This window comes from Macrotis lagotis, chromosome 2 (assembly GCF_037893015.1).
Source record: "Macrotis lagotis isolate mMagLag1 chromosome 2, bilby.v1.9.chrom.fasta, whole genome shotgun sequence".
In the NCBI taxonomy this organism is placed as follows: Eukaryota; Metazoa; Chordata; class Mammalia; order Peramelemorphia; family Peramelidae; genus Macrotis; species Macrotis lagotis.
The window spans coordinates 337,392,513-337,520,469 of NC_133659.1; the positions used below are offsets into that span (position 1 = coordinate 337,392,513).

The window sequence follows — 127,957 nt, forward strand, 5'->3', positions numbered from 1 at the left end:
CTCCACCACAGATCCCCTAAAATGGTCTCTGATCATTGTCCAGTAAGCTCTTAACTTTTTTTTTGGGAGGGGGTTTGCAAGGCAAATGGGGTTAAGTGGCTTGCCCAAGGCCACACAGCTAGATAATTATGAAGTATCTGATTTGAACCCAGGTACTCCTGACTCCAGGGCCAGTGCTTTATCCACTGCACCACCTAGCCACCCCAAGCTCTTAACTGTTAAGTTATATGACCTTTCCTCAGGCCTTCCCCTGGACCTTTCTGCAGTTTTTAACAATGTTGACAATCCCCTACTCCACTTGGATTCTGTGATGCATTCTCTTGGCTAACAGTTTAATCCCAAGGCTCTTTACTGGGTCCTCATCTTTTCTTTCCCTTGGGAATCTCATTTGCTCCCTTAGGTTCAATTACCTTCTTTAGGCAGATGATTTGCCATCATTATTTCCACTACTAATTTTTCTTCCTGAGTCTCAAATTTATTTTTGCCAGTGCCATTTATTCAGTGTCAACATGCTTTAAGTCAATGGATTCATCAAATTTCTGACTAAATTGTGCCTGCAAAAGGAACTTCTGTCCCCCCATCCTACTTGGTTTGAAGACTTGGGTTCCTCTTCAGTCTTCCCTCACCTCTAATTTACTCAATCTGATCAGTTGCCAATCCTGTTGATCTAATCCCCAACATCTTGCCCATTCATTTCCTTCTCTAGTTTATGTCATAGCCACAAAGTTCAGATGGTCACTCCTCCACGGAGGCTTTAATCACCACTTGCTTTGACTAATGTCAGATCTTTCTCATTAGCCTCCCTTCTCAATTCTCCCCTGCCTTCCCCATCTATTCTTTACCAAATTGCCAAAAACATTGTTCCCTAATTTGAAGGTTTCTCAACTCATAGCTCTAATCACCAAACTATTAGTAGTTCCATATTGATCCTGGAATAATAATAATAATAATAATAATATAATAATAGTAATAATAATGTCTATAGTTTAGAGATAGATGGGATCTTGGAGGCTATTTATTCCAAGCACTTCACTTGCCCCAGGTAGTAAATGTCAAGATGCAGGTTCTGAACTCAGGTCTTGGGATGGATGTCCTGGGTGAAGTACAAATTCCTTAGCCTGGCAATAAGACATCTCCCATCTGACTGTACTCTATTTTCCTGATCTTATTTCATATCACTTCCCTTGATTGTTATAATCAAACTGGACTATTTGTGGGTTTCTGAACTTGACGTGTCCCCTGTGCTTGGAATATTCTTCCTTCTTCGTTCTCACCTCTTAGAACTCACAGTTGCTGTCAAGAGTTGTGATGTTCAAATTGATATATATATATATATATATATATATATATATATATATATTTATATATGGTGCAATGAATTTATAATAATTGAGTTTCTAGAGATCCTTCTCAGAGGTAGGCTCTGAGCCTGGGAAAACAGAGAAAAGTAGCAGAAGTCATCAATTCATCAATAATGAGTGGTCTTGAATTCTTCCCTGACCTGTACTTGCCTGCCTTAAGTGAAGTGTACATTTTGTCCGTACAATAATGTACCCACGGGGCAGCTAGGTGGTGCAGTGGGAGGCAGCTAGGTAGTGCAGTGGATAGAGCACCAGCCTTGGAGTCAGGAGTACCTGGGTTCAAATCTGACCTCAGACACTCAATAATTACCTAGCTGTGTGGCCTTGGGCAAGCCACTTAACCCCATTTGCCTTGTAAAAACCTAAAAAAAATGTACCCCCAAAACTATATGAGCCTCAGGGCTCCTTGGGTGGTCACAAGTGACATAATCTTATATTGCCCTGGCTTGACCTGAGAAGATCCCACAAGACCCCAAAATGCAAGTATATATTCTCTGCCAGAACTTCAGTGAAGTGGGGTAATGCCATGAAATGCAAATTGTGAACCAAGTAATAAACCATTACCTGGTTCTTGGCATTCTGTCTCTGGCTTACTCTGTCTGATCCAACAAAAACTTAGCTAATAATTCCTTACTTCCTTCGAGGAAGCCCCTCCTACTTCCCTCTAATGAATAAGTCACTTAACACCATTGCCTTGCAAAAAAACAAAAACAAAAAACCAACCCCAAAACCAAACAAACTAATTTTGTATGTGTAAGTAATCTTTTCTGAGTTATCTGTGTACCTGTTTTTTTTTAAATTTATTTAAGGTAAGGGGTGGCTAGGTGGCACAGTGGATAGAGCACCGGTCTTGGAGTCATGAGTACCTGGGTTCAAATCCGACCTCAGACACTTACTAATTACCTAGCTGTGTGGCCTTGGGCAAGCTAATTAACCCCATTGCCTCATCCTCCCTGGCCATTTCTCCCTAAGACACCCTCTCCTTTCCTCAGTTTCCCACAAATGCAGAAATGAAAACTAGTCACTTATCACTGCTGTATGCACTGCCCCATCCAGCTAGGTCCTGGAGTCAGGAGGCCCTGAGTTCAGATGGGACCTCAGTCCCTTCCTAGTGGGGGGACCCTGGGCAAGTCCCCTAAACCCACTGCCTCGCCGGAAGGGAAAAAAGGCGGAAGTCCAGTGGCGAAGGGCCCGATGCCCGAATCCAAGGCCCCGCAGGCTGCCCCCGTCCCCGCCTGCCCAGCTGGGATGCCGCCCTTTGGGTCACCTTCCTGGGCTCCCCAGCTCCTCCAGCTGCGCCGGGGTGCCGCTCCGGCTCTGCTCCCTGGGCCCCCCGCCTTGCATTGCTCTTGTGGGTGCGGGTGGGGGGCCTCCAGGTGACCCTGCCCCCCTGCTCCTTCTTTGGGCACGCCGGGGTCGGGGGGGCCAGTGGGGGAGACACTTCCCACCCCAATGCTTAATTAGAGGGGGGTCCTCAGTTTACCCATCTGGAAAGCCGGGGGAGGGCAGCCCCCCCCCCCCCCGGGCCTGAGCCAGGCTGGGGGCGGGGGCGGGCTGGGTGGGCGCCCGGAGGGCCGCGGGCGCTGAGGCCGCATTCGGACCCGGGCCCGGGGTCCCGGCACTGACCAGGCACCTACTGTGTGCACGCTCGGCTCCGGGCCGGGAGCTCCGGGCAGGCGCTGCCACGGTCGGAGCCCTCCAGGACCAGGCGGGCGCCAGAGCGGGCCGGTCCGCCCGCGCGCCGGGCTGCCAGCTCCGGGTCCCCGGCCCGCCAAACGCCCGGCCCCGCCCCGCGCCGCCTCTGATTGGAGGCGGGCCGCCCTCCGCCCCGCCCGCGGCCAGGGGCCCACTTCTGATTGGGTGAGGCGTCTCCGCGTGACTCGCCACGCTTCCCGAATCTACACCCGATTGGGCAGGGAGTCTCCTCCCGGCCGCTTACGGCCCCGTCCCCGCCTCCCCGCCTCGGGCGAGCGACGTGGATTGGCTGAGGAAGTTTTCCCGGGTCCCGCCCATCGGCGAAGTTGCGGGCAGCCGATTGGTGGGCGGCCGAGGGGGCGGGAGTCCGACAGAAGAAGCGGGCGAGCAAGATGGCGGCGGCGGTGGCGTTGGACCCGAGCTGAGGTGACGCCCCGAGACCCCCCCCACCCCCCGAGCCCGGGCGCCCGCGAGCCCCGGGGGCCGCGATCCCGGAGGCCCGGGGCCGGCGCGCGTGCCCGCCCGCGGCCCCCCGGCCTTCGGCCGCCCCCCTCCCGGCGCGGGGCTCCATATGTCTCGGGGCTCCGCGCGCCGCCACCTGTCAGGCTCCGCGCGCCGCCCCCGGCGTGCAAGCACAGCGCCTCGGCCCGGCCCCGCGGCCCCCCGGAAGGCGCAGCCGCGCCCCTGCGCGCGGGGAGCCCCGGGGCCGGGGGCGAGGGCGGCGCTGACCGAGGGCGCCCCGCGTGGGCTGCCCCCCGCGATCAGGGACGCCCCCCACGCGCTCGCGTTGTCCCCCCGCCTGTGCGCGCCGCCCCCCGTCCGGCCCCGGCGGCCCTCCGGCGCCTCCGACGGTGCCGCCTTTGCGAGGTGGGGGGGGGCTGCGGCCACGCGCGACCCGGGGGAGCCGAGCTGGGCTCGGCCGCGGGGGGCGAGGGGGCGCAGGGGGCGGGGCCGAGGGTGGCCTCTGCGGTGCCCCTTGGGGGCACGGGCCCCCGGGCAGTGCCCGAAGTCAGAAGCAGCCTCCAGCAAGTGTGGCCCTGGAGCCGGGCTGTGAGGTGCCAAGGGCGCCCAGCAGTCAGAACCGCTATTTTGTGAAGACTCCCCAAAAGTCTGAGGGTGGGCCGCATGCCAAGTGCAGGAAGGCCATTTGTGTGTGGGGCACGGTGAGGGCGGGCATGGGTGCAGCACCAGGAGGAGGAGGAGGAGCAAAGACATCTCTCTGACGCTTGTGGCTTTACAAGATGGTTTCATCCTAACAGGAGCAGCGTAGAAAGAACACCAGTGGAGCTGGTGTCAGGACACCTCTACCTGGTGACCGGCGTCCACTCTACCTGGTGACGGGCGTCCACTCTACCTGGTGACGGCCGTCCACTCTACCTGGTGACGGCCGTCCGCTCTACCTGGTGACCGGCGTCCGCTCTACCTGGTGACGGGCGTCCGCTCTACCTGGTGACGGGCGTCCGCTCTACCTGGTGACGGGCGTCCGCTCTGCCTGGTGACGGGCGTCCGCTCTGCCTGGTGACGGGCGTCCGCTCTGCCTGGTGACGGGCGTCCGCTCTGCCTGGTGACGGGCCGTCCGCTCTACCTGGTGACGGCCGTCCGCTCTACCTGGTGACGGCCGTCCGCTCTACCTGGTGACGGGCGTCCGCTCTACCTGGTGACGGGCCGTCCGCTCTACCTGGTGACCGGCCGTCCGCTCTACCTGGTGACGGGCGTCCGCTCTACCTGGTGACGGGCGTCCGCTCTACCTGGTGACGGGCGTCCGCTCTACCTGGTGACCGTCCACGGCGTCTTGAGAGAGGGAGCCTTGGAGTTTGGACGCTTGATTGGAGCCTTCTGCCCCAGCGGAGATGATGTCATCGCCCTGACTGAGCCAGCGCTACACCTGTGAGCTCACCTTGCCCTCCGCTCTTCCCACCAGCCGCTGTGCCCCCCTCTGGGCCAATGCCTCCTACAACTTCACCTTTCCACTGAATTCTGGCTGCCTACCGGACGTTCTTTCTGGGAGCTGCCACCCTGGACATTTCAGTGGGTCTTTTATCTCCTCATTATGGGCACTCTGATTGCCAATTTGCCCCCCCCATGTGGACTTTTGTTAGTAGAAATGTGTTTCTGTTGGTCCTCTTGTTTTTGGGTCCTGGGTTTCTCTGATAATCTTTTATGCTTCTCTTGTGTAGTAATTTACCATTGATAACATAGATTGTAAGAGAAGGGAACACTGTGGGAGCCCATGGGCATTACATTATGGTATATGCCTAATAAAGTGCCCAGGTGCCCTTCAATTAATTCCCTTAGCCCAGATGTACTAAAGATCTGTTAGTGAAAGATTGTGGAGATTGATGGAAAGGCCAATGGGCATATTTTTTTTAAAGAGAAGTGAACAGAGTCATCCAACTATAGTCTGTCCTGTGGGCTGACTGGCAAAATTCTAGAATCTATGATTAAAACGTTGTTAGTCAGCATTGAGAAAAGAGTAGTGGTCTCCAAGAGGACATCAGCATAACTTGATGGAATTGTGATCAGGCCAGGAAACCTCCTTTCCTTTGACAGAGCTGCAGATATTGGAGGTACTGTGGCTGCACATTCAAGAAAGATAATAGATTTTGCTAAATGCTCTTATGTGGTCAAGCTGGAAGTTGCAGTAGGCTCAATTAAATAAATTGAGAATCAACTAAATATCAGCTTGGAGGCAGATCTCTAAAGATTTCCTGGGAATCCATCTGTTCTTGACTTCATGCTGTTTAACCCTTATAGAGTTTTAATTTCATCTTTAACTTATGAGGAGGATTTAGAACATCACAGGTCAGTCCAAGTCAGGAGGGAAGCCAAACCACCTTTTCAGAAGGTCACATGCAAGATCTAAAAAGATCTTGATATTCTGGAACAGTAACTGCTCAAATAGGGTGAACTATATATTGGGGGTGAGTGGAAAGTCTTACACATGTGGTTTCCAAAAGGCAGCTTCACCAATAAAAGACTGGGTCCTAGAACCAGGTAATGTGAAAAAGGTCCCTATTAATAGGATGCAAACTTAATGAGTCATCTGAGACAAGACAACGAGAATCAACAGCCATCTAGGATCTAGCACAGGGGAGACAGGTGATGTTCTAGCTGTTCTGACTCTTGGTCAGACCACATTTGGAGTCTTGAGTCACTTCTAGAACCCACAGCTTAGAAAAGATGTAGATAAATAAGAGAGTATCTAGAGGAGGAACAAATAGGAGAACCAAGTGCTTAGCCTAGGACCTGTCACATAGTGAAGTGCTTCATCAATGCGCCTATCAGCCTGGTTAGACAAAGGGACCCTGGACACAGTGACTTAAGGACTGGGAAGACTGTCATGTGGAGGAGGGATTGAACTCATTTAGTGGAGCCCCAGGGGACAGCAGTGGCAGAGGCAAATTTCAGATTGAGAGAAGTCTCATGGAGTACGGGATGGGATGGACTTCCTTGTGAAATGATAGGTTTTCCCTCACTGGAGTGACCCTTGGTCAGGCATATTGTAGAGCACATTCATTATGGGTGAGATTTTCTCCAACCTCGAGATACCATTAAGACTGAATTCAGGGGCGGCTAGGTGGCATAGTGGATAAAGTACTGGCCCTGGAGTCAGGAGTACTTGGTTTCAAATCCGGTCTCAGACACTTAATAGCTAGCTGTGTGGCCTTGGGCAAGCCACTTAACTCCATTTGCCTTGCAAAAACCTAAAAAAAAAAAAAGACTGAATTCAGCACCAGGATTAGAGCTAGAAAGGACCTTAGAAGTTATCTTCTCTCCTCAGAGGTTCTCCCTCACCCATTCCCCTCATTTGACCCTAGAGTTAGGCATCTTTCCTGGGCTCTTCCTCCTGCAGTCATTTCCCTGATCCCTCTTGTAGAAGGTCATCACAGAGTGCTTTGTGACATCTGTTACCTAGGAACATCTGCCCTACAGGGTTTGTGAGGTCATTGCTTTGCCAACCTTAAAGCACCATGACAGTGAAGGCATGATCATTGTTTCTCTTTAGAACTGTGGTTGATGTCTTCATTTTTCCTGCATTGTCTCATCTACCAGACTTGAGGGCAAGCTCCCTTGTGGGCCCTGACTGGGTTTCATACTTCAAGAGTCAGCTTAGATGCTTGAGAAGTATTTCTTGATTGGTGTATATTGCTACCTGAGATCAGGGGTTGGTGTGTTTTCAGGATCAGGATTGAGGATAAGGAAAGGGCTCCCTCTTGTGCAGAATGTGATCGAGAGAGGATTGGTGAGGGAACTGCCAATGATGTGAAACCCATTCAGCCTGAGAAGCTGGAAGAGACCTCAGACATCCAGTCTTAATGGTAAAAACCCGTTTCTCAAGGTAGAGAAACCAATATCTTGTCTGTCTCTGATATTCACCGGCAGAGAAGAAATGGTCATTGGGATGGAAATGAGGGGAATTGTGAGAGGAGGTGATTATTCCATCCTGAAATTTGTGTTTCAGAAGAAGAAATCAATTTTGAGAAAGAATATTTCAAAACATTTAGAGAAAAGTTGGATAGGATTGATTCGTCCCAGGAACTGAGATCTAGGGAAAGTGAGCCCGGGAGGGGTTGGAAGCGCTTAAATGAAACATAAAGATACAAAAAGACTTCTTGGGAGGAAAAGTAAATTACTTGAAACCAAGCAAAAATTAAGAGATGCTTAGAAAAGATGGAGGTGAGGTTAGGTAATGTAGGCTAAATCAAGAAGTGTGGTGTGGTCCTTGAGGAGTTAGGAAGGTTAATAGAAAAGGAATTTGAATTGGTGATAACAGAACAAAGAGTGAGAAGACCGTTGCCTCATATTGATGGAGTAGCAGGCAACAGAGAAAAGACAGAGCTCATTTTTATCTTTGTTTTCTGTGCCAAGGAGAATGAGTTTGGGGTTGGGCAATACAGAAGAGAGTAGAGCTGTAAAGAGTTAGTGAAAACTCCTGATGAGTTGAAGTCATTTGGCCTATACAGAGGAAATGTGTACACTAGAGAATGAGAAGAACTGGAAGATGTGATCCCAGTTGGTGACTGTTAAAAGATTATGCAGAATAGAGTTGGAGGAGAGCTTTTGTCAGGATTTTCCAAAAAGAGAAGTCTTCAAACCTTCTTCCTTGGAAAATTTTAGAATTTATTATTAAAGGGATGGTTAGTGAACATTTTGAAAAGGAAACAGTGCTCACAAAGATCCAGTCTGACATCTGTAAGACTAGACATGCCAGACTAATCTTATGTTTTTTTTAGGTTTACCTCAGATGGTTATTCCTATTCGTTCATTCATTCTTTTACTTGCTAGCTCATTTATTACTTATTTTCCATATTAGCTAACCATATTGAAAAAGAAAAAAACAATAAAACCAATACAAATAGAGTAAAAAATTTGTGCTTTGTTCTGAACTCTACATTAGTTCTCTCTCTGGAAATGGATAGCATTTTTCATCATGGGTCCTTTGAAATTGTTTTGAGTCATTGTCTTGATTAGAGTAGCTAAGTTTTTCACAATTGATCATCCTTGCAATATTCCTGTTATTGCATATAATGTTCTTCTGGTTCTGTTCCCTTCACTTTGTATGAGTTCATATAAGTCTTCCCAAGTTTTTCTGAAACCATTCTGCTCATCATTTTTTATATAGCATGATGGTATTCCGTTAAAATCAGATGACATAACTTGTTTAGTCACTCTTTAATTTATAGACATCCTCACAATTTCAAATTCTTTGCCATCACAAAAAGAACTGCTATAAATGTTTTTGTTTAAATAAGTTTTTCCCTTTTTTTTGTGATCTCTTTGGGATATAGACCTAGTAGTAGTATTGCAGGTTTAAATTCCTTTGGCCTGAGTTCCAAATTATTCTCCAGAATTATTATTATTTTTTTTTTTTGCAAGGCAAACGGGGTTAAGTGGCTTGCCCAAGGCCACACAGCTAGGTCATTATTAAGTTTCTGAGACCGGATTTGAACCCAGGTACTCCTGACTCAAAGGCCAGTGCTTTATCTACTACGCCACCTAGCTGTCCCTTATTCTCCAGAAGTATTGAATCATGCCACAAACTCCAACAGTAATTAGGAGGTCCACATCTCCTCCAAAAAATCTGATAGGTGTGAGGTGATATCTTAGAGTTGTTTTAATTTATATTTCTCTCAGTAGTGATTTTAGAACATTTTTTTTTGTGACTATATAGTTTTGATTTTTTATGAAAGCTATCTTCATATCTTTTGACTTTTGTCATCTGGGGAATGGCAACTTAATTTTTATAAATTTGACTCAGTTCTTTATAAATTTGAGTAAGATTAGGGCCTTGATTAGAGAACCTTGCTATAAGACAATAACCCTCAGTTTTGTTTTATTTTTAATTTTGGCAGCATTAATTTTATTTATAAAAGTTTAATTTTATGTAATCAAAATTTTCCATTTTACATCCTGAGATGTTCATTACCTCTTGTTTGATCATAAACTTTATTCAGAAATTTGACAGGTGAACTCATATTCTCCTAATTTACTTACAGTATTACTCCTTAGGTCTAAATCATGTATCCATTTTGTCCATATCTTTGCATTTCATGGGAGGTATTGCTCTGCCAAACTACTCTGCAATTTCTTTGATTTTGTGATTTTTTTGGTCCCAAGAGTTTGGATCCTGGAATTTATCAGACACTAGTTGACTGTGGTCATTTACTATTGTGTCTTGTTTACCTGATCTGTTCCACTGACCCACTACTCTGTTTCTTAGCTGGTACCACATTGTTTTGATGAGCACTGCTTTGCAATCCAATTTGAGTTAGACTTCCCTTTTTTTCTCCTTAATTCTCTTGATATTCTTGACCTTTTATTCTTTCAAATGAATTTTGTTATATTTTTTCCCTTAGCTCTATAAAGTAATTTTTTGGCAGTTTGATTGGCATGGCATTGAATAAGTAAATTAACTTAGGTAGAATTATCATTTTGATGATATTGGTAGAGGTTAAGTGCCTTGCTCAGGGCCACACAATTAAGCAGTGTCTGAAGCAGGAGTTGAACTCGGATCATTCTAACTGCAAAACAAGTGTTTTCTCCACTGTGCCATGTCATTGCTTTCTCTTCCCGGAGCTTGAAGCCAGGTCTGCTGAAGCAGAGCCAGTGCTCTCTCCAGTCTACCTGGAACCCTGGCAAGAGGGAGTGGGATGGGGGCAGGCTGAGGGTCAGACTCCTTGGGGGAGCGCCAACAGACATGAAGGATTGATGAGCAATCTCATGTGAGGCGAGAGACTTCCGAGGAGGATTCTAGTTGTGACTCCTACCTGCTCTAGAATCCCCTCTGGGGCATCCATGATTAAAAAAAACCCCATGCTATGTGAGCTAGGAAGGGCCAGTTCTTGGGAGCCATCTGGCATAGTCCTGTTCCTTAATGCCCCATTCAGTAAGGGTGCTTGGTGGTAGGTCAAGAATGTTAGCTTTGAGCTCTCAGCTGGACTTCTCTTTGCTTGTTTTCAGTTGCCAGGAGGATGAGGCATTCTTTGGAGAATTCCATCCTCTCCGAGGACCCTGTCAGGATGACGGCCCCCATGATGCCACAGCAGCCCCTCTCGGAGTGGCTGGCTGCCTTCTCTGCTCCAGGGCCAGAGGCTGGGCAGCAGTCTGGTCATCACCCAGCTTCCTTTTATCCAGAAGGACACCTCGAGTATATCGATTCCACTGCTGTTGCAGACTCTCTCCTGGAGCTGGCTCGATCGGTAACTTTGCCTCTTCCTCATCTAGGAGCAGCCCAGGGCATTTCCTTGGAGGCTCATCAGCCCTCATTAGCCAGGCAGCTCCAGCCATGTCAGGAGGTCACCTTGGGGCAGCTGCATGTGGCTGTCTGGCCTTCTCCAGAGAAGCATAGCCAGCCGGAAAGTGAGCCTGGTTCCCTTGAGCTTTCTCAACCTCTGAAGAGAAGAAAGCTGGACTTGCCTGGTGACAACCCTTCTCCACTGAGGTTGCCTTTGCCCCAGAGTCCACTCCCTCTTGGGCAGACTTCACTGCAGCTCCCTGGTACACCCCTACTCCCAGAGCTATTGACAGTGGACAGCAGTCAGCTCTATGACCCTGGACTCGAACCTGCCTCAGCCATGGGCCAGCTGCTCAGTGTGGATTCTTGGTCTACTTTGCCCACGCTTGGTATCAGCCCAGAGGCCTGCACCATTCCTTTCACTCCCACTTCTCCAGCTCTTTGTGAGGGGCTTCACATGAGAGCATTGCCTGGGGATGGGTTTTTGCTGAGCCTTGAGGGAGGCAGTGAGAACCTGCAGGACACGTCTGGGTCCAGGAAGAGCATTCAGGATCCATCTTCCCTGGTTTCCTCTAGCTTCCCAGAGGACTTTGTAGATGCCAGTGTTTCCATGCCCATCCTGGATCAAGTGGGAGAAAGGACCTGCCCCTCAGCTCAGTACTGGACTCCAGAGCAAATGCTAGTAAGTGTTTTAAGGTATTGTATTCAGGGCTCTTGGGCAGGACTTCATGGGTCAGAGCTGGGATCTTGCCCATAGGACCACTGTGCTCTGGGCCACCTGGGGTCAGGTTTAGAGGGAGTGGAGTCAACTTGGTGTTTCAGGCAGCTTTCTTCTTGGGGTTTCCCTTGGTGGGGACAGTGACCTTTTGGAGAGTTCTTACAGCAGGCATAATAGAAAGTTTGCATTCAGCTTTCATTAGCAGAAGATGGATTTCCCCCTTCCTCAGAGCCCCTTAGTCAGTGAAGACTGGGACACTGAGTCATTGGGATATTGTGAAGAAGATCTCTCAGCAGGTGCTTAGAACTGAGGGAGAGTTGAGGCACAGATGGGCATCATCCTTCCCTGCTCTTGAGGCTTTTCTTCTGGAAGCTTTTGGTGGAAGGTGAAGGAGGTCTGGGAGGAAGAAAAGAGACAAGAGTGGAGGAGTGAGCAAGAGAAGAGTGGAAAAGGAAAGGAAGAGAAGGGAGGTGGAAGAGAGGAAGAGAATGATGAGAAGGGAGGAAGGGGGGAGAAGTAAGAAAAGAAGGGGAAGGGAGAGAAAGGGAAGATGAGAGAGAAGGTGGGAGGAAGGGGCAAGAAGTGGGCAGGTTTGTGCTGCTTTCTCTATGATGGATGATGTGTCCCTGGGACATGTCTGCTCTGCTCTGCTCTGTGTTCTCTGTCTAATCCAAGCTGCTACCTGCTACCTCCTGATTCTGCCAAAAGGATGGGCAGGCAGCAGGCCCGACAGGAAGCGGGGGGGAGGGGCTGACCTCTTGGTCACTGCCTTTCCCTGCCCAGGTCTGTTGTCAGATTTTCTCCACCTGCTGTTCAGTCCTGTTACAGTAGTGAGACCCAGTGCCCTCAGTTGGGGCTCACTCCTGCAAGGGCAAGGCAGGGCTCTCTGATGGCATATGTGGTGAGGGATGCCTTGCCCTGCCTGAGCTGGGTGGCCCCCGCCTCCATCTTTGCTGTTCTCACAGGGCCAGTTAGTTTGAGGGATCCCATTGAACTAGGCCAGGACTTGACCTTCCTTCCTTAGCCCCAGGGCTAAAAATGTTAAAAATGGGGTAGAGGAGCCTGGGCAGAGATAGAAGTGAGGCCTGAAAGCCTGTTTTCATTTTCCCCCTGAAGCCTCTGGGATCTCTTGCCCCACCCCCCCCTTCCAGTGAGAAGCAGATGGTTGTACCTAGCCAGGCCTTTTCCTTAGCCTTTTCTTATTGGGGAATGCACCCCCAAAGGGATTGTATTCAGGCTCCTCTGTGATGAAGAGGTCCTGCAGAAAAAGGAGGCTATCCTGGGGCTTGGAGGATGGCACAGATGAGGGGAGCTAGTGCTCCTGAGGGGTTCCCAGGTCCAGGGAAGGCATTGATAATGAACAGAAAGGAATTCTGAGTCACAGTAGTGCTGGGATGGCTTTCCAGAGTTGAGGGTGAACTTGCCTACATCTGAAATCAATCTTTTTAGTTAGTAGTATTATTAAGTGTCTGAGTCCGGGTTTGAACTCACGTCCTTCTGACTCCAGGGCCAGTGCTCTATCTACAACCTTCATCTTTATAAGATTCTGATTTCTAAAATTTTTTCCCTCCCTCACCTTTTCTCTACCCAAGACAAGCAATCTGATACAGGTTATGCATGAATAATCATGTTAAACCTATTTCTAAGGGACAGCTAGGTGGCGCAGTGGATAGAGCACTGGCCCTGGAATCAGGAGTACCTGAGTTCAAATCCGGCCTCAGACGTTTAATAATTACCTAGTTGTACCCCATTGCCTTGCAAAAAAAAACAAAACAAAAACCCTATTTCTATATTATTGGTTGTGTTATGAAAGAAGAATCAAAATGAGAGGGGGAAAAACAAACAAAAAACAAATTAAAAAGAAAAAATTTTATGCTTGGATCTGCATTAAGACTCCATAGCTCTTTCTCTGGAGGTGAAATGGCACTCAGTTTCCATTACAAGTTTTTTTTTTTTATTTTTTTTTTTTAGGTTTTTGCAAGGCAAATGGGGTTAAGTGGCTTGCCCAAGGCCACATGGCTAGTTAATTATTAAATGTCTGAGACTGGATTTGAACCCAGGTACTCCTGACTCCAAGGCCCGTGCTTTATCCACTATGCCACCTAGCCACCCCCATTACAAGTCTTTTAGCTATGTCTTTGATCACAGTCTTGCTGAGAAGAGCTAGATTGATCATCGTACAATGTTGATATTAATAATGTTCTTGGTTCTGCTCACTTCCCCCAGCATCGATTCATGTAAGACTTGCCAGATGTTTCTGAAATCTTGATTGCTCGTCATTTCTTATGGAATCTAGTATTCCATTACATTCATATACCATACTGTTTTCAGCCATTCCCCAATTAATGGACATTCCCTCTGTTTCCAATTCTTTACCACCACAAAAAGAGAGCTGCTGTGAATATTCTTGTACATGTGAGTCCTTTTGCCTTTTTTATGGTCTCTTTGATTTACAGACTTAGTAGTGGTATTGCTGGCTCAAAGAACAACCCTTTTCTTTTTAAAAAAATATATCATAAATGGGAATGTTAAAACCTACTCCAGATAACCAGACAAGAAACTGTTGAACAGAGGAGCAAAATTTGGGTCAGAAATCCCCTGCAAATCACAAATCACAGCACTGAATGAGGAGATAGACTCATTCTTGTTCTTGGTCCCCTAGTTCCACACAGGGATTTCATATTCCAAGACACAAATGCCCTGCTCCATTGTTGGATTTCTAGATTATTTTCATTATCCTGTTGTGATATTTTGGAATGATGTCTGGGATGGTGGCAGAATAGGATCTATTGCCTAATTTCCCTGACCCACACTTGTAGGAAGCTACAGCACCACCAACAGTGTATAAGTGCCAACACTGGGTCTTGATAACTTGGTGCAACTTTTGCTATTCTAATGGGTGTGTAAGATGGGATGTTGTTTATCTCATTTGCCATTCCTAGGTTATTATGGTTTGTGAGCATCTTTTCTTATGGTTCTTAAGAATTGATTGTTTCTGCAAATATGCCTGTGTAAATGATGTGCTAAAACATGTCCTTTGATTGCTGCTTAGAGATTATATGATATTGAGAATGTGCATTTGTCTTTTATAGATTCTAAATGACAGACCTTTGGTAAAGTGATATATATTTTCCTCAGTCTTTCTCTTAATTTTGGGGAGATTGTTTCTTGTCATGTGAGCATCTGAAATCTTTCGTCTTTGTATAATTCAATCTGTGAATATTGCTTTCAGTAATTTTGTCTGTTTGATAAAAAGGTTCTTCTCTTTTGCAGAGAATTCTATTTAAAAAAAAAAAAAAACCAAAACAAAAAACACTGCCCCAGGTAACTGATTTTGGTGGGCTGCCAAGGCCCAAGACTTGAGTTTTGGTTTGACTAGTCAATTTTCTGTATTTTTTACATTCTGTTTCCCAGTGTTTTTTAAGTTTGTGTTTTCCCAATGCTAACCGTGTGTGTGTGTGTGTGTGTGTGTGTGTGTGTATGTACACACATACATCCATATTATATGTGATTACATGTGCCTTTCTAAGTTGGGCTCCTCTTCTGGGTTCTCTGTTCTCATTGCTTCAGTTCAACCAACTTTATGTCTCATGCCGTCTCTGTCCATCTCTATCTCCTCTCTTTGCCTGTCTTTTTCCCTCTCTCGGTCTCTCCTGCTTGTGTCTCTTGTCCACTTTCTGTCCCCTTTTCCCCCAGGACCACCTATTTATTTATTTATTTTTTTGATTTTTCGAGGCAATGGGGTTAAGTTGCTTGCCCAAGGCCACACGGCTAGGCAATTATTAAGTGTCTGAGGTCGGATTTGAACCCAGGTGCTCCTGACTCCAAGGCCGGTGCTCTATTCACTGCGCCACCTAGCTGCCCCTGGCCCATGTTTTTCTTCTGGTCTATTTTGAATTTGAGATATGCACCAAGCCCCTCTTGCCTGGCGTTCTTTTTTTCTTCTTGCTGCTCTTCTCTAATTTGCAGAACCAGTACATACATGAAACAGTAAAATATCCCCAAATCCTTCACTTTTGACACCATTTTTTTTTTTGCAAGGCAATGGAGTTAAGTGGCTTGCCCAAGGCCACACAGCTAGGTAATTATTAAAAGTCTGAGGATGGATTTGAACCCAGGTCCTCCTGACTCCAGGGCCAGTGCTCTATCCACTGCACCACCTAGCCGCCCCCTTCACTTTTAATAAGATGAATGAATGAACATGCAAAAGATAAGCAAAGCAAATATGTTTGTCCTGGGTGGCCCCTCACAGGGCTGATGGAGTTTGCAATACTGACTTTCCCCCACTTTCTTAAATGAAAAACAAAATTATAGAAGTGTCTCAAGTGCTCTATCAAGGGACCAGATATGAGGCCTTTGCTGGCTGCTGCCGCCTCCACCCTCATTAAAATGGAAGAGCTTGGAGGGCATATCTGTACCCTCAGCATTGTGTTGGGAGGCAGCGCATATCTATGTGAGTACCCTACAGTTATGTCCATGGTAGCTCTATGGAAGGGAGGGTTTGAGCGCAGTGGGGACCTCTTCTTTTGGGTCTCTTGCTACAATGAGCTGGTGATAGAATACATGGAAGGTGACCCATGAGGTTGACAATTTTTTTCTTGGTAGCCCAGGCTAAGTTGTACAGTGGAAGGAACAATGGACCTAGGACTTGAGAAAGTGTTTGTGTCCCAGGCTGACCATGCTATCTCCATGAATCCCTGTTTCATGGGATTATTCTGAGAGGAAAGTGCTTTGTAAATCTTTAGGGGCCCCCTTTAAGAAGTGGAAGCTGGTGGTAGTAGTAATAGTAGTAGTAGTAGTAGTAGTAGTAGTAGTAGTAGTTGTGGTAGTTGTGGTAGTAGTAGTTGTAGTGTCTCATTTTTTAAATGATGGAAGGAATTAAGTTGTTAATGATATATTGTTGTGCCTTGGCCTGATCTGAGGACCATCCTTGTGATAACTGGGAAAGGACTCCTTCCTCAGTCTATCCCCAACAGCCTGGGGTCTCTGGGACCCCTTTAGGGTTGTGGGTATACTTATAATGGCCTGCTGCTGTGGGCAGCTTGGGAGGATCAGTGTAAGGTGTAAGATGGTTCTGGAAATGGGAAAGCTTGCAGCAGTTTGTGGCTAGATGATGAATGGCATCAACTCTGCAGATGAACTGGAATTCATGGTGGTCCTTTTTTTGCTGGGGGGGGCAGTTGGTTTCTCTGCTTGTCACTCTTTAAAAATTGCCATCTTGGTTGGAATGTTTTCCTTTAACCTGTGAACTGACTCCCCCCTCTCCACCAAACTGAAGCCCAGGCACTCATCCCAAAAAGGCTGGTAAGGTGGGCCATCACTGGGGGTTTTCCTATGTGAACGCTTTCTGTGTGTATGTGTTTCCAACACAGCCCCCAGCAGAGCTGACTTGTCTCCCTGAGGCAAGCTCCCTGCTTGAGACCGATTGCACCACTCCATCGACTCTCCAGCCCCTAGAAGGAGCTTCTTTCTGGAAGACCTGGGCCCAGTGGAAGAATGAAAGGATCCTGAAGAAGGCGGAGAACGAACCTCAGGGAGTGGCAAGTAGGGACACTTCTTTGGCTCTTGGGTTCCACCAATAGGTGATTGTGTCTTCTCCTTTGGAGTAAGAGAAGATGAGTTCCCCTGTTGAATCAGTTAACTGATTTATTAGGTGCCTACTGTGGACCATGCACTGTTGGAAGCCCTTGTGGTTTCTTGGTCAGTCTGACCCAAGGTCTCCTGAGGGGATAGGACCTGGGGGCCTGGTGTTGGCATTGAGTTTTATCCATTTTCAGTAGGAAGAGGCAAAAGCTGCCAAGTGGAGTGAGGCTCAGGTAGCAAAGTTGGTGTTGACTTAAGTCAGCGAGAAAGACTTCAGACTAATGGAATGGTGTTCTTTGATATTCTAGGAAGAAAACCCACCCTTTTTCAGGAAGATGTTCTCTCGGTGCCGATCGCAGAGTTGAACCAAGGCCTCTGCCTGATGACCCAGGAGGCCAGGAGGCCAGATGGCTCCAGCTATGAGGCAGATGTACTCTATTATTTCTTTCTCTGTATTCAGAAGGTAAGGCGGTATGCCCTGGAGGGAGAGGGCCCCTTGAGGGATGGCCAGTGGAGGGTCTTCTATAGGGAACTTGAAAGGGAGAGCTCAGAATGGGCAGGTCTAGGGAGCAGAGGCTGTCAAGCCAGGCCCCAATCCATAAACACCAAGGGGCCAGAGAAGGGGCTCCATTTCTATGAGGACATTGTTATTGTCTACATTAGTGAGGATGAAATGTGGCCAAGGATATGGGGGGCAGACTCTACAGTTCCAGAGGTGGGGTAAGGGAATTCATAGGTTGTTGAGGCTGGGCATTGTTTGGTGGATGAGGTCATGTCTCCACGCTGAAGGTCACAAGGGTCATGAGCCCATTTGGATTCTGGGGAAAGAGGGTGGTTCTTCCCCAAATCATCCATCATCATGTAATTCCTGGTGTGATTGTTTGTCCTCAACGTTACAGGTAGGATCTGTGATTTTGGTGCCCTCCCCAATACAGAGCTCCATTCTGCTCATCCTGATGGAGCAGGGTGGGTCAGAAATGTATTGGGACCCCTGCAGGCATTCCTGTCCCATGCCCAGAGTGCTCTGCCTCTATTTAACCAATTGTGTTGGAGTGACTGGACTAGGCTAGACTCTTCTTTTTGTTGTCATATAAAGAACATTGAATGGTCAGGAGTGGGAACGTGGGCCTTCCATTAGGCTCCTCCAGCCCTTGGCCAAGAGAACTGTTTCCAGCAGTGAATGAGACACGAGTATGGGTGGGTAGGAGAATCATGATGAAAACAGGGTGGCTGGATGTGGAATTAGCCAAGAGATTCATGGGTCATCCTAGAGAAGGGTGGAGAATGGTGTGGCAGAAATGCTTGTCCCTGTGATTGGGGAGAGGTCATCGAGCCAGGGATATCCAGGGCAAGGACACTAGGTAACTCATTCAAAGGGAAAGTGCCTGTCTTCTTGGTCTTTGGAACAAATTGACTCACTGAAGGTTGTTATTAAAGGCCCAGCGATTTCTGCTAATTAAAGGACTTGCTGTGATTGTGCGCTTTTTAAAAAAATCTTTATCTTTTTGTTGTTAAACTTAAGCTAACAAAAACATTCAGCAAAAGTACAAAATAAGAGGCAAAGTCTAAGCCCACGTCCTGTCCAAGAAAGCAGAACCAGCCATAGCAAAGAGAGTGATGCTTTGATTGCAGTTCCCCATCCAAGCCTGGGTCCTGGTCAGGGTCCATCCAGAATTCTGTGTCTTGAGTAGGCATCAAGTGCAAGGGGCTGGAGAGTAACTAGAGCAGGGTGACTGCCTTTGGAACTTTGACATTTGAGGACACACATGAGGCTGGGAGTGACCTGCCAGACCAGGAAGGGATTGGTCTCCAAGGTGGCAGAGCCTGAGATGCAAAAGAAGCCAATGTCCCAATTGGGTACCCTGGAGTGGAATCAAAGAGGCTGGGCTGCCCTGACTGCCGGACTCTCTAGGAGTGAGATATTCGCTTCAGGTGGAGACTGGAAGACTGCTTGTTGGGTGTTGAACAGAGCACCCTGCCTTTTCACTGGCTGCACTCCATGCTGGGGTCTTTCTTTTTCCAACTACATGTAACAGTAGTTTTACAATCTTTTTATTTTTTCTCCCTTCCTCCCTCCCTGACAGAAAGCAGTGTAATCTAGGCTCTATCTATAACCATGCTAAGCATAAATCCATATTAATCAAAAACAAATTTTTTAAATTAAAAAATGATATTCCCATGTATTCTAATATACCTGGTTCCCCTTGCAGTAATCCCTTATAGCAAAGGAGAGCAAGGAAAAAAAAGCAGTTCATTTTCTCACTTGTTCCATCTGCACCATCTCCCAATCATCCTTCAAACTCGGTCCCCCACCCACCAGAGGTCTCTGGTGACCTCTGCTCTCCTTCATAGCACGTTTAACAACAATCGGATTGACAACATCTTCATGGACCTTTACTACCTGAAGCCAGTAGCTTGACCACATCCCCGTTTTCTGGACATCTTGCATCCACTGCCCACAAAGGTGGTTTGGGAGCTGTCCCTTCTCTCATTCTGATTTTACAACATCCAGTTGAGATGGGTTGGTCACCATGACCTTCTTGGGATCTAAGGTTGCGATTGTAGCCATTGTATTTGCCCAATTCTGCTGACTTCTCTTTGCACTGGGGTATGTGTATACACATCTTTTCTGTGGCCATAATGTCTCATGGCCCAGTGGTCTTCAACCATAAATGGATTTGCTGTTCTTCCCTGGTCACCCTCCCCAGGGTGAGGTTCCTCTCATTCAGAATCATTTTGCTTTCCAGAATGGCCAATTCACATCCTCACCTATATGCATCACCCACAGTTCTTCCATAGCCCCCTAATGTTGGATAACTCTCCTCTTTGCCAATTTTATGTGTGAAGGGAAACCTTGAGAGTGATTTGGGTGTGAATATCTCCTCTTACTGGACATTTGGAGCACTTTTGGAGTATTCCAGTGAACAGAGCATTGGGCCTGTATCAGGAAGCCCTGAGTTTAAGTGTGGTCACGTACACTTAGAGATGAGTGACCCTGGACAATGTCACCTCATCTCCGCCTCTGTTTTGTCCTCTGGGAGTACAGAATTATAAAATACCTAGGACAGGACCTGGTATATAGGAGGGCCACGTCACTGTTGGGGAGTGTGTTAGCCATTCTTTCATATAGTTAGTTGTTGATCCATCTGTTTACGTCCTTGGATCTTTGGGGAGCCTTCTAGATTAGTCTTGGTTCCTTCTATATCGAACCTTGTTAGGTAGTTGATGAAAAAACTGAAAGACTTTGACTGTTGTCTTTTGTGAAAGCCTCCTTGCTCATGGCTGTTGTTCTTCTCCATGGTTCGTTCTGTTGGGACTGGGTGACTCATAGGTGGGGTGGGCCTAAGTTCTAGAAGGCTTGGGCTGCCATACCCCACCATTTTGGGGAGTCTGCCTGTGCCTTGAGGATGGTCTGTAGGCCCCAACTCCTCAGATGGAGCAGCCTGGCATTGATGAAGCCTCTCCTGTCTCCTGTAATGGGCTGGATGCTCTCTTAGTTGTGCCTAAGCATTGGGTGTGTTTGGGTCACAAGGAGTATCTGGCCTGGCCCAGCTAATCTGTATGATTTTTTTTCCTCCTAGAGAATTTGGGATGATTCATAGGCTCATAGGACTGACCAGCATGGGCTTCTTAGGGAATGAATGTCTCTGGTTCTGAGTTGGTAGTTGTAAGACATGGGAATGCCTACTTGGACTCTCTCCTGGACAGCCTATTTAGCATCCTCCATGGTCCTCCAGCATGCAGGATTCTCCTGTCCACAAAGAGCTCAGCCTTGTTAGGATGATATCACATGCAGACACACACATGTGTACAGCCATTGCAGAATCACACCCATAATACACATACTCAAGCCCCTCCCCCTCCCCCACTCTCCCTGGTTAAATGGCATGACAGACAACAGGGAGTGTGATGTGACCCACATTGTTGTGTTTGGGGGGGGGGGGTGACCCTGCAGGGTCCTTGGTGGGTGGGTGACTGAGTTTGAAGGATGATTGGGAGATGGTACAGATGGAACGAGGGAGAAAATCACCTTGGCTTGCCAGAGGGACCTTTTCCTGGGAGTCGTGGTGGCAGCACTCTGGTGATGAGGTGGTTAGTTTCTTCCTGAAGCAAGTCCCTGGTGACCTCTGCTTTCCTTCATAGCACATGTTTGACAACAATCGGATTGACAACATCTTCACGGACCTTTACTACCTGAAGTTTTTGGAAAGGCTTCACCAAGTGATGAAAGGATGGTGTCCTCGAGTCAGCCCCTTGGGTAGGTGTCTGTGGTGGGTTCCAGGGGAGGGATGGGCCGCACTACCACCACCCTCTCATTGGCTGGTCTCTCTTGCAGGGCATGTGCTTTCCAGCTGCATCATGGAGCAGATGCTGTGGGACTGCCGCCAGCTGGGGGCTCATTCACCAAGCACACTCCTCTTTACCCTCATGTACTTCAACACCAAGTAAGAGCCTGGCCTGGCCTCCCCTGGTCATTGGGGGGAGTGGGGCAGGTAGTCTTTTTCAAGGTGTCCTTTGGGGCTTTTATCATCTGGGGTAAAACCTTGTTAACTTGGCCATCTGCTCAGGCTGTGGGATGTTAGAGCTGGAAGGGACCCAAGATCACCAGCCCCTGGTTCTCAAACTTGAGTTTCCGTTTATGGGCGTGCTCGCTCGAACAAGGGTGCAGTCCTACTTTCAGGTTTTGAACTGCAGTAGAAATTGTTTCTTCATCACTGTTAAATCTCAATCCACACTATCCTCCTTCTAGTAAAATATGAAAAGTATTGTCATCCCTTCTGTGGCTATGGTGCCCTTGGTCCCTGTGGACCATCCTTGCAGAGTCAGTGGCCCTTGCAGGCCTCCTGTCAGGCCTGGCAGCCTGCATGGAAGAGGTCGGGGCTAGCTCTACTTTTCAGCTTTGTTTTCTCTGTGGCCCCTGAGGACATAGCCTGGTAGCCCCTGGCTAAGGGGGCATAAGACTTAGTCTTATGCCTCTGGCATTTGTCACCATGTGCTGAGCAGCTGTGCTGGGCAAGGGCTTGAGAGGGAGGTGGGGATGTGTGTGTGTATGAGTGTGTGCGCTCACGTGCACATCTGGCCTTGTGGCTCTCTGGGCCCCTTTGAGGAGAGAATGAACATCGGCAGCTGGAGCTGTGACCAGTAGAAGTAGATGCCAGAGCTCTGGGGTGGGGCAGGGAAATGTTCCCTGATGGCCTTGACTGGCTGCTTAGAGCCTAATGGTTCTTGTTTTGTGGAATTTTGTTTTATTCTAAACAACAAATAGCACAAAAGCAACACATTTCTATATACAAAGCAGCCCCCAGACAGGGAAAACTATGAATCTTTATTCTGTGTGGCTTACCTCAAATGTTTTTTTCTTTTGGGTTTTTTCTTTTTTTTTTTTTTTTTAAGATTTTCTGAGGCAATGGGGTTAAGTGGCTTGCCCAAGGCCACACAGCTAGGTAATTACTTAAGTGTCTGAGGCCGGATTTGAACTCAGGTCCTCCTGACTCCAAGGCTAGTACTCTATCTACTGCACCACCTAGCTGCCCTTCTCAAATGTTTTTTTTAATCAAATTTTGTTTTTTTAATGAACAAAAATTCAGTTCTCCCAAGTCAGTCTCCCCTCCCCACAAAGCCTTGTGTCAAACATGCACCTTCAAGTGAAACGAATCCCTGCTGTGACTTAAGTTCAGACGGCATATATCCTCTCCCATGGCCTGGGACTGGTGCCCCTCTGCCAGGGTTGTCTTTATTTTCAGAGATGCCACATCTCCAGAGTTCCTATCAAAGGCATTGTGCTTTTGGTGTTAACTTTTTTTGTTTTTTTTTAGTTTTTTTTTTTTTTGCAAGGCAAATGGGGTTAAGTGGCTTGCCCAAGGCCACACAACTAGGTAATTATTAAGTGTCTGAGACCACATTTGAACCCAGGTACTCCTGACTCCAAGGCTGGTGCTTTATCCACTACGCCACCTAGCCGCCCCTGGTGTTAATTTCTGAACTTCTTTCCCTCTCTTCTTGTGTCACTTAAGACATTTAAGACGTGTTTCAGTGGCTTTTCTATCCTCACCAAGGCAAATAAATCCAGCTGGTGCCCATGTCTGAACTTTGAACCTGCCATTTTTGGGGGGGGCAGGGTCCATGTTTGGCTGAAGGTAGATGTGGTTGGTTAGTGGCTGGGTCAGAGTTCTTAAGTCTTCGATCCCTAGTTTGTCTTTGTCCTGTCATCCTCCTTGTATATACTGTTCTCCTGGTTCTGTTTGCTTTGCTCAGCATCAGTTCCTCCAAGTCTTCTCAGCTTTCTCTAAAATCCTCCATTGGATTATTTTGTACTTTGTAATGAGAATCCATATAAAAACCTTCTCACCTCATCCTTTTTCGACCATCCTTGGCTAATAGGTACTCGCCCCTCTTTTTTCTAGTCCTTTGCTGCAGTAAAAACCCTTTTGTACCCAGTGACTTAGTTCTGGTGATGAACTTCAGCCCTTTGGACCCCGATAGGCAACAGCCTGTGGGCAGGCTCCTGCCTGAAGGATCATGAGCCCTCTATGGTCAGCCGGGGGGTGGTGGGGTGGAGTGTCCTTTTTCTATCAAAGAAAGCCTAGCATGAGCTCTGCCACTTTCATGAAATATGAATGTAGAAGTTAGAAGATGACTATGGGCTCAGTGATAACTGTCAACACCACCACTTCCATCCCACAGAAGGGGGGATATCTGACCCTGGATGCCCTGCTCCCAAGGAGGGGGAGCCTAGAGTGAGGACCCAAGGTCCCTTTCCAGTTCTTTCTGAGGTGCTGCCACTTTTCCCCTGTTTTCTTCCTTTTAAAGAAAGTTGAACATAATGTGTACATTTCTTTTGATGCACAGCTTCAGCACCAATTGCAAGGACTTATTAAGCTCCTTTTGTGTGTTCCAGGCAGGGCCATAGGATCGTTGTAGGTATATTCTCATGCTGCCAGGTGGGACAAGAGGAGGGTAGTATAAGGGAAGAGCAGCCCGTCTGTCCTGGGTGTCGGTGACTTCTCCTCCTCCCCTCCCCTGCAGATACTTCATCTTAAAGACAGTTGAACAACACTCACAGCTGGCCTTCTCCAAAGTGCTCAAGCAAACCCGCAAGAATGCCGGTGTGGGCAAAGACAAGAGCCCGACAGTGAGATTCCTTCGGCTCTATGGACAGATTCTGGGCGGCCTGAAAGGTTGGGTTAATGTGGTTGACTTCATCCTGAGGGGGTGCCCCACTTGTGGCCACACTACAATCAGTGCCAGTGGACTGGGCTGAAAGCCCTTGGGTGGGTGGGGAAACCACTGACAACTTTGCAATTTGAAGTTTAGGCAGTCAAGCTAACTTTGGAAGTTTTACTAACTCTGAATGTGCATGTGGGGAGGTGCCCTGGCTCGAAGCCCACCATTTTCTGTGAATTAGGTCTGGGCCTGCCTCTTGTCTGCAGCCAGATGAGCCGACCGAGCAGGTGCACCCTTATGGAACGTGAGCAGACAGGACATGCGGCCCTAGTGGGTGGCAGGTGGCCTGGCTGGTCACGCGCCCTAAACAGGCTTCTCACTAGCAACCATGCTCAGACATGGAGGAGCCATGCTTGTGTCTCCTATTTAACAGAAGCTTCTTATTGATGATTTCCCACATGAAGCCTATGTACACCATGGGATTTGAAGTCATTTGACCAGGAGTTGCCAGACTTTTGCCCGAAAGCCAGTTCTGACCAAGCTCGATCCAGGCTAACATGTGACATCACTCAGAGAATGGTTGTAGCAGGGGCAGGATTTGACCTCCCTTGGCCTCTTCATGGCTCCCCAGTGTGTACAGGCAGACTCTGGTTCTTGAGGCCCCTTCACCACCAGTGCCCTCTGAGGATGTCATCTCCTTCGAGACTTGGACTGACACTTTGGGGGTTCCCCTCTCCCTTTTTCCTAACAGAAGAGATGTATGGAGAGCAGTTGGAGAACCCTGAGAACCCTTTGCAGTGTCCCATCAAGCTCTATGACTTCTATCGCTTCAAATGGTGAGCTTCTGGAGGCTGGGCTCTGCTCTGGCAGAGGTGCCTCAGATGGGCAGGGGCAATAGGGGGAAGCGCGGGGAGGGGATGGGCCCTGTGTTCCCTGTGCTGCTGACATTCTCTCGTTTGTCTTGTAGCCCACAGAGTGCCAAAGGGCCTAGTGATGCCTTCTACTTGGTTCCGGAACTTGTGGTGGCCCCCAATAGCCCCATCTGGTACTCGGGCCAGCCAGTGGGCACGGAGCTGATGGAACAGATGCTCACCCGAATCCTCATGGTCCGGGAGGTTCAGGAAGCCCACGCAGCACCTCATGTGCTTTCCTCACAGTGAGAGGCGCCTGGGACGCACACATGCCCGCCCGCATTCCCGCCCTCCACTGGCTCAATCTGGAAAGGTCACTTGGAGATGCTTGGAGCGGCCTCTCCGCACCGACTGGGCAGGCCCTGAATGCCGCTCTCTTCCAGTGGTTCCATGGTGTGATTGATTTCATTTGCTTAACTGGATAAGAACCGTATTTTGGGATTTTGTTCTGGTTTCTTGTGGCACTGGTTGCACAGATGCTTGGGAATGAATGGGGTGAGCGTATGTGTTTGAGTCTGAATTGTGATGAGGGAGGTGGTCACAAAGGAAGCTTTGCTTTGGCCTTCCCTTGGAGGCTGGCTGGGCTCTGGGAATCCATGGTATCCTCCCTTGCAGCCTTCCACGTTGGCTCCCTGTCCCAGGTCTGGCTGGCAGTTGAGGGCAGTGGGCAGCAATGGCAATGCAGGGGCAGGGAATGAGCCATGGATGGGATTGGTGCCTACCTGAGTTTCTACAGGCCTTGACCCTGGTTGGGTGTGGCCAGGCTTTGGTTTACTAAGAGCTGAGAATGCTGTACAACCTTACCTCAGACAGGCTGCAGAAGGCTGGGCCTGGGGCTACCTGGGGCTGGGTGGCCTTCTCCCACTGGTCCAATCTGGCAGGGAGATTGACCTATTTTTTATAAATGCCTTTTTTGGGACAGAAATCCCTCTTTAGGGGTCTGGTAATGCCAGGCTCTGCTACTGCAATGGAACTCTGATTTGGAAATAAAGTTTTTCTTTTGATCAGTCAGCATTCATTAAGCACCTGCTGTATGCCAGGCATGTTCACTGGGGTCTTCAAGTACAAAGAATGACTGTCCCTTCTCTCAAGGACCTGAGGATCTGCTGGGGAGGTGGAATAAAGCCAAATGTTAGTTGTTTGGGAGGGGAGCACTGCCTAGCAGGGGGCATCAGGAAAGGCTGTGTCTGAGAGAAAAGGAAGGCTTGCATTCCAGGCGGTGTGGTGGGTGGCTGGGACAAAGGCCAGGCGAAAGGAGGCAAGACCTGAGGGTCCAGGGCAGAGCGGGAGCAATGTTCTCTGGAGCCAGGGCCAGACCATGAACTTGCAAAGATCTTTGGCCCTTGCGAGAGATGCCAAGAGGAAAAGTCTCTGGAGCCAAAGCCAAGGCCAGTACTTACTAAGACTAAGACACTTGGTGGATGCACAAGATGCTTTTTTATTTTTTAGATTTTTTGCAAGGCAAACGGGGTTAAGTGGCTTGCCCAAGGCCACACAGCTAGGGAATTAAGTGTCTAGAGACCGGATTTGAACCCAGGTCCTCCTGACTCCAAGGCCGGTGCTTTATCCACTACACCACCTAGCTGCCTCACAAGATGCTTTTTAAGGAGATGGCTTTTGGCTCCATTTGCTGGGATGTCATGGCCCATTTAGAGCAGAAGCTGGTCCAAGCCCCAGCCCTTCCCTCTCCCCTCTGGCCTCAGCAAGTCTACCTCCAGGATCTTGTTCTAATTGTTCTTCTGGCTCTGCCCTCTCACCCCAAATCTCCTGAATCCTAGAACCCCTTCACTGGACCCTGCCATCTATCTCCATCCCTTTATGGGAGTTTTAAGCACCTCCAGGTATTTTAGTGAAAGATTCCCCAAAGCACATGAAAGGCCCAATGGCCCCTCCAAGGTAAGGAAGCCTCTCCTGGCCCTTTCTTGAAATGGGCCTCTGGCTTCCATGACCCTAGTCGCATTCTTGGCTCTTTGACCAGTCTTTTTCTCCCTCATCCCCTCAGGGCGCTCCACTTCATTCTCTGGGATGCCAGTCTCCTCAGACTTTTCTACCATCCCTCTGCCCTAGGACATCCCCTTCTACCACTGCGGAGTTATTCTAGAACCTGTTTTGAGAAAGGACCTTGACTAGTCCCAGAGGAGTCAGACTTAACCCCCACTCTCCCCCTCCTTTTTATATGTTGCTTGCCCAGCAGAATGCAAGCTGCTTGAGGGCAGAGCCTCTCAGATTTTCAGTCCTTAAATACTTGGAAATACTAAGATCGTGGAGAATTGTGGGAACCCTGGCTGTTTGCATTTGAGCATTTGGGGGGGGGCAGTGCTTTCAACCATCTACCTCATTCTTCCAGTGAAGTGGGCAGCTGGGGTGGGGATGGTGCCTTCCTCCTTGCAGCCACCGCCTCTCCATGGACCAGTGGTCTGGGGATCTTGAGTAAGAAGCCAGGGAACCTCCTGGCAGAATCTGCCTTCATTTTACTCACCTCTGGGATGGCAGGGACCTCTGGGCCAAAGGGCACAGGCATTTTTTTTAAGATTTTGAGTTTTACAATTTTTCCTGATCTTACTTCCCACCCCCCCACCCCCACAGAAGGCAGTTGGCACAAGCATTTTTTATTTTTTTTGTTTTTGCAAGGCAGTGGGGTTAAGCGGCTTGCCCCAGGCAACACAGCTACGTAATTATTGTCTGAAGCCAAATTTGAACCCAGGTCCTCCTGATCCCAGGGCTGGTGCTTTATCCACTACGCCACCTAGCTGCCCCTAGGCACAAGCATTTCTGACCTAGAGTTCTAAATGCTTTCCCCAAATGGTTGGGCATCGGTGCAGCTATCTCTCTGCAGCATGCTCCGCATGGCTGTTCCTGCCATGTTGCAGAGTGTGGGGGGGTTGTATTTCTTAGTACTAACCACGAGCTGTTCACAACCTTTCACCACCCAGGAGGGATTCTAGACCTAAGTCTCTCCATGTGAGGCAACCCCCCCCCCCCCCCATCATCTGCTCCCTTTAACTCATTACTTCTGTTCAGCAAGTTTCACATCAAGATGCCCTAGTGGGGCACTTCAGTTCGTTACCCCAGGGAGGTGCCTTTACTGTCCTCATTTTACAGATGGGTTTCTGAGGTCCAGAAAGATCAAGAGACTTCCCTAGGGTTAGTTACAGAGCAACTCAGGTCTGAGCAGGGCATCTCACTCCAAGTGGTCAGTGCTCTTGTCTGTCATCTTTGGGATCTACTGCCCTTGTGGTGCCTCCCAAGGTGCCCTTCTTTCTCTTGGCACTAAGCTTTTCTGGATTTAGGGTGGCAGGTGATGCAAGCTGAGCCTCTAACCCACAGGCAGCTCAGAAATACAGGGGACAGAACCTTGGGCTTGGATCAGGAAGGCCAGAGTTCCAATCTGGCCTCAGATATTTCCTAGTTGTGTGACCCTAGGCAAGTCACTTTACCTCTTCCTAGTGTCTCATCTGTAAAATGGGGATCATAACAGCACCTACCCCTTTGGGTGGTTGTAAGGGTCCAATGAAGGATATGGGCTTTGCCCACACGGAATACACGTTAAACTGCTACTCAATTTGTGAAACTCCCCTCCAGTGTTCCTGGCAAGCCTTATCAGACAAGGCGTCCTGCCCCAGGCATGTCGCTTTTTTTCTGATTCGGTAAGCATGGTGCTTTCTCCCATTGCCCACATGTAAGATGAGGTTACTCTACCAGTTCCAGTACTTCTAGGCTTGCAGGACCCTTTTTAACTAGCTCATTGACTCCTCACCAAAACCCTTTCAGCCAGCAGCTCCTGCCATTCTCATTTTACCAATGGGGAAACTGAGGCAGAGTACCTCCCTGAGCTAGCCAGGGTCACTCAGCTCATGAGTGATGATGCCTGCTGACATTGGGCCCAGGGCTCCATCTAGTGACTGCTACAATTCACTCCACCAACCCCCTCCAGGGTCACTTCTCACACCCAAGCACCTGCTCCTGTGCTAAACACTTTACAAATCTCTTCTTTCAAGCTTACATCACCCTGGGAGGTAGGTCCTGTCATCATCACCATCCTCATTTTAGAGCAGAGAAGAAACTCGCCCAGGGACCCTAAGGCCACATTTGAACTTGGGTCTCCCTCTGCTAGGCCCAGTGCTCTGCATTGTCTTGTGAGCCTCAGACCCTCTCCTGACCTGATGGTAAGGGGAGGGGGAGGGTTCTCCCTCTGAAGGCAGCAGAAAATAAGACAGAATGCACGAGCCTCCTATGATTATGTTTATTTGTCAAGGCCCAAAACAACACATTCTGACAGCACGCATTTCAGAGCAGCAGCTCCAAGGCTCATTTCTGACAGGACACGTCCCAATGGCAGTCAGGGCAGGAGACAAGCTCCTTGGGCTGCCCACACCCCAGCTCCTTTAAGCAGTGGCTGAAGTGCCAGCCAAAAGCCTGAGCACTGGTGAGTAGGTGGGCAGCAAAGGGAAGCAGAAACAAACCGGGTTAAGGGCAGCAGCAGGCATGGGCAGGTCTGCTGTTTTTGCCAGCAGAGACACTCATGATTCGTCTTGTACTGGAGCTCCCAGGCCCAGCAACAGTGGAGAAAACGTGCACAGGCTCATCTTGGCTCTAGTCCTGACTGAAGGGGCCACAGGAGAAAAGGGAAAAAGGAAACGCTCAGTATTCTCAGAAAGGAACAGATGTCCCCCCCAAGAACAAGTGAGAAGGCACCTGAATTTCCTGCTGCCTTGCACCGGTCACTTAGGGCCTTCTTTCCTCCTTTCCTTCCCCTGTGCCTCTTAGCACTGCTTGTGAGGAGGCTCAAGGTTTCCCCAAGCTCGCAAGAACTGAATAAGCCTTAGCAGAGAATCAGACCCAACAGCAAGCTTGTGTCTGGTTCTTCGAGGGGTGGGGTGAACGGAGGGACATCCTGTGGAATGTAGGGGCTCAAGAGGATGAGGGGTACATCTACTCAAGAGGAGAAACTGGCTTCAGGAGGAGATTCTGTGTGCTGGTCATTCATGGAAACTTGTTTTCTCAAACTTTTTTTTGAGGAGGGGAGGTGATCAGGGTTAAGTGACTTGCTCAGAGTTACACAGCTACCAAGTTTCAAGTGTCAGGTTGGATTGGAACCTTGGGTCCTCCTGACTCTAGGGCTGCTGTTTTATCCACTGCGCCACCTAAGTTGCCCCCCTCCCCAGTTCCAGAACTCTTAAAACTGGAAAATTAGTGCTCACCCTTGTAGGGACTGTAGTTCAGGAGGCAAATCACAGCCTACGTAGGCTCCATTGCTTAAACTGTATTCAAGCAAAGCACTGAAACAGGGATCCTGTTGTAAATTTAGAAAAACAAAGAACATCTGTTCAAAGAACTCTGTGATTGCAAAGTTGAGCAGAGGCTCCTACAATTCATGTAATTAAAAATCTTGAGTGCAAATTACCCAACATTAATCAACAAAACTGAGACTCCCCGTGGTTTTACATGGGCACAACACAACACAACAGCTCTGTCTGATCCAAGAGCTCAGCAAGTGAATCTGTATCCCCCAAGTACGATGGGATTCGACCAAGGCACACCTGTCACCGTCACGTTCACCTTCCCCTTCCCCTCCTTGACCCAAATCAGCTGCAGAAACTTTGGAAGCTCACCTTGACAAGAACGTGAGGGTTGCCTAGCACAATCAACAAGGCCTTGGGTCTGGTGATGGCCACGTTAAATCTTTTGGAGTTGGCCAAGAAGCCCAAAAAAAATCTGTCATCCTCAAACTTGTCTTCATTTGACCGTACCTAAAATCCAAGCCCGGATTGGGAAGATAAAGAGAGAGATGAAGGTCAGAGACCATCACGATAGTCAGTACAAAGATGAGGGCAACAACCTCCCTACCAGACACTGTTCATACTGCCATGGAGGAAAATGGTTAAACTGAGCTCTAAAGTGCAACCAGAAGAAACCACTGATCACAATGAACCTATGGGGTGACAGAGCTCACACTGCCCTGAGGCAGCCTTTGAATCAAGGACAAAGGCCCCACACACAAGAGGTAGGCACCTGCTTGCCCAATTTCCCTTGGTGACAGCAGAGGAGGTCTCAGCCAGGCCTGTCCCAAGGAGAACTCCCCCAAGATTCATCCTTATTTGACTCAAGATTTGTAAACCATCTGCCTGCAGCTAGGCCTAGGACAAAATGGGACTTGGGATCTGATCCTGTCTCCTGACACCATGCCCAGGGCTCTTTCACTCTCCCTCACACACACTCGATATAATGCTGCCTGGGAGAGCCATTTTGGAGTATGTGATGGTGGTCTGATTCTCAAGGCAAAGCCAACTGTACTCTCTAAAGGGTGAGGAGTAAGTGGGGGTAGTTAGTACCTGCTGAAACCTATTCCTAGCCCCGTGGGCCTGGTCCTTGTGGCCAGAAGCTCCTATTTATCTGATCAACGGAGAGATTAAACCTCACCCCCTTCCTCAACACTTCTCAATATCTAGTCTTTGTGTTTTCCAATTGTGGAAATGGCTAGTCCTGCCTGAGATTTTTCTGGCAAGGAAGATTATGGCAATCAGGATTTAACTCTATTTTGAGCATCTTTCTTTGACTCCATTTCTGATACTTTGAGGTGCTTTCTGCAGCTTCCATTATTTCTGGATCTTCCCAAGGTGGCCCCTGCTCCCCTTTATCAAGGCTGCCCAGAAGCTCAGCAGCTCTTTCCTGCTGCCGTCAGTGCCTTGTCTCTTTCTCTATTCTCTGTCCTTTTTGTACTTTCCCTGCCACCTTTCCTTTTCTTCTGTCATGTTTGAGATTCCCCTCTAGCTGTTGTTTATTCTTCTTGGGTGTACATCGTGGCTTGGCAATGGAGATGCCCACTGCCTCATTCCACAACTCGGGCACAATTTCAGAAGCTCTCATTCCCGCCCCCCCCCCCCCCCCAAGTCGAGATCAGCATGTTTGTTGTTAAAACTTCAATGTATCTCAATGCTTAGCTGTGTGACCTTGGGCAAGTTACTTAACCCCATGGCCTTGCAAAAACCAGGAACAAAACAAACTGAAATGTGCTGAAGAATTAGGTAAAGGAACACTGGAAATGAGCTGGTTTCCAAGTCCAGTTATTTGCCCTTGCACTACAGTAATACCTACGGTTGAGATGATGATGACCAAGTATTCTTGTCCTTGAAACTCCTCCACAGATCCAACCTTTATATCCATCAGATCAACATTGCGCAAAAGAACTCTGATTTTCTCCACCTTAAAAACAGGAACAAAACCAGGAAAGCATGAGAGCATGTCCACCTGGCCTAATGGCTGTCGCCAGAATAGACCACTCCTGGACTTCAACATGTTTCCTTTTTGTAGAAGCAACATCCTCAGCTTGTTCATATACTTAAACCTTAGGTCAATACATCTATTTTGCTTGAATTGTTAAGGGTACTTATTAGCATATAACTGGGCAAAATAACTATTAATTGCTTTAATTTCCTCTTCATTGGTGGTAAATTCACCCTTTTCATTTTTGATACAGGTAATTTGGTTGTTTTTAAACTCAAACTTATCAATAGTTTGTCAGTGTCCCTCAAAAAAAAAGCTTTGAGTTTTATTTATTAGTTCAATGGTTTTGTTTTTTAAATGTCTTTTTTGGTTTTTAAGATTCCCAATTAGGTGTTATGTTATGTCAAAGATTTTTAATTCGCTTCCTTCTAGATTTTTAAAAATTGCAATGCCCAATTCATTGACCAATTTTCTATGTTCATTGACATAGAACTTAGAGATAACTTTCTCCCTAAGTATTGCTTGTGCTACATCCCATAAATTGGTTTGGAGTCTCGTAATTTTTAAAAATTTGTTCTTTGATTTACTCATTTTTTTTAGGGTTTTGCAAAGCAAATAGAGTTAAGTGGCTTGCCCAAGGCCACACAGCTAGGTAATAAGTGTCTGAGATCGGATTTGAACCCAGGTACTCCTGACTCCAGGGCCGGTGCTTTATCCACTACACCACCTAGCTGCCCCTTGATTTACTCATTCTTTAGGATTATTTTATTATCAATTATTTTTAACCTGTTCTCAGAGTCTTTTACTGAATGCAATTCTTATTGCATGATGGTCTGAAAAGGATCCATTTAATAATTCTGCCTTTCTACATTTCTTGTGAGGTTTTTAAAAATACTTTTAATATACATGGTCAATTTTTGTGAAGGTGCCATATACGGCTTTTCCTCTTTGAGTCAATTCCAATGAGAGTTAAGGTTCAAGTATTGCTTTGCACCTCATCGTTTCCCCCTGCACTGTAAAAGCTCTTTCTTTACACTTCTTTTGTGCGATAATTTTCTCCTCTGGAAGATGATTCTCCATCGTGCTGGATAGCTTCTTTGCCTTCCAGACTATTACATTCCAAGACCTCTGATCTTTCCTTTGGAAGCTGGTGAATCTCATGTGACCTTGACTGTAGCACCCAAAATCTGAATTGTCTCTTCCTGACGAGCTGAAAATCGGGGCTTTGCCTATATAATATTTTATTTTTATTTTGGGAGTCTCAGGGGTTAATTGGTTGTGTCTCAATTTTTATTTACCCTCTGGTTCTAGGATACCTGTCTAGGCTCTTCTTTTGATCATGACTTTCAGGTAGTCCAATAATTCTAAAATGATCTCTCCTCAATTTATTTTCCACATCAGTTGTTCTTCCATTGAGATACTTCGCATTTTATTCTATTTTTTCCATTATGTTTTATTGCTTCTTGATTTCTCATGGAGTAATTAGATTAACTTCCACTTGCCCATTCTAATCGTTAAGACATTTCTTCAGTGAGTTTTTGTATCTCACTTCTCAGTTCCTCAATACGCACAATTTCTTTAACTTACACCTAGGCAAAGAGACTTAAACTTGTCAATAATACTCAAAAAGGTGTGATTTCTATACCACACAGTCTGAAATTCTTTTATCTGAAGACAGTCTTTTCATTGCACCTTTCCCCTCTACATTATGACCCCTATGGCCATTCTTTGCCCTCACCATAATTCCATACTCTCTCTCCATCCTGTCTTCCCATCACAGCCCCTTCACCAGCTAGACTCTACACCTTTCTCTATCTTCACTCTGGTAAACCAACACAATTTTACAAATCCAAACCTCCCATCTGTGACAAGGTCAAGGATGAGCTTGAAATGCTAGAGTGAGTGACAGGGTGATTTCTTGAAAGCATTTAGAGATGAATTTGGAGCTCAAAAAACAAGTGGGGACAAGAGGATTTTGGGAAAATGGCAGAATAGTTTAGAAAATTTTCAGCTCTTCAAATTTTCTCTACCAAAAAAAAAATCCCAAAATAGCTTCTTATAGCAGCAAAAATAAACATGGGGAAAAGCAGCAGTCTTCCTGATACAATTTAAGAAGACCCCAGAAAAGACCCGACTTCTAGGGATCAAGAGTTGGCCTAAGTGAAATGCAAAGACCTCTAGGCCAACTCTACAGAATCAATAAACAAATCCTGGGGGCAAGTAGGTTGACATCAGCCTCAGCCTTAAAAACTTGGGGAGCACAATCAGTTAGAAGGCACAATGTGGCTAATTAGTCATCAAAAGAGACAAATAGCTCTCAGGAGAAAGTAGTATCAGGGAAACTGAGAGAGCCAAAAAGGCCCAGGAAGGGAGGGCAGTCAATGGTCAAATGTAGTAGGAAGGCTAAGGAGGATAACTGAAAGGACTGTCAGAATGAACAATTAAGAAATAGTTGGAAGTTTGATGAGAGCAGCTTCAACAGAGAGAGAAGGGGTCCGAAGGCAGATTTGAGAGGAAGAGGAGGCAACTTTTTCTGAAATGATTGGCTAAGAAGGGGAAGAGAGACAGAAGACAGGGATCTGAGGGGACGGCAGGCATCTTAACAAAAGTTTTTTAAGGAGGATGAAGATGTAAAACTTGTCCGAGGGAAATTATGTGAAGCAGGATAAAGCACTAGGTCTGGAATCAGGGAGATCTAAGCCTAAAGTCTGGCCTCGGCCTATGTGACCCTGGGAAAGTCACTTAACCCCTTTGGACTCAGTTTCCTTATTTATAAATGAGCTGAAGGAGAAAATGGCAAGCCACTATCTTTGCCATGAAAACCCAAATAGAGTAATGAAGACTCAGACACAACTGAACAACGTCAATAACTAAAGGCAACAGGGAAGGAACAAGTTGACAGTGAGAACATGAAGATTAAAAAGGGGGGGAAATGACTGAATATATAACCAATCTGTTGGAGAAAATGAGAGGTGGTTGAGCTCAAGTCCCTATGTAGTGAAGCTGGCTTTGGAAAGAAGAAGGGCCCTGTCTTTGTCAGATACTGAGGGAAAGGAGAGAGAGTAAGAGATTGTACAAGTTTGGGAATGAAGAAATGAAGAAGCAGCTTACAGCACATGGTCTGAATTTTGTTTTTTAAAGAGATAAGGTTCTTAGCTGAGAGAGGGAAGGCATGGTGGACTTTAGGAAGGAAAGAAAAGATCTGGAAAGCCTCCTGAGGATGGAGGCAGGGGATAAATTAAGAAATAAGAGGATGAAGCTAGACAACATGAATCTGTGACATATCAATCAGCACAGTTGGAGGAGCTCCCTGGCTTTGTGTTCAGCAGCATATGTATAGGGCCAGAGGAGGTGGGTGGTAGGAATGATCTGAGGCTGAGGTTAGGCAAAATAGACAAGGGGACAAAGGATCCAAGAGCAGAAGTCAATACAGAGCTGAAATGGCTGAAAAGGGAGGAGAGGGCAGACACAACAAGGGTAATACTGAGAAGGTCCTGAGGAGACAGGGACTAAAGGTCTCAATGAGAGGGAAGCTTAGGCAGAATGATAGGAAGGTAGAGTCATGCAGTGTTTTGTTCTCATTAGAGAAATGGAACAACTTGTGAGTCATGGCAAGATCTAATGTGTAACCATCCCTACATATGGCTAATATGGAGCAAAGGACTGAAGAAGTCAGTGGTATAGGACAAACAGATTTGAGAGGAGATGACCATTCATTCAGGTGGGACCCTGGAGAAAGCATGACAGCAATACCAAGGGCAGAAGGCTTATTTCTTATTGGACTGAAGTGAAGGAGACTTAGGGCAAGGGCTTTTAGAGTTGCTCTCATACTTGATCTTCTTAAGATTCAGGTGCCCCAGAAAGGTAGCTCATACCTGCTTCCTGTAGGGAGTGATCACACCAATATCCATCATTGAGACGACGCTGGAGATGTGTTTTGTAAGGAGGCAGCAATAGCGCATCACTTGAACTGCTTCAGCTGGGTTGAACCATGATGGACTTCTTCCTTCACGTGTTTCATTGCCCTAAATTAAAAGAGAAGAGTGGAAAGCTAGAACAGACATGAAGGATGTGATCAATGCTTTGAAATATCTTTCTACAGGATCTTTAGAGAAGTGATGAGTCAAACACTAGTTTAGAAAAATATTCAATGTTTTATTAATCTGAGAAATCATAATGGGTGATTCAAAAAGGGTCTGCATGGTTCCAAAAACTTGAAGTGGGGTCTCCTGGCTGAAGCATGCCCCTTGCATCCTTGAAGAGTCTGTGGAGATGTGAGCATTCACCAAGTCAGGGTCTTCTTGGTGCTAATAATAAGCCCCAGGGCAGTGGGTCCAAAATGTCTCTAGAATATAACTGTCATGGCAGCCAAAGCAATTGTTTTCCATACTGCTTCTGCTTTATCACTCCTCGACTTTTACCATTCTGAGCCTGCCCTAACCTATGATTCTGTCCAGAGTCATATTCCATTTTTTCCACTCTATTTGGTGATGATATTTACTCCAATGGCTTCAGCACTGACAATCTAATCCCAGGTATCCAACCCTCACAGCTATTATCTACTGCAGTGGGTAGACTCAGAGCAAGAAGAGATGCTGAGCCTTGTGGACTGTGACTATGAAAGTTACTAATGAGTCTGAACTTTGGGGAAGGAGGAATCTGAACTGAGGACAGTTTTGAGTGAGTGGAGTTGGTGGGCCCTTTCTAGACCAAAATTTTTCTCTCATTGATGACTCCCAAGGGTTGAGCTAGAAGCAAATATTAGGGGCACTGTTTTCACCAGGGCTCTTAGGCTCAAGATGCTGGGCTAGTCTACCATGTCTGAGGTAAGCTATTATAGTAGAGGGAGGTAGACTATGCAACCTCCTTCAGGAGGCTGATTTACTTGCCCCTTCAGGGGCAGGGAGTGGTGAAGATGGTGGGGATCTTCTGCACAACAGCTGCTTCTGAGAGCTTCTCTGTCCAAGCTTTTCTCAGGCTTGGAACGCTCCCCTTCCTTGCCACTATCCCTCAGGATCCCTGCTTTGGTCCACACTTGGCCTTGCCAGCTATATGATGTTAAACAAGTCAAAACTTCTCAGCCTTGGTCTCCCTATCTACAGTTTAAGAACAAGTGGCATTTCCTGATCCCCTCAGTTACTAATACTTCTTCTCTTCTCAAATTACCATAAAGGCTCTTAACCTGTTGACATGTTTTATTTCTTGAGTATAATAGAAATTCTCTGAGGGTAGGGATTATTTTTTTCAATTTGTCTTTCTATCCACTGTACCTAGTACCCTGTGTCCACAGCAAATGCTTAGTAAATGATAAAAAGTTGAACCTAGTTTTGTCTCATCTTAAGTCAGAAAGAGTCTTGGAGGTCATGAATTCCACATAGCAAATTCCTCTACAACATTCGTGGAGAGAAAGGGGGGTGATCACTGATCCTCTGTTGGACCACAACTGATGGCCACCCCTATCATAGTCACCCCAACTGGTGTTTTGCAGGAGAGCTGGCTTTGGATCCCAAAGTCTGTACCTGCTACAGGGTTGGACAAATCACAGCAGATACATATCTGGCCATGCATATGCAATGGATTTTTTTTTCAACGCAAATGGGGTTAAGTGGCTTGCCCAAGGCCACACAGCTAGGTAATTATTAAGTGTCTGAGACCAGATTTGAACCCAGGTACTCCTGACTCCAAGGCCAGTGCTTTATCCACTACACTACTACGCCACCCCACATACAATGAATTTAACACATTTATTGAAGTAAATTTTGTTTAACTGAAGGTCATCACACATGGTGCCATCTAGACTCATAAAGACATTGCAACAATGCATGGTCCCAGTTATTCTCACTGGAGGTTCAGAATTTTTTTTTAAACCTACCCTTGGGGGGTGGCTAGGTGGTGCAGTAGATAGAGCACAAACAAGCCCTGGAATCAGGAGGACCCAAGTTCCAATCCAACTTCATACATTTAATAATTACCTAGCTGTATGGCCTTGGGCAAGCCACTTAAACCCCACTGCCTTGCAAAAAACCTAAAAAAGACCAAACCAAACCAAACCCAAAAAAACCTACCCTCACACCATGGAAAATCAGAGGGAAGCCTTTCGTGGGTAATTTTTCCCATCCCAACAAGGAGTTGACCACTTCAGTATCAGCACAGAATTCCAGTTCTTTATAGTAAAACAGTTTAGAAGGCAATGAAAGCAATGCAGAATGTGACCTGTAGTTCTTCACAAGCTTTGTAACCTGTTTAAAAAAAAGAGACCACAACATAAAACTTTAGTAAAGTTGCACTCTGTAGATCTATACACTCAGAAGTTTTCTGAAAAGGAGAAAAAAGCAGTTTGAAGTTCAAACTTCCTTTTAATAAAATCTTTGTGTAAAAAGGTTCTACTTTTAAACCATCTTAATGATGTAATCTGTTAAACACAGTGCTATTTTCAATTTTACATATTTCAATATGCAGATTACACAACCAAAGACCCAGCAACGTAACAACAGCCTCACTCTGCTTCATATGAGAATGCAGAAGCAAGTGCAAGGGATGGAAACCAAGAGGGAGACTTGGCTTAATGATCTGAGCCTGGCAAAAGAGCCTGGCAGCTTCAGGAGGCAGGGTGCCCCATCACACAAAGGCTGCAGGGATAGGAAGAGATGGTCTCATGAGATTCCTTTGTGCTTGGAGATTCTTCCCCAGGGAGTAGATATTAACAAATGATGTTCTCAAACTTTCTGAATTAGGAGGCCACATAAGGATAAACAAAACCTACAGACTAGCCTCACTCGGCTGAGTATTTGATCTAAATAAGAATGGAAGCCTTTCTATCTAGGTACAAGCTGTGCCGACAGCACTGTCTCATTTGTCTGAAGAGAGGAGAAAAAGGCTGACTCTAAGCTGTCCTAATACCACTTCCATCCTGCATTGGTAGGAGGCTGTAAACCAGGATTCAGAATGCAGCTAAGATAGAATCGGGGTGGGCCAAAGTCACCACCAGTCCCCTTACTAAACCTCCCCAGTGACCAATGATGCAAACAGCAACTGGTCGTAAGTCAGGCCCAAGAGCCAGGAGCAAGGAGAGAATGCACAGGGAATTTTCCAGTGATCTGCAGAGAACATGCTATGTTTCTTCATCTAGTGTCAAGTCCCAGTTTTGTTCATGACATGGTAGTCTTCCAATTATGGAAGTTCAAAGGGATAGAAAATTATCTTTCTGTGATAAGTGAAAATATTTTTAAAAAAGAAGAAAAATATTTTGATGCATCAGAGAATGCCAACCTGATGAGGGAGGGAAAGGACAGGACTAGAATAATATGACGTCAAGAAGGAAGATCAAAAGGATCAGTGACTCCAATAATATTGAGGCACTTTTCACAGAAGGCAGTCAAAGAAGCAACTTGGTGGGGATTTTTCTTTACAATGATGTTTAAAACTTCTTTTGGGAGGGATTCAATAAAAAAATTTCTTCCCTTTGTTCCTTTTTGAATTCCACCACTCTGAGGAGTGTGAGAGCCACATAATACCATTTCACAGAAGAGGAAAACAGAAGAGGTAAGGTGACCTTCCCCAGGACAAAGCTGATGAGAGTCAGGGATGAGATTCAAGCAACACTCTCGGAAGTCCTCCATTCATCTCTTTCAGACTCCATCCTTGTACCCCAGAAGAATCTTGAAGAGTTCAAGGGCTGCCAGGCAAAAGGCTGCCCCGAACCGGCCCAAAGGAGAGATGGGGCCATAGAACACACAGATGGTGTGCTATCTTTCGAGTCATATTTTTTTTTAATCTAGCAGGCATAGCTAAATTTATTCCTTGTTTATAAAAACAAATCTATGTGGTTGCCACAGCAGCTGCCTGGGTCCTCTGAACAGACACTCGAGTCTGAGTCTTCACAAGATGATCCATGAATTCCTGATAGGGAGACTTTGTGAGCACAGTCTCCTTCCAGAGGTCTGGGGTTAGGTAGCTGTATGTTTTAGAGATGGCATCAAAGGTAGCTTTAGCAAAGTTGCCCAGAGTTGCAGTACAGCCTCTAGCAGAAGTGTAGCAGCCATAAATTCCAGCCATCATTAGATGCTTCTTAGGCACAGGAGCAGAAACAATGCCAGTACCTCTAGGGGCGGGGATTAGGCGTGCCAGAACTGATCCACATCGCCCAGTGACCTTGCAGGGCACTGTGTGAGGCTTGCCAATCTTGTTCCCCCAGTAGCCACATCTCACAGGAACGATGGAAAGTTTGGCCAGAATGATAGAACCATGAATTGCTGTGGCCACTTCCTTGGAACACTTGACACCCAGACCAACATGGCCATTTGTAATCACCAATAGCCACAAAAGCCTTGAACCTGGTACGTTGTCCAGCTCTAGTTTGTTTCTGAACAGGCATGATCTTCAGAACCTCATCTTTCAATGAAGATCCCAGGAAGAAATCTATGATCTCAGACTCCTTGATAGGAAGGGAGAAAAGATAAATCTCTTCCAAAGACTTGATCTTCATGTTCCTGATGAGGTGGCCCAGCTTAGTGACAGGAACCCACTCCTTGTCTTCGGCCTTTCCTCCCCGGGCCCCACGGCTGCGCCCGTGGCCTCGACCATGGTCCTGGCCCCTGCCTCAGCCTCCGCTGCTGAAGCCACCGCGTAAGCCACCACAAGCTCCAACGCCCGGGCCTCTGGGGCCTCCCATCATAATTATGAATAGCTTCTCTATAACGTCTAGAATCTTTTCTTTTTGCAAAGTGAATGTGCCTGAAGTCACACAGCTAAGTTACTAAGTATTAGTGTCTCAGACCAGACTTGAATTCAGGTCCTCTTGACTCCAGGGCCAGTGCTCTATCTACTGTGCCACGTGGCTGCTTCTAAAATGACCTCATTTGTACCTTGGAACAAGCCTGGAGATGGGTGCTGTTATAATTCCATTTTACCAGACAAAGGGTTAATAAATGACTTTCCCAGGGTCACCCAGGGTCTGATTCTAGATCTGAACTTTGGTCTTCCTGGTGCGAGGTTTGGTGCTCCCTCTACTATCTGCCTCAAGACAAAAGAAATGGCCAAAGATTCAAAGATTAGTTTTGACAGCAGTGTTCTTGCAACATGATAGCAACTTCTTAACCAAAAAGCAAAAGATGCATATTTAGAAATATTCCTTACAGATTCCAATCTGATGCTTCAAGTTCACCTGGATTGTGCATCTTAACAAATGGTCAGGTAGACAACAAACATTTATTAAAACCCTACTATGTGTCAGAGAGAGCAAGTGGGACAGGCTGGCCATATTGTTAGAATGCCAAAAAGACTATCTTATGGAGAATTCACAGGGCAAGTGTTCACAAGGGGGTCAAAAGAAGAGATGCAGAGACACCCTATCTCTTAAGAACTTTAGAAGTGAATGTGCATCAGGGGCACAGGACCACCTAGAATGGCATGTCCTAATCAGAGGGTACAGGACTCTATGAGCAAGGGGAGAATTGAAGCAGCTCACAGGGAACATGAGACAAGTAAGCTTAGAGTAAACACCCCTATTTGTGCCTGAACTGTGGTAAAGCATTTTGAGCTCATTTTTGATCTGATCTGCCATACATGGACACACTGTCATCTGTCTCTAGCATAGTGATGCCATTTTGGTCTTTGATGATGATCAAGAACCAACCAACTGGGTACCAGGCATTGTGTTAAAGCACTGATCCAAAAAAAAAAGACAAAAAGCACAACTGGAGAATTCTCAGTCGAATGGAGGAGATAACCTGCAAACACTCATGTGCAGGCAAACTCTAGGTAATCAGCAAAGTTCCTGTGGAAGACAAGATTTGAGCTGAGACTTGGAAGCCTCAGTTCTCCTGAATCTCAGGACTTTGTTTCTAAGATGAGAACAGTTTGAAATCTGTTACTGTGCTGTTGAAGAGCTAAATGCTACTAGCCCATTATTCACTTCTGGTGCTTCATGTAGGAGACAAATGTTATTTCCACAAAGAGAAAGCCTTGCCAGGAATGAAACTTTCCTAGGTAGGAAAGTGAAGCCCTCGATGGAGTCAGTGGGTTTTCCTCATTGTTGCTGGGAAGGGCTCAAGAAAAGCCAGGTGATTTCGAAAGTAAACGTCTAGCTCAGTCAGAAGATGGAGCTAAAAACTATATATGGAGGTAGAGCAGAGGTGTCCCCATGGAATTCTGGACCCTTTTTCCCATGGAAGTTCAGGGAAGAACTTGCCAATGGGAGAAGGATGAATGGAGTGGGACTGATAGTGGAGAGACACTGCCTATCATCTGGCCAAAAGGAGGGAAAAGTTGATGACTTCAGAAAACAGATGACAAAACTGACAAAGAGAAAAATAGATAGTATGATGGTGAATATTCTTCCTTAGCTATATTTTGTTTGCTTATTTATTTTTTTGCAAGGCAAACGGGGTTAAGTGGTTTGCCTAAGGCCACACTAAAGAGAAAAATAGATAGTATGATGGTGAATATTCTTCCTTAGCTATATTTTGTTTATTTATTTTTTTGCAAGGCAAACGGGGTTAAGTGGTTTGCCCAAGGCCACACAGCTAGGTAATTATTAAGTGTCTGAGATCGGATTTGAAACCCAGGTCCTCCTGACTCCAGGGTTGGTGCTTTATCCACTACGCCACCTAGCCCCCCCCCCCCCCCCCCAGCTATATTTTGGACTAAAAGGCTTAAGACCCCTGAGGTCGTCTCTTGTTAATGCAGACATTTTGGGATTCTGGACATGGCTGCTATAAGGTCCTTTGATGCTGTAATAAACTCTCAACCTGACTATCTGATAATTTCATTTTCAAAGAGTAGAGGTTATGACAGGGAAATTTTGACCAGTAAAAAGGTACTGGCTATCAAGGAAGAAACAAGGAGAATCTTGGAAGGCAGTGATCACTCCATCTGAGTTTGGGATTCCTCACAGGAAAGCTAGCCTGTTCTGAGGCTTACCCTGTTCTCTGGGAAAAACAAAACAAAACATTTTAAAGACAGCAGATGAAGAATAGGGAAAAGTAGGGGCAGTTAAGTGGGGCAGTGGATAGAGCACTGGCCCTGGAGTCAGAAGGACGCAAGTTCAAATCTGGCCTCAGACACTTAATACTTACCTAGCTGTGTGACCTTGGGCAAGATTTTACTTGATCAAGAACAATGCTTAGATTGGTCAGAAGAACATGGAAATGATTACAAAAGGAATGGAAGCCTGAGATAAGTGAGAGAATGGTGAGATTGTTATGAAACAGGAATAATACTTGTGTCTACCTCTCAGAGTGGTGGAAAGAAGAGTATTTACTGAAATGACCAAAATCAAGAGTAAAAACCATTCTTTGCATCTGCTCACCCTGTGAAGTATGACCTGAAGGGAACCTAGGGAACTGGCATAACTTTCCCTGAATTAAAAAGAACATATGCATATTTATAAGTTACAGAATTTCCTTCCACCCTCCCTTCCTGGCCCTCCTCCCCTCAATGGTGAATAGTCTGGTGAACATTGTGCTTCTACATTTTTGTTTAACATGTTTAAAGTTGAGTCATTTTCTGTATGGAGAATTAGGACGAAGGGAAAAGAAAGAAAACCATGAGATAGGAAGGAAAAACATATGAGAAAATTTTTTTAAGTGATTGTAAGTGGGGGCAGTTAAGTGGCACAGTGGATAGAGCACCGGCCCTGGAGTCAGGAGTACCTGAGTTCAAATCTGGCCTCAGATACCTAATAATTACCTAGCTGTGTGACCTTGGGCAAGCCACTTAACCCCATTTTGCCTTGCCAACAAAAAAAGTGATTGTAAGATTTTGTATTGTTAAGATTGTAGGTTTTTGTTTTGTTTTTCTTCCTCTGAATGTGAATAATGTTGTCCATAACAGGTTTCCTAGAGTGGTCCTAGGTCTCTGAACTACTCAAAGGAGCTGCATCCATCAAGGCTGATTGACTCAAAATGTTGTTGTTAATTTGTTCAATGTTCTCTTTGTTCTGCTCTCTTCACTCAGTATCAGTTCCTGTAATTTTTTTCCACACTTCTCTGGAGTCCAATGAATGATGATTTCTTATAGCACAACAGTACTCTATAACATTCATATACCATAACTTGTTCAGTCATTCCCCAATTAATGGGCATCCCTAGATGTTTTTTTCAATAAAAATAAATCTTCCTAATAATTTGGTCCTTATGAGGGCCAGAGTTGGCTTCAGGAGATATGTTCTCTTCACCTGCCAAGCTCTGGAGGGAGGACATGTAACCACTCCCAAATATTACAGAGGGAATTCCTGTTCAGGTCAGGGTTGGTCTAACAGTTATCTAAGGCTTTGTCCAGCTCTGAGATTCTGTATAGGGGGGAAAAAAGAGGGTAGAAATAATCCTGTCTCCGAGAAGAAGTGAATCACGAGGAAAGGGAGAGATGCAAGTGTGGGAGTGAACACAGAAGTGTAAACTGATGTCAAGTCAATTTCTTCTTAGAGCTGAATCTCCTTACTTTGTTGAAGGGGTTTCTATCACCAACTGTAGAAGGTCTCCTGCTGGAAAGGAAAGTAGGAGAACACGGAAGTGCTCTAGGCGAACATGCCAGCCAAATGCTTAGGAGATGGGTCTCCAGGAACTTTCCAAACAAGGTTGTTCCAGGGCTTGCCACAAGGCTCGGCAAGTCAGGGCTCGTGTTCTGAGGGGATGGAACAATCTTCTTAATTGTGCACTGAAGGGGAGGAACAGATAACTCCATAAACCTTTAAAAGGAGTTTTAAAAGCCTTTCTCTTTGCTGTTCCTCCTTTCTTTTCTTCTTCAGTACTTAAATAGAATTTTCCAAACCTCTCTGGAAGGATGTGTGAGAGGCTGGGTACTCACTGGCAACCTTGTGTATCAAGCAGTATCTACAGCTGATGGGAATAGGTCATCAGAGGAGCCTGGAACTGAAGCCCTTGTGGCACCTCTTGCTTTGGGGTAGTTTTTGTCTTTTGTTTCTCAATCCCTGCCTTAGTGGGGCAGCACTCCTAGGTCTGTAGAAAATTGTTCTAACAGTGTAAACCTGAGGTTAAATTCAAAATGACTCTTCAATCTACAGTCCTGTAAACTTTCTAGTATCAACCTTCTCAGAGACTATCCCAACTATCCCTGCTATTGCTCCTGTTTTTGTCAAGTTTTTTTTTTTAGGTTTTTTTACAAGGCAAATGGGGTTAAGTGGCTTGCCCAAGGCCACACAGCTAGGTAATTATTAAGTGTCTGAGACCGGATTTGAACCCAGGGACTCCTGACTCCAGGGCTGGTGCTTTACCTACTACACCACTTAGCCACCCCATCAAGTTTTCTCTTAATGTATGTTCGTGGATCTTATGTGGTAGGAATTCCTCTTGTGTAGGAAAAAATCCATAGTTCTCCCTTACCTGGGTCATGCTGTATACTGGCTAGTTTTTGTTCCTCATTCCCCTAGTAGAGCCCTGAGAGGGACAGAAAACGGTACCCTTTTAGGCTGTATGGCTCCTTTGAGAATCCCTGGGCAAGTGGGAGCCAGAGCCAAGCCCTCAGAGGTGCCCTATCTCTGCTGGACCCAACAACTATTCATATTGTTTAAACTAAGGTCAGTAATCTGAATTAAAAAAACAAACAAATATTGCATCTGAATCTAGGGATGCCAATTTTAACAGCAGATGGCACTGGTTCCCTTATTTCCACCACTTATCATTCATCTGCCACATAGAGTTCTGAATGTCTTATCACTCCAACTGGGTTCCAAACTCTTGGAGGGTGGTGTGATTCTTGTCCTTTATTATCAAATAAGACCAAAACCATATCGCTATGATAGTGACAAGTTTCAGTGTGCCATGTTGTGTGTGATCAGATCAATACGAACTTGGAATTCTCTACCACAGGTCAGACATAAATAGTCTATGTGAATATCTTGGGTGTGTGCTCTAAACTTAACACATCTCTCATCTCCTTTAGGTTACTTCATATTTGCCTTGTTCATAAAACACAGTATCCTCTCTGTTGAAGCCAAGCCAAGCTTGGCAGTCCTGCACCAGTGTCTCCTTTGCTGCACAAGCAATTTCAACATTCTTAAGACCTTTAGAATATACCTGTATCACTTTTTCTGACTTCTCTGTGAGTACTTACTAAAGTGAGTTCTCCAGAAAAGAATCTTTTTGGCAAGCATACATTTGGCATTCACACGATGTGCCCAGTCCATCATAGTTGTGCTCTCTGTAACAATATTTGAATGCTTGGCAGTTTAGCTTGAGAAAGAACCTCAGTGTCTGGCATCTTCTCCTGTCAGTTGATTTTCAGAATCTTCCTAAGACACTTTAGGTTTTTTTTTTTTTGCAAGGCAAATGGGGTTAAATGGCTTGCCCAAGGCCACACAGCTAGGTAATTATTAAGTATCTGAGACCGGATTTGAACCCAGGTACTCCTGACTCCAGGGCCAGTGCTTTATCCACTACGCCACCTAGCCTAGCCGCCCCTCTAAGACACTTTAAATGGAAGTGATGCAATTTCTTGGCAGGGCGCTGGTAGACTGTCCAGGCTTCACATATATTTAATAATGAGGTCAGTACAATGGCTCTGTAGACCTGTCTGATAGTCAATCTAATATCTCTTCTTTCTCACATTTTTTTTCAGCGCCTCCCAAATACTCTGGCAATGCAAGTGTCAACCTCACTGTCAATGTGCACCTCCTTGGAAAGGACACTGCCAAGGTAAGTGAACTTGTCCACAGTACTCAAAACTTCTCCATTTGCTGTAATCAATGGTTCCACATATGGATGGTGTAGTGCTTGTTGATGAAGCACCTGTGTTTTCTTGGTGTTCATTGCTAGAACAAAATGAGCACAATCAGTAGAGCATCGATCCATACTTGTTGCATCTCAGCTTCAGATTGCACATTCAGTGCACAATCACCTGCAAACAGGAAATCATACATCCTCCATGCTGATCTTGGCTTATAGCCTTTTCAATTCGAAGAATTTACAACCAGTGCAGTAGCTGACCTTGAGACTATGTTTATCCTCAGTGAAGACATTTTATAACATGGCTAAAAACATCATGCTTAAAAGTATAGGAGAAAGGATATAGCCATTGGTGACCAGAATCCAGGCAAGCATGCCATCATGAAACTGACAGTGATCTTCTCCAGGCAACAAATGTTGACATAATTTTCCATAAGCCCTTCTGACTGATGGTATCAAAGGCTTTGGTCAGATCCATTAATTTTGTATACAGACATCTGTTCTGCTCTTGGCATTTTTCCTGGAGTTGTTGAGCAGCAAACACTGATGTTGACTATTCCTTGACTGTTTCTGAAGCCATACTGGCTTTCAGAGAGGTGACCATCTTCCAGGTGAAGGTTCAGTCTCTTAAGGCCAACTGGCAAGAATTTTACCAGCAATGACTGAGAGAAACCACCTTGTGATTGTCACAAGACAATATATTTCTTTTACCTTCATAGAAATGGACAATAAAGGCATCCTTGAATTCCTGAGGGATAAACTTTTCATATCATATAACCTGGAATATTTCAGTCAGCTTTTAAATAAACAATGGACTCCCACCCCCAACTCTGTAAATCACAGGTGGACTACAGTCAGCACCAGGTGCTTTGCCACATGAAAGGAGTCTAATGACATTCAAAACCTCTTCTTCAGTTGGAACTTCAGCTGGGGACACACTGACTTCAATTTGAGGTAAATGGTCGATGGTTTCTGCATGGATTACTGATGTCCTATTCAGAACACTATGAAGTGTTCAGCCCATCTCTTTAGGATCATGGCCTATCATTAATCAATGTGGCTCCATCAGCACCGAGGAGGTGAAATGCACTTGTTTTTGATTCATAAATAGCTTTCAGGGTGTCACAAAAGCACTTTGGACTGTACTATCTTCCTTAAAACTAAATACCTGTCTTCTTATTGAACCAAGTATCTCTTTATCTTTCTAAGTGCTTCCCTTGTACTTTACTTTTGATTCAATTAAATACTGCCTTCTTAGAAATGAACCATCCTGCTGGTAAACTCCAGTGGAATTCTCATTTTCATTCATCAGCTTCCATATTTTTCTATCATTTTTCATCAAACCAGTCTTGGTGTTTGCAAGTGTTCCGACCCAGATGAGCAAATGCAGTGCTACACACCAAATCTCAGAAAGCTGCCTGCTCCTTTTGTGCTCCACTATTGCCAACGGTGTTGGCTCAATTTTCCCTCCAAGTTAGCCACAAACTGTTCCTGCTCAGAGAGACACTAATCTCTTGACATTAATTCTTCCAGTAGTCATTTTGGCCTTGGGGATGTTGCTTCAGTTGAATATGAGTATTTAGATTGGAGAAGATGAGACTGTGATCAGTCCAGCACTCTGCACCACACATTGCCTTTGTTACTGTCACATCCTGTCTGTCACTTCTCCTTACAATCATAGTCTATTAAATACCAGTATTTCCTGAGAGGGTCTATCTAGGAAGTTTTATTGTATTTAGGAAAATGGAAGAAAGTATTGGTGATAAGGTGGTCATGAAATGCACAAATCTTCAGTAGTGACCATTGCAAAATCTACCCCAGCTTCATGGCACTCCCCTTCACGGCAGCCATTCTACGAAAATGTATATCTAAGCTCCAACTTTAGTAAGCTAGTTTTCATTTGCCAGTTTTGCTTCACTCAGGGCAGTTATGCAATGATGGTGGAATTTTTTTTGTGTTTTGACCACAGAGTGGGATTCCCCACCTACTTCAGTAATCAGGCCAAGCATGGGCAAGTAGACAATTTTTAGAGTACCTTTTCTAGCCCCTTCTTCAGGTAAGCAGTGTAATCCTTAAAAAGGTTGCTCAGACACTTAGGGGCTGCCAAATCCCACTGTTGCTTCCAGTGAGGAGATGACCCTACGACCTGGGATGCCTATGTACAGGGTTAGGACTTACAGTTCCCAGTCTATTGGCACTTGCTACTTTGTCACATGCCTCCTGCCTCAGGACTTTGAGATAGGAATGGTAAAATGGTATAAGTGCTATCTTTAGATGTGTACATAAATTGAATTTAAATGAGGCAGAATTTCACAGAGTCATCACGGTCCAATGGCAAGACAGAATCAAGACAAATAGCAATGGATCTAGGAAGTCAATTGGTGATGGCTCTAGGTATATACAGGAGATGACAATCACATCTTCAATGTCTAAACAAGCTCTAAGTGCTCCACAGCGCCTGCTTCAGAAGTCTCTGTGGCCACTGGAATGAATTGTTCTCATCTGCCCATTCCACCAAGGGAAATCTTCACATGCTTGGGATAGACACCCCACCTCCCCAACTTACCAATAGTTACCTTCAACCTAGTTTATTCTACTACTCAAAGAAAGCCCATATCATGTGACAATAAAACCCATTTTATCTTGTCATTTAAAGTTTTATGTGCATATTAATTATCAGATTAAAATATCTTAAGATTTGTTTAAAATATTTCCTTTCAATAAAATTCATTGCCATTTCCATGTTGACTGTACAATTAAAATTCCATTATAGCAAATTCCACAGAACCTCATAACTCCTTTATATTATATCAGTGTATTTTAACATCAGTTGAACATTCTACTTCCAATCCTAACCTTAGACCAGACCAAAGAGTTGACTGCTACTCTTGGTTTAAGTGAAAATCAGAGCTAATCTGTTGTGAATTAAGTGAAAATCAGATACTTCTAATTTTGCAGCAAGGAAAGCAAAGTGAAGGGTTGGGTTGGCAGTCATTATTCTTGGTCCCTTGTTTGCACTAGGCTGGCATCTGAATGTGGGCTGATTTTCCTGGGGGTTGCACCTGACTGTCTAAAGTGGCAGAGAGTGTGGAGGAGAAAAATGCATATTTTCTGTTTAAGAATAGCAGCACCAAGATTTGAAATGATGTTATAGGGAGAAGTTATTTCTACAGAAAAGTTGTGATTGCTGTTCCACATGGGTGCTTCCACATGGCTAATGAGGTTTCATCAAAAGCAGCAGTGGTACTACTGAAAACCAATGCTGTCAAGGCAACATGACACAGGATAATCCACGAGACTAATATGGAAATAGGTTTTGTGCATCTTCCCTTATATAGCATATTGTTTGCCTTCTCCATGAGTGGAAGGCAGGGCTGGAATGTGGAATTGAAAATTTAAAAAATGAATACTAAAAATGAAAAGTAGACAATGAATAAAATAAGTCATAAAGGATTGTTTGAGAATTCACTGTAACCAGATGAAACCAATATTACTTTGGATGATTCACCAGGGCACTGAATAGTCACAATAATAATGAAGATCATGTCATTTATTAAGTGCCATCTATTGCCAGGAAGTCGAGGGACAAACCTAAACCATAAGAATGCCTACTCATAAGGAGCTCAGATTCCAATGGACCAGTGCCTCATACATACCCAAATGAAATCTATACATAGTGGTTAAAGCCTAGGCAATTTGATGGAAAGGATTAGGAAAGGCCTCCTGTAGTAGAAAAGGAAAGTGAGGCTTACAGGCTTGCTAAGAGCCATCTGGCTAGTAAGTGTCCAAGGCTGGATTCAAACTCAGGTCTCCATGATATGGGCTTTTGTAAAAGGATTTAAATAAAGAAGAGTTTAACTTTCAGAAGGAAGAGAGGTGGCACTGAACTTACCAACAAAGGATTGTAGGATCCACAAGCCCCAAAGGTGTTTTCATCTCTCAGATACAATGGTCGAGACATGAGTCTTTCCAACATGGATACGTTCAAACCATAGGCAAGAGCAAGCCTGGACTTGATGACTGGGCCGAGCTGCATGGGATCTCCAGCCAGCACGATCTGCAGCACACAAACAATGGTGTTCTCCAAGCCCTCCTTCTCTGTGGTTGTGAAAACAGCCCTTGTACTGCACACTCATGCAGACATGGATGTGCCTTAAACAGCAGGGCATGATGTTGCAGACTAACAAGCAGCATGAGAACAACTGGTCAGGGATGAACCTGCCTCAGAGTAGAAACCCTGTGCCACATCAAAGGTCTTTATAAAAAACCTTTGGAGATAAGAATCATAAACAATTTCTACTTAGACTTAGCAGTGCCTTGATGAGGACCTGGAGAACCAAGGCTCACACACAAAACCGTCCTCACAACCTATGAAAAGTAGTGACAGGGGCACCTTGGCCCCACCCCAGAGGCTGCCTCAGGCATGAGTTTCCCAAACATTGAGGGCCATCATAAGGATACAGTATCCAGATGATTGACACTTTAAACAACTCTGAAAGCCCCAAGGAGGATTCTGGAAAGGGAGAGGAAGGGTTTGGAGAAGGCAGAGAACACAGCTGCCATCAACAGGTCAGCACAGTTGGCAGCCTGAAGGGATTCATCAAAACTTTAGACCAACTTCAAGGGGGGTAAGAAGCAAGCTTCTCAACAGTCAGAGACTCTTGAGGACTTTTTAGAGTCGCAAATTAAAGAAGGAAATGTTCATGTTCACTGGCCCTCTTCAATCAGTCTTTTCAAACAGACCTACACTCACTAATCATAAACATTGCTACTAATTATCCTCTTTAAAAAAGTGAATGATGTAGGGATACTCAAATTTCTAATTTCCTGAAGAACTGCACTGGTTGGTTACTGATGAAATTCTGGCACGTTTAGAAAAAGGCAAGTTATATTGGCTATGATATTTAAAAGTTTTGGATGATCAAAGGAAAATCTTTGTCATGGGCCACACTTTTTTCTTTTTTGCAAGGCAAATGGGATTAAGTGGCTTGCTCAAGGCCACACAGCTAGGTAATTATTAAGTGTCTGAGACCAGATTTGAACCCAGGTACATACTTCTTTCTAAACAATGGCTACAAAAGCACCAAACCCACCTTACCTGGCCATTAACTTCTGAGACCAAACCCAGAGGAATGAGGCATTCTGGCTCACTTGCCTGTCCTGCTTCATCCACAAAAACATGTGTGAAATGTCCAATTCTGAAACAAGAAACATGCCCTATATCAATCTCCTTCGATCTCAAGTTGTCACAGAAGCATGAGTTATTACTGTTCAGTGACAGAATGAAAGGACCTACTAGATTCAAATTCCAGCCAGGGGAAATGTGAACTACTGGGATACTCCAGGACCCAAAGTCTTTCTGGAGAGAATTTTTTAAAATTTATTTTTATTAAAGATATTATTTGAGTTTTACAATTCCCCCCCGCCCAATCTTACTTCCCTCCCCCCACCCCACCCAACCCCACGGAAAGCAATCTGTCAGTCTTTACTTTGTTTCCATTGTACCTTGATCCAAATTGGGTGTGATGAGAGAGAAATCATATCCTTAAAGAAGAGACAAGAAGTCTAAGAGGTAACAAGATCAGACAATAAGATATATTTTTTCCTAAATTAAAGGGAATAGTCCTTGAACTTTGTTCAAACTCCACAGCTCCTTATCTGGATACAGATGGCACTGATTGTTGCACTGATAGAATTAGCGAGTCCTTCAAGGTTGAACATCACTCCCATGTTGCTGTTAGGGTATACAGTGTTTTTCTGGTTCTGCTCATCTCACTCAGCATCAGTTCATGCAAATCCCTCCAGGCTTCCCTGAAATCCTGTCCCTCCTGGTTTCTAATAGAACAATATTGTTCCATGACATACATATACCATAGTTTGCTAAGCCATTCCCCAATTGAAGGACATTTACTTGATTTCCAATTCTTTGCCACCACAAACAGGGCTGCTATAAATATTTTTGTACAAGTAATGTTTTTACCCTTTTCTATCATCTCTTCAGGATATAGACCCAGTAGTTCTAGAGAGAATTTAAGCAGAAAAGCTTTACCGTTCCCCTTCAAGGCCTCCACAAAGAGATATTTAGGGAAAGCCAAGACAAGAACAGTGTTGGACTCTCCAGCATCTTCCACAATCAAAGCTCCCAAATGTCTGAGAGGTGGAAGGGAGGCTGAGAACTACACCAGTGATCAAGAAAAAGGAAACACTATATTCCAAAATAGTTTATAGAATATACAGCTGGAAATAATTTTTGAATTCATAAGGTCTTATGAAGCAAATCCCAGATGCAAAATTTCAGGTGATGTCTAATACCCACAATTTGTCATTTCACTCAACAATTTTATTTATTTATTTTTTTAGGTTTTTGCAAGGCAAATGGGGTTAGGTGGCTTGTCCAAGGCCATACAGCTAGGTAATTATTAAGTGTCTGAGACTGGATTTGAACCCAGGGACTCCTGACTCCAGGGCCGGTGCTTTATCCCACTATGCCACCTAGCCGCCCCCACTCAGTTTTAAAGGGAAATTCTTGGAAATGGAAATTTCCACATATCCCATGAGGGAGTGACTAGCATTATCACCTAAAGTTTTCAATTATTAATTAACAATCTTAAAAGGGTTTTTGTTATTATGAACTTAAAACATTTACATATATAAGGAACAGAAAGAGAATTCTATATCAACTTGTGAATTTCTAGAATAGAAATTATATTTTAACTTTTTATTTTTAAAACTAATCAATTCAGCAGGTAAGTTTGCAAACTGTCCTGTCTTCTCTGAATTTCCTTTTATTTTCTCCTGTGCATTTTTTGTTTCAAACACTTTTTGTTTCAAACATTTTTGTTCTAGCATCACTATCAATTGATCACCCTCTTCTTGCTCCAAATTCATTCCGACAAAGTTCCCCCAAACCCCTTCACTGTGATGAATCCTCAAGAGACAATCAAAACAGATTGTTAGCAATGACCAAGGGTTTGTCTCATTCTGCCCCTTGAGTTCATCCTCTCAGTCTGAAGGACAGGTTTCCACTTAGGTCTTCTGGCAGTTAACTTGTTCAAAATCAGTTCTCTATACAATAGTGCCTTTTCAAGTTTCTGAGTCCATTTTTTTCCATAGTTTCTTTTGGCATAATAACTTGGCACCACTTGAACAAATAATTTGTTCAGTTATTCACCCACAGACAAGTTTTCAGTTCTCTGTCACCAAAGTATTGTTATAGCTATTGTCAGACACATGATTCTTTTCCAGCATTCTCTTTGGGGCATGTGCCTTGCAGTGATATCACAGAGTCAAAAGGTGACTTTTTAATTTTTTTTTACTAATACAAATAAAGTTTAAAAATAAGAAGTCACAGAAAAATATTTATCAGCCTCTCTGAAAGAATATAAAACAAATGAATACGTTATTGAAAAAATTAATGAAAAAATTATGGAGAATAAAAGCCAGAAATTCTAGCCACATCCTCAGCCTTCTAAGTTGGCAGCAGGTTTCCTGATGCCAAGTAGTCTCAATGAGCAGAAGGAGCACCAGTAACATCAGGGCACAACAGAGACAATGACCCTCTGGCACAGCCACATTGGCTGGTTCAGGCAACTCTGAGGGTTCCCATCTGGCTGTGCCTAGAAATCAGGTCACCTTCAATTTGTCATAGCCTGTAAGTCACCTAAAGACATAAAAAAGTCCACTGATGTGGAGACAGGGCCTTTCACTCTTGGGGTTTGTTCCAAGACTATGAGAGTTGCCAAACTCTGCCCTGCTGGCCAGATGTGTTTCCATGTGGAGATGGACTATCCAAGTGAAGTTAGTGCTGGGGTATCCTTACAGATTTTTGTTATTTGCTAGATGCCCTACAAGTACCTCATTTGGGGCCAGTACTGAATCTGAAGTAACAGAGAGTACTGACCTCAGGTCTGCTCCAAACATTAGGTGTGAACACTTTTCCCTCCAATTAATTCTCTTTAAATCCTTTCCTCCAGGGTTCTTCTATTTATTATTTCAATAATTTTGTATCATTCTCCTAGAACTCCTGTAGATTTTTTCGTGACCAAGTCCTTTTTTTCCCCTTTGAGACCTTGCCAGTAGCTGTTAAGATATCATTTTCTATAAACTTTCTTTTACTCTGACTGGTGTCTTCTGCTTGCTCTCTTTTCCAGGGTCCATTTCTGCCATTTTCCCAGACCTCTGGAGCTCCACAGGTTAAGCATGCTGCAAATTTCTGGAGCCTCTCCAGTGCGCCCTTCCCAGTCGTAGCCCTGGAGCCTGGGTAGTGAGTTCTCATAGAGTCACTCGAGACCCCCTGAAATGGTGCCTACTCTGGCTTTTCTGACCAGGTTCCTTTCCTTGTGCTTGCAGGACACTGGCTCTTCTTGGCAGTCCTGGGCTGGATGAAGCTATCTTCTGTAGTCACTCTCTGGTTCTTTCATCCTGCTTGGTCTGCTTGCTCTTTAGTGATCTTTGTTGGAGCACATGTGAGAGGTGGCTGATTCCCCTGGCATCCTCATACATGGCCTTTCAGTTGGGAGCAGGAAGGTCAAGAGGAAGCCAAAGATGCACTTTGATAATTGCTCCTAGGGTGGCCTTTGCTGTGGAGAAGCAGTAGTTCTCAATTTCCTGAGGGCACCATTGTTTTGTGTGTGGATCTGTTGATTGACTTCTGTCATGAGCATCCTTCTCTTCTCATCCTCAGGATGGAAGACTCATCCTGAACATTTTACTGCTTTGTTCTCATGTGGATGGAGGGAGAGAGGGTCTTAGTGACTCAGGCAGACTCCCTACAAAATGCAAACACATCCTATAAGCTACATCCATTTCAGATACCTCACTCCAATCTGGTAGAATAGTCCCGAGCTGCTGCATGTAGTGATGATAATTCTGTAGCGAGATGCCTTCCAGACATCCTCCCCATCTTTGCAGTAGAGTCTTACAGTGTCACTAATGGTCTATGAAAACAAAAACGCACATGCACAAGCTTTTAGTAACATATGAACCTTTTTCTGTGAACACCGACTAACTCTAACCCTGTCATTAAAGTAGGTGAAAGGAACATGGGCCTGATGTGAAGTATAAGCCTCTTTCCAGCCTGTTCCCACCTACCACTTCTCCACACATTTTGGTCCTATGACCCCGTCCGCGGACTGTTTCACTAGAAGAGACTCCATCTCTCAATTGCAGACATTTTCTGTGGCTGATCCCCAGATTTGGGAAGTTCTTTTGCTCTGATCACTCACCTCCCAGGCTTCCTTTCAGCCTCATCCTTCTAAGGAAGACCTTCCCCAACCCCTCTTCATTCTAGGGCCTTCCCTCTGTTAATGATTGCTTATTGATTTTGTATAGAGCTTGCTCTGCATAAATTTGTTTGCATGTTCTCTCCCATTAATCTGTAAGCTCCTGGAGGGCAGGCACTATCTGCTTCTTTTTATGTCTCTGATGCTTAACATAGTGCCTGGGACATAATAATAGCTTGATAAATGTTTTGTTTTTGCAAGGCAATGGGGTTAACTGACTTGCCCAAGGTCACACAACTAGGTAATTATTAAATGTCTGAGGCTGGATTTGAACTCAAGTCCTCCTAAGTCTAGGGCCATGTGTAGCTGCTCCTCTTAATGCACGTTTAATGATAAAGTGAATGGATGGGAAGTTCATGAAGAGGAACAATATGACACTAAACCTAGAAAGGAGGATGAGCTAATTGGGGACGAACTGAGCAGGGAACCATGGGCGTTTGTTATTCATTTTGCTGAGGATATGATGGGCTTTGAAATGCCATGACTTTCATTCATTTCCAGGTGGCAGTGCAGGTCCTTCCCCTATATTAGAATGTAAGCTCCTTGAGGGCAAGGACCATTTATCTGTCTGCTTCTATTTATAATTCTAGAGCTAGTAAAGCACCTGCTCAATGTTTGCTGGTGGCCATCTAGATGGCAATGTCAGTTTGTGACCCTTTGAAAGAAAGTTGGTGATGCAAGATTAGAACTTGAGAGATGAGAATAAGACATGCGAGGCATCTGCAGAGAAAAGATGACTTAAAAAGATGACTGGGAGTAGATGAAGCCACCAAGATGCCTCTGTCCCAAACTTTGCTGAGAAGTCCCCTCCTGGGGGCCCTGGCCTCCCTTCCCCTCTCCCTACAGCGGTGGTCATATCTGCTGCTTTAGTTTCCATTCAAGGCCCAGCTCTTATTGGCTCCTGCTGTCTCTCACTTAATCTGCAGAGCTGCCAACATGGTCTTCTTAAAGCCCAGATATGAGGAGGTGACTATCTGGAGCAAAAAGCAAACATCTGGCTCAGGTACAGTTCAAGTTTCTCCCCTTCATTCACTCTCTATTCAAGACCAAGTGGCCTGCAGGTACTAAAATGTGGTCTGCTTCTGGTCTTTGCAGGGTGATCTTCCATATCCAGAACACATTCTGTCCACAGCCTGCCTGTTAGACTCCTCAGTTTACCTTCAGGTCCAGCTCACAGGTCATTTTTCAAACGAGGTTTTTCTTGGTTCCACCACAAATTAGGGATCTCACTCTTAAAATTGCAGGGCATCTTCTTTGCACTTTCTTTTCTTGTCTGTCTAGGCTACATCCCCTACAGTAGGATGTAAGCTTTCTTGGGGCATCCCCAGCACCCAGATTGGCATTCTGCATTTAACACGCTTGTGCTAAGTACATATTGAATAGAATCTATTTATTGAGTGGAAATGAATGAAGTGAGAGTTAAAGTTTAATGAGATTTCTAAGAGTTTTAGAGTGCTACAGGTAACCTGAGAAAAAGAGAAAGTGAACAGTTCCATGGCAAGGCTTCTTCGAGGGGAACAACAGTTGAACTGGTGCCTTAGTATCCCCAAAACCCAGCATGGTGTGTAGCTTACAAAATGCTGACTCTTTTCTCTGACAGGAAAAGGATGCCATTTCTGGTTTCTCAGCCTATAGAAGGTCAAGAGCAGGTAAACCTTGGGCTGATGCTGGGCAGCCCAGACATTAACCTGGAGTGGGGTGGGGGGTTAAATAAATAATTGGCTTGGCTGAGAGGGCAGATCATAGGAGATTGGGAAGAAGAAATGAGGAGGGCACCTAATGAGGACACCTAGTATCAAGTGCTAGGCATGTGAGTTTTCAATGATCTTTCATTCTGCTGTGGCCTGGGGCCTCAACAAGCAATCTGGGGGTTCTAAGTATTCTTGAGACCAGGTTATATTTAAATTGGGGTACAGTAATAATCATGAGAGTCCACATTGCATTAGCATGTGGAGACTTACCAAGTGTTTTCCACTCTATCTCCTATGATTCTATAAGCTTGGGACAGAGGTACTATGAGATCTTCATTTCCCAGATAAAGAAATAAGCCAAAAGTGGTGAAGTCCTTGTGGAGGAGCTCACTGTTACTTTATCTCACTCCCTATCTAGTACTTAAACCACTAGTCAACCAGATCAATGTAATGCAAAGGAAAAAGGAATTTAAACAGCAGAGGAGCAAAGCAAAGAACAAAGTGGAAAAGGAAACCCTGTGGCCCAGAGCTGTAGCTCAGCCTAACACCTCTGTGTCCACAAGGTGAGCACATGGGAACCTGAGCTGTTTGGATGGGTGGGGACCTCTCTCTGAACCCGATAGGATCTGTTACTCCTTCTTCATCTCAATCAGCTATTCTGCAAGCTCTTTCTGTTGTTTTGGGAAGAGAGGTCTCTTAAGTGTGATCCAGAGCATATCTTCACTTGAATCACCTACAGGTGGCTTCTCAAAGAAATCCAGTGATAGAAATTCTCCAATTTCTTCCTAGGATATTACATCTCATCACCTTGATGGCTAAGTTTTGTTTGTCTAAATAAAATCTACTTCTACTAAATCATCTACCTAGGGGAGCTCAAAGGTTAGGGCTTATTATTGTCTACAAAAAAGGGTGGGAAATTTGGAACAAAGGATTGCATCAGAAGGACAGACCCTAAAGCAACTGAGTTGGCAAGATGTTCTTCTTTGTCCATTCTCCTCATTTTTGGCAGAGTCCACACGAAATGGGTCTGGGAAACAGGATCTTGGTGCAGGAATTAAGCAAGAGTTACAAAGATATTCTAACTTGACGTCATCTAAAGACTTGGGGCAAAGAAAATGTTCCCTGATGAGCAGAAAGGTGAAGTTCAAAGACATGTGCTTACATGTTCTACTCATATGGTTTATCCAAAAGAACTTGGGACATGTAGGTATACTCTCTTCTTTTGGGGAGAAAATCCAACAATATATAAAGCCCTGGGAGGTGACAGATCTCCCTGACCTTATAGGAAGAAAAGAAGACAAAGGTTTGGAGCTAGTCTGCTGTGGGTGAAAGAAGGGCCTGCTTACCTAATCCCCCCCAGAAGCTTAAGGCTTTATGCTCTAAACTAAGACCATTCCTCTTCTCCTGAGGAAGAGGGAACACCTCTGCTGATGCCTCCAAACTGAAGTTTGAAGCTGGAAAGAGAAAGAGAGCTGCCCAACATTATATGCTTTATGGAGCAATGACCAGTGGGGAGAAGGCCCAGGATGGAGTTAGGGGAACGACATGTCCAGAAGACCATGACAACTCTAGAAAGATACAAGTTGCCTCTACCTGGGTGAGGTCTGGCTATATGTTTCCTACTTGTGCATGTTCTCTGGGTCTATCCATTCATCCCACTGATAGATATAATTGGGGGTGAGCAAAACCCCAGGTTAACATTTTATGGAAACTTTTCTTACAATGCTATTTCATCCAACTCCTTTGCTTTAAACTGATTTTGTCATTTGACTAAATGACAGAAATAAATACCAGGGATGCCCAAGAGCTATTGTTTTGGAGAAAATGAGGGTCTTTAGGGGCCCAAGAGAATAATGGACTTGGACTCACAAAGACTGAATTCAAATCCTGCCTCAGACACTAACTGTGATGTGACCATATGCAAGTCACTTAACTTCCATTTGTTTCAAACTCCTTGTCTATAAAAACAGGGATAAAAAAACCACTTAATTCCAAAGAGGATCAAATGAGATAAAATCAGCAAAACATCCTGCAAACCTTAAAACATCCATACCCATTGGCTGTTATTGCTTCCACAGCCCTACTTCTCCAGCAGTCATATGGATACACACACACACACACACACACACACACACACACACACACACAGCAGGCCACTTGAGGCTCATGAAACCATGGGATCATGGCCAACTTGAGTGGGCTTGGAGGAGGCCAGTCGGGCTTCATTGATAGGGGTTAATTAGGTTCCTGTCCTAAAATTCCTACCTCACCTAGGGCCTGTCCATAAGGAAAGCAAATATGTGGTATAAACGCCATAGAGTACTAACTCCCAGTTCTTCTACTCAGATCATTGGACTTTTCACATCTCAAAATTATTCCTCAATTCTTAAATCTTAATTCATAAGGGAAACATGAAGATATCATCAAGGATTCAAGGAACACATGGTCCACGTTAATTTTTTAAGTTCCTTGATGAACTGAGTAGAACCTGTTCCCAGATTCTTATATTATCCATGTCTTAACTTGTCTGTATTTTTAATTCATGAATTGGCCATGAGATGGTGCCAGAGTGCACAGAACACTGGGCCTGGAGTCAGAAAGACTGACTCATCTTCCTGAGTTCAAATCTCATCTCTAGACACTTACACAAGCTGTGTCCCTGGGCAACTTCACCCTGTTTGTCTCAGTTTCCTCATCTGTCCAATGAGTTGGAGAAGGACATGAAAAATTCTTCCAGTACCATTGCCAAGAAGACCCCCAAATGAGGTCACAGAGAATCACACATGACTGAAATGACTCAACACTTATATATGAGGCCCTGAGCTTGGTGTTGTAGGAATGCAAATCTAGATAAAACACAATTCTCTGGCCCTCAAAGGGCTTCCACTTCACTGGATTTTGACAGGGGGTGAAGAAAAGAAGTACTCAGGAAACTCCCATGAGACAGAAGAGACATTGTTGTCTTAAGGTAAAGACTAACTTTGAGGGGGACTGATAAGGAAGCGATTTCCTCTGGGGTAGGAGGGAGGAATAGGGAAGAAAAAGAAGAAAATTTCAGCCTTCAATGATAGCAGATGCCACAATGGTGGGAGTTGGGAGAATGGGCCCAGGAGAAGGGGAAGTAAGTCCTTCAGTTTGTTCAGAGTACTAATTAGGCTATAGGGGAGCAGGGATGTGAGTAGAAGTCATCCTGGAAAGCTCTGAGGGTGAAAAGGAGGCAGGATTTGGTGTTTTGGAAATTAATTTGGCTGGCAATAGGGAATCAAGGAGGATTTTTTGTAAAGGGAGATACTTATGCAATGCTCAAACACCAGTCACTCTCAGGACTCGCACTCTAGATTTACGAACTCCATAGTAGAAAGAAAAAAGAAGGGTTGAATTCTGTGTATTATGAAAAATCACCTCCTCAAACCTGCACGTGGCATTCACTCTCACCATGGCACCCGGGGAAAGCACTTTGCTCTCATGCAATCGCATGCAAACAAGGTCAGTGGCGCTGTTGGATGGGGCACAGACTAGAATCCGACTGTCCGGTAATGAAGAATGTATCTGTGTCACAGACAAAAAAGGTCAAAGGAGAAAAAAGTCACATTTGCCCTCAATATATTGCTAGGTATTTTTTTAAAAACCCCACCCACAAAACCACTAACTTTTAAATTTAAAATTTGGACATAATTGATTTAAAGTTAGGAAGAAGTCAGGATTGGAGTCAGAAGGAAAGGCCTTTTCTCAAGTCTTTTCAGTCCCAAATCTCCCCTACATCTATTTCTCTAACTTAAAAATGAAAATGCCTAGCCTACCTGCTTTCTGTCACAGCACAAGGTATAGAAATGACTTTTCTCACTGAGAAAGTTCAATTGATTCAAAGATCTTATTAAAAATTTGTGTGTGTGTGTGTGTGTGTGTGTATGAAATATTTATATAAACCCATTTTCAGGATACATACACTTATATTTGCAGCCTGATGACAATGGCCAGATCTAATTTTAATGACTAAATTTTTATCCTATGATAGAATAGTTTGCTATTCTGATAATGAAGCATCTTCTAAAGGATAAGAAACAGAACCCTTAAATACTATTAATAACCCTACAGTTAAGAATTTTAAAATAAGGAAGCTTGTAGAATGATAAAGGATGAGGAGCAATCAACTGCAATCTAGAGATGAGTATTAAGGCAATGAGAACTGATGACTATACACCTCCCAGGAATTGGGCCGTAGTCATAATTCAGTTTTTTCTCCTATGATCTTACTTGGGCTTTTGGTCAGTTTGTGCTTCAAAGGAGCATCATGCGGATCTATTTGCCAGTAATAATTACCTGTAAAACAGCTTCTATTATGGTCACTGTCTTTCCAGTTCCTGGCGGTCCAAAAAGAATGTAGGGGATCGGCCTGCAATCACCACTTAGGATTCTTCTAACTGCCAGTTTCTGCTTTTCATTTAGAACTGGATTGAAAAATTCGTTCTCTTTTGATTTTGAGGCCTGTACTCCATTCACTGTGTACTCAAGACACAAACACAAAGTTTCATATAGAGGCAAAGTTTCATATAGAGGGCAAACAATTGAGCCCAATCTTCACCCTCTAGAACTATAGCCCAAGCCATTTTAACAGTCAATAAGAAAAGGAAAATTTCTTCACTGGTGATTTGAGCAATCCCCCAAACCCCAGGGAGTATCAGGAACATAGAGTGATATGGCCCTGTCCAATTATTGGAAGTGGGACAAGAATACTCCATGACAGCTATGATGGGGACACCTGAATTTCCCAGCTAGGTTAAGAAGTCTGAGTGGGGAAGTAAAAGACCCTGAAGGGAGAACAGTGAATTGTTAACTGAGATCTTGGCCTGGGTCCCACCTGATGGCCTAGAGCAGGTAAAAGATCACTAAGTCATTCAACAATCACTTGCAATGCATCCACAGTGTACCAGACTCTGTGCCAAGCTCTGGGTGATTCTGATATGCACATCTATCTTATCAGGGAAGTAGCATAAAAGACATCAGAAAAAAAATACACTACCTCCCTAAAAAGGGGGACAGGAAAGAGACGGGAGGAGGGAGGGGATTGAATGGGACAAATCTCATTACACTAAGAGGTACAAAAAACCTATGGTAATAGAGGGGAAGAAGGGAGTAGAGGAGAAACACCTGAATCTTCTTCTCATCAGACTTGGCTTAAAGTCAACCTACACATACTCAGTTAACTTATAAAACATCTAACCTTTCAAGAAGTAAAAGGGGAAAAGGGGAGGGGGGACAGAGAAAGGGAAGGGGAGTGGAGGAAATAAGGGGAAATAACAAAAGGAAGGGAAGGGAACAGGGAAAAGGGAAAGAAAGGGGAGGGTGTGATATAGGAGGGCAAACACACTGAAGGGGGTGGTATTCAAAAAACAAAATACTGGGGAATATGGATAAAAGGGGGGGAAAGGGGGAAAAATACAAACAGAGGGAAGATAGCACAGAGGGCAATAAAGAATTAGTAATCATAACCTTGAATGTCAATGGGATGAACTCTCCCTTAAAACGTAAGCAAATAGCAGAGTGGATTAAAAACCAGAATCCTACAATATGCTGCTTATAAGAAACTCATTTGAAGCAGAGAGATACATATAGAGTAAAGGTAAAAGGTTGGAGCAAAATATATTTTGCTTCAGCTGAAGTAAAAAAAGCAGGGGTAGCAATCCTTATCTCAGACAAAGCAGCAGCAAAAATAGATAGCATTACAAGAGATAAGGAAGGAAACTTTATCCTTCTAAAAGGTACCATAGACAATAAAGTCATTTCAATATTGAATATATATATGCACCCAGTAGAACAGCACCCAAATTCTTAGAGGAGAAGCTGAAAGAATTACAGGAAGACATAGACAGCAAAACTCTACTAGTAGGAGACCTCAACCTCCCGCTATCAGATCTAGATAAATCAAATGATAAAAAAAACAAGAAAGAAATTAGGGAGGTAAATAGATTGTTAGAAAAATTAGATATGGTAGACTTATGGAGGAAACTGAATGGGGATAGGAAGGAATATACCTTTTTCTCTGAAGTACATGGAACTTATACAAAAATTGACCATGTACAAGGACATAAAAACCTAATGATCAACTGCAGAAAGGCAGAAATAGTGAATACATCTTTCTCAGATCACAATGCAATAAAAGTCATATGCAATACTGGGCCAAGGAGATATAGACCCAGAGCAAATTGGAAACTGAATAACCTCATCATAAAAAATGAGTGGACCAAAAAACAAATTATAGAAAGAATTAACCATTTTATCCTAGATAATGCTAATAATGAAACAACATACCAAAACCTATTGAATTCATTCAAAGCAACTCTCAGGGGATATATTATAGCTCTAAATGCTTATATGAATAAATTGGAGAAAGAGGAAATCAATGAACTAAACATGCAACTAAAAAAATTAGAGAAAGAACAAATCAAAAATCCCCAAATACCAAATTAGAAATTTTAAAAATCAAAGGAGAAATTAATAAAATTGAAAGCAAAAAAACTATTGAACTAATAAATAAAACCAAAAGTTGGTATTATGAAAAAACCAATAAAATTGATAAACCTCTGGTCAATTTGATTAAAAAAAATAAAGAAGACATCAGAAGAGAGATGCCTGGCTGAAGAGAATATGGGTCAGTGCCACGGACCTAGGGGGCCATGAACCAGATCAATGCCAGCAGGTTGACTGGACCTATTCTGGAAGGATGTGGATAAGAAATCAAAGATAATATGCTTAGGTAGTCAGCAGAACATGTTTGATCTCTTGTCCTATTTTTAGACCTCACTTTAGCCACACTAAACTCCTCCTACCCAACCACTTCTGGGCCTTAAGACATTCCCAGGTCCCACTGCCTGGACATTCTCCTCTCTTAATTTGGTCTTTTGGAAACCTCAGCTTTCTTCAAGGCTCAGTCCTAATACTACCTCCTTCAAATGGAAAGCTGGATTTGTTATGAAGAGAAACTGGATTCAAATTTTGATTCTTGCCTTTACTACCTGGGTGACCTTGGGCAGATTACTTAATTTCAATTTTGTCTCTGTTCCATAAGGGAATCCCAGTTCTGATCTAGGATGCCTTATGTTTAGTATGTGTCTATGTACATATCCACAAACACACACACTCTCATATTTACTTTGCTACAAACATAGTTTCTCCAGTAAAGTGCAAACTCCTCAAAAGCAGATTCTCTTATTTTTGCCTGGGACGCAATCTGGCATGTTCTAGACTCTTAGTATCTGCTTGCTTATTGCCTGTTTCAACTTCTCATCCTTCTGGCATGCAGTCAAGACATCAGAGAGAAGACTTGTCAAAATGGATGAATACCACCAACTGCTGGGGATTTGTGTGGGCCCAAATACTGGTAGGAACAACCTAGAATACACCACCAAAGACTGCAAAATCTTAGACCTGAAGCCAAAGACCACAAAGATATAGGTTGTATCTTTTTTTAATACTGATTGCTCAAGATAAGAACAGAAAAACTGATGCAGGAAGTGAAGAACCTGTATTTCCTGTCTAGGGTTTAGGTAGAGATATTGGCAGCTGTTGAGAATTTATCAGCATTGTCCTTTTGCAAAGAGACTGGAGGAATGGGGGAGGTTGCCTACTACTAGACAGGGCCTAAACCGGATGAGCTCCGAGAGCAGTCTCCCAAGGGGAGGAACAGCAACAGGGATGGATGGCCCTCAAGTGTCCACACTGAAATGTCTGTGGCAGATGAGTCAGTTGAGTTTAATGCCAGGAGACATAGTTTAGTCCATAAGTGTGAATAAGACTTGCTTGGATGATGGGAAAACGTCCCTAATATGGGGTTATCTTATGTCAAAGCAGCGAAAGAGCTAAAAGGAAGTTGGGTGAAGTAGATGTAAGCAAATCATGGTTTAAAACCTTAGGGAGCACTAGAGACCAACCCAACCCAAGGAGGAAAGAGAGGAGGAATTCAAATTCTGTGAAGAGGTCACAGGCATGGAGGCAAGGGTGTGCCATGGACTGATGGAATGCAAAAGCAAAGTGGCTAATAACATAACTTGCCTTAATGATAACTGCATCCTTTATCAAGCAGAGCAACCAACGAAAGAAAAGTCTATTCTAGATCTGATTTGCACTGAAGAATTGGTTCTGGAATTGGTAGGAATGAATGATAGAAACCTTGGGGGAAAGCAACTCTGACCTCGAGAAGAGAAAAGCTGACACTCGCCCCAGATTCTGGGAGAACCTGTCTCAGAGGGTGTTCAGGAAGTGCCCAGAGGACCCAAGGGCCTCCCCTTCAGTGGATGTTTGGCTCAGGACTGGGAGGAACTCTCAAGCACAAAATCCTGAAGACACCAGGGGAAAACATTCCAAGAAAGACAAAAAATGGGAACTGTTTGAAGAACCTATTGTAAATGTAGACAGAGAAAGGGGACAAGAACAGGAAACAGAGGCTGAAGACAAAAGAATGGGGAGGTCCTACAAGAGTAAAGCTTAGAACAAGCTGAGGCTGATGAGGAAAGGAATTAAAATAGATGTTGTGGAAAAAGGATGGTTGGGGACAGTCCAATGAGACAAGGAGCATGACTCAACTGGAGTCTGGCTTCTGGCACTTTGCTGAGAAGAGTTTTTGGCTGGAGTTCATACCCATGATACAGAAGCAGTCTGAAGGGAACCTTGTAGCTGCTCTTGAGCTGCTACCTGGCCCAATCCCCCATACTTAGGCATCGTCAGTGTTATCTGAGAGACCAAAGTCGAGGGCAACCATGGAATTAGATAAAGGAAAAATAGACCAAATGTATAAAAAGAAGTCATTTGTAGTGTGAAATGTAAGCAGTAAACCTTTCTGATTCCTGGAAAAATTCCAGACTCCATCCTCCCAGGAGAAGACATAGAGAATCCTATTCTGAACCCTTTTGGAATCCTAAGGTCAGTTTTGAGTGTCCCATTTTAGAAGTGACAGGAACAAGACTATCCAGAGAAGAGTAACTAGCATGGGGGGTGGTGTAAAGATTGTCCTTTAAGGGTTGTTGTTATCTTAAAGGGGGGATTTCAGGGGATGTGAGAGCTTCTCAGACAAGTGAAGGGCTTGCAGAACAAGGAGTAGGGGGGTGGGAAGTGACAGGAAGGCTGATTTGGGGCAAGATTCCCCCTAACAAACAGCACTGCTGGAGAAAAGAAAGGCACAAATTTTCAAAGCAGAGGGATCCTTGTCATCAGAGTGAATGGGATCAAGTCTGAGATTTCTTCAGTAGAATATTATAGATTAGAAATAGTTAAAGCTGTGTGTTATGTCCCTTCTGCTCCTCCTCCCTTTACCTTGACCAGAATGTAAAGAGTAAACTGCCCATGTCTTATCTGGACTGAAGTCCAGATGGTTCTACATTCCTTGTCCTGGAGGGGAGAACCTGTCTCTGTTTGAATTATATGCTTAGTCTTTGGAGTAATTTAGGTGTATAGATTGTGAAGACCACATTCCTCACTACTGAGGATGGGTCAATGGGGGGGGGTGGAATCGAGCTAGGATAAATAGATCTTGGATTTCCTGCTCTTTACCCCTTTTCTCTCTCCATGTTTAAGGTGGAGCAAGGGGGTCCAATTCTCAAGAATTGAATAAAACTTTTCATACCTTGAGAAATCCCTGAGTTTTATTTAAGCGGGTAAACTCATCCCACACAAGAGGGGGCCAAGGCCTGATGGAAGCATTGCACAACCAAGTCATACACAGACCTGAGGCTAGCCAGGAGGACACCACTCTCTTCCATCTGTGAATGTCCCTGACAAATTTTGGAACCTGCTCAACAAATATTCTAATATATGAAATTACCTGTCTGGGAAGCAAATGTCACCACATCATGAATGGAATTGGTGCTTCTCTTCTTTGTCATGTGATCCTTTGGTTTCTTCTTGGTCTGGAAAAAAATTTTTTAATCCAGGGCTTAAAGGCTAAAAAGTTTAGAAAAATTCTAAAAACAACCCAAGTTTGTGCTGCATGAAGTATGGCTTGCTCCACCCAGGCCCCATCACTTGAAAACATAACACACCCAAAAAGTGAAAAACTTGCAGAAAACCCAGTTAGCACAGAGGCTGGTAGAAATGCTTCCTGGCTTGAAGTATTGTAAAGAAGCTAAAAAAACAGGACCCCAAAGGGAAGAAGTACAGGAGTTCTGAATTAAGGGGTTTTCATGTAAACAAGCTGATGATCTCTACAGGCCCTTCATAAAGGAGCCTGGGCATGGTCTCCTTTGCTTTGAGGGGGAACCAGGGCTACAACAACTTCCCCACTTAGCTTCCCTGAGTCTGACCAGCCCTTGACCCTTCTTGTTTATTTGCCTGCATAGATGTTTGAACAGAGGTCCCCAGCACCCAACTAAACCAAATTTATTCCTTCCCTTACCATATCAGAGAGAGAGAGAGAGAGAGAGAGAGAGAGAGGAGTCATCTAAGAGAGGATTGAAAGGAATCATGTTCCTCCCACACTTCTCCAAAATAATACAAAAAAGCCAAGGAGAAATAGTTAAAAAAATATAAAACATCAGAAAATAAAACTCAACCTAAACTTAAAAAGAGCAAAGAACTGTTAGAATTTTTAAAAATTGTGGTAAAAACAGGAGGAGTATGTCTTCAGGTAAATAGCACACTAAAAGAAAATTTAAAAGAAATGTCATGGCTAAGAAAATCACAAGATGAATGACCAAGAGAAGCTTGAGAAAAGCAACCCTGAGCTATAATGAAGAGGCTGTATCTGTGTGTGTTCAGGTGGGGGGGGGGGTATGTGTTGGGGGAGGGGCTCTGGGGAGACTAGGAAGAGCTCAACTAGGTACATTTTACCTGCTAAGGCAGTGCTAATAATCAACTGATCGAGCGCTAACGACTATCCTAGGCTCTGTGTCAGGGCTGGAGACCCTTCTCCAGTGAAAGTATCTGAACAACACATAGAGAAGGAACCTCCCTTTTACAAGGATCTCTTATTTAGATCTTGAAGTGCTCACCATGGACAACCCCAACCTCAATCACAACTCAGAGGCCTTCATCGAGTTTCAGACCTTGAGAGCTAGATGTAAACAAACCCAGGCCAGGAATAAGACACAGTCTAATGTGTGCAATCTCTAGAAGGAAGACCCCCCCACTCCCATTGATAAATGAAAGCTGCAAACACTTCCCAAGTGTGAAATCAGAGTCACTCAAAGATTACCTTATTTCCTTGCTTAAGAGACTGTTCATCATTAGTATCATGCAAATAGTTCCAAGTCCCGGAAACTTGTGGAGACTGTAAAATGATACTCTCTGGAAATAATACTGTAGTTTTTGAAATGAAAAAAGGGAGACAGGAAAGTGTCATACAAGCCCCTGCCAGCTTGATAATGCTCATCCCAAGGATATGTTTTTTTTTTTTTTTTAGGTTTTTGCAAGGCAAATGGGGTTAAGTGGCTTGCCCAAGGTCACACAGCTAGGTAATTATTAAGTGTCTGAGACCGGATTTGAACCCAGGTACTCCTGACTCCAGGGCCAGTGCTTTATCCACTGCGCCACCTAGCCACCCCTCATCTCAAGGATGTGTTGCCAACCATGGCTCTCCCCTTCCCTCTGCCCTCCCTTCTTTCCAAGGTTCTTCACTTGACTAAAGGCAAAACCTAGGCATTCCCATGGAATCAATATACCCACCAATATACAACCAAAAAAGCACAAAGGAGGAAAAAACAGAGCAGATGGATTCTTTCCAGCCACTAGCAACTGCTGAATGTGAATGTGATGAAATATCTTAGAAAACAAAGTTTAAAAATGTGGATGTCAAGGGGTCTAATTCCCCATGTTTCTTTTCAAAATTTCCTATTTTTCGGGAAATGTTTTAACATTGCTCAGGTCTAAGAAGTCAGAGAGAGAGGAAGTAGGGTAGGAGTGGGGGTGGGGGGAAGGACACCTCAGAGTCAGCAGTCTGACCTTTTTCACCCAGGTGTATCGCCTGCTCAACAGCAAAGTGACATCTTCTGCTGGTTGTCCTGTCACAAAGGAGAAAACAGAAAATATTAGGGATACCTTCATCTTGGTATGATTTCACATTACCTGCACATTCACCCCCTTTATGGAGCTTTAGAATGAATGGCCTAGAGGGCCAGGAGCAGGAGCAGCCCTCTAGCTAGACCATATGGAGGTGGAGTTATTTTTTAAAAGGTTAACAGTTTCTGTGTGGCCAGAATCAGGCCCTGAGGCACATCCAACTGATCAGTGTTACCCTGGCTGTCCCTCAGCCTCCATATGGATGGAAGAAGAATAATCAATGTGACAGAAATTCTATTGTGATTTCTGAAGGTGGAAAAGGGCTTGGAGTCTGATGTCTGATGAGCCAGGCAATAGGGCTGGGGACTGAGTGAGCTTAGGAGAAGGTACTTGTCTAAGGAGTATAAATGTTTTTGTCTTAGATTTGGCCTGGAAGAGATTCCAGATAAGTGTCCCTGCTCAAAGCAGCTCAGTACCAGATTCAGTATCAGTCACAGCTTCCTAAAGGGGCATGAAGGGTGCGTGAGACTATGTGACTGGATCTGGGCCACACGGCCAGGTTGGCCTTGAGGTCAGGTTCTCTAGCTACACTGAGGGGGAACCTCCGTGCTTGCCCCTTCTCTCTCTCTCTCTCTCTCTCTCTCTCTCTCTCTCTCTCTCTCTCTCCTGTGTACCCCCCCTTCGCAGTCTCTATATCCCTTCCCTCCCCCTCCTTCTCCCAGTAAACATGCTAGAGTGATGGCTTCAATGTTTCTAAGAGACACTTGTCATTTTCTGAATCTTCTAACACTTGCACAGATCATTTTGAGGATTAATGTAACTTGATGTTATAAATTGTGGTTGGGAATTACTAAGGGTTTAACCACAAAAACCCAAATTTTGGAAATACCTCAGGGAAAAACCCTAGCATGTGAAAGCTGTAAAGGCTCCAAGGGGGCAGCCTGAACTTTTACTGGCTTAGACTAGAAGAGACTGGGATCAGAAAATTTCTCTCCTAATGTTTAAACCCAGAAATTTTTCTCTAAGTACAAGTTCATGGAGCTTTACTGGGAAACAACAAGAGCCCAAAACGAAAGGTAGGGTTCAGAATGTTCATGAAGCACTTTACCGATTGAAGGTGAACTCAACGTCCATCGGCTCAAAGTTATAAGCTTCTTCAAACTCTGGGTTGAGTTTAAGGGTTACATCTTCTTCATGAATCTTAAAAATCAACAGACAACATAACTAAGACAAGTTTCATAAAATACTTATGACATAAACCAAATGACACCAAGATCTCTTTGAATTTGTTTTAAGATCTGGAGTTGAAATTTAGCTCCTTAGGGATTTCCAATAATTTAAATGACTCCAAAATGGCCATCCTAATAGACTAAAAAAGAAGCAGGTAGTTAAATGTTAATGAGCTTTGTATGCCTGTGACTGGTCTGGACAACACCAACCAGTATCTTATTCTTCATGAGCAGAAACCCAACCTGTTGGCAGTCTGTTTCTACTACAAATAGAAGCCAAGCAAAAACAGGGAATGCAGGGCTGTGCTTATGGAGACTAAAGCACTGGAGGTTTCCTTTGGTCTGACTATCTGGTCTTACTAATAATCTAGGAGATGCTGCAAATTTTTTTAATTGAATAATCCAAAGAAATGCCAATCTTATTGTATTTAAAGAAAAATAACAACAGCTGGTAGAGATGGATGGATTTTTTTCACCCTTAGCGATGGCTGCTGCTAGAATCTAGAGACTTTCTAAGTCTCTGAGAACTCCCTTCTCACCCCTACCACCCATCATTTGGGTAGAGAGTTTGTATTTTTCAGAACCTAGAAACACAAAATGGGCATTCAATAAAAGGGGACTGACCTGACAAAGAATTCTAGACTATCATCTCAAACCCATTCAAGAAAGCACTTAGTCGTGGACTCTTTCTTTGTATTTGAGATCTCAAGGGAAAAGTTATAGCAAAAAAATTCAAGGTCAACAAAATGGCACCAGCTCTCATACCAGCAAGACCCTCCTTCCTCAGGTTCACTGCTCTCCCTTTAAAACCCCCCAAAGTAGCATCATGGGCATCTCCCCAACAACCTTGGTTTCAACCGGTTTTGTATACACAGTATCTTGTCACTCTACATACACTTACGCTCTCTCTACAGATTTAGCCACTGGCACTGGTTACTCTCCCAGCAGAAGGCAAGATCTTGAGAGCAATCATAGTTTAATGGCCCCCATTTATTCCTGTACATTCAGTGTCTGGCAAGACCCCCACATGACTCCAGCTATCTGTCCCATGCTAGCCTGCACGCTTCATGAGGGCCAGATCTAGTTTCGCTCTTTTCCCACTTTTCTTCCCAGGTAACTGCTAAGACTGTCCTCAGTAGCTGCTAACCAGCTACAAGTGATAAACAGAGTTAGATTCAGTCAGTCTCAGGGAATGTCCACTCTCATTTGTCTTCTGCTTCCACATTTCATGTCTATATTCTGAGGAAAACGAGTGAGTGGTGATCTGTGCTTAACAGAGGAGAAAATGGATGTTGTGGGATGGTGTTACTGGTGCCAGAAATGGCAACTCAGGCTCAAGCTCAGGTCTCCTGACTCCAGAACCCCAACTGAAGTCATCTCCTTTAGTTCTATGACCTGAGGATGGCTCAGCAGAACCCGGAGGTTCCAGAGGTCATCCTTGTGTATGGCCATGCTCCCAATCCTGCCTTCACTAACAGAAGGCCTCTGGCATGCAAGCACACACCACTGCTCATCTCTGTAGCCCCAAAGGTCTTTGGGAAGTCAGAGCCCAGATTAGATACCCTCCTGGTATAGAAAATGAACAAGAGAACGCTTAGGACACCTTTCTTGATATGGATGAAGTGGATGAAGGAGAATCCAAGGCAAGCAAGTTCCTGGGGGCCTCTACAGAACATAAGTAAAATCATGACCCATAAATTGCCAGGACAGGGTACTAAATGCTGAATCACAGAATTAGGGAAGAACTAGAAAAGATTCCAGAAAGGGAGATCTACTAGAGAGACAAGGAAAGTCTCCCATGTAGCTTTAGAAAGTCATCTCTAGCAGCACAAAATGGGGAAGGCCCAATGAGATAAACTCAAGTTTATCTGGGGGTTTTCATGGACTACAACAGTCTGGGAAATCCCAGAGCTCATAGGGTATAGTGCTGAACTGAGAGAAGAGCTCTCTCACAATTCAATGACAGGGACTCACCTCAGTCACGTAACCAATGTACTCGATGACATGCTCATTGTAGTCCTGGCTTTTTAAAATCACTTTGTCACCTAGTTAAGAAAATAAGACTTTCACTTCTACACACGAACCATAAACACCCTTCCAGAACTCCCAATTAAGCACCTACTGGGCTTGAAAAAGTGAGACTAGAGGGACTGCCCCCTTGCCTCCATGGCCCAGATGTCCTGGGAGTGAGGGGCTCAGCATGTTCCTTGGGTCCCAGTTATTCCCTCCCCATCTTCTGCCCTTCTTCCTCTAAAGTCACCCTTTTCTGGTTCTCCACTGGCAACAGCCAGTGGGGTCTATTCCTCACTGCAGAAACACTTTGCTCCCCAACTTTCTAATGACTAGGTGATCCTGGGTCTCAGAGTCTTCTATCTTGTACTTTGACCATAAGCTCCATGAAGTCCAGACTCACATCTTCTCAAGAGTTTGCCTTCCTCCATACCAGGGACCATGCTTTGTATAGAGCAAGAGCTGAATAAATGTTTGCTGACTCAATGAATGTGAAGAATGCAGGATATTTGGCTTCCACAGAATGTAAGACAGATCGTTAAATATATAGATATATCTATATCTACATCTATGGGGCCCACCTGTGGTTGTGCCTATGCACAAAAGAATCGACTCCAACCTGTTCAGACCTGAGATTAGATCAGACCTGCTCCAGTTGGTCTTGAGATGACCTAGGGTCTCTGTCCTTTGCAAGTGACACATTACTATTCCCTCCCCTGTGCACATTAGTATAATTGGGGGGGCAGAAGGGGGGAACATATTATTAGTGAATGGTATACAGGTGAGAATATTGATTAGAATGTAACCCTGACCAATGGCTGACAAGGAAAGGAACAAGCCTTTCAAACTGCATATAAGGTTGGACATTTTCACAATTCACAGCCTTTCTTGCTAGAAGAATTGGTCTTTTTCTACAAAAAAGTTTATTAATAAAGCTAATTTAATCACTATAATACAGAGGCAAGAGAGAACTAAGGGAACTAGAAGGAACCAAGAGTTGAAAACATCTAGGACAATGGGAAAAGGGGATGGGATTAGAGCCTATTCAGAGTGGAGCTGGAGCTGAGAACGCTGGAAGGGAAGCAGTTTGTGAAGACCTCCAGGAAGCCGAAGTGAGGGAAAGAATGGAAAGAGTGCTGAGGACAATATGAGGGAAAAAACTGAAGAATCTCTTTGAAATCGAGCAAAGCCCTTTCTGCTTGAGCTTAGGAACCTAACAGCGATGCAGAGGGCTGAGGCAGGATCCACACTGCCCTGTTTCTCAATCCAGATGGACCCTTTACTGTCTACCACTTGCTCCTCTCCCACAAGTGTGGGCTCTGTCTCTTCTGCTCCTGGAAGGGGCTGTCTGTTTACTGAAGATATTCTATATACCAGAGATTCTAGAAGTCTGTGAGCCAAGGGCTTCCCTGTCACAGAATAAATGTACTACGGTGCAGTCACAGAAATCAAATTATACAATGGAATTGTTATCATGATGAAAAGAATGAGCATGCTTCTAGTGCTATAAGTAAAGTGAGTCTTTTCCTACTTGGATTTCTGCTCTCTTCTCTACACAGCAAGATCCTGGCAGTGCCACACTCACCTGCATACAAAGAAGGTCGACTTTCTGCTAATCCTGGCACTTCCAAAACCAAGTAATTTCCATTCTTTTTCAAAATGACTCCACTCATATAGAACTCTCTGATTTCTAGTTCGGCATGAATTTCCTCCAGCCACAGCAGAGTAGCAAACTTATCTTTATAGTTGGACATATTCAGCAGCTGAAATAAACCCAGAATTTAGTTCAGAGAAGGACTCCTAGCATCCCAGTTAGTTTTTGCAAGTCTTTACATTTTTCACCCTCCCTCTCTTTCCTCCCCCTCCCTCTGAGAGAAAGCAATCTAATAGAGGTTATACATGTATAACTATGTTAAACATTTATCCATATATTTTTTTAAAGTTTTGCAAGGCAATGGAATTCAGTGACTTGCGGAAGACCACACAGCTAGGTAAATGTTAAGTGTTTGAGGCTGGATTTGAACTTGGGTCCTCCTGACTCCAGGGCTAGTGCCCTATCCACTGTGCCACTTAGCTGCCCCCAACATATAACTATATTAACCAAGATTCACTTTTTTAAAAATTAGAAAATCTCTTTGAAATGGAGTACAGCCCTCTCTGCTTAAGCTTAGGACCCTAATGGTGATGCCCTGGGGCAGTATCCACACTGCTCTGTTTCTTAATCGGGATGGATCTTTGCTGTCCAGCACTGGCCCCTCTCACATAAGTGTGGACTTTGTCTCTTCTGGTTGGGACTGTGTTTACCTAAGCACACTGTTCTAAAACCAGGGCCTTCACACATCATACTGTAGCTACTCTGTACTGCTGCTGCTCAACTCTTTGAGGTTTCCAATCTAGGGTATGACAGGTATGTATGATACCTGAAAGGCTGATAAAATAACTCTTGGTATTTGAAGTTAAAGAGAACCAGAAAAAATGTTCTTCCACTTCTTACTGCTATAAAGATATCATGCCATTTATTTTTTTAAATTTTTTTAGATTTTTCAAGGCAATGGGGTTAAGTGGCTTGCCCAAGGTCACATGGCTAGGTAATTATTAAGTGTCTGAGGTTGGATTTGAACCCAGGTACTCCTGACTCCAAGGCAGGTGCTCTATCCACTGCGCCACCTAGCCACCTATATATCATGCCATTTAAATAAGAGTACTGGGTGATGTGGGCAAAGAAGGACCTGGAGAGCCTCAGTCAACTCACTAGGTCTCACCTCCAAAGTCACAGAGGGACTGACACCTGCTTTGATGGAGAAAATTCCCTATACTAATGAAATCAGACAGCCTTCAAATAGCCTGTTTTTCAGTAAATAAAACCTACTCATCTATTCTATCCCCCCACCATGGCAATAAACAAAGAAAAACAAACAGTGTTTGCATTTAAATATATCACAGGCCAGCATAAGAAGTTAAATGGGAATTTGGGAGGACTTTTGTGGAAGCCATTGATGTTATGTGAAGGCCAGAAGATGATACAGAAAAAGGTTAGAAACTCACAAGTGCATAGAATATATGTATAGGATTGTATCCAATTTTATGGTAAGGTACTGTAAACACCCTATAAAAGACAAAAGAAATAAAAATCAAACTTCCTTCTCTGGTACAAAGGGAGGGCTGAAAAATTTTATATGGACTTTTTAGATTGTGGGGGTGCTGTGCCCCTAACCGCCCATAATGTAGAAAGAACTATGTGGTCAAATCTTACACTGGTCACTTCATCTGTTCTCCTATAGGAGGATCTCTGAACCTCTCATCCAGAATGCAGAGTCCAACTAAAAGAATTATAATCATTTAAAATGCCATCCAACTTTCCAGACTAGGCTAATGAATTAGGACACCAGTCTTCTTAATTTCACCAAAAAGAAAGTGGGGAAAGTTGTAAGCACTAAAGCAGAGGAAATGGGTCAGGATATTCATGAAGAACATGACTCCCACTCATCCATGAACTTGTTCATTATCTTTCTTTTCTGCGAGGTCCTCTTCAAAGAAGAAGGTGCCTCAGAACTTCCCTGGAAGTTCCATGCTGGACAGCTCCAAAAAGGACCTGAAGGACTTTTCTGCCAATTTCACCCAGAACACAGCCTTCCAACAAAGGTGCCAGAGGAGACAGCAGAAAGGTGCTGGAGAGCTGTAGGGCTGCCAAGTGAGATGGAAAATAAGACATGTTTGAGGTACCAGCAAGCAGGAGCTCATTTTTCTTACCTCTGCAAGCAGTGGTTGAAAAGTTAATATATCCAGTTGTTGTTCCACACATCTTTTTAGTCTATCTGGTATGGGATATTGTGGAAGGAAACTTGGCAACTGTCTTCTTAAATTCCTTAAAAATAAACCACCCAAATTAATAAGCAAACATCTGTATTCTTACAATGTTTTTTTTTTTTTTTTAGGTTTTTGCAAGGCAAATGGGGTTAAGTGGCTTGCCCAAGGCCACACAGCTAGGTAATTATTAAGTGTCTGAGGCCGGATTTGAACCGAGGTACTCCCGACGCCAGGGCTGGTGCTTTATCCACTACGACACCTAGCCACCCCTATTCTTACATTGTTAAGAGTATTTATTTTTTTTTGAAGTATTACAAATTTAGTCAAATTTCTCAAGAATATTTGCTATGATGTACTACTGTGGTCAACTGTTAGAAATGCCATAATTTACCTAAATTTCCTTCTAAAAGAATAAAAAAAGATAATGAATGGACACAAGGATTTATACGTCCATAATAACTTGAATTTAGGTTACTTCAAAGTTTACAAATCACTTTCCTCAAAAATAAATTTGAGGGGTGGCTAGGTGGCACAGTGTATAGAGCACCAGCCCTGGGGTCGGGAGTACCTCGGTTCAAATCCGGCCTCAGACACTTAATAATTACCTAGCTGTGTGGCCTTGGGCAAGCCACTTAACCCCATTGCCTTGCAAAAACTAAAAAACAAAACAAAACAAAAACAAATTTGAAAAGCAGATCCAGTGGTATACCTAATTCCATTTTACAAATAATAGAGTCATAGAGAGAATAAATGATGTAGCACCACTAGTGATTTTGAAACTAGGTTTCCTGGCTGAGTCCAGCATCTAGTCTTATTAGAAGAATGAAAAAATCAGGAGCAAAAGTAAAATAAAAAAGTTTTTCCACAAATGAAGACTATGGCCCCTGTGGCAAGGAAACCCTCCCCCCAATATGGGTTGGCCATGCACCATGACTTCCCACTCTGACCAAGTGGCTTCCTCCTCCTTGGCATAGATGGAGGATCTAACTTCATCATAGAAACCTAATAGAAGTGAACAACTGGGAAACTGGCCTAATGACTGACAGGTTGTCAATTTTTGCTCAGGTCCTTTGATTCTGTGGCCCCAAACAGCCTATCATTGGGAGCAGATCAAGGTCCCTGGGTCCCTCCATCTAGTGTGGCTCCTCCTGAGGGCAGGCAAACAGCAATACTTCCCTAAACAAAGAGCACTGTTCCAATACCTTTTCTGTGTTGTCACTACCACTGTTGTCTTGGGGGATGTCAGAACTTGGGTGGTTCTTGATTTTTTCCAAGAAAATGGCTCTGTGACAGCTATGAGTAATTCTTCTTCACTTACTACATTAACTTCGATGTAACGCCCAATAATGAAGTCAGAAAAACAAAGTAAAAGGAGGTCCATACAGCGGCCAGGATTTCTTGAAAAAGTAAGACAAGAAATCTACTTATTTCCCAGTGAGAGTATACAAATATAGACACAGGCACAATAAAGGTCATTATCAGTTTTCAATGGTATTATTTCCAATTAACTAAAATAGTCAAGGCAACAATTAGTCCATTCCCTAAAATGAAATATTTCAAACATAGGTTGTCTCTGTAATTAACATGTTATTCAATAATAACTGTTATTTGACTTTCATTCTCAAAGAATACCATGACATCAGGAAGATGATGCCATGACATGCAAGTGAATGGATTTGAGTGAGGGAGTGTGCACAAGTCACCAGCCTCACTTTCTTCTCTGGAGCCATCTGGTCCAGCAGTCAGATATGAATCAGGGCAACTAGAGATGGCCCTGGATGTGAGGCAATCAGCATTTGAACTCAGGTCCTCCTGACTCCAGGGCTGGTGCTCTGTCCACTGCATTATCTAGCTGCCCTTATTCAGTAGTTGAATGTTTGCTGAATAAGGAAACAAAAAAGTTTTTTGTTTGGGGACTGTGCAATATGACCAATGACTCTGAATGCTTATTGTGGCAGAAATAAGATCTAGGTTCATGGTATATACCCCTTTAATGTAATACTGAAATAGATGACTTCTTTCTATCTCTGCCCCAACAAAAATCACAGTATTTCAGAGCTGGAATGAACCTTGAGCAGATACTCTGTCCCATTTCCATAATACAACTGGCAAATAACTATCCAGCCTCCACTGAGAAGGCCTCAGTGTAAGGGGAACCCAAGAAACTTCCTTAAGAATCTGCCCCACTTTGGGAAACTCTTGACTGCTGGGAGTCAAGTCTCAACTTCCTCTTGGCTACTTCTCACCACTGCTACTGTTTCTGCTCTCCTGGGCTAAATAAAATAGGCTGATCCACTTTTTTTTTTAGATTTTTGCAAGGCAAATGGAGTTAAGTGGCTTGCCCAAGGCCACACAGCTAGGTAATTATTAAGTGTGTGAGACCGGATTTGAGCCCAGGTACTCCTGACTCCAAGGCCGGTGCTTTATCCACTACGCCACCTAGCCACCCCTTGATCCACTTTCTATTGACATCCTCTAGTGTTCTCTCCCACATTCTTAAGAAACAAAACCAAGAAATAAACAACTTTTCCCTCTCTCCCCATCCTACCCTTTGCAGTACCTTCAATCTTGCTATCATCCTATTTATGCTCCTCTTCCCAATACCATTATGTGCAGTGTAGTTATTATTTATTCTTATTTAAAGTTTTTAGGGTAGGGAACCCTCTTTTTTTTTTTTTTTTGGGTATTTGAATGTTATTGGGTCATTTCAGTCGTGCCAGACTCTTCATGACCTCACCGGGGTTTTTTATTTGGCAAAGATACTGAAAGTCATTTGCCATTTCCTTCTTCAGCTCACTTGACTGATGAGGAAATTTGAGGTAAAAAGGGTTAAATTGACTTGCTCAGAGTCACACAGGAAGTGTCTAAGGCTGGGTATGAGCTCAGGTCATTCTCTATACTTGCACTACCTAGCTTCTCTTTGCATTCTAGCACCTACCACAGAGACTAACACAAAGAAGGTACTTAATAAAAACTACATGATAAAATGAATGTTAAAAAAACTGCTTTCAAATCTCCTCAAACTAAAATTTTCACACTAATACTCCATACTCCTAACCACCTACCTGGCATCACATACAATCACGATGAACGTCTTTTTGCCTGGAGGAATTGGTACTTGTCCGCTATGTTCTGATCCTATATCCAGCTTCTCTAATGTATTATTTTCCTTTTGTTCATTTGGTCCTGTAGATGTAGGCTCATCTGGGGCAATAATGACTTGATCTAAAATTGAACCATCATAAAGCATTCTATGTCCTTAATAGCGAAACATGGGTCTGGTCTGCCAAAAATCTGCATTAACCAAAGCGTTAGGAAGACTGAACTGCCCAGTTAAAAGACTTAGAGGAAAACCTCCAGGAACTTTGGATTGTCCTCCCCCACAACCCCTCCTCCCCCTTCCTTCTCCAGAGTAAGAAAGGCTCACAGCTTTTAGGATCTATTCTGTTGGAAGTACTGGGAATTCAGATTTATTAAAGAATTAAAGTAGTATTCCTAAGAGAAGGGGTGGGGTAGGGTGGGATGGAGTGGAGTTGGCCTAGAATAAGCCTTCTCTGTCTTAACGTTTTGAAAGTAATTGACAAAGGAACTGTGTCTGTCCATGTGCATGGAACACATTTTTACTAGAATCAGAAGCAACTCTCCAGTATTCAATACTTCATATAAGAGCTGATTCTATTTTCCTTTGGGGAGCTGGATGAGACAAGATTGAGGAGTCTCATGAATAGGGGACTTCATCCCCTCTGGTGAAGGATGGAAAAGGTCTGGAGAACTTGGAATTCTATGCTATCTTTTGTGATGCAATATGTTCCTTAGAGAAATGTACTGAGGGGGAAACTTGATAAACACAACACAACAAAACCCTAAAGCTAAAAGCAACATTCCATTAAACAATAAGACTGCACCTGGAGCACGCTCACTGGAGTCCACAAAACTGCTATCCAATGACTGGCTGACGAGGTCTCTGGTACAGTGAGAGGGTGTACTGCTGTTCTCTGAACAACTCTCTTTGACTTGTGCAGAAGAAATGGAAGAAGTTACTACTGGGTAACTTTGATCTGTATCAGGCATTTGAAATCGAAATTGTTTAGATTTTTCCCATCCAGCTAATCTGCAGCTGACCAAGCAATGCGGCACATCTCCTTTATTCCTAAAATAAAAGAGAATTAAAGGTGAACATAAGATTGCAAACCTAGAATTTCTATCACTAGATAACATTCCTGTGAGCTGAAACTTGACTTCTATTAAGTATCTGACTGAAGAAAGGTGTGTGGTCTTTTTTAGGTACAAAGGCTAGGAATGAGTATTATTATTATTATGGAATTTGGTAAAATGCAAATATATATAAAGGTTTTAAAAAAGCTGCTGAGGATTCTTAAACTATGTAAAATTTAACTCTCAAACTTACTCTATCCAGATGACCATATTTTTACTTTCTCCCTCTTTAAGGGTTCCAAAATTTGTCATTTTTGTAACTTCAAGGCCTCCTTTGTTTTTCAAGAGTTCAGTTCCACATGTCTCATCAATTCCAACTTCATTGATGATATGAGTTTCTCTGAAGTAATCAAAAACATATAACAAAATTTTACTAGCTTTAAAAACAAAAACTCAAAACCAAGCTTTTTGTTTGTTTTTGTTTTTTTGCAAGGTGATGGGGTTAAGTGACTTACCCATGGTCACACAACTAGGTAATTATTAAGTGTCTGAGACTGCATTTGAACTCAGGTCCTCCTGACTCCAGGGCCAGTGTTCTGTCCACTATGCCACCTAGCTGCCCCTAGATTTAGTTTCCTAACCTACAAAAACTCTTTTCTGATTGTCAGATGACAAAGCTTCAAAAAGGAGTCTCAATACTCCTCAATGGTCACCATTTTGAGAGATTCTTAGGCTCTATCAGAGAGTCTTAGGAGCATCACAGGCTTGGAGAATGAAGCGCCAAGAGATCAGGATACGACCTGCACATTTCAAAGGGACTAGCCTAAAAACAATGTGACTTCAATGTCATTTAGTGGCATCAATGCAGGAAGCCACATAAGGGTACAAATGCTTACCCATTAAAAGTATTTTGAAGAGCAAAATGACATAAAACAATTCCCACTAAAGGTTGAATGGTTTTCTTTTTAAAAGTGAACAAAAGGGGATGGGGCTAGGTGGCGCAGTGGATAGAGCACTGGCCCTGGAGTCAGGAATACCTGAGTTCAAATCTGGCCTCAGACACTTAATAATTACCTAGCCGTGTGGCCTTGGACAAGCCACTTAACCCCATTTGCCTTGAAAAAAACCTAAAAAAAAAAGGTGAACAAAAGAAATTTCATCATTATCCATCTTTTCTACCCAGGACTCATCCTACCTCTCATCTAAAACCTCATTGCTTTGCTATAGTCACTTGACACAAAACCACAAGGAAGGAAGGAAGGAAGGGCCAGCAACACTGAATAAAGACCAGTGCTTGGAAGTCCTAAGCCAGACCATCTAGAGATGGTCTGGCTACCAGTAACATTTCAAATTGACTCCTACATAGTTGCCCCTCAGCTGTTATATTTGTCCATTTCAACCCACCACCTCATTTCATGAGCTTCTGAAGTCATCTCCACACTTCCCTTCTCTTTACAATCCATCCCCACCCAGATACCAAACGGAAATTCCTCAATCACAGACAAATCTGATCACATCAGCTCTTGGTTCTCCAGGGCCTCCATGGAAAAAATACAAACTGCTCAGAACAGTTCTTTCCAGCCTGACCTAACCTCTCTTTCTACTTCCCTCAACACTGCAGCCACACCAGCTTACCTGCTGTTCTCCTAAAGAGACTGGCTTCTCTTTTGCACAAGCCATCTGACTCATACAAGAAATGTCTTCCTTCCTTTCTTTCTTCAAGGCCCCTCAAGTACCACCTTTACAGAAGACCTTTCTTGATGATGTTCTAGCATAGATTTGTCCTTTATTTACTCATACGGCTATTACATTTCCCTGTCCAACCTAAGCTCTTAAGGACAGGGCCTCTGGGTCTCTCTACTGAGAGGCAGAACACTGCCTGGCAGCTTAACAACCCAGCCAACTGAATGGAAAGCACTCCCAATTAGCAGGAAGCCCATCATGAAGAACTGCTAATTCTTACCTTTCGACAGGGGCCATGCAAAGAGCACGCCAAATATAGCAGGACTGGTTACTCTCCACCACCACCACATTGACCACATCAGATTTTCGGGGTTTATAGCCCTCAGGAAGTCTCAGGGAATCCAAGGTGAAAAAGATGCTATCATCAATTACCCCATTTCTTCCACAGAGACTGGAAATGCAAACCTGTAATTGTTAGAATGGAAAGAAAAACCAGGCCAAATACTTGTAAGAAAACACATCCAGCTATTTAAATGTTCATTTGCTCATTGGGTACCAGAGAAACTGGGATGTGAAGAACTGGGTCTCAGGAAATTAGACTAGACTCATCAGACTCCCTGAGGTCCTCTCTGAATGCCAGTTCGATTTCATAATTCACCTCTAAAACTAGCCCAAGGATTGTGCTATTCTAATGACAGGAGTCTTAAGATCAATCTAAGTGGGCAATGGAAATAGTTTGGTTTGGAAGGAGTTACTCTCTGAACACTATACCAAGAAAAAGCAGAGGGGAAATCTGCTTTCTCACAACTTCCAAGAGTTTCCTAGTTGAATGGAAACTCAGGGATCTGCCAGTCCTAAACAGGACAATGTCAGCTTTTCTGGAGGGTGGACTGTGACGTTACCTGATCTACTCGTTTGTATCTTAGTGGCTTCACAGAAATTGCCTCACTGTTCCACGTTGCTGGCTTAATGAAATATTCAGCTTGTACCCAATCACCCTTACAAGGCTCAAAACCTAAAAGTCATGAAAAATACATATATTTTAAAGTTCCATTACTGTAAAATGGTTTAACAGCTGGCATTCATTTAGGAATTTATAAAAAAATATTTATAAGCTGTGTTCATAATACTGGCCAAAAGATCCAGGGAGGTAGGGTTAGACAGTGGGTCCAATCTGGAAAAGAGGCAAGTATAGATGTTGTTCAAAGAGGTAAGCTGACCCTTAGTTTTGATCCAGATGAATAAGATTCAGAATATTGCAGCTGAATTCCTTCATTTTACAGATTGGAAAAAGAAGCACAAAAACAGTTAATGTATCTGCTTGAGGACACGCAACCAATAATTTGACCACAAGTTTTTTAATTCTCAGTGTATATCATACGAAAAAAGTTAAATGTGTTGAAGAAGGCTGTACTGCAATGGGGGGCGGGAAGAGAACACATTTTTGTTTCTCCATAGTAAACTTATAAATTACTTTTCACTATGGTACTATGCTGCTAGAATCCTTATTAGTCTGTAAGCCACGTGAGGCCAGGATATGTCTTCTATGAAATGTCTCTCCTCCAGTAGCTAGTAAAGGACTCTGCCCCCAGTAGGTGCTTAAAACTGTCTCCTGAATACCAATTTGTTAGATCTCCACAGCACCAGCACACAGGAGGGGACATTTCCATATGCTAGGAGGACTGGGCAAGAAACATTTACTGATCACTTACTATGTGCCAATCCTGTGTTAAGTTCTATAAACACAAAGAAAGTGAAAATAAAATCCCAGTTCTGAAGGTAGGGGGAGGGGAGAGAAGAGGCATCTGCATGCCATCTTCTAGCCTGGGAATAATGGAGAAAAAAGTCAATGGAATCAAAGGAGTGGGGGCCATGAGCAGGAAGGAGGGAACATGTCTGATGATCACCAATTAAGTGAGCCATAACTAAAGCAAGGTATTTATTTTGGCTGAGGAAATGCAATCTGAGACAATTTACAGGCAAACAGGGATGCCCTTGGAGGGAAGGGAGAAGGGGATTCTTAGAGGGCAGAGTTGGGAAAAGAACAGAATGACAAACTGCAGTCTTGGGAGTGCTGCAAAGGGATTACAAGAAAAAGAGCTAGACATGGGACTGGCTAGTGAAAAGCTGCTGGGCAGAGCAGAGAACTGACTCTGGCCTGGGCACCTTTCCCTTAAAACAGAGATTCTGAGGAGCAGAGGGGAAATGTTTGCAGCTTGCTTCTGAGACGCAAGCCACCTAGTGCAGTGGATAAAGAACCAGCTCCGCCACCTGGACACGAGCTGGGCACTGGATTCTGGACAAGGCTCTTCCCTGTGCAAGGCTTAGGCAATTCTCTAAGAGCACTGGTCTGGGAACTTTGCTAATTGGGGAGGTCCCAATGCCAAGGAAATCACAATCCTTAACACTATAATTCTTTAGAATACCAAAGCGGGAACTTATTTGAGCAGCAAAGCTCCCTGAGCCATGCTCCCAAAGGCTAGCACCTTTTGTCCAATCATCTTTTTTTCTAACCATTTATCAAGACTGAAATGGAAAGGAAGATCCACATGTTATCACTTTCTAAAAGAATAAATGCTGCCAATACCAGGGAAAGGGACTTTCAGAATTAGTTAACATTGATTCACTATCAAGGAGGTAAGGTGACTCATGGTTTCAACTCAATCATTTTCCCTTGGCTTCCTCTTTTATTCAGGCCCCTCAAGTTCTCAGATGAACATACATGAAGGCCACACTACCATCCTCTCAGCCCATCTTCCATCCACTCTGTGTGAACAGCCTTTTGCCCTGTGTGTCCCTCCTTAGACCAGAGGCTCCTTGAGGGCAGGAATTGTGTTGTTGCCTTTCTTTGTCTCTCTAGTCTGGCACACAGTCAGCACTAAATAAATGCTAGATGACTGACTGGCAGGAGCACATAAGCAATGCATCATTTTTTAAAATTTATTTTTATTAAAGGTATTATTTGAGTTTTACAATTTTCCCCCCAATCTTACTTCCCTCCCCCCATGGAAAGCAATCTGTCAGTCTTTACTTTGTTTCAGCAACACATCATTTTGTGGGAACAGGTGCCAATGTCCTTAAAGCCTTTTGAGGATCCACATCAATGAGTCAGCAAGTATTTATTAAGAGCCCAGTCTGTGCTCAGCAGAGCATCTACCAAATGAAGAAAGAAACCAGTCACTGTCCTCCCAGAACTGATCTAGACAAGTCTGTGTGAAAGGACGGTCACACAAACAGAGAAGCCTGGGTGATCCTATCCTTCTTCCATCATGCTCTTTGCTGAGGTCAACATCGCCCCCAGGAAAGGGTTTGAGTGAGGATGCTCTGGTCTGATGCTGGATAGGGAGGTGGGAAAGGTATCCCATGTGGCCTGGGGAGAGGGAAGTTCCAGAGGAAGCTGGGAGTGTGGCCACTAGAGGGAAGACTGTTCCAGCCAAGGAGAGAGGAGGGGCTAAGAGGGGAAATCAAGAAGTGTCCTCATGGCAGAGGGAGAAGTACTAGCTCAGATCAGGCTGTCTGGGTCAGGAAAAAGAGGTCACAAAGTGGCTCCCCCAGGGCCTCAGAACAGGACACCAGTTTCAAGAGAGGGCAGTAAAAAAAAAAAAAAAAAAAAAAGGCCTATCTGGGAAAGAGGGAGTTTCCCAAGGATGAGCCCTTCTAAGACCTTCCCAAAAGTAAAATGGCCAAGCTAGGAGAGGCATAAGGGCCCCAAGCAAGGTTCTCAGGGAGGGGAGAGTTGACTCCCAGACCAGTAAGACTCATCTCTGCTCCTGAAAGCACTCCTAGTGGACAGAGAGCCAGCAAGGGGTTTATTGATCCCAGGTGCTGATTTCTAGACCCAGAACCAAGGATTCACTTTACCACCCATTCAGTCCCTGTCCCAACCATCTCTTCAGCATCTGCCTGCTACTGCTGCTGCTTCTTACCTGCTGTTCCCCAGCAGGACCAGGCCCTCCACACAGCATCCCTGAGTCGATCCTGTGAGTCCTAGGAGCCTCTGGAATTCCTGCCCTCAGTCACTTACAAGCCAACCCATCAGTTTTATATCCCAGGTGCTGCCGGGTCACCACTGTCTTGTGTTTTGTGTTCCCCTGCTAGACCCTAAGCGCCTCAAAAGAAGGGATTATATTAAGCACAGAGTGTTTAGTAACTGTTTCCATTCATTTATTCATAATATAGAAGAGCTCTGGAATCTACACATATCCACATAGAAAACTGCTTGAAAATAAGAAGATGCTACCTAGGAGTTCCTAAACAGTGGTTTGTCAATTCTTTAAAAAATATTTTGACAAATGTATGAAGAAAACTGGTTTCCTTTATAATCCTATTTATTTTATGCATCAAAAATATTTTTTCTAGGAAGGCCAGAATCCCTTCATCTAAATGAAATTTAGAAGCTTTCTGGTTAAAGTGTAGAAAATGAGAAATGCATTTAACAACCAAGGCCAAATACAGAGAAGACAACCTATTAGGAGTTGGAAGACAGAAAGGTGGGAAATCTTGGTTCCTCTTCCTCCTGGGATTCCCATTCCAAGAGGTGGGGGTGATGGTGGAAGGTAGGTAAAGGGGCTATAAAAGCAGGGGAAGCCTGGCCCTGTGAGCAGGGATAGCAGAACCATTTAGTGGAGGAGGGGGGCCTTCCAAATGAAGGTAAAATGAAAAGAGAGGCCCAAGCTTGTCTGATACTTGGAGGACTAATCAAGTTCACTGGGTGTTTCCTGAGCTGCTGCATTGTCAAATATGACTAAGAATTCATTTGTAAACTAAACAGTGACTTTCCCTAGGTCTGACACCTAGGGGATGTCACTAACAGCGCTTCACTTTCTGACCAAGCTGTTCTAGTCTGTTAGGAGCACCCCCAGAAGATGATTCAATTCAACAAACTGACACTTTGCTCTGGAGTCCACATTCTCTTCCCATACTCAGCACGTTCCCTGTTAATCATTTCCTATTGATCTTGTCTTTACTTAGCTGGCTCTGTAGTGAGGAGAATTTGGCTGGCCTCCAGGCTATGGCTCCATTCAGCTACTAAACCACGCAGGTTGGGTCATGCCACTTAATAAACTCCAGGGGCTTTTCTATTGCCTCCAGGAACAAACACAGAATGCCGTGGTGACATTCAGAGCTCTTCAGACTTTTCCCACCTTCTACTTCCCACCTTCACTTTCACTCAGTGACTCTGGCCTCCCCCACCTTCGCTTTCACTCAGTGACTCTGGCCTCCGTCTGTTCCTCATCCAAAGACCCTCTCTTTCTGGGTTTCCTTTCAGCCTGGAATACCCTCCCCTCCCTGCCACCTCCAGGCTTCCTGTTCTGTTCGAGGCCCACCTCCACAAAAAGACTTTCCCAGTCTCCTGTGATGGCTTGTTTAGTTGTCATTTATCTTGTGTGCACAGAGCTGCTTGCAAGTTGTCTCCCCATTAGCCTGTGGCCTTCGTGAAGGGAGGGAATCACTACCTTTGCTAGGTAGGTGCTTAGCGAGTGCCTGTGCACAATAGGCCCAGTCCTGGGGTGCCCTTGAGGAGCAGTTATGAAAGGCATGGACAGTAGAGGTTAGGAAGAATGCACCCATAAAAAATACAAGACGATCAATGAATCCAAGAGGCATAAAACAAAGGTCTATGGGGGGGGGGGTGTTGGAGGACAGTCCAGGGGCATCTGAGTGGGCTTTGAGGAGCTCAAGAGGAATTCAATAAAGAAGGGGAAGGAGCAGAAGAGAACCAATATTACATTTAAGAAATATGTATTTATGTTGAATTCTTCATAGGAATTCTGTAAACGACCTAGAATGGAACTTTTATTCAGTAAAATATTTATAATTCTCTTTCAGTTAACACCAGAAGACATTGATTTTGTTTACTTCTATCACCTCAAGGTTGCCTGACAACATTTAGTTATAGTGAAATTCAAAGGGGAACGTGTACACTACAATTCTAGGAACTCATGCAGTTGTCAACTATCTGTTAATAAAATCAAGCAAAAATTTATCTAATAAGTCTTTAAAACCAAAATGAACAGAATTCATCCAACTTATCCCACTCTCCACAAACTCATTAATAATCAAGGCCAAGGGCAGCTAGATGGTGCAGTGGACAGAGCACCAGCCCTGGAATCAGGAGGACCTGAGTTCAAATGGGGCCTCAGACACTTAATAATTGCACTGTTTGACCTTGGGCAAGTCACTTAACCCCACTGGCTTAAATAAAATTTTTTAAAAATCGAGGCCGAGACAGAAATGCTTATTTCTTATACCAAAACAAAATTTCAAATATACACAAAAATGATTTCAACTAACTTTCTAAAGACTAAAATGATAGTAACGACCCCAGACATCAAGTCCTCTATAATTATATTCTCAAAAATAAATTAAAATGCCATTGAAATAAGTGTCTACAAAGACTGAACTCTGATATTTTTAAAATTTTCTTGTCACTGGAAATTACATTCAACATCTCTACTAATTTACATGACATGTAAATTACTCTTATTACAGTAATGTGCTCATGTAAACTTTTGCAGTAACTGATGTGTTTTTTAGTTATTTGTTATTAAACCTTTAACCAACGACATACATCCCTGAAGTGCTGCTCTGTAGTAATTCCCTTTAAAATATCTATAGGGATGGTGTTTATTTATTTATTTTTTAGCAAAGCACAAGGAAGAAAGGCTGGGGTTCTCTATGCCAGGTAGGACTTGGAGATTACAATAAAGAAAGAGAAGACAGCCTAAGCTTCAAACCTTAGTCAAAGGCAGGACTTGCTGAAGAGTAGCTGCTCAGCATGAAGTGGCTTTAACAGTCTAGCGATCTGTCAGCTTGCAATTTACTTAAACTTTCTACTTGGACTTCTGGTGGTTTTGAGTATATAAAATTCTGAAGACATTCCTTGATTTCTTCTGTGTTTTCAAGTTTTTAGCATCTAACTGTACACAATAGGTTTTGATCGTTCTTTTTTATTCTGGTTTTGCGGCCATTCCAGTTTATTTTGTTATTTTGATTTTCTGCCCACATTTTTTATATTATACATGCTAAGTTTCACCAATTTTATTGATCTTTTCAAAGAATCAGATTTTAATTTTATTATTTGCAGTTTTTTGGTTTTCAGTTTATTTCTTCTCTAAATTTTTATCTCTTTTTTATGCTTATTTCTTGACTTTAAAATGGAAAAAAATCATTATTTAGTTCAAAAATAATCTTTTCCATCTTGTGAATGTCTAAGTTTTTCCAAGGATTGGTTCAAGTGCATTCCAGATCATTATTATTTCACTTTACACAGTTATTGTTTCAGTGACTTTTACCCCCTCATTATTTAGACCTTCTCTTGAGCCTTCTTTGAATCTGTGTCTTTTGTTTGTGCTGCCTGATATTACTTTTTGTTGTGGTCTATAAAGGATTCATTTATTATTTGTTCCTTCTTAACTATATTTGCAATATCTCTATGCATCAATAGAGTCAATTTTTGCAAAAACTCCACGGAGTATTGAGAAATACATATTATTCTTGAACAGTACAATTCAGAAGACAATGTAAGTCTCTTGGTTCTGGTTTTTCCAAAAATTTTGTCCTGATTCTATATGTTCACTTTTGTCTTAGTTAGCTTTGTCTAAAAGGGAGACATATACCAGCTTCTTTTATTACTATGTTATTATGCTTTCTTGTAATTTGGCTAATTTTTCCTTTAGGAATTTAGATGCAAAGACATTTGAAGCATATAAGCTCCAAACTGATTTTTACTCTTTGGTTATGTTTTCTTTCAGTTTAATAGTTTCCTTGTTTACCACTTTAATGGAGCAAACTTTTGTTTTTGCTTCATCTGACAGACAAGCATGACTGCAGTCCTTAAAGGTCCCAATTTCCATTTCTTAACTAATGCTTATAACCACTTTATAAATAGAGGATTTATTTTTTATTTTTTTATAACCACTTTAAAATGGGAATGTTAAACATATGGGAAATCAGTTTTTTTCAAATAAAAATACAAACCATACCTTCACAAACATCCTGCATGGAGAAGTAGGTTGTCTGATTGATATAACCAGCATCCTCAACAAGAGAAGTAATACAGCCAATCAAAATCTTGGTACTGGAATCTGGAAGTTCACAGTAATTTTTGCTGTCATCTTCCCATTTATCAGAGACAGCTTCAACCTGCAAGGCAAACAAACTGAGCTCTATACTCTGGGGGGGGGTGGAAAATGGAGTTAGGATAGGGTGGGAAATAAGAAGTTAAACACCTAATCAATATAAAATGTCCTAACCTGGTTAAATTCTTTCTTACCGGAAAGGTAAAACAATTTTATTAATTGATCAACAAAAGTCCAAATTGTGACAACATAAATATTTCTGAAATATTCCTTTGGCCCATAGTAAGAGTAAGAGCACCTAGTATTTATACCATCACTTTACAATTCCAAAGTCTATTTGGCCCCTAATGGGAATGTGAGTCTGATTGAGGGAAGTGCTCTTGTTCCCACTTTACAAATGAGAAAATGGAGGCTGACAGGGCTCAATGATTTGCTCAGGATCAGAGAGTTTGAGGATTCTCTGCTTAACATCAACTGCATGGAGATGTAGAAATCACCAAAGGGAACAATTCAGGAGAACAGGGCTTTCCCAGGGAATTTATGGAAATAAGAATAAATTTCCCCCTTATTCCATTCAGGTTGAAGAACATCTCAATTTTGTTTGATAATTCTTTGAGTTCTGTTCCTGGTCTATCTGATCTCTGGCTCTCACCAAGCAGCCAGGACAGCACTCTGTGCGGAGCATGCTCTCAGGAAGTGTTTGCTTCATTAAATGGATGAGGATCTGACAATTCCCCACTATCCTCCATACCCCTCCCCACCCCAATCCTTTCCAAATAATCAAAGTGTCTCAATCTTTGACCAAAACCCCACTTGCAGTCCCCATATCTTCTCTTGACAATAAGGACTGACCTTAAACAAACCAAGTTACAGGATAGCAAGAGCAGTTATTTTTATTTTTTTTTGCAAGGTAATGGGCTTGCCCAAGGCCACACAGCTAGGCAATTATTAAGTGTCTGAGGCCAGACTTGAACTCAGGTACTCCTGACTCCAAGGCCAGTGCTCTATCCACTGTACCACCTAGCCGCCCCCAAGAGCAGTTATTTTTATAACTCAGTTAATTTATTATCACTACCTGTTAGTACTTTGCCCTTTCCCATCTCCTGAATGCCACAACAATCTCCTAGGCCATGTTTGAGGATTGTCATGACTTTTTGGTCTGTGGATTCTCAATGTGGCCTCAGTCTAATCCTTAGCATCACACAGAATCAAAAAGGTGTAGAGAGGGAAGAAGAGTCCCAAGAGATGCAGGGCAGACAGTGCCCACCCATTCCTCAGTCTTTAAACCCTTTCAGTGTGCAAGAAAGAAACCACTTCTACAGTCATTCAACTCACTCTGATAGCCTTCAATCCTTTGGATATCTTATCCTCTTCCACGATAGCTGTCACCTCCTGGCCAATGTTCAATGGGACGCTGCTGGTGACAGCATCGCTAGTGAAGCACACCAGATCATCAATCATCCCATAATCACTACAGTATCTGGTCACAACTCCCTGAACAGTTTTCAGCTTGGTGGTACCTACAAGGATGAGTAATCAGAATGTTTAAATCACAAATGACTTCAAACAATGAAAATTAGAAATGAAAAGTAAACCCTGTGGGAGGAAGATCTAGCTTAAGGAGAACGAAACTTCTAAAATGAAAAGAGTGACCCTATGCCATGGGCAGGTCACCTGACCTTTTTGGGCTTATTTCCTCCGTCATGTTATGAGGACAGTAATACCTTTAGTACTTACCTCAGAAATCTGTTAAGTCTCAGACAAGATAATGAATGTTAAACATTTTGAAGTGTTATATGTCAGCGACTGTCATTATCACCACCCATAATATCTATTACAGCTAGATTACAAAGATTAGGGAATTTCAACTTCTAGCTAATGAGTAATAATAAATGTTCATTGAATGAACAAACCTAAGCTAGATATTCATTGCACTGGATACAATCCAGTGGGGGGAGAGGGGAAAGGGGGAGAAGACAACATACATTGCATGGATTGTGACTGTAGAAATAGATTTTTTTGTCCCCTGATTCTCACAAGGCTGACCCTGGATTGATTCATCTTAAAAAAAGTCTCACATTTTTAGACTGAGATAAAAAAACAATTTTATTTTGAAGTGACACACAGGAAGAAGGATCAAGATACAACTTTTTAAATTTTTTTTAAATTAAAGTTATTATTTGAGTTTTACAATTCTCCCCCCCCCCATCTTACTTCCCTCCCCCCACGGAAAGCAATCTGTTAGTCTTTACTTTGTTTCCATGTTGTACATCGATCCAAATTGAGTGATGAGAGAGAAATCATATCTTTAAGGAAGAGACAAGAAGTCTAAGAGGTCAAGATCAGACAATAAGATAACTTTTTTTTTCTAAATTAAAGGGAATAGTCCTTGAACTGTGTTCAAATTCCACTTCTCCTTATCTGGATACAGATGGCACTCTCCTTTGCAGACAGCCCGAAATTGTTCCCTGTTGTTGCACTTGATGGAATGAGCGAGTCCATCGAGGTTGATCATTGCCCCCATGTTGCTGTTAGGGTGTACAGTGTTTTTCTGGTTCTGCTCATCTCACCCAGCATCAATTCATGCAAATCCCTCCAGGCTTTCCCTAAGATACAACTGTTAAATCAAATAAGGTTGAGGCAGGCAGGTGGGACATCAGAAAAATGGAGCAAAAATACTAAATAGGAAAGGACAGAAACTGTGTGTTGGCTTTGTGTCATAAAACAAGGTGAGCTGGATGTTTTGGAAATGAGATCACATGATCTCATTCAAAGGAATAATAGACTTGGTAGCAGGAGACTCCTGTGGCAATGAAAAGGACTCTTAGAGACCAGGCAGAATGATTCATCATGAAGAATGTTGTCTGTGCTAGCATCTAAGAATCTGAGGAGAGAGAGATAGTTGGCAGAGAGCTTTTCTAGAGACATCATAGCAGGAAAAAACAAAATTGCCTTTGGGTGTCATTTAGTTAGACCTAGTCTAGGTCCAATGATAATGGGATACTTTCCAGACATACACCACGTATCCTGCATGGAAAACAGGCAGTTGTGAGGAGGGGATGTCTACTGCTCAGGTATCAGGATGACAGGAACTGACTTGCCTAATCCATACTTTCATCTTTTTTTCCCTTTGATTTTTGGTAGACAATGGGATTAAGTGACTTGCCTAAGGTCAAAGCTAAGGTTTAAGTTTCTAAGATTGTATTTGAACTCAGGTCCTCCCCTGAGTCATCTAGCTGCCCCTAAAAAGAATCTATTATGGGTTTTTTAATGTTTTTTATGGTTAAAATGACTTGCCCAGGGTCACAAGTTAGTTAAGTGAGTTAATATTTGAACTCATGTCCTCCTGATTCCAAGACTGGTATTCTTTCTGCCGTGCCACTTGGCTGCCCCCATACTTTGATCTTTTAGGAGGTGGAGGAAGCAATGAGGGCAAGTCATTCTGGACCTGAGGCTAAACAACTACATTACCAGGAAGGCAGAACTCGTTCTCGATGACTTTCTACTAAGAGAGGGGGAAAAAACCCATTTCATTCCCCTCTACATACTTTCCAATGCAGTGACAGGGGTCCCCATGCTTGGAATTTTCTCTACTCATCACCACTTCTACCTTTGAGTCCCAGCTGATATCCTACCTATTACAGGGAGACTTTCACAACCCCCTTGTGGTTTCTGCCTTCCCTCTGGGATTACCTCCAATTTATCCAGTATAACTTAAGACATAATTGCTTGCTTGTTTTCACCTCCATTAGACTGAAAGCTCCTCATGGCAAGACTTTTTTTTCTCTTTTCTTTGCAACTGTTGATTGATTTGACATAAATAACTGATAAAAAGGAGAGTAAAATAAACACAAAGAGGTCTAGGAAAAGTCTTGAGAAATTTCAAGGAAATATGAATTTGACCTAGCGATGGAAGTGTTAAGAGTTTGAGGGGGAAGGAGAGATGTGTTAGCGTGGGAACTCAGACAGCAAAGAAATTAGGACTTCTTGTCTTATTTAAACTTGCTCTATTACCCAACCTGAGCTAAAGGATTTTTTTGGGGGGTGAATGAGACAGTCTGGGGCTAGAAAAGGACATGGTAGGTAGGGAATGCAGAGTAGAATTAAGTATCTATTCAAACTATTGTCACAGGCACTGAGCTAAGAACTTTAGAAATATGTCTCATGTCACCACACAACAACCCTGTGAGAAAGAGACTCTTATTATTTCCATTTTACAGTTAAGAAATCTGAGGTTGGGCTTAGAATACAAAGAATGTTTCTCAAAGGAGCTTCTATTCTGCTGTAAGAGTCAACCAAGATAAACGAAGGTGAATAAAAAGAATAAAGAGAATTCATTCAAGGCAGGGAGCTGGAGGAGGAAAACCGGAATAATACATAAAGAGTTTGGATAGGCTGGGAAGAGTTTGAACAGCCAGGAATTTGTATTTTATTTGAGGGTTCGATCTGAACTTAAGGAAGACCAGAGCTGGTAGCACGGAGAGAGCTCTGGGGCAGGTTGCCATTGGAATACTCTAGGATGAGGTCTAGTGAGCAGAGAGAAACAATCAGATGGGAGATAGAGAATTCAAGTTTACCAAGTTGTTGAACTGGAGTGGGAAAGAGACATTTACTGGTGCCTACTATGTGCTACAGTGGATGAGGGACTCTGAGAAGGGAAGGATGCCTGGAAGAAGTCAGGGATTCTCACAGGTGGAGGTGAGAATCAAAGATATTCCAGAGTGGGGTGTGATGATGGAAGATAGGAGAGTCCTAGCTGAGGAATGAAAGCAAGTCAGTGAAGAGTATGTGGAGGAGAGGGGAAATGGAAGATCAGAAAGGCAGGAAGAATCCAGGTTCAAAAGAATTTTAAATGTCACACAAAAAGGTTTATAATCGATCTTGGAGATGAAATGCTGATGTTATGAACTTGAGACTAGAAAAAGAGGTGCCGTTAGAATAACATCCAAATTCTTAGAGAAGTTGAAGGAGTTACAGGAAGACTACTGGTAGGAGACCTCAACCCACCACTCTCAGATTTAGATAAATGTAATCATAAAATAAACAAGAAGGAAGTTAAGGAGGTAAATAGTTTGTTAGAAAACCTAAACATGATAGACCTATGGAAGAAACTTGAATGCAGATAGAAAAGAATATACTTTTTTTTCTGCAGTACATGGCACTTATACAAAAATTGACCATGTACTAATAATCAATTGCTAAAAGGCAGAAATAGTGAATACATCTTTCTCAGATCATAATGCAATGAAAACCACATGCAATATTGGGCCAGGGAGATACAGATCTCAAAATTAATTGGAAACTAAATAACCTCATTTTAAAGACTGAGTGGATCAAACAACAAATTACAGAAAGAATTATTTCATCCTAGATAATGATAATAATGAAACAACATACCAAAACTTATGGGACACAGCCAAGGTAGCTGTCAGGGAATATATTATATCTTTAAATGCTTACATGAATAAATTAGAGAAAGAGGAAATCAATGAACTAAATATGCAACTAAAAAAAATTAGAGAAAGAACAAATTAACCTCCCCAATTAAATACCAAATTAGAAATTATAAAAATTAAAGAAGTTAATAAAATCAAAAGCAAGAAAACTATTGAACTAATAAATAAAACCAAGAATTGGTTTTATGAAAAAAAACAAACAGCAAAATTGATAAACCTCTGGTCAATTTGATTAAAAAAAAAAAGAAAACCAAATTGCTAGTTTCATGAATGAAAAAGGTGAACTCACCACCAAGGAGGAGGAAATCAAAGTAATAATTAGGCATTATTTTGCCCAATTCTATGCCAATAAATTTGATAATCTAAGTGAAATGGATGAATATTTACAAAAATATAAGCTGCCCAGGCTAAATGAACAGGAAATTAAATACCTAAATAACCCTATCTCAGAAAAAGAAATTCAACAAGCTAACATTGAACTCCTTAAGAAAAAATCTCCAGGGCCAGATGGATCCACAAGTTCTATCAAACATTTAAGGAATGATTGGTTCCAGTTCTATATAAACTCTCTGGAAAAATAGGTGAAGATGGAACTCTGCCTATAACTCTTTTTATAACACTGCTATGGTGTTTATACCTAAACCAGGAAGAGTTAAAACAGAGAAAGAAAATTACAGACCTATCTCCCTGGTGAATTTAGATACAAAAATATTAAATAAAATCTTATCAAATTGACTACAACAAGTTATCACTAGGATAATACATTATGACCAAGGAGGATTTATCCCAGGAATGCAGAGTTGGTTCAATATTAGGAAAAATGCTAGTATAATTAATTATATCAATAACAAACCTATCAGAAATCATGATATCAATAGATACTAAAAAAGTTTTGACAAAATACAGCACCCATTCCTACTAAAAACACCAGAGAATGTAGGAATACATAGATTGTTCTTTAGAATAATAAGCAGTATCTATCTGAAACTATCAACAAGAATTATATGCAATAGGAATAGGGTAGAGACATTCCCAATAAGACCATGGATAAAACAAGGGTGCCCATTATCACCACTACTATTCAATATCATATTAGAAATGTTAGCCTCAGCAAAAAGAAAAAGAGATTGAAGGAATTACAATAGGGAAGGAGAGAAAACTTTCACTCTTTGCAGATGACATGATGGTGTACCTAGAGAATCCCAAGAATTCATCTAAAAAAGTTCTAGAAATAATTAGCAACTTTAGCAAAGTTGCAAGACATAAAATAAACTCTCATAAATCCTCAACATTTCCATATATGACTAGCAAGATAAAACAGGAAGAGCTAGAAAGAGAATTCCCATCCAAAGTAACTTCAGACAATATAAAATACCTGGGAGTCTACCTGCCAAGGCAGACTCATAAACTTTTTGAAAACAATTACAGAACACTTCTCACACAAATAAAATCAGATTTAAAAAACTGGGCAAACATCAAATGATCATGGATAGGCCAAACTAATATAATAAAAATGACAATTCTACCAAAATTAAACTACGTACCCTACCAATCAAAAATACAAAAAATTACTTTAATGAATTGGAAAAAAATTGTAAGTAAATTCATGTGGAAAAATAAAAAGTTGAGAATTTCCAGGGATTTAATGAAAAAAAAAGTGCAAAAGAAGGTGGCTTAGCCTTACCAGATCTGAAATTATATTATAAAGCATCAATCATCAAAACTGTCTGGTATTGGCTAAGTAATAGAGTGATGGGACCAGTGGAATAGACTAGGTGCAATAACAGGAGATGATTATAGTAATCTGCTGTTTGATAAACCCAGAGTCCGGCTATTGGGATGAAAACTCTCTCTTTGATAACAACTGTTGGAAAAATTGGAAGTTAGTATGGAAGAAACTTAGATTAGACCAACACCTCCCACCCTATACCAAGATAAGATCCAAATGGATTACAGGATTTAGAGATAAAAAAATTATATGCAAATTAGGAGATCAAGGAATAGTTTACCTGTCAGATCTATGGAAAGGGAAGCAATTTATGACCAAGGAAGATGGAGAACATCATTAAAAATAAACTGGACAGTTTTTATTACATTAAGTTAAAAAGCTTTTGCACAAGACAAAACCACTGTAACCAAGAAGAAATGTAGTACATTGGGAAACAATTTTTACAACTAGTATTTCTAACAAAGGACTCATTTCTAAAATATACAGAGATCTGAGTCAAATAAAAAAAAGTCATTCCCCAATTGACAAATGGCCAAAGGATAAACAAAGGCAATTTATAGCTGAGAAAATCAAAGCGATCCATACTCATATGAAAAACTGCTCTAAATCACTATTTAAGAGAGAAATGCAAATTAAAGCATCTCTGAGAAAGGACAATGATCAATGTTGGAAGGGATGTGGGAAATCTGGGATGCTAATACATTGTTGGTGGAGCTATGAGCTCATCCAACCTTTTTGGAGAGCAATTTGGCATTATGCCCAAAGGGCAACAAATATATGCATACCCTTTGATTCAGCAATACCACTACTGGGTCTATATCCTGAAGAGATGATGAAAAGGGGTAAAAACATCACTTATACAAAAATAGTTATAGCAGCCCTGTTTGTGGTGGCAAAGAATTGGAAATTAAGTGAATGTCCTTCAGTTGGGGAATGGCTTAGCAAACTGTGGTATATTTCATGGAACACTACTGTTCTAGAAACCAGGAGGGATGGAAATTCAGTGAAGCCTGGGGGGATTTGTATGAACTGATGCTGAGCAAGATGAGCAGAACCAGAAGAACATGGGGGTGATGAACAAACTTAATGGACTTGCTCATTCCATCAGTGCAACAATTAGGCACAATTTTGAGGTTATCTGAGATGAAAACACCATCTATATCTAGAGAAAGAATTGTGGAGTTTGGACAAAGACCAAAGACTATTACCTTTAATTTTAAAAAAAAGTTATCATGTAATTTTGCTACCTCTTATACTTGATTTTTCTTCCTTAAGGATATGATTTCTCTCTTATCACATTCAACTTAGATCAATGTATACCATGGAAACAATGCAAAGTGGGAGATGGGGGGAGGGAAGTGAGATTAGGGGAAAAATTGTAAAATTCAAAATAAATAAATAGATTTTTAAAAAAGAGTGAAGGTGGGGAAATACTGAATTTCTTTTTTGGGACCACCTATTGAGAAATTTTAGTGACACAGGATGACTGATTAAGGAGGAGACTGAACATATATATCTCAAAAATCTGTATGAAGGGAAACACTTTACAAACCTCTTTACTGACCCTCACTACCATCTTGAGATAGGCACTGTTATTGTCCCCATTTTACAGTTGAAGAAAAGGAGACAAACAGAGGTTAAATTGCCCAGGGTCACACATCAGATTTGATTCTCTTTTCCTACAGAAAACAGCTTCTAATTAATTCATTGTCAAAAGTAAACTAAAAGCTTCAGTGATGGTGTAAGTGAGGTTGCATTACCTAAACCAGTGATAAACACAGTAGGCATAATTTATGTGACCTTAGATACACATGTGCAGGAGCAAAGAGGTGGAGAGTTGCCAGCAATCCAGGTTTAGGGCTTGGCTAAGTGCAAGGGACAATAAGACAAAGGGGCAAGGATTGCAGAGTAGTGGCCAGAGAAAAGCTGAACTGAATCAAGAATGGGAAGGAGGAGAAGAGTAGGGATAATGGTCTGACAAAATGGCAAGGGATGGAGAGATTGGAAAGATGCATAACTTCCTAGAACAGATTATTAAAAGGATGGCTTGTGAGCAACGTTTAATGGAGATTATTAGTATGTACCAGCTATGGATTTAATTAATTAAAAACCAAACCTCTTTAACTTTATTCATATCAACCCTGTGAGGTGGATAATCCAAATATTATCAGGATACCAAAGGGCAGTTGCCCTAGAATCACTAATCATCTGTAAAGCTTGAGAAGTCATGACAGCTGACTGGATCAGGTTTTCACATCTAGACATGTACACTCTGGTTAAAATGTTAGCTGCCTTGCTTCATCGCACCTGGATCAGCATTTTGACAAAACTTCTTCTAAAATCCTACAGTGGGGAGTAGGGGGAAAACTCATCAACTCAGTTTTACAGCTCCAAGTCAAGAGGTCTGGATTGCTGAGTGACTGATTACAAACTCAAACCTACAAAATCTCACTGTTTCCCCCAAAAGAGAAACCATGATTTAGCATGAAGTTCTGGCCATCTCTTCTGCTCTAATCACAAGTGTGCATCCTTCTCCCATTTGAATTATAGGTTGAGTATTTTTTTTTTTTGCAAGCAATGGGGATACCACGGTCACACAACTAGGTAATTAATAAAGGTCTGAAGTGGGATTTGAACTCAGGTCCTCCTGACTCCAGGGCCAGTGCTCTGTTCACTGATCCCTAGTTGCCCTCTGGGGTTGAGCAATTTAAACAATTCCCATGCTGTTCCTGGAAAGGCAGGAAGGGTTCCTCATGGTTGCACCATGGTTCAATTCCCCAACTCTTGTGACTCCACTAAAGCCCCTTTCCCTGTTTATCTTTTCCACATGAATGGTTGTCTAGTCGTGTCTCCCCATCCTATATTTGTGTAAGTAATTTTTAATGACTAAGGGTAAAACTTTCCATTTATTTCTACTAAATTCCATCTCATTAAACTGGTCTAATCTAGTCTACCATCTACCATTTAAGCTCTCTTCCCAATTTATATCACATGGAAATTAAGCATCATCTCTAGCACCATCTAAGTCATGGACAGAACAGCAGTGGGTCTGGTACTGCAAACGGACATAACTTCCAGGAAAGAATACCTTTGGCCAACGGCAAGTTAACCAGGTGTGGGGCTACTTAAGGTACTCTATCCGGCTTATTAAAAGAAATCAACTGCAGAAATACAGAATGGGGGAGGCTCGCATGAGGCATGAGCAAGGCCCAGGCCCACAAATCGGTAAAAATGGTAGCGTCTAGACGAGGGAGGCAGATCCTGCCTCAAGGCCCCCAGCAGGGCCAGGCTTCGCTCCTGGACCGCTCTCTCGGGAGACAAAGGGCATCCGAGGCAGGAGGGCGACAGAGCCGGCAGCTGGCGGGACGCGGGATGGGTGCAGGAAGCCGGGGCCCACTCGCGAGCCACCCCCCCAAAATCCTCCCCTGACAAAAGCGGGGCGGCATGGTGGGGGCGGGGCGGGGTCCTTTCAGGGTGGCCGGAAGCTGCGACCTGGCCGCCCCCGGGGCCTTCCGGCCAACATCCGGGGTTCTGACCCAAACCACTCAGCCCGCCCGAATTCGAGTCGCTTTAAAGAAGGCGGCCACGTGGCCGCCCCCCTCCCCCGGCAAACCCTCGGGTCACGCGGCGCGGCCGCAGCCCCCGGCCCAGGCCCCGCCGCTCCTCCTCAGCCGCTCCCTCCGGGGCCTCCTCCCGGGCCCTCCCGCGCCTTCACCTTCGTCGGGCTCCTGCGGCCGCGCCTCGGCCTCCGCCGCCGGCCCCTCGGCGCGCCGCCACAGGAAGGAGAAGGCCTTGGACACGAGCCGAAGCATGGCCGGGCCTCGCCTCACCGCACGCCGCGGCCCGGAGCCCAGCAGCCTCGCGGCGCGCGCCCGCCCACGTGACCTGGCGGAGCACGAGGGCCGCGCCCGCCCCCCGCCTCGGCCAATGGGAGGCCGCCGGGCGCTCGCGCCGGCGCGTCGGCCGTTGGCCCCGCCCCACGCTCGAGGCGCCGCACGTGCCCGGCGCAGGAGGGAGCGGCTGGGGCCCGGCCTGCGCCTCGGCGCCCCGCGGGTGCTCGGCCCCCGCAGCCCGCCGGCCCCCCGCGGCCCCCCGCGGCCCGCCGGCCCCCAGCAGCCCTTCTTTTGCTTGTGGCCTCAGGGCCCCGCTTTGCTCTATTCCTGACCAAGAACCAAGCTGCCTTGATGATTGCCGCCTCGGAGTGGGGCTGCCTGTTGCACCCCTCGGGGCCCCTCCGGGCTCCCTTCCCCCATCATCAGTTTTGAGACTTTTGACCTTTGCTTCTAACGGATCAACTGAATTTGCCTTTTATTGTCACTCAACTAAGGTAGGGAGTATTTTTTTTATAATATTATAGTCATCCCCCCCCCCCAAAAAAAAGTAAAATTCCTTGAAGTTCTTAGGTCTGTGTATTTTTTTATTTCCCTAAAGAGTGGTTCCTAGTCATATTCATCTAATTTCTACATGGATCATTTTGTAATTGTTCAGTCTCGTCCAACGCTTCGTGACCCCATTTGGGTAGTGCTTTGCCATTTCTTTCTCCAACTCATTCGACAGATGAGGAAATTGGGGCAAACAGGGTTAAGGGACCTGGATGCCTGGAAAATGTCTCTGATTTGATTTGAATTTAGCAAGATAAGTCAGCCTGATTTAACTCCTGATTATTTTTGCATTATGGTGCCACCTTAAAGATGGTATATCAGAGCATAAATAACCTTTAAAATTTTTTCTTTTATTAATCTTTTCCTACTCCAAATTGAGCAAATTAAAGATTTTTGCATCCATATTCATTAGGGAAATTGGTCTATAATTTTCTTTCTCTATTTTGACTCTTCCTGGTTTAGATATCAGCACCATTAATGGTGTCACAGAAGGAGTTAGGCAGAGTTCCACCTTCATCTATTTTTCCGAAGAGTTTATACAGAATTGGAATCAATGGTTCCTTAAATACTTGATAGAACTCACCTGTGAATCCATCTGAATTTCTTTTTCTGAGATAGGGTTGTTTAGATACTTAATTTCCTCTTCATTTAACCTGGGAAACATTTTTGTAAATATTCATCCATTTCACTTAGATTATCAAATTTATTGGCATCTAGTTGGGCAAAATCTGAATTATTTTAATTTCTCCATTTTTCATTTATGACATTAGCAATTTGGTTTTCTTTTTTAAATCAAATTAACCAAAGAGTTATCAACTTTATTGTTTTTTTAATAAAACCAACTCATTTATTGGTTCAATAGTTTTCTTGCTTTTGATTTTAATAATTTCTCCTTTATTTTTAGAATTTCTAATTTGGTATTTAATTGGGGAGGTTTGATTTGTTCTTTCTCTAATTTTTTTAGTTGCATGCTTAGTTCATTAGTTTTCCTTTTCTCTATTTTATTCATGTAAGCAGTTAAAGATATAATATATCCCCTAATAACTGTCTTGGCTATGGGATAACTTATATCCCATGAGTCTTGGTTGTCTTGTTATTGTCGTTATCTAGGATGAAATCATTAATTCTATCTATAATTTGTTGTTTGATCCACTCAGTCTTTAAAATGAGTTTATTTAGTTTCCAATTAGTTTTGGGTCTCTCTATGGCCCATTATCGCACGTGATTTTTATTGCATTATGATCTGAGAAAGAAGTATTCATTATTTCTGCCTTTCTGCATTTGATTATAAGGTTTTTACACAGTAGTACATAGTCAGTTTTTATGTAAGTGCCATGTACTGCAGGAAAAAAGTATATTCCTTTCTGTCCCCATTCACTTTTCTCCAAAGGTCTATCATGTCTAGGTTTTCTAACATTCTATTTACCTCCTTAACTTCTTGTTTATTTTATGGTTAGATTTATCTAAATCTGAGAAAGGTTGAAGTCTCCAACCAGTAGAGTTTTGCTGTCTATGTCTTCCTGTAACTCATTTAGCTTCTCCTTTAAGAATTGGGATGCTATACCACTTGGTGCATGCATATTTAGTATTGAAATTACTTCATTGTGTTACCTTTTAAGAGAATTTAGTTTTGGGGTGGCTAGGTGGTGCAGTGGATAGAGCACCAGGACTGGAGTCAGGAGGACCTGAGTTCAGATACAGTCTCAGACACTTAATAATTTCCTAGCTGTGTCTGAGATAAGGATTTTGAGTAAAAGGGAAAAAAGGCCTCAGTTCATAGCTAAGTCCAATAAGATTTTCATAACCACTTCATCTGAAAATGCATGTTGCTTTTTGTGCCTTAAGTGTGTCTTTGTCACTTTCATTTTCTTGGATTTGTTTTTTAATTTTTTTTGATCAGATTTAGAAGATATTTTGAAGTTTTTCTTTTGAATGTTATTGTTTCTTCTCTTCACTCTTAAGTCCATAGCTGTCTTCTCATTTCTCTTTAAAATCATTCATTTCATTATTTTTTGTGGCACAATAATATTCTATTATATTTCTATCCCACAAGGTGTTTAGCCATTCCCTGATAGCAAGGCTAGCCCCTTAGTTTTTGGCTGTCATGAAAAGAGCTACTACAAGTATTATTGTCCTTTTCCCCTTTCTTAGATTTTTTGGGGGGATGGTAGGGTATAGACTAAGTGATATTCCTGTGTCAAAGAGCACGCACAAGTTAGTCATTTTTGGCACAGTTTCAAATTGCTCCCCAGGCAAGCTGGACCAATTTATAACTCCATTTCCTTTGTTTCTTCTTAAATGATGGGTTCTTTTTCACTTTTGAGAAAACTTGGATTTCTTCTCTCTTAATCATACTAACTATGTAAAGATGTCATGTAATTTATCTGTTTAGTTGACCAACTTTTCTCTTTTTTAACGTATTTATAGAGATTTTCATGAATACTCAGATCACCTATAATAGCAATAGTATGGACATGCTTCTGGAAGAATACAACCTGTGTTGGGCTCCTATACGTATGGGAGAAGCCTCTTCCTTTGCCTGAATAACTAGACTTGACTGTTTTTACTCCCAGACTCTTCTCTTGTTTGTGACTCATGAGCCATACTAAGGAAGTATAGGGAGGAATTGATGTCCTTCAGGTATTGGGAAAATGTTAGCATTTTTGTTCTTTCTCTACCTTTGAAGTAAATACTCCTATGTAAAAGTTAATTGGACTCTTGAGAAGTTAAATGGAATTGGGGTACCTGGATCTCTGTTCAGTGTTATCTTGGTACTTTTTGGCTTTACAACTTGTCAGACTGGTTATATGTTGCATTTTGGATGAACAAAATGTTTCATCTCTCCAAACTTGTTCTAGATGCATCACATTTGCTAGAACTTTTATGAATTGATATGCCACCCTGAAGTTTTTCACTTGTTGCTTCTTTGCCACTCTGCCAACTTGGGACCCCTCTCATGTGATGAATAGTTCATTTTTTAGGCCTTGATTGGTTCAGAGTGAATGTAAACATCAATTGTTTCTGTTTTGGCCAGAAACCCTAAGGACCTCCTCTTCCAGATTGATTTTTTTTTTTTTACTATGAACTATTCTTGCTTCATTTCTTATTTACCTGCCCTAATCACTGAGGATTTTGCCCTCCCAGTTTAATTTTTTTTTTTTGACTAAGTAAAAGTAGTTATTCTTGGCCTCTTTGCCTCATCTTCTCTCACCTAACCTTAATCACTGAGTAGGCTTTACCTCAGTCAAACTGTGACTTGGAAAAGACCTTAGCTTTAAAAGACCAAGGTCTCCAACTGTATCCAGGGCCATCTTCAGTTGTTTGGATCCATTTCTGGCCTCTGGGCTCCAGAGGAGAAAGTGAGGCTGTTGACTCTGCACAACATTCCCTCACTTAATTCCAATTCAGTTGAATGTCATGGCATCACCTCTCTCTTATCTTGGTCCTCTTTGAGGATGCTCCCTTTTATTTTAATTTTATATAATTGCTTTTTTATTCACATCTATTTAGTTTTAAGATTTTGTTTTACAGAATCTTCACTAATTATTTCTAATTACATTATTTCTTATGGGGAAAAAATGTGTCCCCTACTCATCAGTTTCATCACTGGAGTTCCAGAAGGAATTAACAGTGTGATGAGGTCCCACAGTAATTGGAAAACCTTTGCAGCTGAGGCTTGAGCGAATGGCAGATGAGAGACCTCTCCTCCCCAACTAGAGTCCTGGGGAAGGGGTTGGAACTACCCCTAAGAATTTTAAACCTAAATATAATGTCTGGCCTATGGGCAGAAAGGGGATTAATGTCATAGCTAAGTGACATTAGTCCCAGCAAGCTCAAGTTCGACGCTCCCTGGGATTGTCTCCTAGGACCTAGGCTTTCCAGCCTATTTTTAGGCCTCTTCCTGCCTGCTCTACCCCCCCCCCCAATTATATCCACTCTCATCTAGGATTTCATGACTCTACTTTCACCTTGTTCTCTTTCTGTTTTAGGTTGTCCTAAACACCTGACTCCCTTCTCATTCTCTCCCTTTCCTTCCCTCCTCCTTTCCCTTCTCTTTCTTTGCTTCGTTTCCCTCCCTTGAGATGCTTGACCTTTTGATCCTACAGATGAATTTAGGGATCACTCTGGACCAGAACCAGGTTTCCTGCTGTTGACCTTGTTCTTGCTTGCACACCATAGATATTTAATGAATGTTTTCTAGTCCCTGAATTGGATGAAGATTACCAGCTATTGCTTTTGTCATTGTTCTCTTTGTGTTTAAACCATGAGATAGGGAATATGTGTTCCATTTAGTTTTTATATTATAAAATTAGTTACCTGGAAAATTGGAAAATCATTTGGAGAAGGGAGGAAATAATGGAAACAGGTAGCTCCTTCCCTATTGCTTCTGTTCCATTGCTAGTCCTATAATTTACAGGTATGTGATTTCCTCTCATCTGGATGTTTTCCTTGGTAGCTGTGTCTTGGGAGAGTAGTACTAGTAGAAAAATACATCAGCAGTCAAAGCAATCATAATTCTCTCCTTGGATGTGCCCTTGGCCAGACCAGTCCTCTGAGAACTCATTTCTGAGTCAGTCTTTAGTTTAGAATTTTGAAATTTCTCTTAACATGATAGAAGCTATTGGGGCCAGTCCTTTCTCATCCTAACAGGGTCACCTCAAGCCCTCCCCAAGGACAATGAATAGGACAATTAAAAATATAAGGTGGAATTTCATACTTTATATTTAAAAATCCTGCACCAAAGCAGCATATTTGCAACTCAACAAAATAGATTATCTTCCAAAAGACACTGACAGTGAATCCATTTGGTGTCCTGGACATCACAGGACAGTTTCAGTCATCCAGTCCTTCCTTAAGAGTCTCCTGGTGGGGTGGCTAGGTGGCACAGTGGATAGAGCACTGGCCTTGGAGTCAGGAGTACCTGAGTTCAAATCCGGCCTCAGACACTTCATAATTACCTAGCCATGTGGCTTTGGGCAAGCTACTTAACCCCATTGCCTTGAAAAATCTAAAAAAAAAAAAAGAAAAAGAAAAAAAAGAGTCTCCTGGCACCCCAACTCTGTCCTCCTCCTTAGACCTCCTTTCCCCCACAACTTTCTCCTTTACTCTTGGGTCATATGAAGAGGTGCCCCTTATTGCCAAGCCAATCTCTCTTTTTGTACCTGATTTGGTCATCAGTCAGTCGGCATTTATTGTCTCCTTTATAGCAACTATTGGGCTAATCTCTGAGAAGTCCAAAGAGAGGTAGCAATAAGACTTTTCTTCAGGGAGCCCACATGGGAATGGGAGAGAGATCATGCTTACAATGATGTTTATAGAAGCTATCAAAGTGTAAATGGGAAGTGATGGCAGAAGCACCAGCAGAAGCTAGAGGACAACAGGAAAGACCTCTTAGAGAAGGTAAGATTGGAGCAGAGTCTTGAAGGAAACCAAGGAGGCTAGGAGGCTGAAGTTTTCTCCTGGAAATTATCTCCTCCATCATCCCCACTTTTTCACCAATCCTTCAAAATCTCTCCTTGATTAGGAGCCACTTCCCTGTTGTTTATAAGCACTTCCCCATCCTTTTAAAAAAAATCTCTTTTTCTTGTTACTTATTAATCTCTCCTTCCTCTCTGTGGGCAAACTTCTTGAAAATGCCAGTGACATTTGGTATTTCCACTTTCCCTCCTCTCCTCTTCTGAACTCTCTTCAGCCTGGCTTCTGCCTTAGCCTTGGCTTCTTGTTACCACTGGCATGTTCTGACTTTTAAGCTCCAATCCCTTTCCCCCTTCCATAGTTAGTGTTCTCTCATCTTTGACTTTACAAACCTAGAGCATAGGTCTTCCAGCTGGTCCTCTTTCCAGACCCTCCTTGTTGCCCTGTGCCTTGTCATTGACTGCTCCTCATCAAGCTGACTCTCACCTCCTCACCTTTGCCTCTTTGCTTTCTGTGACTTCCTCCCAGATTCAGCTCCAATCCCAATTTCTGTGTCACCAGTCCCCTTCTTCCCCCTTGCTGTCTTCTTCTTTGAGCTTCCCTTCTGGCCACTCACTCCATCTGTTAGAGTGACAGGTTTTTGTATGTTGTCTCCCTCATTAGAATATAGCATGGTAGTAAGTACTTACTAAAAGCTTCTTGGCTGCCTGGCAATACCTAAAGGAATATACACATAAGAGACCCTTGCCATTTTAAAGCATATGGATCATTATAGAAGGTGGTTTGGCTGAAGGGTTGGAGTTTGCTTCAGTCCTCCATGAACATCTTACAAAGTCAAAACAAATTTGGAAATTTCTCTTAATCAAGTTAGCATTGGACTTTGCTGTTAGCATTGTGGCCTACACTGAAGCAAAGGTACCAGATGAACTAGCCAAAGGCACATCCAACCTCAGCCCTTGTCATGCCACACTGGACTATATCAAAGAAATAAGGAAACTTCCCAATGACGGGATTGATGGGCCTTAGAGATGACTCTAGAGGCTGTACTCTCAGGAATCCCGTGCTTTGTTGGGATTTTTGTTTGTTTGAGCTTTGAATTTTAGTAATTGAGCACCGTCTTTCTACTTCCCTCAAATGGTGGATTTTCTCTAAATTAAAGGAAACAGATGATGGTTTTGAAGATCTAGAATCAATTTGAATTAAGATATTTTTTAAAAAGACTCTTATTAAGAATGGCCCAGGGCGGTGGAGCCAAGATGGTGGCATGAAGGCAGCATCTTCCGAGAACTCCAATCCCCCAAACCCCCAAAAACCAAAGGATGGCTCTTGCCAAAATTTAGCAGGGCAGAACCCACAGAAAGACTGAGTGATACATTTTCCCAGTCCAAGATAACTTAGAAGTTCCAAGGGAAAGGTGTGTTTCACCAGGACCAGGGGTTGGAAAAAAAGCCACAGCACAGCGCGGCCCAGCTGAACCCAGAGATCACCGGCAACAGCTTGAAGGGGCTGTGAGAGAACTACTCCACCAGAATGAGTGTGGAGTGAGGAGCACCCGCCACAGAATCTGCAGCAAGAATTGGGAGAAAGCAGCCTGCACCCCCAGAGACAATAAGGGAAGTCTGCAGAGATTTTTCTGCTCTCCCTGGGGTAGAACTCTGCTCTTTGCCTACACTCACATATGGCAGTTTGAGCTTCCATACTAAGATAGCTGGATCCTGCCTTATAGCCCCAGGGCAGAGGGAAGTATGGGTCCATCTACATATCAAAGCACAGGCAAGAGAGCATAAGACCTTGGAAGAATAAAGGTTCCAGTGGGGTGTCCCCCCCCCCAAAAAACAACAATCCCAAAGCCTTGGAAGTGTTGTAAATTAGTCTTGGGCTGAGGAAATGAGTAAACAACAGAAAAAGAAGGATCTAACCGTAGAGAATTACTTTAGTCCCATGGAAGATCAAAACGCATACTCAGATGATGACAAAATTGAAGCTTCTGTATCCAAAACCTCCAAGAGAAATAGAAAATGGGCTCAGACTATGGATGAGCTCAAAAAAGACTTTGAAAAGCAATTAAGGGAGGTGGAGGAAAAATTGGGAGGAGAAATGAGAGCAATGCAGAAAAATCATCAAATCAAAAGCTTGGTGAAAGATATACCAAAAAAGTACTGAAGAAAATAATACGTTAAAAACCAGTTTAGGCCTAATGGAAAAAGCAAAAGAAAAGGCAAATGAGAAGAATGCCTTAAAAAGCAGAATTGGCCAGATGGAAAAGGAGATAAAAAATCTCTCTGAAGAAAGTAGCTCCTTCAAATGCAAAATGGAAATGAAGGAAGCTGATGACTTTGCAAGAAATCAGGAAGAAATAAAACTCTTCCAAAAAAGCCAGAAATTAGAAGAAAATGTGAAATATCTCATTGGAAAAACAACTGACCTTGAAAACAGATCCAGAAGAAATAATTTAAAAATTATTGGACTATCTGAAACCCACAATCAGGAGAAGAGCCTAGACTTCATTTTTCAAGAAATAATACAGCAAAATTGCCCTGAGATCCTAGAAGCTGAGGGTAAAATAGAAATCGGGAGAATTTGCTGGTCACCCCCTGAAAGGGATCCCCAAAAGAAAAACTTCCAGGAATATTGTAGCCAAATTCTAAAACTCCCAAATCAAAGAGAAAATTCTAAAAGCTGCCAGAAACAGACAATTCAGCTACTGAGGTTCCATAGTCAGGATTACACAGGATCTGGCAGCATCTACATTAAGGGCTCGTAGTAGGGATTGGAATATGATATTCCAGAAGGCAAAAGATCTTGGTTTACAACCGAGAATCAACTACCCAGCAAAACTGAACATCTCTTTCAGGGGAACAGATAGACTTTCAATGAAATAGGAGACTTTCAAACTTTCCTATTGAGATGACCAGAGCTGAACAGAAAGTTTGCTCTCCAAGTACAGGACTCTGGTGAACCATAAAGGGGGTGGAAGAAAAGGACTAACTATGAGGAACTTAATGATGTTGAACTGTCTGTATTCCTGCACGGGAAGAAGATATGGATAATTCATATGAATTTTCTCATTTATAAGAGCTGTTAGAAGGAGCATATATAGACAGGACATAGGAAGGAATATAATGGTATGGTGTGGTAAAGGGATGGAGTCAATGGGTGATGGGGGAAAGGGAAAGTACTGGGAGGAAGGAAAAGGAGATGAAGAAGAAGCTGAGAGATTTCACATAAGAGTCAAGAAAAAGCTTTTTCAATGGAGTGAAAAGGGGAAAGGCAAGGGGGAAATGAGTGAGCCTTCATTCTCATCAGAAATGGCTCAGAGAGGAAATGACATACACACTTAATAGGGTGAGGAAATCCATCTTACCCTAGAGAAAAATGAGAAGAAAGGGATGGGATAAGGAGGAATGGGGGGAGGGAAGGGGGGAGTAGTTGCTAGAAGAGAGGGTACTCAGATGCAACACACTTTTGGACAGGGCCAAGATGAAAGGAGAGAGAGAGAACAGAATAAATGAGAGTGGGGAGAAATACAGTGGAGGTACAGCTAGTAATAGCAACTGTGGGAAAAATATTGAAGCAGCTTCTCTGGTGGACTTAAGATAAAGAAAGCAACTCACCCCAGAGACAGAGCCATTGGAATCTGAACACAGACTGAAGTACATTTTTTCTTTCTCTCTATTCTTGAGGTTTCCCATCTTCTTCGGGGGGGGGGTATGTTTACTCTTGTAACATTCAATTTACATCAGTGTATGGAAACAATGTAGAGATTGTCAGACAGCCTGGGGGGGGGGGGAAGGGAGGGGGGGAAATTGTAGAATTCAGAGCCTTGCAAAAAATGATGGGTACATATTACTATTGTATATAATTGGAAAACAAAATGCTTAAATGTTAAAAAAAAAAAAATAGAATGGCCCGGGGAAAAGTTTGTATGGGATCTAATTGAAACAGTTGAATTCATAGATTATACCTTGTGAAGGTGATTGCTGAACCTCTTGGTTAAGCAGCTGAATGAGCATAATGTGAGATGAAAGTTGATGGCTTGGGTGAAATTGGCCTTGGGGATAGTCTTTGTATGTTAGGGTCTGAGCTCTTTTATGGTTATAAGGGTACTTAGCAGATTCATTCTTCAAGACCGCAGTCACCTTCAGCTGCCAGGATTTTCGGGCTAAGTGCATGCCTGTATTTTTTCCTTGCTTCCTGAGCAGAAAGAAAGGATCCAAAGCAACTGTGCTCACATGAATCAGTCCTGCCCACTCGAATTTTAATTTCATAATTTGATTGAGACTGTACTCTGTTGAAGAGAAGTTCCAGTGTAAATGTTTGATATTTTAAAGAATCTTTTTAATCATTTTTATTACTACTTAGAACAAAAATCTTTGAAGTGTTATAGCAGCATTGTTTTAAGGAAGAGAACCAAGATTTATTAGTATCAGTAGGAAACATCTTTAATTTATATTTTAAAGAATTTTTATTTTTAAATGGTCATTCTTTTTTATCATTAGGAACTAAGCATTAAGAATGATATATAAGAGAGAAGCTATTTGAAATGTTATTTTATATGAATTAGCAGTAAGTACTTTCTTAGTTTCAGTAGACCATAGTTTTTGAAAAGAAATATGACGCATATATTAATGATTTGGTGGTAGAGTGGAACTTATCTAGTATTAATTCACTAAAGTTATATTTGAGGTTCTCCTCATTAAAATTCAGGAGACATTCCCCTGTTCCCTGGCTTAACTACAGTTTTTGCTAGGCTTTTGTTCCACTTCTGAATAGCTGTTTTTGAAATCCAAAGTGGAGGAACAAACTTCTCAAATAAAGGATAAATTGTTAACCAGTGAGAGTATTACAAAGTGACCAGACAACTCTACTCACCAAACTTATAGACCTGACAGCAAACTTTTTGGTTGAAGGTAAGTAGAGAGATTTTAAATCACTAAAAAAAAAAAAATGCTAGCCCATTGTTATGTAGAAGCTTTTTAAAAGCTGTAAACGGCTTGTAAAAAGAATGTGGGTAATCAGAGGTTCTTTGAATTTGTAAAGTGAAGTTGTTCATTTAAAAATCTTAACTATATTGTACTTGGGAAGGAGAAGGGAATCATTTATTCAGTGATTCTCTGTATAACTTTCTGATTTGTAAAGTTACCATTCTTAAGCAGACTTCAAACACATGAACTAGTCTAGTCCAGCTTGTTTTGATCTCCAGAGGAGTTAGTTCAGGCTCATCTCCTGGGGCAACTTGTGTTGTAGTCAGGTCATCCTCTCAGATTGAGACCTGTGACTTTCTGACTTGGAGCCAAGCCTCCTCTTGGGTCCTCATGTAGCACTTAGATGAAATGGATTATGCTGATTTGGGTTAGTGTCTTAGAAACCTGCTATACCATGTAATGGAAATGTTTTGCTTTGGCCCTAAATAAGTTAAGTCCTTCTGCTTAGACTACTACTTAACAAATGTTTTCCCCTGGTATTCTTTATTACAATTGTTAGTTTCATTCATCTAAAAAGATTTTTCAAGTATTATGACAAGAGAAGATCCTTACAGAGAAGAATTTAGTTATGACAGGATGCCGACCCTGGAACGTGGAAGACAAGAAGCTGTACATTACGCTCCAGAAATAAAATCCAACGACCTCCAACTAGCAAAAAGATTCCATCCTTGTTTCAGTTACCGAACATGGATCTTTTCTTTGTTGATGGGGGTAAGTACCTTAATCTTAAATCAATGACACACTTAAAGATAACTGGGAAGGCTTTACTAAAGAAATTAGTCTTGAAATGTTAAGTGTAATTCCTTAAATGTAAGGAAGTTATAGTAATATGTAGGTAGCTTTTTTTTAATCCATTAAATTATTCTCTAATATCAGAACTGATAAGACCAGTTTCAAGATCAATTCAGTTTGCCTCTGGGCTTTAGGTTTTAAGTTTCTGTTAGACTGCTGTCTAAATTAAATCTTCTTAATCTACACACTGTGAACTTAAATATTTTTTGATAACTAAACTTAACTGGTTTTCATTTCATTTTATTCATTTTAAAACATTATTCTAAAAAGGAGGACCATGGGCTTCTTCAGACAGCCAAAGGTGTCCATGACACAAAAAAAGCTTAAAAAACTGATTAAAACTTTATTAATTTTTCTTAGATTGCATTCCTGTGGGCATTTAAAAATTGTATGCTAAAATAACCACAAAAAATAAATGGGCAATGGAAAAATCTGCTAAACTGATTTAGTTCTGAGTTCTTAAAAAGCAGGGATCTACCATCTAAGACTAGGAGCTCATTGGGAATCCCCACAACAAGGCATTAAAGCAATTTCAGCTGATAATTGATCTGCATCCTTTCCCAACAAGAGTTCAGCATTGTGAGATGGCTAAGTGGGAGAACTTTTTCTGACTGCCTCAGTCTGCAAAAATGTCCCAACTGTTACATACATTCAGTGGGTCCAAGAGGCTTTATCTTGTTAAAAACTAAAATCAAATACTTACTCTTTTACAATTCACAAAACGAAGTAAGCATAAAAGAAATGGAAATCATTTTCAAATGATATTTTTGTCTAAGTTTGGGATATTTATACATAGAGGGTTATTGTATGTTTGCTTGGCATTACTCTGATACAGAACCTGAGAAGACAGGGCCTCTGCTTTTGAGGGGTTTTGACTTTAGTCAGGATCAAGAAATGCTTTTTTTAAGTATTTAAGTAGCTTGCCCAAGGCCACACAGCTAGGTAATTATGAAGTGTCTGAGGCCAGATTTGAACCCAGGTACTCCTGACTCCAGGGCCGGTGCTCTATCCACTTCGCCACCTAGCTGCCCTAAGAAATATTTTTGATTCACTGAATCTATTGATTTTTTAGTATTTGGGGCCTTTTTTTTTTTTTTTTTTTTAGCATTACCATTAGCTTTCTTTATGGATGACAGGAAACAAAATTTGGTTGCTTAGAGACCATAGTCTACTTTATAACAGATAATTCCATATAAAAGTTTACAATGTACAAAACTAGGACTATTTATATGTATAGTCCTAGGGCATAGTTAGTTGTTAGCCAAGGTGTACTCCACTTGGATCCAGTCATAAGTGAGGGCTTTGGTTTTTTTTTTTGTTTGTTTGTTTTTAGTTTTTGAAAGGCAATGGGGTTAAGTGGCTTGCCCAAGGCCACACAGCTAGGTCATTATTAAGTGTCTGAGGTCGGATTTGAACTCAGGTACTCCTAGCTCCAAGGCCAGTGCTCTATCCACTGCACCACCTAGCTGCCCCCTTAAGAGAGGACTTTGAAGTGAGATGAAGTTCTCTTATGTATCCCAGTCCCATCAAGAACCATATCATCAGAAGCCCCATCATCATGCAAATGCTATAGCAAGTAGTACCTTACTGAGTGGGGGAAAATATGCCTCCTTAACTTAGGGAATAACAGTTTCACTCTGCAAATTCTGTTCTTTATATCCTTTAAACCGAAATTCTACACTACTTAGAATTCCCTTAAGATATAACCTTCCCTAATCTTTTTGGCTTCAGTACTTAGTAAGTTATATACAAGTTTCACTCCTGAGGTGTCTAATTTCACAGAAATTTTTTAATCCTTTTAAACTAGTTCAACCTGTTTCTCAAAATTTTGCAAGTCAAAAGATTTTTGTCAGTTTTGTAAGTGTCTGACCATTTGCTAAGCTACTTCACTCTTGTTTAGGTTTCTACAGTGGTTCTGGGAAGCCCCAGAAACTTGGTCATTTAGTATTTGCATCTTGTCCTGGCCTCTTTCAGTGATAACCAGATTCTGACCCAGGGCTGTCTGTGCATTCATACATCACTCATTTCTTGCCTACCTTATCAGCTGGTGTTTTGGTCATTGGGCTTTTCTGTTGATTTTGTCTTGCCCAGTCTCAGCTTGAACCTTAATTTGTATTTCTATTTTCCAGAGTTGCCTTCTTATCACTTCTGGCTTTTCACTTTACCTGGGAAATGTCTTCCCTTCTGAAATGGATTATTTACGCTGTGCAGCAGGTTCAGTAAGCAAAGTTTTTAATTCTGTACTTTGCATGCTGATAGAACACAATTGCTTGCATGTTTGTATCCCTTTACTCTTAAATTTCCAGACAGTAGTTTTTATTTCTTATTAGTATATTATTCCCTCTGTTTTTACTTCATTTTTTAATGGACTGAAATAATTGTGGGGTCATAGATCTGTGCTGGAGGAGACTTAGATTTCATTGAGCCCAAGGCTCTTATTAAAGGGGATTCTAAAAGTAGCATCTTCACTTGCTAGATTGACCAGGTCTGTAATCTTTAACTCCCATAGAACATGCTCCATTATTCACATCTCAGTATTGTTCCTTTGGACTTGGAATCATAGTGACACAATCTCCAAAGAATCATCAGGATATGAATTTGAGAAATGTGCAGAGTTCAACTGAGAAGCAGGCCTACATTTCAGGGAGGAGCATGAGGATCAGGGTAGCTCATGGAGTAGCCCTAGAGATTTTGAGTGGGCCGTCAGACAATGGCAAGGTTTGTTCACTGTCATCAAGTCTTGGCAGTGGCGAAGCAGAGGCTTCCGCTCCCAAGGTCAGTCCTCTTCCCAGATAATGGAGAGAAGACTTAAGAATCATCAGACTAGTCAATCAGCAAACATTTGGCCGTCAGTCAGATGTGGTCCTAAGTGTTGGGGATACAAAGATAGGCAAAAGAAAGTGAATTCCCTCAAGGAGCAGTCTACCAGGGAGGACAGCACATGAAAAGATGTTGAAAAGCAGGAGGGGGAAGAGAATACCCTGCCAGATGGGAGGCTTGAGGAAACCTGAGTGGTGCCCTGGAGCCCCTCAGAAGGATGACCAGAGAGAGGCAGAGGCTCCAGGATCTGGAGGTGAAGAGTGGACTCATCCTGGAAGTACCAGGACCAAAAGGGGATCTAGAGTCAGAAGACAAGGGGGAAAGGGAACCTATTGCTCACCTTCTAAAATACCTCCCAAGACTATTATGACTAGAGCTGGGAGAAAATAACTTTGAGCAGCCATAAAGAAAGAATTCAAGAGCTGAGGAGCCACATGATTTCATAGTCACAGCTATAAAGGTGTGAAGAGTTTAGAATGAGATGGGCAAAGGCAAAGGATACAACTTGTCAACCAAGAATTAATTACCTACCAAAACCAAGTGTGACTCCACCTTTAATGAAATAAAAGGCTTCTAAGCATTCCTGAAGAAAAGACCAGAGCTGTATAGAAACTTAGAAGCGCAAACACAGGACTTAAGAGAAATAGGAAATGATAAAGTACCAAAACAGGAACTGGCTGCTGACATTTTTGTATGGACAGTGACATGTGTTTCTCATCTGGATCCTAGCATCGGGGTCACAGAATCTTACATTAGAAGGGCTAGGACTAAGTCTGTTATAGCTTTTGCTTTTTTTTTTTTTTTTTTTTTTTTGAGACAGTTGAGTAACTTGCCCAGTGTCACACAACCGGTGGAATGTCTGAGGTCAAATTTGAGCTCAGGTCTTCCTGATTCCAGGGTCCACTCTCTGTTCATTGTGCCACCAAGCTGCCCCTAGATCTTATGATTTTACTAGATGAATGAAAAGGGAAAAAGGAATATACTGAAAAGGGGAAAGGAAGAGGGGAAAAGATTCAGGAAAATTAACTCACAAAAGGAGGATATGAAATTAGACATTTATACACAAACAGGGAGAAAAGTGGGAGGCTGATGCTTGTATGCTTGTACCCTTATTCTCACCTGAACTGATGAAAGGAAGGAAGGAAGGAAGGCTGTTTGCACAGCCGTAAACACACACACACACGCGCGTGCGCGTGCACAGAGGCTTTATTCCACTTTGCAGGGAAATTGAACAGACTGGAGAGAAGGTAGTAGAAGGGGGAATTAGAAGAAGGGGAGATTAAGGGAGGGATTCTTATTATTCCTAGGTAAAACAAATCTCTCTACTAACCTTTATCTGAGTCCTGGTTGGGAAATGTATTTGAATTCTTCTTTTACCTAGATAGATCATTCCCAAGGGAGGACAGAAGAGAGCCTGCCCCTTCTATTCTGTAAACATTTTAGCAGTTGGTTAAAAGGGAAAAAAAAAAGACCAAAGACTGGAAATATTTGCCCTATTTCCCCCAGGAAGAAAAATCACTGTCTTTGCCTACTAATTAGGAAAATTTGAGAAACACTGCTCTGGACTATTCAAATGAAGCATTTTCGTTTTCTAAGTTGATCCCTTGTGCTTCACTGGTTCAGCATAGGTGATATCTCTAATCATGTCAGTCTTTGAGTCCATCCTGTCTAGTCTAATTCAAGCCCTGTAAGGGCATAGACAGTTATTTTCCAGCTTTAAACATGTAATCTATATAGCAGGCATATAAGCAAATATTTGTTGAATTTTAAAAATGTTTCTTTTTTTGTCTGTCTGCATTGGCATCTCCTTGAGAGCAGGAAGCCTGCTTTGGTGCTGTCCACAAGGAGGAATTCAGGAAGTACTTGTGGATTAACTGAATTAAATGTAAACATGTGGCAGCATCTGCCCAAGTACCCTTGTTTTTATTCAGTATTCTATGGCTAATATTCCTTTAAAGCATTCTAAATTGTACTAAAAATATAGATGTTAGGCATACCAGAGGACAGAATGGTTTTTTCCTAATTTGTACAATTTTCATCTCCATCCTGGAAAAGTCTAAAAGTTTAGTTTAGTGTTCCTGTCAGTGAGTTGTCTCTGCTTCATCTTTTCCTTTGATTTTTCAGTGCATTCCTTCAGCAATTGTGAGCTTTGCTATAGCAAGAAACAAGGTGAATGTGGTGAGTATCTCTGACTGTGACTCTAGCTTTTGAACTATAACACCTAGTAGTTGATTGGTTTTGATTTGACTTGATAACATCTGTCCTAAAAGGATTGGATAACATAATGCAGCTCATGTGACCCATATACCTGGATTCAGATTTTAGAGCTCGAAGAAACCTGAGAAAAACTTTAGTCTGGCTTCCTCCTCTTTTTGCACAAAAAGAAATTGAAGCAGAAATGTTTTCTAAAAGTATCAGAGAGCTTATTTGTTACATATCTTGGACCATAGCTAAGAAACAAAGATTGTTTCCTGACATCTCCCCAGCCTCCATTTACCTTTCTGTCTCAGCTCCTCTTCCTCTTCCCAAACTCTACCTATCCCCCTCATTACTTTGCATTTATAGATTATTGTTCCCTCTCTGAACCTCAAGTCCTCTTCAAAGGGAAATCAATTCCAGGATGGGGGTTTCAAAAAAAGAATTGAAAATATAAATAGTTGGATAAATAGATAAACAAATCCAACAGACATTTACTATTTGCAGGACAGACAACAGAAAGACAAAAACAGCATCCCCTGCCCTCCAGGAGCTTATTATGATTATTGTGAGTGAAATTGAACAAAGAGGTAAACTGAGGCAATTCTCTGAGCAAGTAAACCTTTATTGGTGTGGCATATTGCTTGTCAATAAATGGGTCAGTGGCTTGTCTTGATTTATGCTAAAGACCCCAAGCAAACAGACAATTGCCCTTTTATAATTTTGAGGAGCAGAGAATAATGACATCACATGGAAGAAAAGTGATCAGTTAGAGCTGAGGTGCAGAGAGAAGGATTAGTTGGAAATTTGGCAACGGGGCTAGCAATGAGCCCCTTCTTCTCTCTTGAGACTCAGAAGTGCTTCCAGGTACAAGATGTAGACTAGAGCAAACCAGACATCCTTGAAGGAGGACTGGACCTTGACTCTCTTGTTCTTCTGAATCCCTGGGATAAGACTCAATTGGTGATTTTGCAGGAGACCTGAATTCTGAACCGTTTGGAGACAAAGACCCATAACTTAAGCAATTCCCAGCTAAAATCAATTCTCTGTAAATAAGTTCAATAAGAAAATGACACAAACTTGTTACTGATCATTTCACTGTATATGTTTCATGTCTGAAATGAAGGTGACCTTGAGTTATAGAATTATAACTCTTTTAGGATTAAAAAAATTACTTGATAACCTTTGGAATATTTGGAAAAAGGACTGAGAATTATTTCTCCAGTGTAGTTTTCTCATGACCTTTTATTCTTTAGGTAATTAAAAAGACACTGATTATTTGTTGTTTTTCAGATTCCAAACTTTCAGATTTTGTTTGTTTCTACATTTGCCATCACAACAACATGTTTAGTTTGGTTTGGATGTAAACTTGTCCTGAATCCATCAGCAATAAATGTGAGTGACTTTAAAAATGAGGAACTGTAAACACTTTCCTTCAGACTAATCTGACCTAGCTATGCTGTCTCTCTGGCAGAGCTGTAGGGAGTGCTGTCTGAAGTTAGGGTTTGGGGATTGCTTATTTTTTCCTTGCCTCAGCATATTCAGGCAGCCATAGCTCAGTCAGTAAATATTTGTTGAATTTAGTTTTTTAAGTATTATTAGTTTTGAAATACAACATTTTTCAACTAACATTAAGTGCCTCCCATGTGCCACATATTGTATTGGGTGCAATGTCTAATTTATCCAATTATAAAAAATTGAGAATCCATGCCTTCAAGGATGCTGGCTGTCTGTTATGTCTAGACAATATCATTTGGTCTGAGTGGAGACACTGGGAACTGCCAAAGTAGGAAAAACTTTGTTTCATGTTGTTGATTTTTTAGTAGAGAGGACAGTCTTATGCCTTTTGTTTTATATGCTTGTTTGAATGTTTTTTTTTTTGATAATTACACATTTGATGCTAGAAAATCTTAGATCCAAGAGGCAGACTGTCAGAGAAATGCAAAAGAAGGACCCCCAAAAAGATCTAGCCTCTTTCTGACAAGCCAGCTCAACTCTGAACTTTTGGAAGTGGGGGCTGAGGGACTGGAGGCTCTGGGAATACTTCCAGATAGATTCAGGGCTGCTGTTTGACTATACAAATGTCTTACCAGTCTTTGTAATAGAAACTCCATCATTTTGGATATTGTTATTAAACTTAAGCCAGGTATGGGCACAGGAAGACTCGAGTTCAAATCAATCCTCACATACATATTAGCTGGGTAACCTTGGGCAAGTTGGCCTCAGTTTCTGTAACTGTAAAAATAGGGTCATAGTCACACCTTGCTCTTGCTCAGGATCAAGTGACAGAATAATTCTAAAGCATTGAGCACAACAGGTATCTATCCAGCCTCAGCTTAGAAGCTCCTTTAATAGATGAAAATGAGAAATTTCAAAAGTCTTCCGCAAACTTTAAAACCACTGTAGTTAGTTGTAGTTAGCACAAGACTTAACCCATAGCAGGCACTTTTATGTGTTTCTTTAAAAAAAAATGTATTTAGACCATGGTTCTTAAAGGGGCAAGAGTGTTAACCTTAGAGCAGATGTGTATGATAATTATTTTTGAGAAATCTGATTTTTAAAAAATGAATAATGTTGCTTCATTATATGTTTTCTTGGTAGATAAATTTCAATTTGATTCTGCTAATTCTATTAGAGATCTTGATGGCAACTACAGTGATCATTTCTGCAAGATCTACAAGTGTCATTCATACTATTTTCATTTTTAAGATGTTGTCCCAGGGATGATTAATTAATCTCTACATTTTTGTGGAAATTTGATTTATTTTTTTCATAGAATTTATGCTTTTTACTTAGTAGGAACTTAGAAACCAGGGTGATTTTTGTACGTGTTTTTCTGTTTCCCGTGGAAGATTCTACCCCCCCCCCCAATCCTGGAGAACTTCAGAATTGATTCTTTCAAAATGTTAGTTTACAAATATAAAACATTCAGGCTATTCATATCTTGACTGCCACTCTTGTTCATGACTGGTCCTCTTCCTTTCTCACTTATACGTGTTCTTAGCAATATCATTAAAATTGGCCAGTGCTTGATGAAAACTGATGAAAATAGTGATAATGTAAAATCATCCACTGAAATCCTAGTTGTGGCTTAGAAGAATTCAGGGCTCTTGAAGCTGGTGTTTGCCAAATGTAAACCCTGACAGGTTGTCCCATGCTAGAAAGGATCTGCCCAGATAGCAGGCTGGGCCTACAATGTCTGCCATCTGAGGGGAGGACCAGTTAGAGTGGGTTGGAAGTAGCACACAGGTCAACAGGTGATTAATTGGGTAGATCTGGAAATTGGGAAGAGCCTTCTGCACCTCCTTAGAAGGGTTTTCACCTGAATGTCTTCTTAAAAACTATATGTGAGATGAAATAGATTGTAGAGTTCTCAGTGTGCTGAAGACCCCGATCTAAGTCAGCAGGAAGACACAGCAGCCACAAAGTAATGCTCTTTTTAGCTCTGTTTACAAACATGTAGTGTTCAGAATGGTGAAGGTAATAGATTGATGTTCTTCTTCCCTGGTTGGACAAAATCTGGAGCTTTGTGACCAGTTATAGGAAAGATATTGAAAAGCATGTTCACAAGAAGGCAATCAAGATGTTGAGAGGATTCAAAATTCAAGTATCAATTCAAAATCTATAGCTATTTAGTCTGGAAATGAGAGTATTGAGGAGGAACTAAAATAGCTTCATAGAATTGGCACTAATAATAGCTGGGATTTGTGGAAAGAATATACTTAGCTATGGGAAAGAAATTTTTTTTAACCACTCAATCTAAGAAGCTTTTATTAAATGTCTACTATGTGAGTGAAAAGAAAAAGGTTAAAGTATTTGTTGTATGTTAAGCACGATACTGAGCTCTGGGATGTAAATAGAAAACCACTAGAGCTCCCATGGAGTTTAATTCTAGTTAGGGTAGTCTCCACACATGGGCAGATGGAAAGCCCTAACTGTTGAAGTGAGGATGGCAAGAGCCAGCATTGAGCACGGTGTCTGCTTATTGACTGACTGACCTGGGGTTCCTTGGGATTGCACTTGGTGGCTGTTCTTCAAGCAGTGCTCACCAAGTCTGTCTCTGGGTGGCTGGTGCTATAGGAAGTGTTAATTAGAAGAGAAATGATTAGATCTATTTGCATTGGGCCTCAGAGAATGGTAATTTTTCCATAATATTCAGTTTAAAAGTAAAAGTTGGATGACTTTTTGGTGAGGTAGTTAGAAATGTGATTCTTCATTTTGTTAAAGGTTAGACCACCTTTTGAGTTCTAAGAATTTGATTTTTTAAGGCCCTGGAAGAACTCTACCTTCACTAGCTTCAGTTAGCCAAAGTCACCACATAAGGCTTTCCTTGGAATCCTAAGAAATGAAGACCTTTCTTAGACTCTTTTGTTCCTGGTTCTACTGTTTCCCTACTGATTTTGACCTATTCTATTTCTCAACTCTTGTATGAAATAAGGAAGCTTTATTCTGCACATTTGAGGTCAGGACTGTCCAAAATGCAACCTACCTATGGGTTTATTAATTGCTTTAGTAAATGAAGCCAAGCTACCACAGAGCTCTCGCTAAAATGGCAAATCAAAATACATTGTCTATTGTTTCAATAAAAACTTTTAAAAGTAATGTATGTTGGACAGCCTTGTAATTAAAAACTCTGTTCTGACTCCCTTAGCAAGAACTGGAGATCTTAGACTAAGGATTGCCTCCATTTACTTGTGCAAATGCCTATATATTAATGTGGAATCTTGACTTTATTTTATTTTTTCTTTTTAGAATGCCATATTTGATAGTTCCAACATTTTGAACAGTGTAACCTTTCCTACTCGAGTCCTGAAATCCTATTCAGTAAGAAAATCTTTCTCTTGAGGGTATCAGATGGGGGGATCAGTAATGAAAGTCATCTATTAAAAGAAAATGATGCCATGATGTGTGAATCTTGCAGTCCTAAACCAGGCCATTGCTTTGTGAAACTCAACTCCTTCAATTCATTATAACTTACCTTCAAAACAATTGTAGTTAATAGAACCTGTTCTTCAAGTCTTTCCATGCCAGGCTCCCATCTCACAGCTCAGAAGGTAAGAGTCCTTCACTGTGGGAATATGTTGGGAATAGTGGCATTCTGGAGCCAGCTCATCCCAGCTTGGGGATGCCATATCTTGGAATTGGGTAATGCTACAAACTAGGGCTTAACTTGATGGTTTGTTGATCCTTTAAATGTAAAGAGATGGGGAAAATATTAATGGTACAAATTAAACTTAAAAGGGTGTCTTTTGTACATCCCCCCCTTCCTGAAGAACTAGTTTTTTGTTTATTTGTAAATATTAAGTAATATTTTATTTTCCCTCAATTACATGTTAAAGTAATTTGTACCATTTTTTAAAGTTTTGAGTTCCAAATTCTATCCCTCCCTCCCTACCTCCCCCTTCCTTGAGTTGGAAAGTAGTTTTCTATAGGTGTTATACATATATTATCATATAAAACATTTACCTATTAAGTCATTCTGTAACATTCTTGAAAGAGGAAAAGGAAAAAAAAGAAAGTAAGCTCCACTCTGTATTCAGTTAATATTAGTTCTTTTCTCTGGAAGCAGATAGCATTTTTCATCAGGAGTCCTCTGGGATTGTTTTGGATCACAGTATTGCTGGGAATAGCTCAGTCATTCGTAGTTCTTCATTGTAATATTGCTATTACTGGGAACAATGTTCTCCTGGTTCAACTCCCTTCACTTTGCAGCTGTTCATGTAAGACTTTTTAAGCTTTTCTGAAAGCATCTTGCTTGTCATTTCTTAGAGCACATAGTATTCCATTACAATGAGATACTGTTCCACCAGTTCTCAATAAATGGGTCCCTTAATGTTCAATTTTTTTCCGTATCTTTGGGATGCAAATCTACTAGTGGTTTTGCTAGATCAAAGGATAAGCACAGTTTTACAGCCCTTCAGGCTATATTTTCAGGAAACCCTTTGTTAAACATTTACCAGTACAGCACTGGTTGCTGTTCACTCATTTTCAATTGTGTACAATTCTCCATGACCCTATTTGAGGTTTTCTTGGCAAGGGTATTGGAGTGGTTTACCGTTTCTTTCTCCAGCTCATTTTCAGATGAGGCAAATAGGGTGAAGTGACTTGCCCAGGGTCACACAGCTAGGAAGTGTCTGAGGCCAGATTTGATCTCAGGAAGATGAGTCTTCCTGACTCCAGACCTGGCACTCTGTATACTGTGATGTCCCCAGCTGCAAGCAGTACTGGATAATAAGTGCAGCTCCAGCCATTCCTTCATATTTGCATTGCTGTAGATGTCTCCAATGGGTTTCTCACAGCAGTCCTATGAGGTAATGGCATCATGTTAGGGGAAAGAAGTCATAGAGAAGAAAATTGAGCCAAAAGATGTGGAGGGTGTTGCCTGGGGTCACCTATTCTCTGGAGACATGCTAGAATAGGTGCTGGGGCAAGTTTGCCACCTATCCAGCAGTGCAGCCCTCTCTACTTCCCTTTTGTACCTAGAGATGAATCCATCAGTGTCTGTCATGAGTCAGGTACCACATAAAAAGACACAAACCTATTTTCTGTCCTGGAGGAGCTCCCAGAATAAGAAGAGACGAGTGCAAACAAACACCTGCATTCAAACATGCTGTGGACATCATCTCAGATGGAAGGCTTCCAGCAGAAGGTCAGCTTGTGGCTGGCTCGCCCTGGAAGCCAGGGGCTCTGGGAAAGGAAATGATTCCTTCTCCTTGACCATTGTGCCCGGAGCCTGAGGAGCTGCTTAGCACATGTGTTTATAATGAAGATTCCTTGGGTCAGATGACTTCTGATGGTCTTTTCAGCTTAAATTTCAGCCCTGCCTTTGAACTTTGAATTGTTTTTCTTGCTTTCTTTGCTTCCTTCTTCTTCTTCTTCTTCTTCTTCTTCTTCTTCTTCTTCTTCTTCTTCTTCTTCTTCTTCTCCTTCTTCTTCTTCTCTCTCTCTCTCTCCCTCCCTCCCTCCCTCTCCCCCCTCCCTCCCTTGTTTTCTTTCCCTTCCTCCCTTCTTTCTTTCCTTCCTTCCTTCTTTCCTCGCTTCTTTTTTCCTTTCTTTCTCTCTCTCTCTCCCTCTCCCTCCCTTCCTTCTTTGTTTCCTTTTCTTTCCCTTCCTCCCTTCTTCCTTTCTTTCCTCCCTCCCTTCTTTCTTTCCTTCCTCCTTTCTTTCCTTCTTTCTTCCCTTAATTCTTTCTTTCTTTCTTTCTTTCTTTCTTTCTTTCTTTCTTTCTTTCTTTCTTTCTTTCTTTCTTCTTCTTTCTTTCCTTCCTTCCTTCCTTCCTTCCTTCCTTCCTTCCTTTGGTTTTTGCAAGGCAATGGGATTAAATGACATGCCCAAGGTCACACAGCTAGTAAATACCAAGTGACAGGCTGGATTTGAACCCAGGTCCTCCTGAGGCTAGGTGCTCTATCTACTGTGCCACCTAGTTGCTCCAAATTGTTTTTCTAGTAGTGGGGATTTGTAAATGAAGAAGCATTCCATAAGGACCTCCTAAGCCCTAGTACTAAATAAAGCTTTGAGGACAGAGAGGCATAGAGCTCTGCATTCCTTGTTTTTAAGAAGCTTGCATTTTGTTGGGGGACAGGATATGTGCACATGCATATGGAGGACAGAACCAAGGAGATCTGGGAGGGTAAGGCAGCTGCAGAATGTGATGATGGGCTGAATCTGAAGGTGGGACCAGTGATTAAAGAAGGTAAAAGTGAAGAGGACAGGACATTGATATTCCTCAGGACAGAGAAGAGAAGACATGGAGCAGCTGGGGAATGGAATTGGGAGGAGGCAGAGTGACTGGATGTCTCCCATGTGTGGAGTGGACTGATAAGGAACAAGTCAGAAGGTGCAAGTCAGAAACAAGAACAAGTTAGAAATGGGACTTGAAATGCAGAGGAGAGGATTTTAGATTGTAGCCTTGCCATTATGTAGTTTATTGAGTGGGCTGTTACCCCTACATGTGAGTCAGACTTAACATGTGAGAAAAATCACTCTGGCCTCAGCATGGTGAATGGACTGAAGTGGGAAAAGGCAAAGTAGGGTGACCAACAAGTGGGGTCTTGTCCAGGCCTGTGTGCAGAGAGGAAGGAGGACAATTGCAAAAGATGTGGTGATAGAAATGACAAAATCTGACAGCTGATTAGCTGTATCAAATGAGTGAGAGCGAGGCATTGAAGATGACACCAAGATGGTGAATAATCTTGAGGGATAGGGTTTAGGAGATTATTAGTGGATGTAATTGTGAGATTTCCTACAGTCTATCCAATTAGAAAGGACCATGAGGAGGTTGGTGAGGTAGCACTGTAGTATTCAGTAGGCCTGAATAGATGGACCTCATCTGAGGTCCCTTAGTGAGAATGTTGAGAAAAGAGGGAGAGGAGTCCAGCCATAGTCTTGGTCACATATAGGTGGTGGGATGTTTGATAAGTCAGCAGAGGATTCCCTGCTCCCTGCAGGAAGCAGTCAGCAAGTAGGAAGAGAAAAATTTCAGAGAGGGTGTTGTCTCAAGAATTCAGAGTAAAGGATTTTGGAGAGGAAGGCCAGGAAGCTGAGAACTGAGAAGAGACCATTGAATTTGTCAATAAGGTTATCATTTGAAAAGAACAGTTTCATTTGAGTGATAAGTTTGAAAAGAGAGTTTGTGAGTAAAAGAAATATAGATAGATTTATCTGCGAAAGGGAGGTGAGGAAAGGCTGAAAGCTAGCAGGGATGATAGGATCCAAGTCTGGTTTAGTTTTTCCCCCCAAAGATAAGGCAGACTTGGGTATGTTATGATGTTATGATTGAAATAAAAATAAACTGGGACACAGTTGAAAGTAAGGTAAACTGAAATACAAAATCCTTACCCTGATCAACGTATTTATAAGGCTAACAATGACCAATAAAATGGTTCTTTTGGTTGTTAGCTCAAAGATCACAAAATGTGACTTGCTGGTCTTCATATAGTTTTGGGAAGTACATCATAGTCTGAAGTATCATAGATGATGGAAAACAGGATGATTAGATGGAAGTGTAGAAGGCAGAGCTAACAACAACCCTGCCTTCCATCTTGTTTTGGAAAATTTATTGGTAGTGTCCACCTGCATGGCTAATTAGTGTTACTAGGATAATAGAGGTGAAGACTTCCTGGCTACCACCAGCATCATTCTAAGGAGCCTTGAACGTCCATGTGCAATTTAGTGAACTAACGGATCTC

General features: G+C 42.7%; 3 protein-coding genes and 1 pseudogene across 12 annotated transcripts; 2 read left to right on the forward strand and 2 right to left on the reverse strand.

The window, feature by feature from the left end:
• The first annotated feature begins 3,408 nt into the window (after positions 1–3,408).
• Positions 3,409–26,185, forward strand: LOC141515539 (transcriptional regulator QRICH1-like). 6 transcript variants are annotated; one of them, XM_074227222.1, is made up of 9 exons: positions 3,409–3,482; positions 10,518–11,473; positions 16,867–17,053; positions 17,401–17,555; positions 21,236–21,350; positions 21,429–21,537; positions 24,119–24,270; positions 25,008–25,092; positions 25,224–26,185. In XM_074227222.1, exons 2-9 carry the CDS (start codon positions 10,529–10,531, stop codon positions 25,414–25,416), a joined length of 1,941 nt encoding a protein of 646 aa, XP_074083323.1. In that variant the 5' UTR covers positions 3,409–3,482; positions 10,518–10,528; the 3' UTR covers positions 25,417–26,185. The 6 variants fall into 6 exon arrangements, with proteins under 6 accessions (XP_074083323.1, XP_074083320.1, XP_074083322.1 ...); XM_074227219.1 differs by lacking the exon at positions 3,409–3,482 and adding an exon at positions 4,663–5,084; XM_074227221.1 differs by lacking the exon at positions 3,409–3,482 and adding an exon at positions 4,663–4,943.
• A 3,205-nt stretch (positions 26,186–29,390) lies between these two features.
• Positions 29,391–102,053, reverse strand: MOV10L1 (Mov10 like RNA helicase 1). Of its 5 annotated transcripts, none has more exons than XM_074227226.1 (27): positions 101,895–102,053; positions 92,330–92,514; positions 90,899–91,058; positions 83,816–83,928; positions 83,194–83,378; positions 81,484–81,630; positions 80,981–81,225; positions 80,141–80,300; positions 78,278–78,472; positions 77,019–77,133; positions 74,854–75,031; positions 73,233–73,303; positions 71,138–71,229; positions 69,973–70,031; positions 69,227–69,330; positions 67,859–67,943; positions 62,365–62,543; positions 61,480–61,593; positions 55,887–56,008; positions 52,171–52,270; positions 50,965–51,129; positions 38,457–38,630; positions 36,267–36,416; positions 32,263–32,370; positions 30,780–30,917; positions 30,369–30,460; positions 29,391–29,770 (listed from the first exon to the last, which is right to left on the reverse strand). In XM_074227226.1, the coding sequence occupies exons 1-27, from the start codon at positions 101,989–101,991 to the stop codon at positions 29,761–29,763; spliced, it is 3,543 nt and encodes a 1,180-aa protein (XP_074083327.1). In that variant the 5' UTR covers positions 101,992–102,053; the 3' UTR covers positions 29,391–29,760. The 5 variants fall into 5 exon arrangements, with proteins under 5 accessions (XP_074083327.1, XP_074083326.1, XP_074083328.1 ...); XM_074227225.1 differs by having other exon boundaries at positions 61,447–61,593; XM_074227227.1 differs by lacking the exon at positions 101,895–102,053 and adding an exon at positions 92,732–92,812 and having other exon boundaries at positions 61,447–61,593.
• Positions 40,210–40,896, reverse strand: LOC141511814 (small ribosomal subunit protein uS5 pseudogene; annotated as a pseudogene).
• Positions 102,054–112,563: 10,510 nt separating the features above from the next.
• On the forward strand, positions 112,564–121,496 carry MLC1 (modulator of VRAC current 1). The gene is made up of 6 exons (XM_074221091.1): positions 112,564–112,886; positions 113,461–113,672; positions 115,883–115,972; positions 118,698–118,751; positions 120,063–120,164; positions 121,371–121,496. The coding sequence occupies exons 2-6, from the start codon at positions 113,493–113,495 to the stop codon at positions 121,494–121,496; spliced, it is 552 nt and encodes a 183-aa protein (XP_074077192.1). The 5' UTR covers positions 112,564–112,886; positions 113,461–113,492.
• Positions 121,497–127,957: the final 6,461 nt, after the last annotated feature.

Bases quoted from the DNA above. Each gene is read 5' to 3' on its own strand.
- LOC141515539 (XM_074227222.1), top strand. From the start codon at position 10,529: ATGAGGCATTCTTTGGAGAATTCCATCCTCTCCGAGGACCCTGTCAGG. The intron at 11,474-16,866 runs GTAAGTGTTTTA...TTCTGTGTGTAT, and splicing joins GGACTCCAGAGCAAATGCTA to GTGTTTCCAACACAGCCCCC. The intron at 24,271-25,007 runs GTTGGGTTAATG...TTTTCCTAACAG, and splicing joins GATTCTGGGCGGCCTGAAAG to AAGAGATGTATGGAGAGCAG.
- MOV10L1 (XM_074227225.1), bottom strand. From the start codon at position 101,991: ATGCTTCGGCTCGTGTCCAAGGCCTTCTCCTTCCTGTGGCGGCGCGCC. The intron at 83,379-83,815 runs GTAACGTCACAG...TAACAATTACAG, and splicing joins GATACAAACGAGTAGATCAG to GTTTGCATTTCCAGTCTCTG. The intron at 32,371-36,266 runs GTATGAGCTACC...CCTGTTTTTAAG, and splicing joins TCACTCCCTACAGGAAGCAG to GTGGAGAAAATCAGAGTTCT.
- MLC1 (XM_074221091.1), top strand. From the start codon at position 113,493: ATGACAAGAGAAGATCCTTACAGAGAAGAATTTAGTTATGACAGGATG. The intron at 115,973-118,697 runs GTAAGCAAAGTT...TTGATTTTTCAG, and splicing joins TACGCTGTGCAGCAGGTTCA to TGCATTCCTTCAGCAATTGT. The intron at 118,752-120,062 runs GTGAGTATCTCT...GTTGTTTTTCAG, and splicing joins CAAGAAACAAGGTGAATGTG to ATTCCAAACTTTCAGATTTT.